Source organism: Staurois parvus, unplaced genomic scaffold (genome assembly GCF_062004578.1).
Source record: "Staurois parvus isolate SC_StPar_1 unplaced genomic scaffold, SC_StPar_1.0 ptg000813l, whole genome shotgun sequence".
NCBI lineage: Eukaryota > Metazoa > Chordata > Amphibia > Anura > Ranidae > Staurois > Staurois parvus.
The window spans coordinates 3,980,635-4,124,813 of NW_028318609.1; the positions used below are offsets into that span (position 1 = coordinate 3,980,635).

At 42.2% G+C, this 144,179-nt stretch overlaps 1 protein-coding gene across 2 annotated transcripts; it reads right to left on the reverse strand.

Moving 5' to 3' along the window:
- Positions 1 to 13,243: 13,243 nt before the first annotated feature.
- Positions 13,244 to 114,254, reverse strand: GRB2 (growth factor receptor bound protein 2). Of its 2 annotated transcripts, none has more exons than XM_089654915.1 (6): positions 114,153 to 114,254; positions 52,429 to 52,680; positions 30,545 to 30,642; positions 15,956 to 16,078; positions 15,619 to 15,787; positions 13,244 to 15,311 (listed from the first exon to the last, which is right to left on the reverse strand). In XM_089654915.1, exons 2-6 carry the CDS (start codon positions 52,504 to 52,506, stop codon positions 15,126 to 15,128), a joined length of 654 nt encoding a protein of 217 aa, XP_089511041.1. In that variant the 5' UTR covers positions 52,507 to 52,680; positions 114,153 to 114,254; the 3' UTR covers positions 13,244 to 15,125. The 2 variants fall into 2 exon arrangements, with proteins under 2 accessions (XP_089511041.1, XP_089511040.1); XM_089654914.1 differs by having other exon boundaries at positions 15,583 to 15,787.
- Between the last annotated feature and the right edge of the window lie 29,925 nt (positions 114,255 to 144,179).

Consider the following 144,179-nt stretch of genomic DNA (forward strand, 5'->3'; position numbering starts at 1 on the left):
GAAACGCAATAAAATAGGATTTTTGATTTACCTGTATAATCCATATCATGGACTACAGAACAGGAAACCGGATCAGAGAATTAGACCATGGCTATTTGCTGCTCACTTAAGGTGACTGGACACTAGAAAACTCCTGTATAAAGACAGCCCCAATACAACCCTTCCCACTACCAGCCAGCCTCAGTTTTGTAGCAAGAAATAAGGAGGGAATCACAAGAACAGAAGGGATGGACCTGTGTCCTGTAATGTACTACAAGAAAAGGATTTTATGGGTAATTAGCCCTTAAAAAAAGCCCTTGCAGTGAACAGTCTTGTTCATGTACAAGTGGTGAAATTAGAAGCAGAATTTCCTTGACAAGACTCCATCAGCAATACAAGAGTCTATTTTTCTAGAACAAACTGTGGCTGTTAGATAGAACCCGTCTTCAGTTTGGTGAACGGCTGAGACCACCTTGAGTAGAAAGGAGGTTCTTGGATGCAAGAGCACTTTATCCTTGTGAAGAATCAGGAAAGGCTCTTTGCATGATAGAGCCGCTAACTCAGAAATAAATCTAACAGAAGTGATAGCCAGAAAAAAAGGCCATTTTGTAGGAAAGATCACCCAAGGGGAGATCCCTAATGGGTTCACAGGATGGTTTGTACAGGGCAGAAAGAACCAAATTAAGATTCCAAGCACAGGGTGCTGTAATGGGGGTATAATCCAAGAGACACCTCAAAGAAATGTTCTAATAAGGGAAATGGTGTGAACATTTACATGGTAAAATTTACAGACGTGAGCAGAAGCCCAGGTGGCATCCTTGCAAATCTGTGAAACAGATGCTTGGTACTGGAAGGCCCATGAAGCATTGACAGATATGGTGTAATGTGCCCTGACAGAGAAAGGAAGCACTAAAGAGGTCTAAAGGTGGCAATGGCAGAACATGTCTTTGCAATGGGAGTTAGTATGGCTACTTATAAGTGGAAACGCACATGGAAGGGGTGACAATGCAGAAATGCAAATGGGAGACAGAGACAAAGTTGTTCCCTATAAAATACATTTATGGCAGAAATACTAGGCATTATTTTAATAAAAGATGCACATCTAAAATGACAGCATGACTTTTGAAATTACATTACCATGTTAAAGACTGTTGAAATGCAATAAAATAGGATTTCTGACTTACCTGTATAATCCTTATCATGGAGTACAGTACATGAAACAGGATCAGAGAATTAGACCATGGCTATACAGGTGAAAGTCGAAAAATTAGAATATCGTGCAAACGTTCATTTATTTCAGTAATGCAATGTAAAAGGTGAAACTAAATATATGAGATAGACTCATTACATAAAAAGCAAGATAGTTCAAGCCGTGATTTGTCATATTTGTGATGATTATGGCTTACAGCTCATGAAAACCCCAAATCCACAATCTCAGAAAATTAAAATTTTACATGCAGTCAATAAAACAAGGATTGGACATAGAACAATATTGGACCTCTGAAAAGTATAAACGTGCATATGTACTCAGTACTTGGTTTGGGCCCCTTTTGCAGCAATTACTGCCTCAATGCGGCGTGGCATGGAAGCTATTAGCCTGTGGCACTGCTGAGGTGTTATGGAAGACCAGGATGCTTCAAAAGCGGCCTTCAGCTCTTCTGCATTGTTTGGTCTCATGTCTCTCATCTTTCTCTTGGCAATGCCCCATAGATTCTCTATGGGGTTCAGGTCAGGTGAGTTTGCTGGACAATCAAGCACAGTAATCCCACGGTCATTGAACCAGGTTTTGGTGCTTTTGGCAGTGTGGGCAGGTGCCAAGCCCTGCTGGAAACTGAAGTCAGCATCCCCATAAAGCTCGTCTGTGGAAGGAAGCATGAAGTGCTCCAAAATCTCCTGGTAGACGGCTGCGTTGACCCTGGACTTAATGAAGCACAGTGGACCAACACCAGCAGATGACATGGCTCCCCAAATCAACAGACTGTGGAAACTTCACACTGGACTTCAAGCATCTTGCAGTGTGTGCCTCTCCATTCTTCCTCCATACTCTGGGTCCTTGGTTTCCAAATGAGATGCAAAAGTTGCTCTCATCAGAAAAGAGGACTTGGGACCACTGAGCAACAGACCAGGTCTGTTTTTCTTTAGCCCAGGTAAGACGCTTCTGACGCGGCTTGACGAGGAATATGAGATTTGAAGCCCATGTCAAGGATCCGTCTGTGTGTGATGGCTCTTGATGCACTGACTCCAGCCTCAGTCCACTCCTTGTGAAAGTCCCCAACACTTTTGAATGGCCTTTTCCTGACAATCCTCTCCAGCCTGCGGTCATCCCTGCTACTTATGCACCTTTTTCTTCCACACTTTTCCCTTCCACATAACTTTCTATTAATGTGCTTTGATACAGCACTTTGGGAACATCCAACTTCTTTTGCAATTACCTTTAGAGGCTTTCCCTCCTTATGGAGGGTGTCAATGATGGTTTTCTGCACAACTGTCAGGTCAGCAGTCTTTCCCATGATTGTGATTCCTACTGAACCAGACAGAGAGACCATTTAAAGGCTCAGGAACCCTTTGCAGGTGTTATGGCTTAATTAGCTGATTAGTGTGGGACACTTTGAGCCTAGAATATTGCACCAATATTCTAATTTTCTGAGATTGTGGATTTGGGGTTTTCATGAGTTGTAAGCCATAATCATCACAATTATGACAAATCACAGCTTGAACTATCTTGCTTTGCATGTAATGAGTCTATCTCATATATTAGTTTCACCTTTTAAGTTGCATTACTGAAATAAATGAACTTTTGCACGATATTCTAATTTTTTGAGTTTCACCTGTATGCTGCTCACTTAAGGTGATTGGACACTAGCAAACTACTGTATGACAGCCCCAATATAACCCTTCCCACTACCAGCCAGCCTGGTTTTTGTAGCAAGAAATAAGGAGGGAATCATAAGAACAGAAGGGATAGACCTGTGTCCTATAATTTACTACAAGAAAACGATTTTACAAGTAATTTGAAAAAAGAATTTTGTCTTACCTGTAAATTCCATATCTTGGAGTACATTGTAGGCAGGATATTCATAGACCCTGGGTTATAGGCTGCTACCTTTAAGTGATTGCATACCTCCTGGGCATACCCTTATAACCCTACCCACCTATTTGAGACCTCAGTTTTTTTAAAAAGCAAAGCAGAGCAATACAGAAACAGAGGGGAGGGTTTGGTCTGTATCCTGTAATGTACTTCAAGATGAAATATACAGGTAAGTAAAGTTGTCCTTTTACAGAACACAGACTGGATATTCATATACATTGGGATGTCCCCAAACAATGAATAAGAAGGGTGAGCAACACAAGATAAACAGAACAGTGCCAGCAGGCCTAACAAAAAAACAAGGGTAAAAAGGCTCAAATCTGAGTGCCGCTGAAAGAACCTTACACCTAAAGGTTGCATCTGCAGAGGCCTGGGCATCCACATTGGAGAGAGTATGAATCAAAGTCCAGGTGGCGACCTTACAATACTAGGCAACAGAAAAAGAAAATACAGAAGGGTGCACTCTCCTCGTGTATTACCGTGCTAAAAATGAATTTATTAAAAAAAAAATGACAAGTGCACTCACAAACCAAGGGTCATAAAAACAGGGACAAGGAACCAAAGGTGGCAGTCCCAGACCGCGGGGGTCCTGTGATAGGATGAGCTAGTGCGTTTCGGGAGTACTCCCTTCCTCAGAGCAGAGAGTTCTACTCCAAAAACACGTTAGCTAATTTTTATCACAGTAATGCATGAGGAGAGTGTGCCCTTCTGTGTTTTCTTTTTGCTAGTATCAAGATTCCCCGATCTTTAGAGGGCTGCACCTCTGCGAGTGACAGATACCGTGTTCCAGTGGGGCATGAAGATCTGAGCGCTGGTTTTGTTTTATCTTGATGACACTGGGCAACAGAAGCTTGATGTCAGGGAGTCAGAGAGGAACTTGATAAAAAAAAATAATGTTCTTTAGCAAGGAACATACATTCCACATTAATAATTATGCTACCAAAATTAGTATGTGTTGTAAATTGCCTCCAGCATTGTTCCTGTTTCTTCTTCCTGGAGGCTGCCATTATGCTAAAGCCCAGAGCCCCTGAGGAGCAGTAAATCTGTAGGCTGTCAGCAGATCAGCCTCTAAATTTTTGGTACAGTGTCAAAAAATAGAGAGCAACTGAGCATTTGCAGAGTAGGGTGAGACAGTGTATTACTAGATTGTAACCATTTCAGTAACGAACATTTTCACCCTCATCCTGCCCAAGCCAATTTTCAGTTTTCAGTGCTGTCACACTTTGAATGACAATTACTCAATCATGCAACCCCTGTACCAAAATTAAATTGTCATAATTTTATTCACACAAATAGAGCTGTCTCTCGGTGGTATTTAACCAATTGCCCCTAAAGGATTTACCCCCCTTCCTGACCAGGCCATTTTTTGCGTTACAGCGCTACGTTACTTTAACTGACAATTGCGTGGTCATGCAACGCTGCATCCAAATTAAATGTATGTCCTTTTTTTCCCCACGAATTGAGCTTTCTTTTGGTGGTATTTGATCGCCTATGCGTTTAATTTTTACGCTATAAAAAAAAAGACTGACAATTTTGAGAAAAAAAATATTTTTGACTTTTTGCTATTAAAACATGCCCAGTAAAAAAATTTTAAAAATCAAATTTCGGCAAATTTAGGCCAAAATGTATTCTGCGACATGTCTTTGCTAAAAAAAAAATTCACAATACGTGTAAATTAATTGGATTTTTTTTTTCACTTTTTACTAGTAATGGCAGTGATCAGCGACTTATAGCGGGACTGCGGTGGGCATTCTGACACTGGGGGGAACTGACTTGGTGTCACTGACATCCCCAGTTACACCAGTACAGTGATCAGTGCTAATAAAAACCACTGACACTGTACTAATAGCACTGGGCAGGAAGGGGTTAACATGGGGCGATCAAAGGGTTAACTGTGTGCTGTTTTACTGTAAGCACACTGCTTTGCATGGCTCTGCTATGCAAAGCCATGCAAAGCAGTGAGCAGGAGCTGACAGGGGAGAGAACTGTATTGTTTACTTACAGTTCTCTCTCTCCGTCGGTAATGCTCCTCGATCACCAGTTGCCGGCGAGTAATCACCAGCCAGGACCCAGCGATTGACAGCTGAGGCCGTGAATAGCGGTGCGGGCCCCCTACCCAGAAATGCAATACTATGGGGCTGTGTCTGTATGCTTCATTGTAAGCACACTGCTTTGCATGGCTGTGGTGTGCACAGCCATGCGAAGCAGTGTGCATGAGCTGACAGGGAGGAGAACGGTTTCGTTTACTAACAGTTCCCCCCCGTCGAAGATCCTCGGCGATCACCGGGTGCTGGAAAGTAATCACCGGCCGGGACCTGGTGACTGATGGCTGCGAATGGTGTGCATGCCCCCTACCCGGAAATACAAAATCACGTATATATAAGTGATTTTGCGCACCCCTGCAGCAGTACATCTGCTATAGGGCGGCGGGAAAGCGGTTAATCATCACTGGATGTTAAACAAAAAACCCCCCCATAAATTTAAAAAAAAAAGGGTTTTTCTTCGTTTCTATTATAAAATTTTGCAAAGAAATAATCTTTCTTCATAAACTTAGGCTAAAATGTATTCTGCTACATTTCTTTGGTAAAAATAGCCCAAATCAATGTGTATTGTTTAGTCTGTAGGAAAGTTAGAGCCCACAAAGAGAGTGTGTGTGTGTGTGTGTGTGTGTGTGTGTGTTATCTCACAGAAGTGAGTACACCCCTCACATTTTTGTCAATATTTTATTCTATCTTTTCATGTGACAACACTGAAGAAATTACACTTTGCTACAATGTAAAGTAGTGAATGTACAGCTTTTATAAAAGTGGAAATTTGCTGTCCCCTCAAAATAACTCAACACACAGCCAATAATGTCTAAACCTCTAGCAACAAAAGTGAGTACACCCCTAAGTGAAAATGTCCAAATTGGGCCCAAAGTGTCAATATTTTGTGTGGCCACCATTATTTTCCAGCACTGCCTTAACCCTCTTGGGTATGGAGTTCACCAGAGCTTCACAGGTTGTCACTGGAGTCATCTTCCACTCCTCCATGACGACATCACAGAGCTGGTGGATGTTAGAGACCTTGCGCTCCTCCACCTTCCGTTTGAGGATGCCCCACAGATGCTCAATAGGGTTTAGGTCTGGAGACATGCTTGGCCAGTCCATCACCTTTACCCTTAGCTTCTTTAGCAAGGCAGTGGTAGTCTTGGAGGTGTGTTTGGGGTTGTTATCATGTTGGAATACTGCCCTGCGGCCCAGTCTCCGAAGGGAGGGGATCATGCTCTGCTTCAGTATGTCACAGTACATGTTGGCATTCATGGTTCCCTCAATGAACTGTAGCTCCCCTGGGCCAGCAGCCCCAGACCATGACACTCCCACCACCATGCTTGACTGTAGGCAAGACATACATGTCCTTAGTCTGCATGTCTTCAGCAAACTGTTTGCAGGCTTTCTTGTGCATCAACTTTAGAAGAGGCTTCCTTCTGAGATGACAGCCATTCAGAACAATTTGATGCAGTGTGCGACATATGGTCTGAGCACTGACAGGCTGACCCCCCACCCTTTCAACCTCTGCAGCAATGCTGGCAGCACTCATACGTCTATTTTCCAAAGACAACCTCTGGATATGACCCTGAGCACGTGCACTCAACTTCTTTGGTTGACCATGGCGAGACCTGTTCTGAGTGGAACCTGTCCTGTTAAACCGCTGTGTGGTCTTGGCCACCGTGCTGCAGCTCAGTTTCAGGGTCTTGGCAATCTTCTTATAGCCTAGGCCATCTTTATGTAGAGCAATTCTTTTTTGCAGATCCTCAGAGTTCTTTGCCATGAGGAGCCATGTTGAACTTCCAGTGACCAGTATGACAGAGTGACTGCAATAACACCAAATTTAACACACCTGCTCCCCATTCACACCTGAGACCTTGTAACACTAACGAGTCACATGATACCAGGGAGGGAAAATGGCTAATTGGGCCCAATTTGGACATTTTCACTTACGGGTGTACTCACTTTTGTTGCCAGCGGTTTAGACATTAATGGCTGTGTGTTGAGTTTAGTTGAGGGAACAGCAAATTTACACTGTTATACAAGCTGTACACTCACTATTTTACATTGTAGCAAAGTGTCATTTCTTCAGTGTTGTCACATGAAAAGATAATAAAATATTTACAAAAATGTGAGGGGTGTACTCACTTCTGTGAGATACTGTATATATATTTGAAAATTGATCAATTCTGATGTATTGACGGCCCTTTCTAATTTCATGAGGTCCGTGAACGCTAGGACAGTACAAATACCCCCACACCAAATGGCCCCTTTTTGGAAAAAAGACAGTCTGAGGTATTTAGTAAGAGGCATGGTGAGCTTTTTTAAGTTGTATTTTTGTCACGATTTTTTGTAAAATGAAGAAATTAAAAACTTTTCTTTTCACAATTTTTATTTTTGTTTACATAATGTCACCGTGTAGTATGGTGTCATCATATGGCTGGTGTGGAAGTGATTAGGGGCACTGACTGGTGTCAGTATCCCCCAAAAAAATACAATTTTATAATTTTTTTTTTTTTTTTACATCTTTTCATTAGTGTAGCTCAGTGTCACCATAGTAATGTACTGCTGTGGAGGAGTGATCAGGATTTTTTTTTTTTTTTACACACTTTGTCATATGACGTCCACCCAGGATAACAGCGCTCCCACCTGGCTGTCATAGTACTACTGGGCAGTTAAACAGTATGGGCACTTATTTTTAATGTTTTATATAGCTATACCTGCAAAAGAGGACCGCGTGAAGTAATCTAGCTTTTGGATTTTGGAGCTCTGGACAAAGAAGGCTGTATTTAAGCCGTTAGCGGTCTGAAAAATTGTGACATAGTTGCAGAAAAATCTGCCTTTGTCAGGTAGGCTGGAGTCTGATGCAGAGACTGGTGTTAAAATCAAGTCCATCTCTGATGCAAGGGAAGCAATCTCACTGTGAGATTAAGTGTTGAGCAGTGCTTTGGCAGAGCAGTTTTTGCTGTGGCTCCCTTTTTCTTGGTTTCTCCATAGCTACAGTAAAAGTGATCCCCTGTGGGATACAGAATATTGGGTAAGCATGCCCAGAAAAAGTATGTAGCAACCCGAGTTTAGACTCTGCTGTAGCTAAGTCCCCATGGTGCAAGGGTGGGAAAGTAAGCAACTGAGTACCTCATAAGGGCTTTTAGGCGGAAATGGAAGTAAAGTTAGCGACCAGTGGTGTGATGTAACACCTGGTCATTCATCTGAGACTAAGCTCTGAGTGGTTTAGCTCAAAAGTTTGAAAAAGTTACACTGTAAAGTGAACACATTCCAAACGTAGCAGCTACAGGATGACCCTGTCTAACCTGTCCACAACACTGAACCCGATATAAGGTCCAGGGCTTCACTGGTCACAGTGGGCACACTCTCAAAGGAGTCTTCAGGATATGGGTTCCATAGGGATGAACCACGGCCCTGGACCTGTATAGCACCCTGTGGTTGACTACACACTTTGCACAAAGTACAATCATGCAGGATCCTTTACACGAACCAACATTACAGGCTTTTACCACTGCATGAGGCTTCATGAGGTTGCAATGATCCAGATGCTCTGCTTTTATTGAGGTATTGGAAGACATTGAAGAGTTGATTGAAGAATCTAAAGATAAAATAAACTAGCCAGCTAAAAGTGACATCCAAAAAGCTGAAAAGACTCAAGAGAGGCACCGAGGGGGTGTCCTCAAAAACTTTGCCAGTGTCTAATCACCGTGAAAGTACAAGCCTATATCCCAGAGTCTATGAATACTCAGTTTGTGTCCTGTACTGAACAATTCAGCAGGCTTGGAACATTCATAATACAGTTTGAAGCATCTTGTGGTCGAAGCTCACATCAACAGAGGCCTGAAGATCCACACGGCATGAACAGAGGACCAGGTGGCAACCCTGCAAACCTGTAAAACAAATGCTTGATGCTGAAAAGCCCAAGAAACACCAACAAATCTGGTGGAATGTGCCTGGACAGAGAGGAGAGGAACCCTTTTCTTGAATGCATAAGCCTTGGAATGAACTGCCTGCCTGAGCCACCTAGCAATAGTGAAAGATGAAGCAGGATGTCCCTTTTGGGAGCTTTATTCATTTTCTGAAGGAAAATGTTGCAGCTAGGTAGACCCTAACTGCTCTGAACACATCTAGGCAGTAGAGTAAAATCTCCTTGGCATTCTTTGAGGCAGGACACAGGGAAAGGAGGATAAAATCTCACTGAGGTGAATGGAAAAGACCACCTTGGGGAGGAAGCAGGGTCTGTATTTCAGGACTACCAAATTCAGATCCCACAGAGACACCGCAGGTCAGAGGGGGGATTGACAAGAGCAACTACCTGTACAAACGTCTTGGCAAAAGGTTTAGAAGATCCTTGCTGTTAAAACCAATGACTGAGAAACAGGTTGTCACCGAGGACCTTGTGACAGAAGGTCTAGTTTTTTTCGGAAGAGGCCAAGGATCAGTGTATGTCTGTGTACCAAGTTCTCCTGGGCAAATTTAGGGTGATGAGGATCCTCAGAATCTGTTCTTTACCGATCTTGCAAAGTAGTTGAGAAAGAATGCTCCTTGGAGCATAAACCATTCTGAACATGGACCAATTAATCATCAGGGGATCCCTAGATGCAGCCACAACGCTGTCTAATTTTTTGTTGAATCTGAAGGCCATGATATCAACATCTGGTGTTCCCCCAGTTTTGACAAAAGATCTCCAGTTGGAGGGATCACGTCCATGTCCTAGGTATTGGAGACTTAGGGGAGTCCACTTGGCAATTTTTCACTCCCGGTATGTAGATGATAGTCAGAATGTGTTTCTCAGCCCAAGAGAGAATCAGACTTGCTTTCTCCAGGGATGCCTGACTTCTGGTATCCTATTGGTAGTTTAAGCAGGCCAGTTATGGCATTGTCTGACTGCGCCCTGATTAGGTGACTGGCCCTGTCCCAGCCTGTCAGGCTTGCGTAGTAACAACCTTCCAGAGAAATCCAGCATACCAGGAAGATCTTTGCCTGTCTGGACAGTAGTAGTGGGTGATCGAGAGAGAGGAGTTGCTCGTCTCACTTTGTGAGAATATTATTCTGCAAGGATCTCAATTGGGACAGAGTAAAGGGGATCACCTCAAAGAAAGCTTCCCTGAAACCCAAGTCCCTCATGTTGAAGCAAGTTGTGAAATGCATGGTTGACAAGAGTCCTACAGTTTGACCTCAGAGAAGCAATCCTTTTCTGGGAAAGGAAAACTTTGCCTGGGTTAGATCCTAGATCAGCCCCAAATACTCCAGACGATGGGAATGTTGGAGGGCAGATATCTTGAAGTTAATCACTCTGAAAGTTTGACTGAGGAGTCACTCAGCAGAAGATTGTCCAGGTACCCGAGAACATGCATGATCTGAGATCTTAACAGAGCCAAGAGGAGAGCCAATACTTTTTTGAAGTCTTGGTGCAGAGGAGAGTCCATATGGCAGGGCAAGTAGTTGAAAAAGTTAGTCCCCTATAGCAAAGTGTTGGTGAACATGAAAGATGGGAATGTGAAGATATGCATCTTGATGTCTACTGATCCAAGAAATTCACTTGTCTCTAATCTGAGAGAAACGATGAATGGGAATTACCATTCATGCTTGAAGTGGTCTCAGCACTGGACCTAGAAGTCCTTTCTTTGTAAAGGCTTCTTGGTAGGCTTGAAGAATTTTGGATTCCAAGGCTCGTGGTAAAAAGATGGACATGCTTTCAACAGAGGAGGATTCCTTAGTGGAACAAAAGGACCCCCTTCAATGGTAAGAAGTAGTAGTCATGGTATTAGTAGGCTTAAGTTTTTTTTTCGTGGGGTATAAGTACCTTTCCCCTAAAAAACTGTAAAGTTTTTTTTTTTCTTTTTAAAGAAATCAAAGTTCTAATGAAATCTGCCTTAGTCTGATGTCATCTGCTGTGGGCACCAGAGAGAGATAGAATTAGAGGAAGGAAGCGCTCAGTATATAACCTTGCTCTGGTGCAGGGGAACAACTACTGCCCTGAGAGTTTTGCTGGTTTTCCTCAGTTCAGTCTGTTGCAAAATGCTATTATGCCCTTTTTTTCTCTGCTGCTCTGAGCCTTATCTCCTCCATTGCTAAGTGAAGGGGTTGCTTGTGGGGTACTCACTAAATGGATACAGACTGAAAGGGGAGCCACTAAAAACCAGGCGCTGACCTGTTGCTGTGTCCCTGGAAGGTAAGCAGTGGGGAGAGCTACCAATGTGTTTCTTGTGTTCTCAACAAAAATGGCAGATGTAAGTGTGTAAACTGGTGTATTGCAACTGTGTATTGTCACCACCCAAGCATCAACTGAGTGGAAAACCTGCCAAGTTTTAAAAGATAAAGGTTACCTACTGGCAACATAATAGATATTTTTACAGAGAGGGATAACAGACTAAGTTAGCCTTTCTCAACCTTCTAACCCCAAATGAACCCTCAAAATAAATCAAAAGTTTTTGGAAACCCCAGGTAAAACAAATTATTTGGGGATCAGTGAGAAACATGCCACTTACAAAAAGGTAGCCAGTAGGAATAATTCCACTCTTACATTGGTGGTCAGAATTCCACCCGTACCATCAACTCGAAAAATCATTATTACCATGCCACTAGTTCTGCCAAATTTCATTGGCTCTGGAACTATGCAGACACCATCACATGCATCAAGCGTACTCATGAGCTTGATCCATGCAATTGAGAGAGAAGCCTTGTGAGTCCAACACCCAACACTTTTAGAGCCCAGTATAGTAGAACAATTGTGCAGTTTAAAGGTAACCTACAGTGCCTGCATAGAAAAGGCATTCAAGGTGGCATGTGTATGGAGGGTTGGACCAATGCAGACATGCCAGAAGACTTCCCTTGAAGCAGAAGATCAGGTCACCAAAACAAAGATGAACATTTCAAATCTGGTGCCTGATCAGCTGCTTGCCTCCTGTGACTGTGGAAGAGCACCAGCCAGCCTTTTCAAAGCATGGGCACCGCTTCCCAAGCCCAGCAGGGCAGGAACACAGCATGCAAGCTCCATACACAGGGGTACTTGCAGTGTGAAGTCTGAGAGATGCAGAGTTGAGGACAGAATCTTGCTCGATTTTTGCTTCATGAACACCTGGCATAACCACACAGGGGCCATTAGGGTCTGGGTTCCAACACAGCGCACCACTGCCCTGGACCTGTAGAGCACTCTACTAGAACACAATGCAAACTGTGTGCCAAGGTGAACAGTATCTGCAAGTTCCAGTGCCAGTCACTAACTTACAGACCACCCCTATTCTTCACCAAGGGGATCTGGGTATAGTCACTCGTGTTACAAAGACCAACAGATGACCAATGTAGATAACGCTGCCAGAAAAAAGCCCTAGAACTCAGCAGCTGGACACCAAATGATAATTGCTAAAGATCTTGACAAATACCAGCAACGGGGAGAAAAAAAAAGGCAAAATATTCTATCAAAAGGAGGAGAAAAACATCATCTCCTAAGGGCATTAGCAAAAAACTAAAGGCATGCTGGGACTGGGAAGGTTATGCAGGTCTGGACTACAGCTTTGTGATTTGCCAGTGTTCACAGACTGGAGGCGGAGCTTAACCGATTGTTATAAGAATTAACCTTTCTGAGATGTATGATAAAGAAATGGGGCATGCTGGGAAGAGGAGGGGGTTCTATGTGGACTACCTTATAATTTTTCTTTGCCAGTGTCCCAACCTCCTGTACGCAAAAGCACAACAGATTTCTGAATTCCTGTGTCTTTCAATGGACCAGAAAATAAATAAATAAAACCATTCTGGACACCCAATTGGGGTCCCTACTCAAATCAAAAGATCCAGTGCTCCAAATTTCCATGTCCCTAACAAGCAGCAGAACAGGTTAGACATACCTCCTTCTCTTTCACAACAATAGAAATCTCTGTGACAACCACTGTAATGAGGGCTGTGGCTGTTACTTTTTTTTTTTTTTTTGGGGGGGGGGGGGGGGGTACAGCTCTACATAGAGATAACAGTGCAGATAAAGTGGGCTTTAATAAAAGCTGTGCGATCAGTCAAAATAACAGTCCTATGGATGAACACCAAGTTTGCCAGCAATGATTAAATGTAATCACATATAATTCTGTTATGTCAAATACAGCTAACCATCTTAAGCTAAAGATAAAATGAGGTCACTAGCAGGCAGATGAAGAATACACATAACTTTTATTATTATTAACAGTTAACAACTATCTACCATATGATGCATTGAGGATTAAATACAAGAGCTGTTCTTAATTATTTAAACACTGCTTTGATTTTTTTTATATATATTTATATATATACACACACACTATTCATCTGCAAGGATGCAGGATATACACAAATCCCCAAATACACAATCAAATGGTCCCAGTGCGTTCCTAACCTGGTTCACATAAGTCTGAAGGAGGGAGACAATAATGGACCAAGACCAAAAAAAAAAAAAAAGGGTAAAAAGAAAGGGACAAAAAGCAGTTGCTGTTGTACTGTAGGGATTACTATACTTGGGTCAATGCTTTAATACTTCAGCAAGAGAAGGCCTTTAACTGTTGCTATTCTGATCAATTATATTATCATTACACAAGGATCAGACATAGCGTTCGTAATCTTCATGTATCATGTCACAAAAATCTATTTTGCCTGTAAGCCCTCTCAGAGGGTTAACATCTATTGCAACATTTTACAGCTGAAGTAATAAAAGTGTAAGGCTCAACATGATAAAGAACACCTTGGCTTGCGCTTTCACTGGAGCTTGCAACACATTTTTAGCACATGTTCAGCTTTAAACATTTAGGTTTCCTGCAGTTGTTGTATGTGAATTGTGTGTATGTGAACTCATTGTCATTTGTGTGACATTTAAATTTAACTGACCAGCAGATCAGAACAGGCCTGTTTTATCCATTAACAAAACAAAAATGATTTAGAACAAATCATGGAAAGAGATATCTGGGCTGTACATCTTTAGTGCTTCTGCTTATAATAGTTACTGGTTTACTACCAGTGCAGCAAACCTTATCAATCATAGGCTTAAAGTGTAGGCAATCACACGCTTTATCTTCTAAGCCATTCCCTGAAAAGGAGCGTTGATTTTATTATTGATTCCACATTACTTAAGGAACATCTCATTGAATAACGTCTGCTCAGATCATATGAACCTTTTATCACGACATGTAAAAGGGGGTTATATGATGCACGTTAGCTCAAAAAGCAAAAGCGTTAATCCCACTACATTTTTCTTTATTAAATAACCCACCTGGGTTAACCTGGGTCATGAGGAAGGACTTCCTTGTAAAGAATCCAAGAGGCCAAGATTTGCATAGAGAGAAATGGCTGGATTTTTGTACACTTTATTTTACAGGTGCGTGTTGTATTAAGTGCGCTGCAAAAACACACATGCACAATAAACAAGAACTGGAGTGAAGAAACATAGAACAAGGGAGGAACAGCAGCAGTAAAGGGAATTTGTTAATTTAAAAAAAAAGTCTCTTGTTTCTGTTTAATTTAAAGGTAACTTTTGGCATTCTAAATCAAATATCTGTAACTTCCCACCCCCACCCCCCTCAATGAACTTGCCTGACTTTGAACATCCCCCACCCTCCCACCCCAAATGTAAGTCTCACACAGAGCCAAGGGGACATTCTTGCTTCAAAAATGCTGAGAGTCAACTGTTTACAGCACAGACAGACAACTGGGTTAGTCAGCGCATGTCAGGGACTGTTTCTTGTCCATTTTTGTAAGTCACGGTTTATGTTTAGTGCCAGTATTTTATCTTCCCTTTCCCTAAATCACATTTCTGTCAGCCCATAAGCAATTCCACCCATTCAAGTCTGCTATACCCCTTCCATGCCATGAAACGGTTTCCCTGAATTATTGGACTAAGGTTACTTTCTCCTAGGTCAGTGTGTTGCCTGTCCGTGCTCTTCTATTCAGTTATATCCATTTGTCCATTCACCCACATTCTATTCTTTTGCCTGCTAGTCCCCCAGCAATCCCACCCAGGTAAGCTTGTCTGTGCTCCTCCTTGGCTTCTGGTCCTGTGCAGGCTCTAGTTACAGGTTGCGGTTTACTCGTGTCACATAGTTGCGTGGAAACATGCCAGTTTGACCGTGACATGTCCCTTTCCACCAGTTGGGGTCTGAGTTGTCCACGACCTGGATGAAATCTCCTCGTCTGAATCCAAGCTCCCCATCTTCCTGTGGGTCAAAGTCAAACAGTGCCTGCACATAGGTAGGTTGCTGTCGGGATGGAAAGTTCAGAGGTTATTATGTACATTCTTTTAAACACATGTTCTAAATCATCTGCATCAAACTAAATTCTGTACACACAAAATAGATCTTACATACAGGGGTTGAAAGCCAAACCCATTACAATATGGCTCAGTTAAAAGCCAAGTGTGAAAGACTGCACTGACTAATATTAACATTTTTAAAATCATTAAAACCTTAAATTCCAAGGATATCTAGAAACAGATGTACACCTTTCTCCTAATGCCCCCCCTCTATATACCTGTGTTAAACTTGTGGCTCTGTCTCCCCCGTGTACCTGTGGCACCTGCTCGATGTCACGTAAGAAGATCTGCTGGTTCCGGGACACAGATGTGGACCGATGGTAGTCCACTAGCTCATTCAGGGAATTAAACTTTACCACCCACAAGAAGTATTTCCCTGCCCCGTCTCGCAGGACCTTGAAATGCTGTACATCATTGCCAAACCTGTAAAAGGAAAATTAATTATAAACAAACGCGCCTGCAAAATATTATACAGTTTGCAAATAAGAAGCCCGTGCCTAAGCTGCTAACACCGTACAATAAATCACCGTCAATATCCTGGTTGATGTTAATCTCTGGCCTTTGTTACAGGAGTTGATAAAATGGACTCACTTGACTGACAGCGAGAAGTCTCCTGGGGCACTTTCACTTTCTCGGATCAAAAAGGCACCGTCATGTCTTTGTTTTCCAAGCATCTCCTCTGCTTTAGCACGTGGAATTTTGCCAAAAAACCAACTAGAAAAAAAAGAGCAGCATATTTATCACATATGAAGTTTAAAATCCAATTATTAATCAAAGTTAATTATTAAAGGCATTCTTTAGGTTCATAAACAATTCTATATCTATGCAGTTAGATATAAAAACAACATAATTTGTCTCCTACCTGGCGACCCAGAAGAATGAAAAATACTACACGTACACTTCACCCAGTGAAAGTATATGATCTCACCTCTTCTACAAAAAATTATCTGTTGGCCCACACAGCATGACAAAAACAGGCAATATTAACATGATGAGCATTTAAATATAACCACACACACATACATATCTGTTGGTACCCTTATAGCTCACTGAAACAATGCTTCAATCTTACTGAAAAGTACCAAATAAAAGCAATACTCCCATACCTTTAGTATGTCATAGAGTAAAACAAAAAAAATGTGAAAATAGAAAAATCACTAGATATTTTAAAGTAAATGGCCTTGGAAAAAAATGTATTGGTGCTCCTAGAAAAGTCTATAAATAATTGTATCCAAGTGAACTTTTAAACGATTTTTTGTAACTGGTATTACACAATCAATTTACTAACAAGTCAGTCTGACAGCCTATTTAAATGGACAAGAGTAGTCACCCTGCTGTACGGTATCATTGTGTACCACAGTGCACAGATAAATCAATTGATTGAGAGTTGTCTGATGAGAACAGAAAAAAAGAAAGATTCTAGACAAGCATGTCAATGGTAAAAGCAAAAAGATCATCTCCAATAATCTTGATGTTCTTGTGACTATAGTTTTAAATATTTTAGTTTACTGTAGGGACTGTAGTAAACTTCCTTGGATGTGGCTACAAGAGGAATATCGACCCCAGATTAAACAGAAGGAAAGTGGGAATGGTAGACAAAAAACAAAGGAACACAACAGTGGATCCAAAGCTATAAGACCCAGGAGGACTCCTCTGTTGAAAGAATAACATAAAAACGCTAGACCAGAATTTGCTGAAATGCATGTTGGCAAGCCACAAAGCTTCTGGGAGACAGGCGAGACAAAAATGAAATTACATAACCTATATGTTTAAAGATGGAAAAATTAACCTTTCAAAGAACACTGTACCTACTGTGAATCATGGAGGAGGCTCAGCAAAGCTATGCTTTATTTAAAACTTTATTAACAAAAAAACAGGTCCAATTATTTATTATATATGAAACAATAATGCATACTTTGGTTAGTTTCACGGTGTTTCAGAGAAAATATTGGGTTCTCCTTTTTTGGAAAAGGATACCAACAAATCACCCCCTCTTTTCTTTTGTTCTGATAGTTGGTTCAAATGACAACATGCAGAAGGTGTGTGTGTGTGTGTGGGGGGGGGAGGGGGGAGGTGTGCTCGTACCTCATATCTCTGAAGCTGGTCAATATTTGCATAATAAGAGTGCCCCAAGTATTAGGGTTCCTAAACAATTTGAAGGGCGTGCAAGTTACCTCTAGCGATCTGCTTTTAGGTTCAGTCATTTTAGAAGGTTTAAAATGAGTACAATTTCTATTTAGGGCTTCGTTCAGATGGATGTTGACACCCTTGCTACAAGCAGGCCGCCTATAGAGGTCGATGCAGACACAGTGGCTGCATGGAAACAGTGTGCAGGAGAGGGGGTATGGACATAAATGCAGGAAGCGTGCATCTAGAATTGTGCACCCGCTCCTGCACGCATGTCAGGTTTTGACATGTGGCTGTGCCCATACTGCTGCTGTGTCTGCATTCACCTCTAAAGGCAGCCAGCAAACATCTCGGGGGGTGGATCTAAAGTACTTTTTAATATATTTATAAACGATAAAGGGTCTGGGATTAAAAATACCATTTCAGTCTTTGCAGATGACACCAAGCTGTGCAGTAGAATAACGTCCTTACAGGATGTTTCCAACTTACAAGCCGACCTTAATTAACTTTTCTGAGATGTATGATAAAGAAATGGGGTATGCTGGGAAGAGGAGGGGGTTATATGTAAAAGTAAAGAGTAAGAGTCCCAACACTGAACCATGGGGTACACCGCTGACAACCCTAGACCATTCAGAGAATGAATAATTAACCACTACTCTCTGAATACGATCTTTTAGCCAGTTTTCTGTCCATTTACATAAGGATTTTTGCAAGCCTGTAGACTTTACCTTACACATTAGCCGTGTGTGGGGAACTGTGTCAAATACTTTTGCAAAATCCAAGTATACCACATCCACCGCCACCCCTCTGTCCAAGGTTTTGCTCACCCCCTCATAAAAAGAAATCAGATTTGACAACTTCTGTCTTTCATGGATCCATGCTGTCTGTTGCTTAAAATATGTTTTTTCCAGCAAAAACTCATCTATGTGGTCTTTTATTAAACTCTCCATTATCTTTCCAACTATAGATTTTAAACTAACAGGTCTATAATTATTTGGAAAAGATTTTGACCTTTTTTTAAACATTGGCACCACATTGGCCTTATGCCAATCCAGTGGTACTGTGACAGTCATTAAATTAGAAACAATGGCTTTGAAATTACAGAGCTCAATTCTTGCAGGACCCATGGGTGTATACTATCCGGTTCAGGTGCTTTAGTCACCTTTATTCTGTCTAAATATTTTTGGATCATATCAGTTGTAAGCCAATGTGGATCATCTGGAGCTGTGTCAATACCATGCCCATTATGGACAAGAGCTCCCCCATGCTCCTTTGTATACACAGAGCTGAAGAAGGTATTTAATAAATTTGCCTTCTCCTTGTTGCCAGTCACCCACTCTATTTTGTAAAGGGCCTAAAATGCTCGGACCGGACCTTTATACTATTAATATATTTGAAGAATTTTTGGGGGTTGGTCCTGCTTACTTTTGCAATCTGTCATTCGTTTTAAATTTTTTCGGCCTTTATTTCCTTTTTGCATATTCTGTTATATACTTTGTAATGTTTAAACGATGCTTCCTTCTTTTTTATATTTAATAAAAGCTCTTTTCTTATTATTTATAGCTTTTTTAACTTTGGCCATAAGCCACATAGGTTTGATTTTTAGCCTTTTCACCTTGTTTCCCATGGGAATATATTTTGCAGTGTGTTCAGATACAGTCTTATTGAAGAACTCCCATTTCTGTGTTGTGTTCATCGATGCCAATATTCCCTCCCAGTCTAAGTCTTGAACAGCAGTTCTCAGTCTTGGAAAATTAGCTCTCTTAAAATTGAGTGTTTTTATTTTTCCCGTATGTACTTGCTGTTTACAGCTAACAATAAATGAGATCATGTTATGGTCACTGCTACCCAGATGTTCTTTTACATGGACATTCGTAATAAGCTCTGCATGGTTTGAGATCATCAGGTCCAGCAGAGCATCATTCCTAGTTAGGGCCTATATAAACTGTACCATAAAATTGTCCTGTAGTACTGCATACTACAACCCCTGGCAAAAAGTATGGAATCACCACTCTTGGAAAATAATTCAATTGTTTAATTGTGTAAAAAAAAAAAAAAATCACAGACATGCCTCAAAACTAGTTTCATTTAACATTCCAATCTTCTGGCTATAAGAAATTAAAAAAAGAAAGAAAACTAATCAATTGCAACTGTTTTTTTTCAGATCAAGCAGAGGAAAAAAAATATGGTATCACTCAATTCTGAGGAAAACATTATGGAATCACTATATACTTTGCAGTTCTAAAACAAACATCTGCATCAGCTTCCATCTGCTAATTAGTCTGCAGTTAAACAGCGCTGAGCTGTTGCACTAAGCGGATTGACATGAATCATGGCTCCAACACAAGAGACGTCAGTTGAAACAAAGAAGGTAAATCATCATGGAATGTTGCAAAAGATGTTGGTTATTCCGAGTCAGCTGTTTCTAAAATCTGGACCGGGTACAAATCAAATGGGAAGATTGTAAAAGGGAAGCGTACCAAGGAAGACATCAAAGCGTCAAGATAGACAACTTAAAAGCAACATGCCCTGAAAACTGGAAATGCACAACAAAACAAATGAGGAACAAATGGGCAGAAACTGGAGTCCATGACTGTGACCAAACTGTAAAATACCTCCTAAAGAAAATGGGATTTACATACAGAAAAGCCTAACAAAAACCCTAATTAACACCTAAACAGAAAAAAAACAAGGTTACAGGGTGCTAAAGAAAAGCAAGTGTGGACTGTGGATGACTAGATGAAAGTGATATTCAGTGATGAATCACAAATCTGCATTGGGCAGGGTGATGATGCTGGAACTTTTGTTTGGTGCCATTCCAATGAAATGTATAAAGAAGACTGACTGAAGAAAACATGCAAATTTCCACAATCATTGATGATATGGGGTTGCATGTCAGGTGAGGGGGAGATGACAGTCATTAAATCTTCAATAATTGCACAAGTTTATATTGAGATCTTGGACACGTTTTCTTAATCCATCAATTCAAAGGATGTTTGGTGATGATGACATTTTTCAGAATGATAATACATCTTGCCACAGGGCAAAAGCCGTGAAAACGTTCCTTCAAGAAGAACACATAATGACAATGGCATGTCCTGCAACTAATCCAGACCTCAATCCAATTGAAAATCTATGATGGAAATGAAAGAAAATGGTCCACAACAAGGCTCCTACCTGCAAAGCTGATCTGGCAACTGTAATAAGTAAAAGTCGGAGCCAAATTGATGAAAAATACTGTTTGTTGATAGTTAAATCCATGCCTCAGAGAATTAAAGCTGCTATAAAAGTCAGAGGTGGTGCAACAAAGTACTAGTGGTGTACTGTAGTGGTTTTTTTCATGATTCCATAATATTTTAATCAGAATTGAGTGACTCCATAATTTTTCCTCTGAGCTGCAAAAACAGTTGCAACCGACTACAGTCTTCTTTCTTTTTTATTTTTTGAAGAGCTCCTTAAAGCCAGAAGATTTGACTGTTAACCACTTCCTGTCCGAACACTTTTACCCCCTTCCTGTCCAGGGCAATTTTCAGCTTTCAGAGCTATCAAACGTTGAATGACAATTGCGCGGTCATGCAACACTGTACCCATATGAATGTTTTACCATTTTTTTGAGACAGATAAAGCTTTATTTTGGTGGTATTTATTCACCGCTGGGATTTCTATTTTTTATTGCTATGTAAATGAAAAAGTCTAAAAATTTTGAAAAAAAAGTGTTTTTCTGATAAAATTTTGCAAATAAATAATCTTTCATCATAAATCTTGACCAAAATGTATTCCATTATCTTTTTAGGAAAAAAAAAAAATAAGCCAAATTAGTTTATAACCAAAAATTATAATTTTTAAACATTTTTTTAAAATTTTTATATTATTATTTATGTTTTGTTTATTTACATACTGTCACCCCAGCAGTACAGTGTCACCATGGTGACACTGTACTACTTGTGGGGGATGATGAAGAATTTTTTTTTTTACACGGATTGCTTTTACACTCATAGGATGTAAAAGCAATCATTTCTCTTTCTCTCTCTCTACATTCTTGCAGCCATTGAGAACTACTGAGTGAGCTGTGATTGGTCACAGCTCGTCACATGGTACAAGGCTGTTGTGAATAGCCTTGTACCATGTGACTTCTGATCATTCACAATGACATCTTGCTTACTACTTTGCATGTGATCACTGATTGGCCAATCAGTGACCACATGACCGGGACCTCGTACAGAGGTCCCGTCCGACGATCGGTGTTTCACTGTGTCCAAAGGACACAGCGGGCACCGGATCGCGGTGCTGCGCGCTCCCAGGGAGCGCGCACAGCTAGAAATGGCGGGTGCCGTTTATAAATGGCGGGTGCCGTTTATGAACGGCAACCCGCCCCTGGAGTGTCACTGTCCTGCCGTTTATAAACAGCAGGCGGACGGCAAGTGGTTAATAGAATGAACATTTTCCAAGAGTGGTGAATCCATACTTTTTGCAAGGGGTTGCAGTACATTTTGCTATTATTTTGCAGGGAACTTTGTTTTTTGCAGTTTACTACCGCTTTAAGTAAAACCTGCACTTTATAATGCATTACCACAATGCACACACTGTAATACAGTGCGTTCATTTTTTATTGCCATCTCAACGTACAAATATAAAGCAGCTGCATCACACCATGGGATATCAAAATGCCATGCGGTGTGGTGCGCTGCGGAAAAAGAAAAGTATGTTTGAGTATGGTGATATTGGCAGCCCATTTAATGAATAAGCTTTCTGTACACAAGCCACGTCAATGCACATTTGTTAAAGCACGCCAACACAGATATCTCTATGTGCTCTTTTATAAGATCAAGCTGGGTTTGCATGGACTGAATCTTCAAAAGCATCAGCATTTTCCAGGTTTTTATTGCAGCTAAATCCCAACCACCCATCACCCCTTGCCCAGTGACATGACCTTGCGAACCTTACAAAAAAAAACGTGGTCTAGTCCCTATGTCAAGGAAATCAAACTGAGACCAGGATTAGTGAGTGCAGAACAGACTTTTCTGTCTAAGAAAAGCAATAGCATGCAGGACTTTTAATTTTAACCTGGCTGACAGGTTTGCTTTTAAGGGAATTGACTTGCTCATGTCTAATTACATAGTTATATATAGACAGGGCTATACAGTAACAGTGTATGTAATAATTGTTCATACATGATTCTGGGGCATCCCAAAACAGTTAGAAAAAATATACTGACAATGACCTCTTTTTGTCCTTTGAAGTACAAACAACAATATAAAAACATATGAACACACCAGTAGGTGTGGCCACTTTTCAATTAGGCCCCTTTCATGCGAATGGTCCGATCAGGTCCGCCTGTCCATTTTTCAGCAGATTCTCCTCTAAGGAACAGTAGATGTAGAGAGATGGACGGCAGTCGGGTGAAAATGGACAGCCTGTCCGTTTACATCTGACTGCCCATAAAGCAGAGCGGACTCTGCCCATGTCTGCTCTGCAGACAAGGACCTCAGATCCAGCCAATGCGAAAAGAGCCTTAAAGTGATTGTAAAGCTTCATAGTTTTTTTTTTTCTTTAAATAAAAATATGTTATCCTTACCTACTCTAGTCCTGTCCGCTCCTCCCCCTTGCTGAGTTGCCCCCACAGAAAGCCGCTTGCTCAAGGGGTACAAGTGCGTGCTCGCTCCCGAACCAGCTATGTCTCCACTGACACACAGAGTGTGGCTTGTGCCCATCCTCTCCCCACTGGCTGTGACTGACAGCAGCAGGAGCCAAAGAGAGAGATGAGAGAGCCGCTGCTCTCGTGTACATCACTGGATCGGGACCTGGCTCAGGTAAGTATAAAGGGGTGGGGGGGGGGAAGCACACAGGTGTATTTTTTTACCTTTATATAGAGAATGCATTAAGGAAAAAAAATCTTCAAGCTTTACAACCACTTTAAACTGTTGTACTATGAAGAATTTTGAAGCAATTGATAACCCTTTAAACCATCCACAATTCCACATTTATAAAACAGAATATCCCTCGAATTTCATATTTGCATAACTCCTGCCAAAAAGCCAACCCACTGACTGCATCAGGGTTGATTACTCAAGAAGAGTACTAAGGTAAATTTCTGATGTTTTCAGGAGATATAGCTCCCCGATGCCCCTCCCAACAGCCGTGATTTGCCTGCATTAAATAGAGAAACACAGAGAACCAGTGGTAACATCACTGGATCTAAAATAAGGTATGTCATAAAAACAAGTTTTGTTTAAATGATGTGATACTAAAGATTGTTTTATTTTATAAAATAACAAACATGTCATAGTTGCCTGCTCTATGCAGTAGTTTTGCACACAGCTGCCCCCGATCCTCTTCGGGTAACCCACCGGCGCTCTGGCTCCTGCCCCCAGGGAAAGCTGCTTGCCCTGGGTACATGGCTACATGCTCACTTTAAGGCCATGATAAAGATGTGGCTCGGTCATGGAATTGTTTGCTATGGCATAAATCGTAACTGTGAAATTTTACAAAAAAGTATTTTGAGAGACCGAAGACTGGTTCTTGATTCATTTTATACAAGTACATATCTTCTACCACTAATATGTTTACTCCCTTATGGAAAAAATATAACAAAATATTCCTAAAAGAGGAAATCTTACTTGTGAACAATATTAATCAATATTTTATATTATATATATATATATATATATTATATTCATAAGAGTTCCTCACAGTATATATATAACAAATGCTAGTTTACCATGGTCATATCTCCTCCTTGCCTTCATAAAACTAAACATTTGATAGGTTGTTGGTGAGCAGTCCTATTATCAGTAATATAGAGATAATATTCTCCAAACATTAGGCCTGCGATGCCAAGGCTCTCTGAACTTGATAGTCGGGGGGGGGGGGGGTTATCATTCTAAGTCAGCAAAGTTCAAGTTTCAGTTAGCAAGAAAATAACTCACATGTTGAATCTCCAGTATCAGCATTTTAGGTAGTAATACCATACTCAGTACAAATGTAGGTGTCCAAAAACACCCTGCACATCAATGATTCACTATATGATATGGAATCACCACATCCTTTAAACATAAATAGTGCAGCGCTAAAAATGATATATATAACTGCACCAATATATATAGAACAAATGGTGCAAAGTTTCTTAGAATTTATCAAATTGTATAGGCCACATGAAATGTGTATAAAATTCCCAACAAAAATGCAGTAATGGCGTATAACACACACCTTCACTTTACTATATAAATGCACAGTATAAATGCACAATAAAATGATAGTCCAGTGAATATCTAGTGGTGAAAAAGCCACGGATGAATTCAGAATAACTTGATAGATATAGATAGTGATAGATATTCAATATTTGACCTAAATACTACACTATGGGTACTCCTTTCTGCTCTATATCGAGCACTTAACTCCCCAGGACCACAAGGTGATTATCCCAGGGTCCTATTCAGCTGATCCCGTTTGGAGCCAGGTCTACTGTAGTGGACCCCCAGATGCGGCACCCCCATCACGGAGTCATCCGTTCCGAGCTTCTTTCCATCCACAGCTGGAGGGACCTTTGGTGTATATGACACAAATGCGCAATTAAATTGTGCCTCTGGTGAGTGTGCAATTTACTCATTTTTATGCACGACGCCGGACTATATCTATCACGGGGATCCTATCAAGTTATTCTCAATTCATCTGTGGCTTTTTCACCACTAGATTCTAAGCAACTTTGCACCATTTGTTCTATATATATTGGTGCAGTTATATATATAGTTTTTAGCGCTGCACTATTTATGTCACTTTTAAGGTTCTATGGTTTTCCTTTTTAGTGTATCAGCTGCTGTATTGGTTAGCACTCACTGAACCCCTTGCTATTATATCACCATATCCTTTGTTCTCAGATTTTCAAATTTCATTGTGAAGTCCATAGCTGCAGAGAACTGAAACCATCAATCAAGTTGTAATAGTACTGGTTTTACAGTCATCTGACATGCATTGTAGGTATGGACAATCGACATCTTTAATCTAGATGGCCTCATTCCTGGTTGTAAAATAAAATACATAGGCCCTTGAGATACTGATTAACCCCTTCACGCCTAAGGGTAAAACAAATCTTAAAGCCTAAGTCAAATTGTACAACTTTGACATGTGTTACAAACCATATATATCATCACAACTACTTTGTACATCCAAGTGAATCATACCTTGTTTTTTTTTCAGGAGAAATTGGGCTTTCATTTGGTGGTAAATGGTAATGGATATCTCCTGATTTTTTTTTTTTAATGATCAAAAAACTGGCCCAAAATAGTAAAAAAAATATATTTTTTAATTTAGCTGTGTGTTTCTTGTTACTACTATAACCTACCACCAAAAAACAACCCAAAATAAATTTTCCAGCTCTTGACGATCGCAGCGATACCAAATAAGTGCATGTTATTTGTTGTCTGTACCTGTACTCTAGCTCAGAAACAATAATGCGCACTTTGCCTTCCGTTTTTCTACCTAAAACACACTGACACTGATCCCAATTGTAAAAAAAATCCTCACCTTTGACCAAGACCTACATAAAATCTTGATCTAGGTATATTTTATTTTATTTTTTAATATTTATTTATCTGTTTTGCAAACAGTTTGCAAGGAGAGTGAGAAAAAAGAGAGAGAGAGCTACAAAGTACCTCTCTCCTTCAGAGAAAAAAAAAAAAAAGGGAGGCGGGCTTCACAGTGACTGCTCACTGTGATAGCCAATCAGAGGCTATCACAGTGATCATGTGACCCGCAATAGAGTGTCCCGGGTCCCAATCGTTAGAACGGGACCCGTGGCTCTCAGTGACACCCTGGTCTTTGTGCTGGGAGCACGCTGTTCGGCGCGCTCCCAGCACAAAGACAGGTATGCACATATGCGGCACAACGGAAAAAAGTCCAGTTCTGTGATGCCGCATATTTGTGTGTTGTCGGCGTCAAGGAGTTAAGCTACAGCTCTCCCTGGGAAATGTAAAAAAGTCTGGTCTTGAATAGCTAAATGATCCTTTAAACACAACTATTACGGGAGCACCCTACAAGGTCCTCTTTAGGTGGTCCTAGCTACTGGCTTGGATTGCAAAAGCTGTCCTGTCATGTTAGGTGCTCTCGGGAATGTAGCCACATAGGTCATATGCTCCAAACATGGTGGTCTTGCCCAAAATTGATTTAGTTTTGGCCTAGTTTTTACCCTTATCCAAACTTTTTCACATCATTACTCGTAAAGACCCTTGAATAGAGCTTTATACATCCCCATCCCAGGCCTTACCAACTCCAAGCAAACGTTTACCACCTTTCTTAGTAGCAGCTAAACAGACTGTCACTAGAAGCTGGAAGAAAACCATGATGGCTGTATGAATGCACTGCTTTATAAGAAACTTTCTAGTATCCTTGCTGACTTGTACCCAAAATTTGTCAAGTCTGGGAATCATGGTTTGTATACACATTCACTACCTTGAATCCACCTCACGTGTATTATGATATTGTAACAGGGTTAAGCGACAGTTAAAGCAGAACATGTAGTATGCTGCTGCAAAACATGGGTACAGGATGGTGTGCTAAATAAAATTAGATGCAAAAGTTTGAAATTGGTGCACCACAATAGCAGCATGCTTTGACAGTGATTGGTCTACATAGGAGGAAATTATAGTCATATGATCCTCTAAAGTGTGCCTTCACAAGCAAGCAAAAAATGGCTATCCTGGCAATACATGGGTACCAAATTGGTACTTATATACAATATACAGGCACCAACCAGCCAACTGTTCCAATATGCAGGCGGCAACTTGGCAATATTTTAAATAAACATTTAGCGCTTTTGCTGTGAGTTGCTGACATTAAATGAAAAAAACAGGCAATTGGGACTATATATGTCTATTTTTTATTTTATTTATACCATTATAATATAGTAGTATTAGACTTAATATACTGAAAGAAAGACGCCCTCTGCTTCCTGACTGAGTTGTTTCCTAGGTATTCCTGACTGCAGCTGAGCATGCCACCGAAGCAGCGCCTTGAGAATTTATGCTCTAGATGTCACAGAATGTTGGGTATACCGGTGATGTCATTTTTGAATAAACATTACTATACATGTGCGTGCACTGCTGAAATTTGGGATATGTGACTTTATATGCCGCTTGTTTATTAGTGTTTTAACCAATTTTAATAAATGTAGTAATCAGATTTACATTATGGGTGTTATTTGCATTCCATTACATGTATGATGCTGATGTATTGCTGCCGAATACTGAGGGAACAATTTGGAGTTGAACAATTGTCCCATGTGCCACAGTGTTGAGGAACAACCTGCTTCATACAAATGCTGTTTATGAGTTTTCGTGTGGAAGTCACATACGTTCTAGTAAGTCTCAAAGTACTCTCTCAGAGGAGGACATGTGGTGAGAGTGGATTCATTGAGTTACCTCTCCATACAGTCTATTATGATTCACTCTTTAGAGGATTACTATTCCATGTGGGGTTACCTATCACTTCTACTAAATGTTTTAATCAGTTATACAAAATGGGAAGCATTACTTGCATTCTATTACATGTATGATACTGCTACTGAGAGAGGAGTGAGAGGTCGGGAGGTGAACAATTACCCTATGTACCATGGTGTGGAGGAGCATCTTGCTTGACACAAAAGTGGTTTGTGACTTCTCATGTGGAGGTCGCATTTGCGCTGGTAAGCCTCAGAAAGTTTTGTGTTTATGGAGGATACATGTTGAGAGTGGAATTATCAAGATATCCTGCTTATACAGTTTTGAACTCCCCCTGCAGAGGACTATTGCTTTGCATGCAGTTCACTTTTCAGAGGACTTTTCATGTTATTAAAGTGGTTCTAAAGGCTCAAGGTTTTTTACCTTTATGCGTTCTATGTATGAAGGTAAAAAACCTTCTCTGTGCAGCATCCCCCCCAAATACTTACCTAAGCCCCCTCTCAATCCAGCAATGTGCACTAGAGTCTCAGCTATCCTGGGACTCCCTCTCATCATTGGCTGAGACAGAAGTGGGAGCTATTGGCTCCCACTGCTGTCAATCACAGTCAGTGAGCCATTGAGGAGAGAGGGGTGGGGCCAAGCTGCAGCTGTGTGTGAGAATGGACACAAGGATCAGTGGGTGCCCCCATAGCAAGCTGCTTGCTGTGGGGGCATCCGACAGGAGGGAGGGGCCAGGAGTGCTGGCGGGGGACCCGAGAAGAGGAGGATCCAGGCTGCTCTGTGCAAAACCACTGAACATAGGTAAGTAAATATAGACATGTTATTTAAAAAAAATCACTTATACTGATTTTATATTTCAAGTGGTAACTGCGCTTGCTCTTCAGAGAGCTGGTTTCAACCTTCAGATGGATATTAGTTCTTTATTCACTACTGAGCTCGCTTTTTAGAGTGGCATATCACCTTTCAAAGGTTTTTTTGTTTTTCATATTTCCATTACATAATGTATTTGTATTCACAATGGTTATTGAGCTAACTCTTTAGAGTGTTGGTTCACTCTTCTGAGGAATAGGAGTCATACTATTTACTATTGAGCTCACTCTTCAGAGTGTCATTTAACTTTTCTTCACTTTAGTTTTGGTACTTAGTGCTGTACTTCATCAAATATTAGTGAATTGTATAGTGTATCCTATACCTTAGTGCTGGCGGCTTTAATTGTTTAGTTTTATTTTTTGCACAGCAGATTACATTTTCTTTTTAATACCTCTCCATTCTCTGTTATCTGCCATTTGTGTTGGCAATAGGTCTTTGGGGTGACATGCTAGCATGTCATTATGTCCTTCATGTCACTGAATCTTCCCTGTAGCATAGCAAAATTTTGGTATATCATGTCTAAGCCCTCCCATATGCCCTCTTCCTGCATTTTCAATTGAACTATTTTATCTGTGTCTGAGTAGATGTATGCACATGTAAGGGGCTTTTAAAGATGTTGCATGTGCTGAATCTGCTATATGCATTGATATGGTGTTAGTTACATGTTGACCCTGCTTGTCCTCCCATTCTGAAAAGCACTTAGACCTGGAGCGGACTCCACTGGGGGCATAGTTAATAATAAAAAGAAAAAATCAAATCTGTACCTTCAACGCCACCAATGCCTTTCTGGCCTTGCATTAGTGTAGGACTCTGTGCCATCCTAAGAAGGTCTTTCAAGAGTCCTGTGTCTTGTCCCTGGTCCACCTTGGATGTGGTGGCATTGTTGGTAGCTTTGCAAGTTGTATTAAAGTGTTACTAAACCCACAACAGTAAAATCAGTCTGTATATGCAGTAAAGCATACTTGTTATATTCACTGTGGAAAGGGGTTTATCCTCTGCACTGTGTAAAAAGGCTGTTTGATCCTGTCTTCTCTGCTCCTCCTATTGTTCAAATGTCCACGTCTTATCTCCTTATAACTCATAGTCATTCTGCACATGCTCAGGTTAAAGTGTATTGCTAGAGAGGTTTTTTTTTTTTCTTGGGAGAGTGCATGTGGTCAGTACAGGGCCAATCAGCACTGTCCAGACAGCGGTCAGGGATTTTGCATCCTCCTACAGCAGAAAGAAAACTCCTCCTACAAGCTTTACCAGTGCTCTGCTGAACACTGACAGAAGTCAAAAGACTGCTCTAGCTGCTGATGAGAAAAGGTATTTAGCAGTTTATATTTACTAAAATAATTGCACTTCCATGTTCTGTGTACTGTAGAGAGACCAGATATAGTGAATGCAGGGTCCGGGGTTTAGTAACACTTTAAGTCCCGACTTTCTTATCTTGCATGGGAGTTAATATAGGTCGAGGTTAGGCTTTACAGGATAGGTAGCAAAGCGATCAAAATGTGTGAAAAATATAGATGGATTCATGTAGGTATCCTGTACCTTGAAATGAGGCACAGGAGGCAATTAGACAGGGCCTAATGTCCTGCTATAAGAATGGTCCAATGAGATGATTTTAGTGTAAAAAAAACAGCAGACAGAATATGCAGCAGCTATAGATGACAACCGATCAGCCTCTAACTCTTATTTTCAAAGCAGTAAATTCCCTCCAAAGTCTTTTCTTTGCCCTTAAAAAAAAAAAAAAAAAAAAAATACTTACGGGTGTGGTTTCATTTCTATATAGTTTTTTGGAATAAAACCATCCTTGCCGTTAAGCTCTGCCTTGTACCAATTTTGATCACACTCTTCATTCAAAACCTGAAAGTAGGTCACACATACAAAATTATTAGTGAAAGCCACTATCTCATCAAACATCATTGTAAAACAGAAGATACAATGTACTGATTTAAAAGCAGAACTACTCAACTAAATAAAAGACCTACATTTGACTAGAATAATGTATATATGTTTAACCACTTGCCCTCTGGAAGATTTACCCCCATTCATGACCAGGTCATTTTTTGCTGTTCGGCACTGCACTATTTCAGCTGGCAATTGAGCAGTCGTGCAATGCTGTACCCAGACAATGTCCTTTTTTTCTACACAAATAAGAGCTTTCTTTTGGTGGTATTTGATCACCTCTGCGGTTTTTACTTTTTCCACTATAAACAAAAAAAGACCGAAAATTTTAAAAAAGAACCCCCGATATTTTTCACTTTTGTTTATAAAAAATATCCAATAAACTCAAAGTTAGTCATAAATTTAGGACAAAATGTATCCTGCTACATTTCTTTGGTAAAAAAATCCAATTACATGTATATTAACCGGACTTGAATATTAATTCAAGTCCGGACACTTTTACCTCCTTCCTGTACAGGCCAATTTTCAGCTTTCAGCGCTGTCACACTTTGAATGACAATTGAGCGGTCATGCAAGACTGTACCCAAATGAATTTTTTAGCATTTTCTTGAGACAGATAAAGCTTTATTTTGGTGGTATTTATTCTCCACTGGGATTTTAATTTTTTTTGCCATATAAATTAAAATATCCACATTTTTTTTTTAAAAAGTGTTTTTTTTATAAAATTTTGCAAACAAATAATATTTCATCATAAATCTTGACCAAAATTTATTTAGTTATTTTTGTCACAGGGTTTTGAAAAAAAAAAACAACTATTTTTGTTTTTTTTCTTCGTTTTCCAAAAACGTGTGGCAACAAAGGAGATTTGCAAAATACTCACCATGCCTCTGAGCAAATACCTTGGAGTGTTTACTTTCCAAAAAGGGGTCATTTGGAGGGGGGGGGGGGGAGGTGCTTCTACTATCCTGGCATTTCAGGGCCAACATTAGAAGCTTATGCCACACATCACACACTCTTGAAGACCAAGCCTTTTCTGACACTTTTTGATCACATAAAAAAACTTTTTTTTTTTGCTAGAGAATTACTTTCAACCCACAAACATTATATATTTTTTTTAAAGCAGAGGCCCTAGAGAATAAAACGGTGCGTGTTGAAATTTTTTATATGTCACCCAGTATTTGCACAGCGATTTTTCAAATGCAAATCTTTTTGGGAAAGATACACTTTTTAGAATTTTAATGCACAATATATTGTCCAATTGTTTGACAAATAATAAAAGATGATGTTACGCCGAGTAAATGGATACCAAACATGACATGCTTTAAAATTGCGCATGCCCGTGAAATGGCAACAAAGTACATACATTTTTAATATCAAAAGGGAACACTTTAAAAGCCTTTACAGGTCACCAATTTATATTTACACAGGAGGTCTAGTTCTATAATTACTGCCCTTGATCTGACGTTCGTGGTGATACCTCACATGCATGGTGCAATCTCTGTTTACATACTGACACAGGACCAAAGCTTGTGTTCGGCTTTGCACACGAGCACTGGAAGGGGGGAGGGGCAGGGGGATTTTTTTTTTTTTTTTTTTTTTACACTGCCCCTTTTTTTTTTAATCACTTTTACTGTTAACACAGGGAATGTAAATATCCCCTATGATAGCAATAGGCAGTGACAGGTATTCTTTTCTGAGAAATCTGGGGTCTTTTAGACTCTAGATATCTCCTCTGCCCTTAAAGCATCTGATCAAACCAAGATCGGTGCGATCAAATGCTTTCCGAATTTAAAAATGGCATAGTTAAAGTCCGGGCGAAACCAAAATGATGAAATGCTCGTAGCTTCCGGTCTCTTAGACCATAGAGATGATTGGAGCCATTCTGGTCTCTGGGACAGAAGAGCCCAAGAAAACTGTGGAAGGAAGCAAGGGGGGGGGGGGGTTCAGCAGCTAATTGGCCACTAGGATTGCTTTAACATAAAAGCTGACCACCAGCTTAAAAAAAAAAAAAAACAACACCAGGATGATGCCTGTAGCTGCAGTCATCATCCCAGTATAACGACTCAAAGTCCGGCAATGTAGAAGTACGTGGATGGTCCATGTTAAGCATACATGAGCAGAGAACATGGGGAGTCCAAATATACTGAATGAGGAAAGAACAAACAGAGGGCGCACGGGCCTAGTGCATTACCATAAAAAATGTTTAAAAAAAAAAAATAGGTGTTGTACTCACAAACGACAATGTAGTCAAGGCACATCATAAAGAACAGCTGGGTCAACACCGCGCTGAGTAACAGTCCGCAATAGGAAGTGTAGACATCCAATAGTCTGACGCGTTTCGAGGACTTGCAAGGAAGAGGCAAGTCCTCGAAACTCGTACTAGCGATCACATGATCACCAGGTCCCGTTCACCAGGATCTTCATTCCGCTGTGCCCGCCGGACACAGCAGTTGCGCAGCGCCCCCCGTGTTAGTACAGCCAGAACGACGTACCCATACGTCGATTTGCCTGTAGCCCCCCCCCCCCCCCCCCCCGTCCACAGTACATTGCGGGTGGACGGGAGGGAATTGGTTAAACTAGTTTCTCACTGTTTCTTTGTAACAAACTCCTGTATAGCCCTACGTAGCAAGTCTCAGACTGGGAGAGGAAGGAACAGCAGTGCTACACAGTGCTGTCAGCGTCAATATAACACAAAGAGCTTATAGATTGAGCAAAGGGATGGCCTCATCATAAGCTATCCAATCACAGGCCAAGGCAGGTCCATATCCTAGATGTATTGCTTTAAAGCACCTACAAGAGGAAAGAACAAACATGTAATATATTGCATCTTGTATAGCTTGTGATTAAACAAGCAATCAGTGCTCACGTACACAGCATCCAAAGAGTTCACAAAACAGGTGGATGGATGGAAATCCGTCATGAGCATACAAAGTAAACAGAGCAGGACGCCAGATTAGTGTATGGTTAAAAACAACACTTTTAATTCCTTTTTCTCCTTTTTATCTGAAATACCTGTAGACTGCTCCAGGTGTCGGAGTTTTGGTGCGATATACAGATCACCGCAATCTGGATGGACTGATAGGGCTGCAATGCACAAGCAGGGACCCACTGCAAGATGATAGATTGGCAGCACCTCTCCTCTCACTCATGTCACTAACAGGCAGGCAGACAGGAGAATATATCAGGCTTGGGGGGGGGGAGGTGTGAGGGGGGCACAACGCATTTCCGAGGCCCTGCCCCCTTTTTCAAGCTGGCTAGCACAGGAAAAGGATGGAATTAAAGAGCTGTCAGAGATTGGAGTGGGCGGAGCCAGCCAGGAAACTGCTAATGGCAAGGGAACAACAAATGAGTGCGGAATATCAATGTTAAGTGTGACTGAGGGGTAAGAGGGTAAGACCCAAGACTAAATAAAAGGTCTTGCAGCTGTTGGATCGAGTCCAACCTTTCAAGGGAGGTAACTTGTAGTAACAAGGCAAAGAAAAAAAAACAAATAGCAAGAATACAATAAAATAGCAACATGTAAACAATTAACATGTTGTAAACAGATCTACCGCACATGTAAAATATTCAATATTGAAAACAAACTAACAAAACAATAAATGAACAATAAAACACTAGTGTATGTACCCTCAGGTAAATATATATCCACGCACAGAAGTTACAAATTCTTAACATAGATTTTTATCAATATTGTGCATATAAAAAATACGTACATCATAAAAGAAAAGGAGAACATTAGATACATAAAATTCCAAAAGCTTAAAACAACCCAGGATATTATATAACCATACTAATCCCAAATTCTTCATTTACACCTTTGGGTGCCAAGGTGTTCAGGGAAAATAAGCAAAGTCTCCCTACTGCAAATCCTCTGGAACCTCTCCTCTGCAGAGTCACAAAGTGGATTAAACTCCACTACCCAGACTCTTGGACCTTCTGTGGATTTATCATGATGAGTGAGGAAGCGTCTGGAAACACTGTGGTCATCCCCGCCCTCCTCAATGAACCTCCTGTGCTCCCCAAAATGGGTCCTTGTACGCACTGTGAGGCCCATGTAGAGGAGGCCACAGGTGCAGGACATGCAATAGACCACGTGTTTAGTGGAACATGTGTACAGACCAGGGGCGGACTGACCATTCGAGCACTCGGGCACTGCCCGAGGGCCCGGGGTCAGTAGGGGGCCCCATGATATGTTCCTGGTACCTTTTTCATAGGCTTTTTTGAGTGTGGGCAAGGACACAGGGGCCCCATGATCCCCCATTGCCCGGGGGCCCCATGAGTTGTCAGTCCGCCCCTGGTAGAGACTGTTTATAGAAGAGATCTTTCCGGAGGAATCATGGAATGTCTTTTGACGATGTTGTACATATTGGCACATTTTGTGAGCTGTCATATCGCGCCACCTCCCTGACACCTGGAACAGTCTACAGCAGTGTTTCTCAACCTTTTTCCATTTGGGGCGCCCTTGAAAAGTATTTTCAGCCACAAGGCACCCCTGTCCAAGGCGTGGTTCATGTTACTGTGTGTTGTGAAACGCACGCAAAATCACGCTTATTCCTGATCTGCAGACAAATGCTCTGCTCTTTAGGTGTACCATGAATTCTAATGGTACCAAATACATTGGCAAACCCAGGTGTTTTTGGTGTGGTGCAATTTAAAAAAAAAAGGATCAGGGACATCTTTCCCTGCATTTCTGCAGGAAGGGCAGCCAATTGAAATGAATGGGCTGCCCTACACGCAGCCACACAGATGTGAACGAAAGGCTTGTTCACCTGTGAAGTTGGAGGGTGGTAAAACCATGCAGTTTAGCTGCTTTTACCACCCCCAACTACTTCCCCTTAGCTACAGAATCAGTAGCTGGGGGTGTACGCATGCTGTGGCCGCAACTGGAAGTATACCTCCAGGTGAATGGGGTTGCACTACAACCACATGTGTTGTGGTGCTGTGATGCGGCATTTACAGAGTTAAAACAGGTGGTGAGGAAGCATCATATTGCCTATTTACCACCTGTCAAATGCCTCTGAAAAGCGATCTGAGCATGGATTGCTTTTTAGAGGAGCAGCAGTCGTTGCTGATATTAAAAATAAGCCCTAAAACAAGCAGTTCAGATAGTACAATAGGGGTCAGGATTAAAAGTAACATGCCGCTGTTGCGGGCCCTCTATTCTACTCCGTCAGCTCAAGTTTCCATTCGTGGACATAAATCAGTCCCTTTTTCGATAGAACGAGGAACTAGACAGGGATGTCCTCTTTCTCCGTTGCTCTTTGCGTTGGCGATGGAACCTCTTGCGATTGCTATTCGCGCTGATTCCACTATATCGGGTGTTACCTGTGGTCAAAGGGTTCATAAATGCGCCCTATTTGCCGACGATGTTCTTATGCACATATCTAATCCTCGAACGTCTCTGCCTGGTTTCTTCCATCTGTTTCATCGTTTTTCTGAGGCCTCCGGTCTTACGCTCAACTCATCTAAAACTGTTGCTTTAAATATCTCGTTACCAGATTCAGAGGTTCGCTACTGCCGGGAAAACTTTGATTTTCAGTGGGCCCCTGGTTCTCTCCCCTATCTGGGGATTCTCCTTACGAAATCTTTATCGACGCTATACCAGGCCAACTATCTCCCGCTTTTCAAACGACTTAAAAATGACTTATTTGCCTGGCAGGATCTTTCACTTTCCTGGTTCGGTAGAATTAATTCTATTAAAATGACCTTCCTACCTAGATTATTATACTATTTCAGGGCGTTACCAATTCTGATTCCCAAACGAGAACTAGTCTTACTACAGGCTGCAGTCTCCAGATTTGTATGGAGGGGAAAGCGCCCTAGGCTGAACAAATCTACCTTATTTTCTTTGAAGAGGCATGGCGGTTTGGGACTCCCTAATCTTTTCGCATACTTTCAGGCGGCCCAAATAGCACAACTATCTTGTACTATGGCCAGGGGATATGTCCCCCAATGGGTTGGGATTGAGGCTCTTTCGTGTAGTCCATACGCTATTGGTACTCTTATGTGGCTTCCCAGTAGATTGCGCCCTCCTATTTTGTGTCCTACTCTATCCTATTCATTGTCAGTGTGATAGATGGCGAGCTCGTAAACCTTTCTTCTCTCCGCATACCCCGTTGGCTCCGGTGTTTGGTAATCCTGAGTTTGCCCTGGGTTTGTCTTTCGCGAGGTTCCAATGGTGGATTAATAAGGGGTTGCTACGTATTGGGGATTATTTGGATGGGGTTCGCCCTCGGTCTCTTCATTATTTTGTGAATATTTGTGGGATGCCTTGTGGAGAGATATTTCGTTACTATCAACTTCGCTCTTTTATTGATAGCAAACTTAGACTACTCACGGAACCTTGTGTACTTACTTCCCTCGAGGTCTCCTGTGGGGCAAGTGGGATGATGCGAGGTTGCTTGTCCATTGTTTATGCTTTGTTGGTTGATCCTCTAACTAAATTATCTTACATGATTCTATGGGAACGGGATTTAAATAGTTCATTAGGATACCTGGCGGACTGCGGCCCATGCCCTATCGAAGATTTCGATTAACACTGATCTTGTTGAATCGAACTACAAAATGCTACTTCGATGGTATTTGGTTCCTGCTCGCCTAGCCATAATGTATCCTTCCGTTTCATCTGGCTGTTTCCGATGTTGTGGTCAAGAGGGTACCATGTTCCACGTCTGGAGGAAATGTCCAGTCGTGAGTAGGTTCTGGATCTGCATATTTAATTTTCTTTACTCAGTGACAGGGATTAATATCCGTAGATCTCCGGAAGTGGCCTTGTTTAATATACTACCCTCTGATGTTCCCAAAAAATCGATTAAATTAATTTTATATATCATATTGGCGGCTCGCATTACCATAGCTAGGAGTTGGAAACAATCCTTGATCCCGCTGGATAGAGTGAAACAAAAACTCAACTGGATAATGGTTAATGATAAACTGACGAGTATCGTCACTGATGATGTGTCCAGATTTGAGAGGACTTGGGATCCTTGGATTAATTATATTACTGTATCGTAAGTATCTGGCAGCTGGCCCCCCCCCCCCCCCCCTTTCTTTCACTTAAGAGTACTTTCCTTTTCGTCTCTCTCTTCCTCTCCTTTTCTACTATTCGTTGAAACATTTTTTTTTTCTCTCTGTTATTTTTGGTTCATTTTGGTTTAATTTTTGTGTATTGATCTATGAAACCTGTATGTTTTGATGGCTATGACATTTTTTGTGTGAACTGTAATGCTATTGTCTGCTAATCTTTTTATGTACCTACCAGTGTTATGATTATGATTCTACATCTTGTTCCACCATGCGGGTGGGCCCTTTTTTTTCTCTTTTTTTGTTTGCCATCTTGTTTTACGCTTTAATATGCTTGTTTCTCAATAAAAATCTTGAAATATAAAAGTAACATGCATACACATAAAAACACACATACATACATACATACACCCTGTTCCAAATTATTATGCAAATTCTATTTAAGTGTCACAAAGATTAAATATTTAGTTTTTCAGTTTAACTCATGGATGGCATTGTGTCTTAGGGCTCTTTTGATCACTGAAAACAATCTCGGACACCTGTGATAATTAGATTGGCCGGTGAGCCCAATATAAGGAAAAGCTATTAAAGGACGGTGTTCCACTTTATTAGGCAGAGCACCATTTTCAAGCAATATGGGGAAGAAAAAGGATCTCTCTGCTGACGAAAAGAGTGAAATAGTTCAATGCCTTGGACGAGGTATGAAAACATTAGATATTTCACGAAAACTTAAGAATGATCATGGCACTATTAAGAGATTTGTGGCTGATTCAGAGCACAGATGGGTTCGTGCAGATAAAGGCACATTGAGGAAGATTTCTGCCAGATCCATGCATCGGATCAAGAGAGCAGCTGCTAAAATACCATTACATAGCAGCAAACAGATATTTGAAGCTGCTGGTGCCTCTGGAGTTCCACGGACATCAAGTTGTAGAGACCTCCAGAGTCTTGCAACTGTGCATAAACCTTCTATTTGGCCACCACTAACCAATGCTCACAAGCAGAAATGGCTGCATTGGGCATAAAAATACATGAAGACTAATTTTCAAACAGTCCTGTTCACTGATGAGTGCTGTGCAACCCTGGATGGTCCAGATGGATGGAGTAGTGGATGGTTGGTGGACGGCCACCCTGTTCCAACAAGGCTGCGACATCAGCAAGGCGGTGGTGGAGTCATGTTTTGGGCCGGAATCATGGGAACAGAGCTGGTCGGCCCCTTTAGGGTCCCCGAAGGTGTAAAGATGACCTCTGCAAAGTATGTGGAGTTTATGACTGACCACTTTCTTCCCTGGTACAGAAGGAAGAACTATGCTTTCCGTAATAAAATCATCTTCATGCATGACAATGCACCATCTCATGCTGGAAAGAATACCTCTGCATCAATGGCTGCTATGGGGATAAAAGGAGAGAAAGTCATGGTGTGGCCTCCATCCTCCCCTAAGATCAATCCTATTGAGAACCTTTGGATCATCCTCAAGTAAAAGATCTATGAGGGTGGGAGGAAGTTTACATTCAAACAGCAGCTCTGGGAGGCTATTCTGACATCTGGCAAACAAATTCAAGCAGAAAATGTCCAAAAACTCACAAGTTCAATGGATGCAAGACTTGTGAAGCTGCTATCAAATAAAGGGTCCTATGTTAAAATGTAACGTGACCTGTTAAAATGTATAAAAAGTTAAAATGTTGTTAAAAGTTTGATTGAAATAGCTTTTTATTTCAGTAATTATGCTGCAAACACAACAAATGACAATTTTTAGTTCTTTACAACCTATAAAGTGTTTTGAAACTTACTGTGCGTAATAAATTGGAACAGTGCAATGTAAGTATTTTATGTTTAACTCGGGTTCAACTGGCAACCAGGACGCCACGGCACCTCTGAAGACCTCTGGCGGCACCCCGGTTGAGAAAGGCTGGTCTACAGGTCTTTCAAATATATTGATTCTTACCAGTCTTAAGATGTAGAGGCAGAATTAGTTTTTTGCTTTCAATTCCTTTAGGAGATCCTTCCAGTAACACATTTCATAGGATGACACTACTTAATTTCTGTACTCTGTCTATGGAAGAGCAGCAATGTCACTTTACAACAGGACTACACAACACCTCCCCCTTTCCTTTTCACCATAACATGGGGGAAAGGGGGGGTTCTCTAGGTTACAAAGAATACTGGGTAGAATGATAACCCGCAATTGAATTATTAATGTTTGAAAACACTAATAAATATATTAAGGCCTCTTTCACACGGGCGGGCATTCTGTATGTCCGTTTTTCATCTGTCCGTTTGAAAAACGGACCCCCATGTATTTCTATGGACTTGCGGATGTAAATGGATGAACATCTTTTTACATCCGCTATTGTCCACATCTGTTAACATTCGTTTTTCTGAACGGAAGAAACCCCTATTTTTCTTCCGTAAAAAAACAGGAACGGACGAAAAACGGATGTCAACGGATTGTATGCAGCCCGGTAGGTCAGGAAAGGGGGGACAAGGTGCTTTGAGGGCATGTGGCCTGGTATGGTTCAGGAGGGGGGGGGGTGCTTGCTCATCCCCCCTCCCCCTTTCCTGACCTGCCGGGCAGCATGCTCATATAAGGGTCTGGTATGGATCTTGGGGGGGGACCCCATGCCATTTTTTTTTTTTATAACTTGGCGTCTAAGTTTTCCTCAAAATCCAAACCAGATCTGAAAATTTGTTATGGATGGAGGGGGAGACCCCACGCCATTTTTTAAATTATTTTTTAATTGGCGGCAATTTTTTTTTGACATTCAGCTGTTAGTGGAGAACTCCGCTGGCAGCTGTCGTCTAAAAACGGATGAAAAAATTGATGTAAACTCATCCGTTTTTTTTCTTTGAAAAAACATCACTGAAAGGAAGAAAGAAACGGAACGCCCGTGATAAAAGACCCTAACTGACAATGAGCACAGAACAGACAAAATCTTCAACTGAGCCTGGGTTCACACTAACACGGTGCAGCTCATCGCATGTGACTTGCACAGGAACCACACTGCATTCCTGTGCAAATCACATGCGATTTTTGTGCAATGCAATCTGAGCCATACATTTTGTATGGCTCAAATCACACCACATTTGCACCAAAAAAGCGCAGGACCCTTTTTTTGTCTGCACCAGAATCGGATCGCATGTGTGTGAACACCCATATGATCCAATTCTGCATATCGCACCGCATTTTGCGAACCGATTTCAGGGTGTTGTTAACTCAAAATACACACCTGCAGCGGTTCGCCTGAACAGGGTGCAATTAAGATGCAGTGCGGAAATCGCACAGAAACCGGTGCAAATTCCGCACCGCATCAGTGTGAACCCGGGCTGAAACACATAATTGCAGCACAGTTCATTTTGTAACTTAACCCTTTGCTCACTGCAACTGGTAGATCAACGTTCCCCTTGAGCAATAACCCACACAGAGGGTATGTTTAATGAGGAATGTTGACACTTGTCTGAAAAGGCTGTCTTGGACAGCTCAGGGACCCACTAATAATCTGGAAACAATCATAGTGGTTCCCAACCATGTGATCACTATATCCGCTATATTATAGTGACAGCACCAGGGGTAGAGGACACACTCACTTCGCTAAGCTTTCAGCCCCTGCAACTGGCACTGCAGAATGAAGGTGGCATTATGCCTTTGTTTATTGATGTAACTGTCCGATATAATTGCAGTGATTGACAACTTGCCTTCCACAGACTTCAAGTCATTAAAACAAGGTTGATATAATTTTTTTTAATAAAAGTGACCTGTGTGGCTCTACAGCTTACATGTATGGTACATAGAAGATGCCACCAATCGTGGTTAAAGTGATTGTAAAACCTCATCTTGTAAACCAACCCATTCCATTTAAAACAGAAATGAAATGCAATACATTTGTGTATACATATAAACAAAAACATTTTTTTCCCGACTTTTTAGGCTCCATGCACACTGGACGTTTTAAGAACGCTGGTAACGTTAGTTGTAAAGTCACGTTAAAAATGTGAATTTTTCAGCGGTATTTAGCGGGTTTATATTAGCGTACAGTGACGTTTTGCCGTGTTTGCTTTTTTTTTTAGAGGTCCAAAAACGCTGGTTTGCCACTATTTACCGTATTTTTCAGCATTAGAGCGTTTTTACAGCTAAAAACTCCTCTAGAAACCCTCTAATTTTGTTTTTTTTTTCCCAGCCAAAAAACGCTGATTACAGTCTATGTGTGCATGGACACATAGGATAACATTATGGGGAGTTTGCTGGCTGTAGAAAAAATTTTCAAAAGCCAAAAACAGCTGCTGTAAAAATGTCCAGTGTGCATGAGGACTTATAAGTAATCACATTCCCTCTGTCCTCAGCTGCATAAGAGCTGGGGGAGGTGAAACAGCAGCACACTGATAATTGTTTTGGGGGCTTGCAAATTTTTTTATGTGAAAAATTTTTGAAAATGCCCTGGATGTGAGGTGATTAAAAAATATAATACATACATTTAAAAAATCAAATTACTGGTATTGGGCCCACCCAAACAGAAGGCACGAACCCATCACACAGCGATAGATGTTTTAGGGGCTGCAGCCAATATGGAGACGTCCTCCATATTTGGTGGTCCTGTCCACACCTAGTGGGGTTTTGGGCTTCTACATATACTCTGTTTTATGTATACATTCGCAAAGAGGCCAAATGCGCCCTTTCACACTGATCAAACCAGGGCTTATTTTCATACCATCAGAAGTTAGCAAACTGAGCCTGGAAGAAACCCTCTGCTTTGTTTTCAGCAGTGAAGAACAACTTGATCACCCTGATGATTAATGAGAAAATGACAGTATTTTACATGGCTCCCACTCCAAGTTTCTTAAAGTGTGGGAACCAGGGCTTTTTTTTTTACCACAGAACAAGTGGAGGAACTCCCGCCTTCTCAGTAACCCCCTAGTCTCTGCCCCCTACCCACCTCTGAGCACCATCCCTTGGTTCCACCCCCTACCCACCTCCCAGTACCATCCCTTTTAGAGCATTCAGAACCAAATAACATTTTAACAGTTATGGAATTTGATAATGATAGTAAGAATCAAGAGATTCCTCCCAGAAACAAATGATCCCCCAGCACTATAAGTCCGCCCTATCAACAATAGATCCCCCACCAGCAACAATAGACTCCAATGCAAAAATAGATCCCCTCCAGCAACTAAAGATCCCCCAGCAGCCAGCATCAACAGACCCTCCGGCACATCCTTGTCTTTACATACATTCAGTGCTGGAACTGCGTTCCCCCACGTTCCCGCTGAAAAAAAGCCCTGGTGGGAACCTTGGTGGTCCTATGCTCTTCTCCCCACCCTGCATCTGGCCAAGCCTTGGTTATTTATAAGTAACGCTACCTGAGCCTGCGGGAACCCTGCCTGCTCCCCCTCCCTTTCCTCTCCTTTCTTCACCCCTCCCCCACCCTTTTTTTTCTCAATTCCTTTCTTCTTCTCTCAGGCAATAGATTTTGCCTGTCCAAACCCCTATCCTACCATATGCACCTAAGTCACCAGACCCAGTCAATTCACACAGATCCATGGCTCTCCCTGCGAGGTCTTCCAGATGATATCCTTATGTTACAAATCATTATGTTGTAAAAGATCTTACTCTTATCTCTACAATATGCTTATCTGATGTGAACCCCCTGTGTGGGTGACCAGCTGTTTTGTCATCTTTACAACTCTTAATAAAAATTACTGTACCAGAAAATTTCAAATGACTTTTTTTAATGATGTTTTACAATGCTTTTCCATAACACATGAGTATGTTAACACCAGTTGCAGTGTACTGTCATTCATTTTAAATGGCACTCCAATGTACATACATGCGCATCACAGTGCAAACGTGTTACATTCCCTGTGCATTTTTGAGAGCTGAAAAACCAGTGTAGGTTCAGCTTTATATGCACGGAGATGCACTTAAAGCCCATTTAAAATAAATGTACGTTAATGCAAAGCAATAAGCTGAAAGGGATGGAGCCACTGCCGTTTTACATTAGTTTCTCATTACACTATTCAGATTATTATAATAAAGGCAAGCACTCTACAAGTCAGTGTAAGGAAGAACACAATATCGCAAACCATTTCTTCAGAACAGGGAATTAAACTGGAAGGCTGCATTCACACCTGAGTGTTTTGTAGCATGAAGCTTGAAGCTTCAAAACGCTCAGGGGAAAAAAAAGAAAATCAATACTTCTCTATGGAGATGGTTCACATCTCCACTCCAAATCGCCTGAAGCAGAAAGCGTGAAGCTCAAAAAAGTTTTGGAGCTAATTTAGTAACTCAAATTGGGCAGATTTGCACATTTTTTGGCAAGTTTACCTAGCATCAAATGATGCAATAGATGATATTGGGCATAATTCACTAAGCAGTATCTTAGGACATTAAGTTTGAATTCATTAAAAAAAGGCTACTAAAATACTGTATGAGTTATTTTACCAAGTCATACGGTATCTTAGTAGTGAAAACCATGCATTAATGTTTCAGCTGTCAGCAGGGTTCCCCACTGACAGCTGAATGTAAAAGAAAGAATTGGCGGCAAATAAAAAATAATTTTAAAAAAATGGCGTGGGCCCCCCCCCCCCCAAAATCCATGTTGATGGGGACAAGGGCCTCTTCCCCACAACCCTGGGCTGTGGGGGTCTGCGGGCGGGGGGCTTATCGGAATCTGGAAGCCCCCATTGGCAAGGGGGCCCCCAGATCCTGCACCTCCACCCATGTGAATGAGTATGGGGTACAGGGTACCACTACCAATTCACGAAAAAAAAAAAAACTGTAATGTGAAAAAAGACAGGAGACAGTCTTTGATAAGTCCTTTATTAAAAGAAGGAAAATAAAAAAAAAAAAAGTCCCCCGAATTAGATCCAAAGTCAATCACGATGCCCGCTGCCGCCAAAGAAAAAAAAAAAAAGGCTCAGCTTCCGTCGTCTGACTCTTCCATTGGCTTGACAGTTCTTAAATATGTAAGGGGCGAGGCAAACTGGTGACATCAGCCGCATCACCTGTGTGACATCATCGATTAGGGCATGCTGGGTAGGGGATTGGGGGGGGGGGTGGTGCAGGGTCACATATGTGATGGCCCTGTCCTTTACATACTTAAGAACTGTCAAGCCAGCGGAAGGACTTGTCAAAGACTGTCTCCTGTCTTTTTTCACACTACAATTTTTTTTTGTGAATGGGTAGCGGTACCATGTACCCCATACTCATTTACATTGGAGGGAGGGGGCGGGATCTGGGGGCAGATTCCAATAAGCCCCCCGCCCGCAGACCCCCACAACCACAGCCCAGGGTTGTGGGGAAGAGGCTCTTGTCCCCCAAGCACCCTCCCCCCATGTTGAGGACATGTGACCTGGCATGATTTCAGGAGGGGGGGGGGGGCAACCCTTTCCTGACCTGCCAGGCTGCATGCTCGGAGAAGAGTCTGGTACGGATTATGGGGGGACATCAGAATAAAAAAAAAATGGCGTGGGGGTTCCCCTCAAAATCCTAACCAGACCCAAAGGGCTTGGTAGATGTGGAGGGGGGACCCCACGCCATTTATTGTATTATTTTGTGATTGCAGGTTTTTTTTTTCTACATTCAGCTGTCAGTGAGGAACCCCTCATAGGTTGTCGTTAGGGACTTGGCGGCACCAAACTAAAAAAAACTGCTAAAACCGCAGAAACAAATTGCGGTAAAATATGCGCTGAAAAACACTACGTTAAAATGTAAATGGTGCCGAAGGAAGTATCATTGCACTGTCAAAATTACAATGGATTGTTTTTCCCCACATATTTTCGGATATACTTGTGTATATTTATCTGTGTACCTATCAAACAAACCTCTGATGGCTAGCTATAGGAGAGCAGTCCAAGCATGAACATACAAAGCATGACAACCTTGCTAAATAGCCAAACCTCAAGGTCTTGATATTTAATAGTGAAAGAGGTACAGTATGTTGTTGTTTTACTGTGAAGAAAGGGCATAAATAAAAGCTAAAGAGGTTAAACTGTTGAGAGCTTGACCCTGAACCACCACCGATCAGACCAGCTATAAGTTAGTCTTTATATGATTTGTAAGTCATATCGGTTTCGCTTTCCTGCAATCCAGACGTATAGCATTATTTTAGTATAAATTATGCTAATACTCCAGTGGAGAGAGAATAACTCTGGGCACTTCAAATGCAACAAATAGCCTGATTCATCAGGAAGGCCTCAGAAGGGACGTCAAATGTTTTGTCATTTAATCCAGCCTTTTTCAACTTGGGTGCCTTTTGGGTTCTTTAGGGGGCGCCTTGGCAAAATGCCTAAAAATTGGCCAAAACAAGCCAGTGGATGGACTAAAATTATATAAAAGGTTCTTTTTTTATTTTTAACTAACAAATGTTATACTTACCTGCTCTGTGCAATGGTTTTGCACAGAGCAGTCCCTATCCTCCTCTTCTTAGGACCCCTACCAGCGCTCCTGGCTCCTTCCTTTGACCAGTTCCCCCAATAGCAAGCAGCTTCCTATGAGGGCATTAGTGCGTGCTCGCTCCCGAGCCCTGCCCTATGTGTTCAAGACACAGAGACACGGGTCAGCCCTGCCCCTGCTCTCTAGCTTGCTGGTTGTGACTGACAGTAGTAGGAGTGCATGGCTCTGGCTGCTGGGTCTCTGCCAATGAGGAGAGAGACCTATGACAGCCGAGGTTCCCGTGCACATCGCAGGATCGCAAGGGGGTTCGGGTGAGTATTGGGTTGCTGTGGGGGGAGCAGCACAAAGAAGGATTTTTACCTTCATGCATAGAATGTATGAAAGTAAAAAAAAAACCTTCAGCCTTTACAACCACTTTAGGCCTGCCTGTTTTATTACACAATAACGTAGGTCTTTATTATGCAGCATTACAACCTTGGGCACCATGCAGGACAGCCACCAGCATCCAAACGACTGATGACATCAAAAATTGAAATGACAGGCATCTGAAGATCTTCTTGTATGCCCCTGCCCCTATCACATTAGGTGCATGAGGGAGAAGAGAAAAAACTGGAATACCAGTGTATAAAGGTATATTTGCTTTGTAAGACTAAAAAAAAAAAAATTTATACAGTTGTGTTCAAAATAATAGCAGTGTGTTGAAAAAAGTGAGTAAAGCTCAAAATCCTTCTAATAGCTTTTATTTCCATACACACAAATGCATTGAGAACACTACTCTTTCGCATCCCTTCATTGTGAGGAGAGCTTCTGGGCAGGCTTGGTAGACTCAGGAATCCTGGGCCTGTGGTGAAAAAGTGTTAAAGCGGAGTTCTTTCCCCCTTCCACTGCCATATTTGGCACCTTTTGGAGGGGAGTTGGTACCTGGTTTTGACAGGTACCCGCTCCCACCAGGTGGGCGGGTACCAGCAGTCAGTGTGGAGGAGAGATAAGTATCTCGTGAAACACCAGCGCTCCGCTGTCTGAGCCGGACAGACCGCTTCTCCCTGCTGGGTCCCCTGACAGCCGGACACCGCGACCCCCACCCTGAGCTCCCAGAGCGGAACGTTCCCAGAGCCGGGGCACAGGACACCCGCATCTCGGAGCGGCGGCCGCAGAATCCCGCTGAAGCTGGAATCACATCACCGGTGTAGGATGGAGACGGTGATCGTCACTTGACATATTGACATACTTGACGAATTGCCAATTCATTTATGAGGAGAATGGAGGAGGAATTCCAGGATTGATCTGGACCCGGGAGCCTGATGCCATCTCTTATATGTTTGACAAGTCTGTTTGAAACATCATTGCGGAGAGTGGAGGAGGAATACCAGGACTGATCTGGACCCGGGAGTTTGATGCCATCTCTTATGTGCTTTACAAAGTTTGTTTGAAATATTATTGGGGTAATTATCCACTACTACACGAGTTGGAGTGCTGTTTGTTCTGTTCAGTGGGTTAAATAACAACACTAAATTGTCACAGAGTATGATAGCACTGGTCACTTGAGTGGATCACTATTGCTGGTTGCAGTGCTCACAGATAAGTGTTTTTCACACTTGGATTTGTTTATATATTTTATATATATATATGGGTGTATATGTTTAAGCACATATATATAGATATATACTTATATTTTATTTTTTTCACATGCACAATTTTAGTGTTTGATGTGACTCACTATATATGGCACGTTTTTCCTTTTGATATAAGGATATTACACTATTTTGAGTTTTTTTTGTTTTTGAGGTATATGAATATTTGGACATGACTTGAAGATTGAAAATAAGAGAGATATTTTCTTGGAAGAAAAAAGAGGAATATAGTTTTTTGGAATTGCACTTGTGGACATTTAGATAAGGAGGATATTTATTTATATTTTATTTTATTTATTTATTATTCTTTATTTTATTTATGATTACTTTTTTAATGTATTAATATAATTTGGGAAAGGAAAAAGACTTTATAATTTATAACAAAAATAACTAGATCAAGGTTTTTCAAGGTTAATGTTAGGGTAAAAGGTCATAGGTCATGGTCAGTATGAGTAGATTTAAAAATAAAAAACATTTTTTAAATTGGTAGTGTCAGTGTGTTTTAGGGAGGATAAAAAATTAATAACAAAAATTGCTGAATTTCAAACCAAGCATCAGAATGGGGAAGCATCAGAAGGGGATTTAAGGGATAAGTTCACCTTTTGTAACATGTTACACCCAGATTCAGGGTGTAACATGTAATGATCAGAATGGCCCCCGCTGCCCACATCCCATACAGGCAAGCAGATATACTGACAGATCTGCAGGAGACCTGCATGACACCAGCGATCTACTGATCACTGGTGCAATGCTTTACAGGCTCCTACAGACAAAAATAACAGACGCACATTTCTTTACCTACAAAAAAATGTGCATTTACTATTGTTTTACTAAAAGGTGAACTTATCCTTTAAGTGACTTTGAACATAGCATGGTGGTTGGTGCCAGACGGGCTGGTCTGAGTATTTAAAAAACTGCTGATCTACTAGGTTTTTCACACATAACCAACTCTAGGGTTTACAGAGAATGGTCCAAAAAAAGAGAAAATATCCAGTGAGCGGCAGTTGTGTGGACTAAAATGCCTTGGTGATGTCAGAGATCAGAGGAGAATGGGCAGACTTGATGCTGGGACATTCAGATAATAGGGTCAAGATTTGGTATAAACAACATGAAAGAATGAATACATCCTGCCTTGCATCAATGGTTCAGGCTGGTGGTGTAATGGTGTGGAGGATATTTTCTTGACACCACCTAATAAAGTAGCCGGTGAGTGTATGTGGTATCACTACAATCGTCAGCAGCCGGATAATTTATTTTGGGTTGTTCTTTGGTGGTAAATTATGGTAATAGCAAGAAATATACTGCTAAATTTAAAAAAATTATTTTATTTTTTACTTTTTTGGACCAGTTTTTCTTTAATGATAAAAAAAAAAAATAAAAAATCAGGAGATATCCGTTACCATTTACCACCAAAAGAAGACCTGAAAAAAACAAGGTATTATCCACCGGGATAAACAAAGTAGCTGTGATATGTACAGTTTTACTAACACATGTCAAAGTTTCAAAATTGTGCTAAGGCATTCATTTTTGCTTTACTCTCAGTGACTAAGTGGTCACCGGAGTGGACATCAAAGACTGAATTGGCTGCTCAGCAGGCGCTTGTACTGAGCACCCAAGTGCTTCCGTGTGCGAGGGTAACCTGAAGGAATAATTTTTTTTTTCTCATTGGGGCCTCATTTACGCACACAGCAGATGCGCTTCTGCTGAGCGTCAATACAGCCCAACACTCCCTTTTCTTGAGGAGCACCCAATCGGTGCTCGTCACACTGCAAGGTCTCTCCCCTCCTTGCCATGCCCTGGGTGCAGTGCTGGAGACTGGCAGGGAGGTGAGTAGGAGATAAACAGTGCAATGTTAAAACCTTAATTAAATACGGTTTTCTATAAAATTATTTTAATTTTTCTCCAAAACAAGTAGATTGTCATGAGGGACAAATAGATTGGGCCCCAGATTTAGTCTTTTGGACAAGTAGTTTTTTTTTTTAAAATGTCCACACCCCTGATAGAGATAAGGGACATTCTTAAAACTGGGCAAATTACATTCTCTAGAGTGTCACAACACAAAACAATAGGTCCGAGGGCATCAGCTGTGTTGATCATCTTAAAGAAAGATTCCTGGTCTCTATTTGATCCCGTCCAGTTCATTTGTCTGGCAGACATGCTGCTGGCTGCAAGGATGGGTCTGCAAGAGCAAATAAGGTCTTTAGGAGCACTTCAAAACATCTATCAACAATATCCCGAAAAGCCTCCCTTCCCCCATCAAAATTACCCCAGAGTATTTCCTCCATTACAATTACATATCCCCCATCATAATGTGGGGGGGGGGGAGAGTGACAGGAAAGGGGTGGCAGTGTGAGGGGCGGTGCGCAGAGTGACAGATTGTGGGGGGCAACGTGACAGGAGGGGGCAGAGTGACAGGTGGGGAGCAGTTTGACAGGTGGGGGGCAGAGTGAGAGGAGGCAGCCAGAGAGACGGGGGGGGGGGGTTGTGTGACCGGAGGGGAAGCACTGAGACAAGAAGGGGGACAGGAGTATTGCTGCACTTTTTTTTTTTTTTTTTAAAGCGCTGGAAATGAATTTAGCCTTATACCAGAAAATTCATTTGAGTCATTCAAAAGTATTATTAATAAATGAGGACACTGTAGGGTTGACGTACTAAAGCACCTTGTTGGCAAATGGTCGCAGTTCCTTGCATGACCGACTACTTTTAGACAGAGAAGTGATTCACTAAAGCACTCAGTCAACAAATGCACACAATTCGGAATTCACTAATGGTCACATAACTTAGCGACCATCTGAATGAGTTCACTTGTTAGAACCAGGTAACAGCAGAGAAAAATCTTTTTAACCACTTGCTCTCCAGACCAGGTCATTTTTTAGGTCATTTTTTAGGTCATCGGTTAATCGTTAGGGAGGTGGTCTGGTGCTAAAATTATTGCTCTCATGCTGGCGAGCGCCGAATGTAACGCAATTGAGGTTTTCATGCATAAGCGCCCCCGATGTATTTTTTATTTTTTGCGCTATAAACAAAAAAGACTGACAATTCCTAAAACTAAACAAAAAAAAAAACCAAACACAAAACAAAATATTTTTTACTTTTTGCTATAAAACAAAATTTCTTCATAATTTTAGGCCAAAAAGTATTCTGCTACCTGTCTTTGCTAAAAGCAATCCTAATATGTGTAAATTAATTTACATGAAAGTTATATGGTGGTATATATACTGGCATTTTTATTATTTTTTTATACTAGTAATGGCAGCAATCAGTGACTTATAGCGGGACTGCGGCAGGCATTCTGCCACTGTGCGGGAACTAACTGCCACTGGCATCCCTAGTGACACCAATACAGTGATCAGTGCCAATAAAAAGCACAGAGATATACACAGCAGCATGTTATTGCTGGCAGGAGACCTGTGTTGTTTACACACAGGTCTCTTCTCTGTCATTGTTTCTTGGTGATCGCCGGCAAAGAATCTCCAGCCGGGACCCAGTGATCGATATCTGTAGCCACCAATGGCGGCGCAGGTAGGGTGGTGCGCCATACCCGGAAATACATAATCGTATATATATGTATGTGTGTGTGATTTTGCGCAGCCCTGTAGCAGGGAAGCGGTTAATCAGATATCCATAGTCTAAAAGACCCTGGATGTCTCCTCTGTACTCCCCTTAATGTAATTCATACAGATCACACTACAGTACAATCTTTACCGGCCATGCTGGCCAGGAGAACTGTCAGCGGGGACCGGAAGTAATGTCATACGTCACTTTCAAGTCAGGAACAATAGGGGGGGGAGGTGAACAGACGTGTGTCCGCTCTCCTCCCTCCCCTCTACCCAGCAGCACCCCCCTATGCTGGTCCCAGGCCCACACATGGGAAAGTAGAGCCCGGAATACATAGGATCAACAGTCAGCAGCTACAGTATTTGTAACTGTTCGCATTTATATTTTGAAAAAATTAGACTAGAGCACTTTGTTTTTTTTGCTTATTGCTGCCTTTTTTAAACCAGGGTGCACGGGCACCCTGGCAAAATGCCTAAACATTGCCCAGAAATTGTATACAAGCCAGGTGTGGAGAAAAAACACTACATCTAACAATGGGTGTCTTATGTGTGTGGATGCTGCATTATGTAAAACTATTAGTTTAGTTTTTTACATTTTATAATGGGGTGCCTTAGGATTGTGCATAATTGTAAAGGGTGCCGTGACTGAAAAAAGGTTAAGAAACACTGGTCTACTGTGATGTAGATCATATTTTATGGCAAATTACTGCAGAGAACCAGTATATACACCAATCTGAACAAGTAGTTTTCTACTTTAATGGACTGTAATCACTGATTTATAAACCAATCATGTACAGATGGTTAACATGGAACAGAATTAAGAGAAATGCTGAACAGGTTTTACTATGGATACAAATGAAGCAGCAGATGCATAGAATGACCTTATCCAGGAAGTTGCAGTGGATGTGGTTAGTGAAATTCTGCAAAAGGCTTTTAGCTGTGAACCATAAGAGTAGATAAAGGAAACAGGAATAGAGAGGTGTAACCAGCAACACATTCTTCAGGTGACCAATTGTTGCATGTAGAAACATCACACTGTAATGCAAGCATTACTATACACAAAATGAAAACAGAATGGTTTAGATGATAAAGCAGACACGGCAGTCACTTTTCACAATCAATTATTTGATTGCTGCTCCTTCTCACCTTTAGTATGTCCCCTCGTTTGAAGCTTAGCTCATCATCAGCTGTGGCTTTAAAGTCATATTTAGCTATGGCTTCCATGGTTACCGCAGCGTCGCTGACCTGCGGGGGGGCCTTCAAAACAGAAAGGCTGGACCCCTCCGCTGCCCAACCTCCTCAATGTCACGAAGCACAGTTAACCAATGTCTTGACTGCCGCAACACACTTGGCTGGTTGATGCTCCAAAGGTAGGAAGACGGCGGAATCACTTGCGGCCTTTAGGAAAGAAAGAAAGAATGCCTTAATTACAAACACAACAGCTTAGAAGAGAACTGAAACTAAAGCATGTTCAGTAGATGTCAACAGCTCGTCTACACAATCTCAGGCTGCAGCAGAGACACAGACAAGGAGGGAGGGACAGTAAATAGGAGGATCAATCAGGATTTTCGCAGTCTATAGAAAACAAAAAGCTGCTTTTTCAGGCATTTGAGCTTTTATTTCTCTGCCTCTAAAAGAGTTAGATCACTATAAAACGGGACAACAGGCTGTTCTAGGTATGTTAGGGCACCTTTAGGCTAGGTTCATACCTATGCAGGTTGCAGTTGGTGTGTTATTCCGGTGGATTTCGTGGTGCGGTTTGCTTTTTTCCACACAAATGTTTGAAGTGTTTTTAATTCGCTTTTCATGCACTTTTGGGATGTGGTAATGTTGCTAGGGGGAGGTATTTGTTTTCATGAAGGAAACGCATGTACATGTGTTTTTTATGTTGTTTTTTTTTTTTGCAGTTCCATTGAAGTCTATGGAACCAAAAACGCAATCTTCTGCAAGTAAAACAATCCCTGACAGTTTAAAAAAAAACTGCACCAGTAGCAAACACAGATGTGAACATGACCCATAGGAAATCATGTTTAATGGACTTCATGTACATGTATTTTTTATGTTTTTTTTTTTTTTTGCAGTTCCATTGAAGTATATGGAACCAAAAACGCAATCTTCTGCAAGTAAAACAATCCCTGACAGTTTAAAAAAAACTGCACCAGTAGCAAACACAGATGTGAACATGACCCATAGGAAATCATGTTTAATGGACTTCATGTACATGTATTTTTTATGTTTTTTTTTTTTTTGCAGTTCCATTGAAGTCTATGGAACCAAAAACGCAATCTTCTGCAAGTAAAACAATCCCTGACAGTTTAAAAAAAAACTGCACCAGTAGCAAACACAGATGTGAACGTGACCCATAGGAAATCATGTTTAATGGACTTCAGTGTGTTTCTGCAAATCTGAAAAAGCATAAGTGTGAACCTAGCCTTAGGTCAGGTATCTGCACTTTTTACCAAAGGAATGCCTTTATTGTCATAGTCTCAACCTGATCTGGCAATTAGTGTACTATCAGGGTGTCTCCTAGCTAAGGATGAAAACATAACTAAAAAAATAGGTCTCTGGAAGAGCAGCTTAAGTACTTCCTCATCCTTTCTTGGAAAACTAAGAAAGGCTGAAGTTCTTCTTACTCTCTTTATTCACTGGGCAAGGTTCCTGCAACATAATGGTTAATACAATATATATATATATATATATATATAAGATACTAAAGCAAATGTTTAATGTGCTGATATTTTTACCTCCCTCTCCCTCAGCCAGTGGGTGGATCAAGCCACAAAGCCATGGGTTTTCATTGTGTACCATTATAACCTTCCAGCCGCCATTGGCATCCTCACAACCAATAATGTAATGCATTGGCTGATGAGATTGACATCCAGTGCCTGCACAGCATCCTTGTTTGCCTATCACCATCAGCACTGGGATCTGGAATAAGGGACAGAACCCAAGGGAGAAGAGAACCACTGGAATATTAGTCGGTACCTAGGTACAAAGGTGTGATTGCTTTGGAGGAATAAAATCACCTCTAATGTTGAGTGTCCTACATATGTAGATGCTCTGATTTGGGGAACAGATGCAGTATTGGACCGATGCTGCATCCATCTAGGCAAGTATGATTGTTTACTTTTTCCAATTTCCAAACTTTTTTAACCACTTCAAGTCCAGACACTTTTACCCCCTTCCAATCCAGGCCAATTTTCAGCTTTCAGTGCTATCATACTTTGAATGACAATTGCACGGTCATGCAACACTGTACCCATATTAATTGTTTAGCATTTTTTTTAGACAGATAAAACTTTATTTTGGTGATATGTATTCACCACTGAGACTTTTATTTTTTTGCTATACAAATTAAAAAGTCCAAAAATTGTGAAAAAAAGTGTTTTTCTTATAAAATTTAGCAAATAATCTTTCTTCATAAATCTTGGCCAAAATGTATTCATCTATCTTTTTAGTAAAAAAAATAAAATAACCCAAATTAGTTTATAACCAAAAATTATAATTTTTAAAAACTTTTTTTTACATTTTTATTTTTTTTTATATTATTTGTTTATTTTTACATACTGTCACCCTAACAGTACAGTGTCACCAAAGTGACACTGTACTACTTGCGGGGGGTGATGAAGATTTTTTCTTTTTTTACACTGGTTGCTTTTACACACATAAAACCTGTAAAAGCAATCCTAGATTGTAAGCTCGAAAGAGCAGGGCCCTCGAACCCCTCGTGTATTGTTTTGTTACTGTATTGTCTCATGTTCTGTCCCCCACTATAATGTACAGCGCTGAGCAAACCTTTTGGCGCTATATAAATACTGTATATTTATAATAATAATTTCTCCTGCTCTCTGGCTGCATTCTTGCAGCCATTGAGAAATACTGTGAGAGCTGTGATTGGTCACAGCTTGTCACATGGTACAAGGCTGTTGTGAATAGCCTTGTACCATGTGACCTCTGTGATCATTCACAGATTTCACAAGTAGTAAGCAATGATGTCAGGAAGTGACATCTTGTTTACTACTATTCATGTGATCACTAACTGGCCAATCAGTGATCACATGATCAGGACCTCACACAGAGGTCCCATACACTGATCGGTCACCGATCGCAGTGCCGCTCGCTCCCAGGGAGCGCACACAGACAATGGATGTGGGGGGACGTTTAGAAACATCCACCCAGTCCGGCAGCGCTCCCATCCGGCCGTTTATGTACATGGGCCAGAAGGGAAGTGGTTAACCACTTGTCTACGTACTGGTTTTGCTCACAGAAAAAAGATTAATTAAAACCCCCAAACGTGATATTTTTTAAAAGCAAATACCCTTTAGTATAAAATGGTGGTAGTTGCATTTTTTTTATATCACAAGAATAAATCACTCAGATTTAGTTAAGATATAAAAAAAATGAGGTTGAGATGAGTAAACAGAAATCCAAGGTGTCAAGTACCAAAACTGCACAAATGCCTGTGAGACAAACTATGGCACCCAAAATAGTCCATAAGCAATTCTTTTAAGGCTCCATGCACATAATAACACTGGTAACCATAGCTGTGTAAAGTCACGTTAAAAACGTGAGCTTTTCAGCGGTTTGCCGTGTTTTTGCATTAGTGTTTAGCCGCTTGTTTTGAGTTTGCGATTTTTAGCGGGGTTTTTTTTTGGTCAAAAAAGTCCAAAAACACCAGTTTGCCGCGATTTAACGTGTTTTTCAGCATTACAGCTAAAAAAAAACTCCTCTAGAAACCCACTTGTCCTGGGGGTTTTTTCCAGCCAATAAACGCCCCGGTCAAAAAAAGTTGATTACAGTCTGTGTGCATGGACACATAGGATAACATGCTGGTGGGTTTACTGGCTGTAGAAAAAAATGTCAAAAGCCAAAAACAGGCGCTGTAAAAACATCCAGTGTGCATGAGGACTAAAAGTCTTATCAGGTTTTCCATTTAAAGTTAACTGTGAATAGCTGATACAGAATTATTGCTCTCACTCCAATGTTCATAGTGATGTGCAATTACCATTTTTATACATAGGTGTACCTGCTACATGCATTTATGTTCTTATGTGCATATATTTGGGGTACTCTTTTTTCAATTGCTATATTTTTTTTTCTTCAAGCTATTGTCATCACACAGGGGGGCAACAGTTGGCCTTTAATGGGCAAACAGAAAATGCTAAAAAAAAAAAATAAAATGCAATGGTTTCTGCACAGCATAATTGGATCAGTGAGCGTTTGTTTGACTTCCATTACAACAGAACTGGGTTTGCAGCGAATTAGCTGCATGTATATATCACACTACATGATGGAAAGAAAGACTTGCAGTTCAAGATAACACTACTGCTGAAAAGGAGAGAAGTTATCAGGCTTGCTCAGACTCCGTGGTAAAAAAAAAAAAAAAAAAAAGTAATGCACAGAACAGGGCCAATTGTACACAGAAATTACGAAATAACATGAAGGTTTTAAGCATTTAGGATGAAAAAATATATATAAAGCACTATAAAAAACTCTTCTAAAATACTGCAAATGGAACAGCATACCTTGGCCCTATAAGACCTATCAGAAAAGTACTCTCAAATCTGAACACCGTGTTATGTCTAAAATGAACTCATGTCTGAAAACTAACAGGCGAATCACAAAACTGCGGTTTATAATCTGCTCCGGCCTACGAGGTCAGTGGATAGCTCAGCACTGGCTGTTAGTGGAAGGAGGAATGCGCCAGCATTGGCTTTCAGTGGATAGGGGAATGAGCCAACATTGGCTGCCAGTGGACGGAGGAATGCTCCAGCACTGGCTGCCAGTGGACGGAGGAATGCACCAGCACTGGCTATCAGTGGACGGAGGAATGCGCCAGCACTGGCTTTCAGTGGATAGGGAAATGAGCCAACATTGGCTGTCAGTGGACGGAGGAATGAGCCAACATTGGCTGTCAGTGGACGGAAGAATGCGCCAGCACTGGCTGTCAGTGGACGGGGGAATGAGCCAACATTGGCTGTCAGTGGACGGAGGAATGCACCAGCACTGGCTGTCAGTGGACGGAGGAATGCACCAGCACTGGCTGTCAGTGGACGGAGGAATGCACCAGCACTGGCTGTCAGTGGACGGAGGAATGCACCAGCACTGGCTGTCAGTGGACGGAGGAATGCACCAGCACTGGCTGTCAGTGGACGGAGGAATGCACCAGCACTGGCTGTCAGTGGACGGAGGAATGCACCAGCACTGGCTGTTAGTGGACGGAGGAATGCACCAGCACTGGCTGTCAGTGGACGGAAAATGCACCAGCACTGGCTGTCAGTGGACGGAGGAATGCATCAGCACTGGCTGTCAGTGGACGGAGGAATGCACCAGCACTGGCTGTCAGTGGATGGAGGAATGCACCAGCACTGGCTGTCAGTGGATGGAGGAATGCACCAGCACTGGCTGTCAGTGGATGGAGGAATGCACCAGCACTGGCTGTCAGTGGATGGAGGAATGCACCAGCACTGGCTGTCAGTGAATAGATAAATGCACCAGCATTAGCTTTCAGCGAATAGACGAATGTGTCAGCATTGGAAGTCAGTAGTTAGAGTAATACCCCAGCATTTGCAGTAAGTGAATAAAGTAATGTTCCAGCATTTTCAGTCAGTAGATAGAGGAATGCCCCAAGGATTGGCAGTCAGTGGACAGAAGAATCTCTCAAGCACTGGCAGTCAGTGGACAGAAGAATGCCTCAAGCATTGGCTGTCAGTGGATTGAGGAATGCACCAGCATTGGCTGTCAGTGGATGGAGAAATGTGCCAGCATTGGCTGTCAGTGGATAGGGGAATGTGCAAGCACTGGCATTCAGTGACATAGGGGGAATGTGCCAGCATTGGCAGTCCGTGGATAAAGGAATGTGCCAGCATTGCCAGTCAGTGGATAAAGGAATGCGCTAGAAATGGCAGTCAGTGGATAGAGTAATACCCCAGGATTGGCTGTCAGTGGATAGAGGAATACCTCAGTGTTGGTGATCAGTGGATAGAGGAATACCCCAGCATTGGCAGTCAGTGGATAGAGAAATACCTCAGTGTTGGTGATCAGTGGATAGAGGAATGCCTCAGCATTAGTGAACAGTGGAGAGAGGAATGCCCTAACATTGGTAATCAATGGATGTCCCTGCATGGGTGGTCAGTGGAAGAAGGAATGCACCAGCATTGGTAGTATGTGGATAGAGGAGTGTCCCAGCATTGGTGGTCTGTGAAAGAAGGAATTCCACATCATTGGTAGTATGTGGCTGAAGGAATGCCCCAGCATTGGTGGTCAGTGAAAAATGGAATACTCCAGTGTTAAAACAGAATAAGTGACACTCGTGTGCTGCTATATAATAATAAACAATATTACTACTACGTGAACCGATCAAAAATGGAGATTGCTGCAACCACTCACCAAGTGTACGATCACTCAAAAGAAAAAATAATAGATGTGGTGCGCTAACTCCTCAAAGAGCATACAAGCCCATAAAAAACAATAAACATAAGTCCACAACCATGATCTGTGAAAGATAGTGATCCAGTCCCAAATGAAATGTCCAAATACAGTGCTTTATAGATACCTGGCATCTGCTTCAAACAAAAATGATTCCCCTGTGGATACTCTCCCTGCTCACCTTACAATTAGGCCTACATAATAGCACAGGTCAAATGCACTTGTAGTTAAATGTTATCCTTCATGCTGCAACTAGTCCATGCTAGTCACGTGACTTCGAAACGCACTGGGCTGAGCCTAGTGATCTCACTTCCGGTTTCGCAGAAACGGGAAGTGTGGATAAGATAAAAATTGTGCAGCTCTGACTAAAATAGGATAATGCTCTTGCTAAAGGTGCAAACCATTGACATACCTCATGTGACCTGACTGGAATACTCCCAGGATGGTGCTAAGAGAGGCCCAGATGTTACTGTTCACCCACAACATCACAGGAGTGAGCTCTGAGCTCCGCATTTGAGATCGCTCCTGTGATGATGAAGGTGAGCAATGATTAGGCCTCACTTAGCAACATCCTGGGAGTATTCCAGTCAGGCTTCAGGGGGTATGTAAAAGGCCTACACCTATAGCAAGAGCAATATTCAACTTCAGTCAAAGCTGCACGGATTGTTTTTATCTACAGACGACCCTTATCTGCATAGGCAGTTTTTGGGGAAAAAGAGAAGTGACCTTTTAGATAGGGCCCACTTGAAATATTACATTTATACACAATCAGGTAAGGCTTCACCCTGCGTAGTTACTGGAAAATATCTTCCTAACTGATCAAATCTTTAGTAATATGAAACAGGTATGTGGCCAAACGAAGAAAAGCTCTCCCCCTTCCCCATTATATTCCCATGGTTACAGCACTTGCTAACATGACAACTTGATTCGCACATTACCTTATTAGCATGCTTTTGCAGCAGGCAAACTACAGCATAGAATATATATATATTATTATTTTACAGTATTTATATAGCGCCAAAGGGTATGCTCAGCGCTGTACAGTAGCAAGGGGGACAGAACATGAGACAAGACAGTAACAATACAATACAGGGGGTTCGAGATATATATATATATATACATATATATATATATATACATATACACACACACATATATATATATATATATATATATACATACACACATACACACATATATATATATATATACATACACACACACACACACACACACACACACATATATATATATATATATACATACACACACACACACACACACACATATATATATATATATATACATACACACACACACACACACACACACACACACACACACACACACACACACACATATATATATATATATATACATACACACACACACACAATAAAACCACAACAAGCACACAAACCTGTGACACACACATAAACTTGCAACACACAGGAAATCAGACAGTCACACTAACCCTCCTCAGACTTGTGAAATGCAGGCGAAAGCCTTATCTCAGCACAAAAATCTGTAGCAGAAATTATGCCAATTCTAGAGATGTGCTGTTTTGTATCTCAAAAATTGACACTAAACAATATCATTATTTTCCAAAAAAAATCCACAAACATCCATAACTTCCTCAACTCAATGGCCCTGTAATTTATTTTTTCATTAAAATTTTTTTTGCTGTTTTTCTACCTGTCCTCTGTGAGCTCCCAAACCTCTCCTTTTCCCATTTGCTTCAGTTTGTCTGGAATGAGCTTGTTAGTTGCAGTTACAGTGGATATAAAAAGTCTACACACCCGTTAAAATGTCAGGTTTCTGTGATGTAAAAAAATGAGACAAAGATAAATACCTTTAATGTGACCTATAAACTGTACAACTCAATTGAAAAACAAACTGAAACCATTAAGGGGGGGGGGGGGGGGGGGAGTAATCAGAAAAAACTACAATAATGTGGTTGCATAAGTGTGCACATCCTCTTATAAAACTGGGGATGTAGCTGTGTTCAAAATTAAGCAATCACATTCAAAATCATGTTAAATAGGAGTCAGTACACACCTGACATTTAAAGTGCCGCTGATTAACCCCAAAATTCAGCTGTTCTAGTGGGTCTTTCCTGACATTTTCTTAGTCACATTCTACAGCAAAAGCCATGCTCCGCAGAGAGCTTCCAAAGCATCAGAGCGATCTCATTATTAAAAGCTATCAGCCAGGAGACAGGTACAAAAGAATTTTCAAGGCATTAGATATACCATGGAACACAGTGAAGACAGTCATCAAGTGGAGAAAATATGGTGCAACAGTGACATTACCAAGATCTGGACATCCCTCCAAAATTGATGAAAAGACGAAAAGAAAACTGGTCTGGGAGGCTGCCAAGAGGCCTACAGCAACATTAAAGGAGCTGCAGGAATATCTGGCAAATACTGGCTGTGTGGTACATGTGACAACAATCTCCCGTGTTCTTCGTATGTCTGGGCTATAGAGGTAGAGTGGAAAGATGGAAGCCTTTTCTTACGAAGAAAAACATCCAAGCCCGGCTAAATTTTGCAAGAACACATCTGAAGTCTCCCAAAAGCATGTGGGAAAATGTGTTATGGTCTGATGAAACCAAGGTTGAACTTTTTGGCCATAATTTGAAAAGATACGTTTGGCAAAAAAACAACACTTCACATCACCAAAAGAACACCATACCCACAGTGAAGGATGGTGGTGGCAGGATCATGCTTTGGGGCTGTTTTTCTTCAGCTGGAACTGGGATCTTAGTCAAGGTAGAAGGAATTATGAACAGTTCCAAATACCAGTCAATATTGGCACAAAACCTTCAGGCTTCTGCTGAAAAAGCTGAACATGAAGAGGAACTTCATCTTTCAGCATGACAACGTCCCAAAGCATACATCCGATTCAGCAAAGGAATGGCTTCACCAGAAGAAAAAGTTTTGGAATGGCCCAGGCATTGCCCAGACCTAAATCCGATCGAAAATCTGTGGGGTGATCTGAACAGGGCTGTACACAGGAGATGCCCTCACAATCTGACAGATTTGGAGTGTTTTTACAAGGAAGAGTGGGCAAATATTGCCAAATCAAGATGTTCCATGCTGATAGAATCATATCCAAAAAGACTGAGTGCTGTAATAAAATCAAAAGGTGCTTCAACACAGTATTAGTTTAAGGGTGTAAACACTTATGCAACCATATTATTTTAGTTTTTTATTTTTACTTCCCTCCACCTAAAAGATTTCAGTTTGTTGTTCAACTGAGTTGTACAGTTTATACGTTACATTAAAGGTGGAAAAAGTTCTGAAATGATTTATCTTTGTCTCATTTGTAGACATTTTAACAGGGGTGTGTATACTTTTTAAATCCACTGTATGTACACTGCTCTAGGCACACTACAAATCCCACAGTTCATAGTCCATCTCAGAAGCAAAACAAGAAGGGGTGGCTATGTTCTCACAGTAGTGGGATCATTGAGAATGAATGTAGCCAACTTCTAAGAGGAAGTCAGAAAACAGAAGAAAAAAAAAAGGGATTTGGAGGAGACTGAGAGCAATATAAGTGACTTTTTGAGTCAAGAATGAATACTTGAATCATTTTTTTAAAACTGGAGTTTAGTGTCACTTTATAGCTGGTCATAGTCGGATCAAAATTTAAAACTATCTATGGCCGTTCCCGCTCAACAGAAGTCTATCTAGCGATCAACTTCTGTTGACCAGGAATGTTGAAAATTTTTCATCCAATCAGTGGTTGAAGCTGGAGAGGGGTCCCACTGTCACAATACAATAGCACACTGGGGAGGGCTCTTCCACCCACTTTGCTTGTGTGGATGGGGAAATCAATTTGATAAGCTGGCTGATCGAAAAATAACCATTCTATGGGAAGGCAAAAAAACAATTAGAAAGCAGACTCCTGTTGCCTACAGTCACAAATATTGTAACTACAATTTTAAAGGGTCGGTCCTCACAGTTTTCATAAATACATGACTGTTAAACAGTTTCTTTTATTTCCCAGGTCTCTCCTGGCAAAATCTCTGTGTTGGAGGTTCCAGGTCTGTATGTCTGCCATGGACATTGGAGGAAGTTACACTCAGATGTTCAATTTATTTTATATTTTGGAGAAAGCAAGTCAAGGAAACACTCCAAGGAAGCTGCAAACACCTAGCACTAGATCAGGGTTTCTCAACCAGGGTTCCTCCAGAGGCTGCCAGGGATTCCTTGAGCAATTTCTGCCTCTCAGATAAGTTCCCACTGACAAACTTAATCTTTTTAGCGATCTATAAGAGGGTAATTCTTCCTAATGACTACAAGTGTAAGGAGCATTCTTCCCACTGACCTTCACAATTATGTATCATGAGTTGTAGATATAGTAATTTTTAGCAGGGGTTCCCAGAGACCAGAAAGTTTTTTTCAAGGGTTCCTTTGTGTTGAAAAGGGTGAGAAAGGCTGCACTAGATGTTACTATGTCACACACTATTAGTACAAGTGTTTATCAACAATCAAATTAGTTTGAATGTATAACTAAAGGCAAAATGTATTTTACGTTATGGATAGAGTGGAAAAGGATTAAAACCTCTTTTAGGTTTTTATTGTTGTCTATGCCCCCATTAAGGAGATTCATCCCCTCTATTTGTCATGTTTAGCATTATCATTGAAAGTAAAATAAACCCCGAATTTCAGGTGGTCCCCAGAAAAGTAACAGGAAACATTTTCCAACGGGGACACTAGTCTTGGAGACCTAGGGGTTCCCAAGTAATTCCCTTAATCTGCATGGATTTTCTTTGACTTCCTGTTTTGGGACCGGAAGTGAAGGTAAATTTCCCCAATGGGACACAGATGGCAAAAAATAAAGTAGTTATAGGGTTATAACCCACCCTTAAGCTATCCAAAATTAAAGAAAAAAGTTCTGCCTATACTTCTACTTTAAGTGCACACAAACACAATCTAATAACCATAAAGTATAAAAGATGAGGTTACATAAAGTAAGGCTAGGTTCATTCACACTGATGAAATACAATTTTGAATGAACTTTCTGTGCAATTATGTAGTTCAACTTGGATGCTACTCGAAAGTGGTTTGCATATTCCATGGTGCCAAAATCATGCTGGAATTGCACCAAAGTAGTACAGAAACCTTTTCCAAAACCACGCAGTGCTAAATTGTATTGATGTGAACAGGCACCATAGAAAACAAGGTGACTTCCAATGTCATGTGATTCTGCGGGACTCAAGTTGCATCTGAAATCGCACTAGTTGGAATAGATATATCAAACATCAAAATTGGATGCACTTGTGAAACGATGAAAAGCTACAGTAGCCAAAATTGTCCAGAGATTATGCTTTAAAAGAATTTACAGCTCATCCATTTACAGTTACGATGAAAGCAAGACAAAAGAAGACCGTAGAATTAACGCTCTCACTCGGGCATGCATGGCGCTACCAAATATTTATGAGACAATCTTCATTACCGTATGTGAGAGTACCCAACACAAGAGCTTGCATACACACAGGCTTCCACGTTGGGACAGGGATCATTTAACAATTTGTTTGGAGTTTTATTTTATTAATCTCTATTGAAAAGAAATTCCCCAACTTTATTATCATAAGGGGTGACCCCTAATGTCACCCCTGCACTCCACTGAAGCTAATAGAGCACAGATCTGTTATCTATAAGTCTCCATGCACACTGGGTGTTTGGAGAACGCTGGTAACGTTAGCTGTGTAAAGTAAAAAATTTGAGTTTTTCAGCTTTTTTTAGTATTTATGCATTAGTGCTTAGCAACATTTTCCCGCATTTGCAGTTTTTAGCATTTTTTTTTTACCCCCCCATTTTTTTTTGGTCAAAAACAGTCCAAAAACGCCGGTTTACCACGTTTTGCCGCGGTTCTCAGCGTTAGAGCGTTTTTACAGCTAAAATACTCCTCTAGAAACCCACTAGTCCTGGGGGGGTTTTTTTGCAGCCAAAAAATGTTGATTACAGTCTATGTGTGCATGGACACATAGGATTACATGCTGGGGGGTTTACTGGCTGTAGAAAAAAAACGTCAAAAGCCAAAAACAGCAGCTGTAAAAACGTCCAGTGTGCATGAGGACTTGGCTTCTTCCTTGGCCAGGGAATGAAAGCACTGCAAAGAACAGATTTTGGGAAGGGGGGTTAAGCTGCCAGCCATCTAAACAAATGTATCAATCTATCAGACAGTAATGGGAGTGGTCAGCATTACCCTTTAATGGGCTGGTATTACAATTCCTTTCAGAATGTGCCCAAAGTACATAGTTGGATTTAAAGTCTTGGAAACTACATTTATCAAGTCTTTTGATTAACTTTTTACTACAATGATTTCCAATGGTAAAATTACTGAAAGTCAGCATGTATGAAAATTAATACATTTTTGTTAAAGCCACTCTGTCACTTACAATAGTTTTTAAAAAGGCTCTGTACCCGCGAAAAAGCACGTACACCCTAGTCACACCGAGTGCGACTTGCCATGCAAGTTTCAAATCGCATGGCAAGTTGCACCCCGTTGTCCACAATTAAAGCGGTCATATTGGTGAGAGTCCGACTTGGTCGGAGCCACACCAATTTCTAAAGTAGTGCATGCACTACTTCAGATGTGACTTGCATAGACATCTGTGTCTTGCAAGCCACACGGCAAGACGGAATGACATCCGACTTTGAAATCGTGCGACTTCACTGGAATTGGTGTGCCCGGGGAAAAACTCAAGGAATGTGTGCACATTTAACAATGTGCTGGCTTAAAAGTAGTGAAAGTGGTTCTAAAGGCTGAAGGTTTTGTTTACCTTCATGCATTCAATGAGCCTGATCTCAAACCAGTAATGTGCACGAGAGCAACAGCTCTCCTGGGGACTCTCTCTCCTCATTGGTTGAGACACAGCAGATTGAGACTGGTGTTGTCAATCACAGCCAGTAAGGAGGGAAAGGGGGCAGAGTCAAGCCGCAATCTGTGTGTCTTATAAAAACACAGAGGCAGCTCGGGAGTGAGCACGTATAAAGTGAAGGAAATAAATATTTGATCCCCTGCTGATTTTGAAAGAAATTATCAGTCTAAAAATCGAATGGCAGGTATATTGTAACACAGAGACAGAATAGCAACAAAAAATTCTAAAGAAATGCATATCTAACAAATGATGCACTGATTTACATGTTCATGAGGGAAATAAGTATTTGATTCCCTATCATTCAGCAGGATTTCTGGCTACCAGGTGTCTTTCATACAGGTAACAAGCTGAGATTAGAAGCAGTCTTTTAAAGGGAGTGCTGCTAATCTTTTTGTTACCTGTATAAAAGACACCTGTCCACAGGAGCAAACAAACAATCAGATTCCAAACTCTCCACCATGGCAAAGACCAAAGAGCTGTCCAATGATGTCAGGGACAAGATGGTAGACCTACACAAGGCTGGACTGGGCTGCAGCATTTAACTGACATAAGACTCAAAATAAAATAAGTGTTGAACACGTCACCATTTTTCTCGGTAAATATATTTCTAAAGGTGCAATTGACATGAAATTTTAACCACACAGAACAACCCATGCAATCCATACAAAGAAACCAAAACAAATACATTTAGAAATTAAGTTACTATATATATATATATACTATATATGTAATAAAATGGAATGACACAGGGGGAAATTATTGAACACGCTAACTGAAATGTATTTAATACTTCGTACAAAATCCTTTGTTGGTAATGACAGCTTCAAGACGCCTCCCGCATGGAGAAACTAGTCACGTGCATTGCTCAGGTGTGATTTTGGCCTATTCTTCCACACAAAGTTTTCAAATCTTGAAGGTTTTGTGAGCCTCTTCTATGAACTCTGATCTTTAGTTCTTTCCATAGATTTTTTATTGTATTCAAGTCAGGTGATTGGCTGAGCCATTCTAGCAGCTTTATTTTCCTTCTTTGAAACCAATTGACGGTTTTCGTGGCTGTGTGTTTGGGATCATTGTCTTGCTGAAATGTCCACCCTCGTTTCATGTTCATCATTCTGGTAGATGGCAGTAGATTTTTATCAAGAATGTCTTGGTACATTTTTCCATTCATTCTTCCTTCATTGATATGACTTTTGCCAGTACCATATGCTGGAAAAACAGCCTCACACCATGATGTTCCCACCTCCAAACTTCACTGTTGGTATGGTGGTTTTGGGGTGATGTGCAGTGCCATTTGACCTCCAAACATGGTGTGTATTATGGCATCCAAAGAGTTCAATTTTGGTACCATGTGATCAGACTATATTCTCCCAGTATTTCACAGGCTTGTCTAAATGTTATGCAGCAAACTTTAATCGAGCTTCAACGTGCTTTATCGCCAGCAATGAAGTGTTGCATGGTGAGCTTGCATACAGGCCATGGAGCTCAAGTGCTTTACTTATTGTTATCTTTGAAACAATTGTACCTAATTATAGGTATTTCTGAAGCTCTTCACAGGTGTCCTTTGGTTCTTGGACAACTCTTCTGATAATTCTTTTCACTCCTCTGTCAGAAATCTTGTGGGGAGCACCTAGTCATTGCCGGTTTATGGTGAAATTATGTTCTTTCCACTTCCAGATTTTGGCCCCAACAGTGCTCACTGGAACATTCAGAAGTTTAGAAATCCTTCTGTAATCAATACCATCAGTATGTTTTGCAACAATAAGGTTGCAACGGTCTTGAGAGAGCTCTTTGTTTTTACCCATCATGAGATGTTTTATATGTGACACCTTGGTAATGAGACACCTTTTTATGGGCCATCAGTTGAGACTGAACCAGCTGATATTAATTTGTACTGACAAGGGGCAGGATTGCTTTCTAACTACGGATAGATTTCAGCTAGCGTCTTGGCTTTCCATGCCTTTTTGCACCTCCCTTTCTCCATGTGTTCAATACTTTTCCCTGTAATTTTTTATTCCCTGTATAATTCCATTTTTTACACATAACTTAATTTCTGAACGTATTTGTTTTGGTTTCTTTGTATGTATAAATTGCATGGGTTGTTACCAAAATGTGATGAGCATTTCATGTCAATAGCACTTTTAGAAATATATTTACTGAAAAAAATGGTGACTTGTACAATACTTATTTTACCTGCTGTATACACATATACCTGGATGGTGGGCTAAAATAACAATATCTCTTTAAAGATGTTAAAGCAGCTGTCCTTTTAATCTTTGCTTTTCCAAGATAGAATTATTCCCAATCAAGAAATCAACAAGGTTATAAATACTAAAGATTCCACTGTTGATTAATTCTTAAAGTGGAACTTCACTCTCTCAATGAATAATGACTTCTTAATCCTTATGCTGTTAGCCTTAGTAAATAGATAGGAAAGGACTGTATAGCATATTCACTTGTTTTAAACTTTATTTCCATTTCTTCAGTTACTTCCTGGTTTCCATGCCTAGGCAACTGAGGCCATACATCCCAGGAGTCTTCCAGAGGGGAAGAACGGTTTTCGCAGCTAAGCACACCCTCCTGCCTGCATGTCTGAGATAAGGGCAGATGGAATCCAGGAAGTAAATGATACATCACTTATCTGCCCCTACACAAGATGGCCACGACCAGAAATGTTAGGGGGGTGTTTTTCAAAGTGACTTCTCGGCATGAAAAAGCATGGATGGATGGGCGAGTTTGCGTCGAATAATAAAAATGAATTAAATAGCATTCTTGGCTTGTGGTGCCTAGATGCAGTGTAGTTCCGCTTTAAAAGAAACAGTTTCTGGGTGATCCTAATTTTGTCCTCACTAGTTAGTGAATCACTGAGCTGCAATCAGCATGCAACCAGGCTGAAAATTGGGAAGTCCTCTCTTGCATAAGTATGCAAATTTCTAAAAAAAAAAAAAAAATCAGTCAAGAATGATAACTCCAGTAATCCTATCCCCACAGATTTCTTTATTAGGGGCACCCAGCAGCTTCAAACCACGGATACTAGTATGCAACTTTGACTCCAGCTCCTAAAGCTGAGGCCTGTCCTGTCCTGTCTTGTGGTTCCCAACAGGTCAGGCCCATCGCAGCTACGGACCAAAACTGAAGTTGGCAGCAGGCCTTAACTCAGCTTAAAGTGATTGTAAATCCTTAAGGATTTTTACCTTCATGCATTCTGTGCACAAAAATAAAAAACCTTCAGTGTGCAGCTCCCCCCATACTTACCTGAGCCAGTAAGGAGGGAGTGGGTGTGGGGCAAAGCCCTGTTATGTGTGTCATATGGACACAAAGAGCAGGGCTTGGGAGCAAGCACGCAAGAGTGCACCCATAGCAAGCAGCTTGCTATAGGGGCACTCGGCAGGGGAGAAGGAGCCCAGAGTGCTGGCGGGGGACCCAATAAGAAGAGGATTAAGGCTACTCTGGGCAAAACTGGTGCACAGAGCAGGTAAGTATAGCATGTTTGTTATTTTAAAAAAAATTAATCCTCTAGTATAATTTTAAGAACTGCATAACTCCAGATATCACAGTTCCTAAGGTGCTCTGCAAGGTAACAATGTACCAGCAGACCTGCCTTTTGGTTTGTGGCTACTTCATGCTGAACAACATGAACAATATGTTGCCCAAAGCATAAGCAAATAAAATAGATTATATCTGCAAAAAGGGGCTAACAGGCTGTGGAGTTAGAAAACACGTTCTTGTACTAAAGAGCAACACAAACAGGCTCCATAGAGAACAATCGATTTTTTGAGTTTGAGCGTTTTTGGAGCTTTGAGCTTCAAGCAACAAAAGCTCAAGTGTGAATGAAGCCTCAAAGAGAAAGTTTTGACAGCAAACAAGGAAGCACAATGGGGGGTGATTTATTAAAACTGGAGAGTGCAAAATCTGGCACAGTTGTGTATGGCAGCCAATCAGCTTCTAACTTCTGCCTGTTTAATTAAGCTTTGGCAATAAAAACTGGAAGCTGATTTGTTTCAATGCAGAGCTGCACTACATTTTGCACTATGCAGTTTTAGTAAATAACACCCAGTGTCTAATTTATATTGTTTTAATGCATCTCCTGCAAATTCATCACTGTTCACTCTGCAGAAGAGGTAAAGTCAGATGCCCTTTGTGCCCATAACACAAGATACCAGTGACAGATTCAATGTACTTGTTAAATAATCCATGAACTTCCGTGTTCCATCTGTTATGGCAGTATTTCCCAGCCTCATTCCTCAAGTACCTATTGGGCATTTCACGGTCACTGTCACAAATACCAAGCCATGGATATTGCACCTGTCATACAAACATAACCTGTTAGTAGGACTTGAGATCTGAGGTTGGGAAATATTGTATTATGGATTAAACATTATGTGGGATTCCTAATTTAACATAGTTCTAAAGGCATAAAGTTTTTTACCTTCAGGCATTCTATATATGAAGGTAAAAAACCTTCTGGCTTCGACCCCCTCAGTACCCTCTTATACTTACCTGAGCCACATCTCTATCCAGTGCTATGCATGAGAGCCACAGCTCTCCCGTATCTCTCTCTCCTCATTGGTTCACACAGCAGCGGGATCAATTGGTTTCTGCTTTTGTCAATCACAGCCAGTGAGCCAAAGAGGAGAGAGCGAGGGGCGGGGCTGAACTCTGGCTCTGTGTGAGAAAGGACCATGTCCATTTACAGGAGCGCAGCTCGGGAGTGAGCCTGCTCAAGTGCCGCCATATCAAGAGGCTTGCTATTTGGAGCACTCAGAGGGGAGAGGAGCCAGGACCGCCAACAGGACCGAAAAATAAGACGCAAAACTATTTTACAGAGCAGGTAAGTATGTTTGTTTGTTTTTTTTTAATCCAACCTTTAGAATCACATTAACAATGTTGTATAATTTGAAAAAACATCCTTATGGATATTTTGGACTTATTATGTTAGGGAAATACTAAGAAGCACTCTTCATGCTTAGACTCCACTTGCTTAGATTTTGCCAGCAATTGCAAGTGCAGATAATATCTAGTAATCAACTGAAATTAGACCTTACATTAGAATAATCTCAAGTCTATGGAGAACCATGTACTGGGGAAGTAACAGATGCCTCCTAGGAAGTTCCTGTCACATATACCAGGAGGCAGACCCAGAATTCTAGGAAGTAAAGGGAGATTGATTCATCTGCCCTTGGTGAAAATAGCCACTGTGAGAAAAAATGGGTAGAAAATAAAGAGTAAAAACCTTCAATTATCTATATGTATCTGTTTGTAGGTTACCATCACTAAACATTTCTAAAGGTGTCTTGTTATGTGTATGTAGCTACAAAAACTAGCCAACAGGGCACTTATACCCCCCTTCCTACCCAGGCCAATTTCCAGCTTTCAGCGCTGTCACACTTTGAAAGACAATTGCGCGGTCATGCAACACTGTACCCATATGGAATTTTTATAATTTTTTTGAGACAGATAGAGCTTTCTTTTGGTGGTATTTAATCACCTCTGGGATTTTTATTTTTTCTTAAACAAACCAAAAACCACTGAAAATTTTGAAAGAAAAAAAAACCTGTTTTTTCTTAGTTTTTGCTATACAATTTTGTAAACAAGTGATTTTTCACTGATGTGCACTAATGAGGCTGCAGTGATGGGCACTGATAGGTGGCACTGATGAGGAGGCACTGATGGGCATTGACAGGCATTACTGATGGGCACTGAAAGGCAGCACTGATACAGGACACTGATATATGGCACTGATAGGCGGCACTGACTGGCACTGATGGGTGACATTGAAAGGCAGCTCAGATGGGCACTGATATGTGGCATTGATGTGCACTGGTATGCACTGATATGTGGCATTGATGTGGCACTGATGGGCACGTGGCACTTCTGGGGCCACACTGATCATCAGGGCACACTGATCATATAACATTTTTAAGAATAGCATTAGCTATTACTAACACTTTGTTGACAGATGTAACTTGTGCAGGGCATATAACACAGCTTAAGATATTGGTGCACACAAAGTTATGAACTCACTGGATTTCTGGCAGGGTCAACGGGTATTTTGTGCACCTATTGAAAAGTTATAACAAAACACTTTGAATGGAATATTTGCCAGACCAAAAAGGCAGTGAATAAGAATTTGTTGTTAGGGTTTACATAAAGAGAGTGGTGAGAGACTGGACTGACCTGTCCAAGCTGTCAACTAGTTGACAAGTGCCAAGTAATTATTGTTTGCAGCAGTGTGGAGCACACAACACAACAAACCTTGGGGACATTAGGCTACAGCAGCAGAGGTTCAAACACAGTCTAAATCCTGATCCCAGAGATCTCTCTATACTTTGCATCATGCAGATGGCCTGTCAGGATCTGGAGCACATAGCCTGTATCCTGCCAAACAAGGTGAACCGAGAGCTATGCGGCACGGTACTTTAGGTTTTAACATCAACCCCTTGATGCCGATGTCACACAAATATGTGGCCTCACAGAACTGGTCTTTTTTCCGTGGGGCCGCATATTTGCATACCTGTCTTTCTGCTGCGAGCATGCCGCACAGCGTGCTCCCAGCACAAAGACCGCGGTCTCACTAAGAGCCCAGGGTCCCGTTTAAAAGATTGGGACCTCCGATTCCGGGTCAAATGATCGCTGTGATAGCTTCTGATTGGCTATCACAGTGATCAGTCACTGTACAGCCCAGCCCCCTTGGTTTTTTTTTTTTTTCTCTCTATGAATGGAGGAGAGAGATACATTGTATCTCTCTAACTCCTGGCATAGAGAGGGAAAAAAGATAAATAAATATTTAAAAAGAAAATTAAAAAAGAAAAAATACCTAGATCAAGGTTTGATCTAGTTCAGTGCCAGGGTGTTTAGGTCAAGGTCAGGGTCAAAGGTCAGGATTTAAAAAAAAATTGGTGTCGTTGTTTTAGGTAAAAAAAAAAACCCAAAATGTGCAATATTGTTTCTGGGCTGTACTAAGGGTACAAACAAAACATACACATATATGGTATCGCTGTGACCGTCAAAAGCTGGAAAATGTATTTTGGGTTGTTCTTTGATGGTAGATTATGGTAACAAAAAACACAGCTACATTTAAAAAAATGATTTTTTTTGTTATTTTGGGCCAGTTTTGCTTTGATAATAATAAAAAAACAGAAGATAACTAATACCATTTACCACCAAATGAAAGCCCAATTTGTCCTGAAAAAAAAAAAACAAGGTATAATTCATCTGGATGTACAAAGTAGTTGTGATGATATGTACGGTTTTACTAACACTAACTCAACGTTGCACATTTGTGCTTAGGCATTAAGATTTGTTTTACCCTTAGGCGTGAAGGGGTTAAGCAATGTATTTTTTGGAGCTAATGAAATACAGATATAATAAATGTATGAAATACTGTGCTGGAGGTAAAGTAAAAGACAGCATGTGCATCTCTTTTTTATTACCATAAAACCCATGAGTCTTCCACATAAAAATGATCAACATGGAAATCATTGCCTCCATAAGAACTCCTATTTTTTCATTGTCTGGTATCCTCTCCGTGCTTCAGCCAGATAGTGATGTTGAAAGTATTCTTCCTCTCATTTTGCTAGCATCTATAGCTTCCCCAGAGAACTACTCTTCCCATCATTCCATGCAACATAGGTGAGAAACAAGCTAGTCGGAGAAAGGAGTGGGCGGGACATAAGCTTATCAAACACATAAGGAGCAGATGAGCCTTAGGCATATCCTAAAAGTTGATAAACATGCTATGGCTAAACCTCCATTACAGCCACGCCCTCTGCAATGTTACAGCACAGTCCTGTATGCCAATCTGGAACAGTGCAATGCAGAGTCTAACAATGCAGCAATTTGGATAGAAGGGGAACTGTGTTGTCACCTGAACAGTGGACCTGTATGCCCTCAGCTACCAGGATGCCTTGGAAATTTTTCACAATACTTGCTGTGTAATAAAACACGATATGTTTTAGATATAACAGCTTTACTGAATATTGGATTTCAGTTTTTGACCATAGTTCCATTTTAAAACATTTAAATCAAATTTAACAAAAACCCTTAAAGTGGAGTTCCAGTCAGCAGCTACAAAAACTGTAGCTGCTGACTTTTAAAAAAAAAAAAAGCAACTCACCTGCCCCACGTTACCGCAGATCCATTTTACAGGCCGTCCCGTATTCCAGGCGCTGGCATCTTTAGTGTGGGCACCCGGCTGTGACAGCTTGCGGCTTCACAGCTGGGTGCCCACTGCGCATGCGCAAGTAGTGCTGCGCTTCCTGAAAGGCCCCGTCGTCTTTTGGGACCTGTCATGTGTCCCACAAGACTACGGTAATGGAGGGTAGGAGGGCAACTTCCGCTTCCGATGGCATAGTCAATCGCAGCGGAAGTGGGAGCGAGTACCTGTCCATTTCGGGTACCCGCTCCGCAAAGGTGCCAATCTTTAAAGCGGAACTTCCCCTTTTGGATGGAACTCCGCTTTAATTCCATTCCAAAACAGAGTCTTAAACTAATCAAACCCCTGAACCAGTGCTGCTTAACCAGTTCCTGCCTGGCAGGACATTCACCGTTCTGGGCAGATGTCATATGGCATCCTCCTGAATTGCTCCTCGGTCCGGTGGACACAGCAGATGACTGATCGGTGTACCAGCCGCTGCCAATACCATGTGATTGCTGTGACCAATTACAGCAGATCACATGACAAATGTACACAATGGATAGTTTTCATTCATACCATCCATTGTTTAGTATTGTGTTGATCTTTGTGATTGGAAATTCTGAAGGGCCCTCTGCACACTGGTACATATCCTTTCAAGCAGACTTTGCAATAAATAGGGATATTTAGTTCACTGCTTGAAAGGGTATGTACCAGTGTGCAGAGGGCCCTTCAGAATTTCTAGTGTTAATATGTGGTTGCACCCCTTTAGCACAAACAAGATATACCTGATGGATAAATGCATGCACTAGCTGTTGGGATTTGAGCACAGGTATATCTTGTTTGTTTGATCTTTGTGATTGGTCACAGTGATCATAAGATATACAGTCCTTCTGTACCATTCACAGCTAACACACAACAGTAAATACTGAATTAACCAATTTTATTCGGTAAAAATGGTTGCTTATAACAGTGAAATTTACTGGTATAAGCAATCATGTGTTGAAAAAAATACAGATCACCTCCCCAGAGTAGTACAATGTTACTATGGTAACACTGTATTGCTCTGGTCACAATCTGTTAAAAAAAAATCGTAAAAAAGAAGACTGTCACCAGTCAATGTCCCTGATCAACACCACACTAGTTACATAATGCACTGGTGACAGTATGTAACACAATTACATTTTCCAAAAAATTGTGACAAAAAATTACAACTTCAAAAAAACTCCCCATGCCTCTTACTAAATACATCAGATTGTCTACTTTCCAAAAGGGGTCATTTGTACTGTCCTGGAGTTTTTATGCCTCATGAAATGAGATTTCCAGAAATATATACCATAGTTTGAGGATGCCATAACTAGTCTACAGACTAAATAATAAACACGGATTTAGGTTATATTTACCAAAAAATGTAGCAGAATACAGTTTGGCCTTAATTTTTTGAGGAAAGATTATTTTTTCTTTGCAATAATTTTGTTTATTCAGCAAAAAAAATTAAAAACCCAGTGGTTATTAAATACCACCAAAAGAAAGATCTGTGTGAAAAAAAATTATAAAAATTTCATAAGGGTACAGTGTTGCATGCAATTGTCAAAGTACGGCAGTGCTGAAAGCTGGAAATTGGCATGGGCAGGAAGGGGGTGAAAGTGCTCAGTATTAATGCAATTAAACTATGGGCCAGGACCAAAAATGGATCATGGATGAGCTTGTGATAGGTCACCACTTGACCGTGTAGCCTAGTTAGTCTAAGCCCCGGATCACACCGGTGTGGCTTGTTATGCAATTCTGAAGTTCCAAATCACATCCCATTGTCGGCAATGGAACCGGTCAACTTGGTGGGACTCCGACTTTGAAAATAGTTCCAGCACTATTTTCGCCGATTTCAGGTGTGACTTGCATAGACATTATTATACAATATTTATATAGCGCCAACGGTTTGCTCAGCGCTGTACATTACAATGGGAGACAGTACACGAGACAGTACAGTAACAATACAATTCGATACATGAGGGGTTCGAGGGCCCTGCTCCTTGGAGCTTACAATCTAGGAGGGAGGGGATAGTGGTACAGGAGGAAATAGCTGTGGGGGATGGAGTGGTAGGAAGAGTGGAGGAGACCGGCAATTAGCTGAGGGCGGGGTAGGCTTCCCTGAAGAGATGGGTCTTCAGGGTGCGTCTAAAGGAGAGGAGGGTAGGTGATAGTCTGATGGATTGGGGTAGGGAGTTCCAGAGGATGGAGGAAGCCCTGGAGAAGTCCTGGAGACGGGCATGCAAGGAGGAGACCAGGGAACTAGATAGTAGGAGGTCTTGTGAGGAGCGGAGAGTACATTTAGGGTGGTATTTGGATATCAGGTCGGTGATGTAGTTTGGGGCAGTGTTATGGACAGATTTGTACGTCAATGTTAGCATTTTGAATTTTATCCGTTGGGCAATCGGAAGCCAGTGGAGGGACTGACAGGGGGGGGTGGCGGATACGGAGCAGTTAGTAAGGTGGATGAGCCTGGCTGCAGTATTCAGGATAGACTGAAGCGGGGATAGCCTGTGGTGAGGTAAGCTGGTGAGGAGGGAGTTACAGTAGTCGAGTCGTGATATAAGGGAGTGAATGAGTTGCTTAGTAGTTTCTGGGGTTAGGAATGGACGTATTTTGGAGATGTTGCGGAGGTGGAGTCTACATGAGTTTGTCAGTGATTGGACCTGGGGTTGGAAAGACAGGTTGGAGTCTAGGATGACACATAGTACTCTGGCTTGCAGGGTGGGACTGATGGTGGCGTTGTTGGACGTGATGGAGAAGTCAGGGGGGGGCGCGGGCTGAGGGGAAAACTAGGAGCTCGGTTTTTGGAAAGGTTTAATTTGAGGAAGTGGAGTGACATCCAATCCGATATGTCGTTCAGTAGGCTAGTGATTCGGGCGGAGACTGAGGGGGTGAGGTGAGGGGTAGAGAGATAGATTTGCGTGTCATTGGCATAGAGATGGTAGTTGAAGCCGTGAGAGTGTATCAGTTGGCCAAAGGAGGAGGTGTAGATGGAGAAGAGAAGGGGCCCTAGGACAGAACCTTGAGGGACCCCAACATATAGACATATGTGAATGAAGTTGTACAGATGTCAGGCAAGTCGCTACTTCAAGTGATTCAATTGCAAAGTCACATTCAGTATGAACCAGGGCTAAGTGTGAGATCAATAGATTGGTGGCGATTGATTTAAAACACAGACTATGACTGACATTCTGTTAATAATTCTGCTCTTGGGATTTAGGACAGTAACAATTTTCATATTTGAGTCCTTGGATGTAATAGTTTAAAAACCCTTGTCGTAGATGTAGAAGGCCTAGTACACACAATGAGAATATCAGAAGAATGATGTTTTTTTTTTTTTGCATGCTAGTCTCATATAGAAAATTAATAGGTTACTAGAGTTACAAAAAGTTTCAAAAGAGCGAATACAGAGTCGAATGTACAATGCATTGTATTCTTTCTTCTTCCGAGCATGCACGGTCTTAGTCATTTTTTCATACAAATACTATACTAATTACACGAAAATCATTTGTCCTGTTATCGCACTAAAAAAATTGCATGCTTGTCCCATCAGATATTTTTCGCATGAACTGTCACGATAGGCTCTTAAAATCTGTGTACTAACGATCGCTGAGAAGGAATTTTTTCCATCCAATATTCTCATCGCATATACTAGGCACAAGTACAAGTAAACCATGACCCAAACACATTAAACCACTCTTAAATGTATCCTCTATATGTAACGCTCATAATTGATCGAACATTAACACCTCAGGACCTTTTCACACATGTGCGTCATCCACTTCTGCAATGCACTTGCTCTATGTGCAGTTGAGGTGCCATTTATTGTGAACAGCACCCCCAAGCACTGCAACATACCAGAACACACAAGGTGATATCAAAGTACATTTTTTCATTTCACTCATAATTATTAGGTTCCTTGGAGCAAAACAGGTTGCCAGACTGCATTGGATGGCTAAAGTGTCATTCAGTTTTTAAAGTTCAGCTTATTTTTTTATTTAGTTATAGATTAAGCGCAGAAGTGACAATAGACAATAGACAGTCTTTACTGCTGTCTGTGTTTCTGCCTGGGAAATTCATTTCTCTCTATTTGCTTTTGATTACTGTAACCATGACAGAAACTGGAATAAAATCTAAATTTTACAGTTTTAACCACAAAGGAGAAAATCATCTTCAAATGGGAAAACATGTTACAGCTAAGATTGGTTTTGCCCTCAGTTTGGAACAATTTCCTCTCATTTTCTGTCTCTGGGACAGTAAGCAAAAGGGAAATTCCTCAAAAAGCCAGGAAAAAACGCAGGGGTTTTAATCATCCCCTACACAAGAAAAATTGCTAGGAGTTAAAGTTTTTGGCTTTAGCTCTAAGGCTTCATTTGCATGGGCAAAAAAGTGCACATTTTTTTTTCTGCCACTTAATGCAGTTCTATCTTAGTCAATGTGTCTACATTGTGATGTTTAGATTCGCATTTGAGAGCGGTGTTGAGTGAAATTTGAAAAAATGCTCCAAATTGATGTTTGGAGGAGCATAAAGCCCCGTACACATGGGGCGAATATTGCCTAAAATCAGCTAGTACAGTGGATTCCGGCCGACATTCAGCCCGCGTGTGCAAGTCCTTGTTTGACAGAAGCTGATCTCATGACTGCCTTCCGTTGAATGAGCATGCTGGAAAACCAGTAGCTGATCGGCATCATTCAGCGCTCTCTGCCAATGGCTGAGAGCACTAAGAAGTGTATTTCTACACTAATAATTTAATTCTAGTGACCAATACAAATTAACATTCTAGCTAATAGAATGCGTTAACGCACACACATCTATGAGGCCCATATACAAATGTAAATATGCCCCAGAGCAAGCATTGTGTATACTGGCAAAAAGATCTAGCTTAGATGGGATTATTTGAATACACCTGTGTGCATGCAGCCTAACCCTAGGTTCACACCTAAGCGTTTTCCGCAGCGTTTGCAGAAATGCAGTACAGTCCATTTAACATGATTTCTATGGAACGCGTTCACATCTTCACGTTTTCTCCCAGTGAGTTTTTTTGGAAAGGGGCAGGGACTTTTTTGATCACAAAAAATTGCGTTTTTGGTTCTATAGACTTCAATTGAAAAGCTGCAGAAAAGCATGTAGTGTGTTTTTGCTGCGTTTTAAAGCAGAGTTCCAGCTGTTTTTGTGTTTATTAAAAGTCATAGCTACAAAAACTGTATATAAACACACACTTACCTGTATGAGGAAAGAACAAACGGAGGGCGCACAGGCCTAGTGCATTATCATAAAAAATATTTAATAATAAATAAAGTAGGTGTTGTACTCACAAATGACAGTAAAGTCAAGGAACGTCAAAAGAACAGCAGGGTCAACACCGCGCTGAGTAACAGTCCGCAATAGGCTGACACGTTTCGAGGACTTATCTCTTCCTCAGAGCCACTCGAAACACATAAGCCTACTGGATGTCTACACTCCCTATTGCGGACTGTTAGCGCGGTGTTGACCCAGCTGTTCTTTTATGACGTGCCTTGACTTTATTGTCATTTGTGAGTACAACACCTATTTTATTTCTTATTAAACATTTTTTATGGTAATGCATTAGGCCTGTGCGCCCTGTTTGTTCTTTCCTCATTCAGTATATTTGAATTTCTCCGGTCTATGGAGGGCAGCAAGGTGTGCATGTTCCAGGACATTCTTAATGTGGTTGTAGCCTGCATTGAGTCCATCCCCAGTCCAGCAGGAACATTTGTGTTTGCTGGTTCTTTGTAAACACTTACCTGTCCCAGAGTCCAGCAATGTTCTCTCCCGCGCCATCCCTTTTCCCCTTCTTTTCTCCACAGTGCTGGCATCCTAACTCTGGGAATCAGGCTGTGACAGCTTCCGGATTTACAGCCTGGTGCCCACTGCGCATGTGCGAGTCACACTGCGCCTCCTAATTGTTCCAGCAGTCTCCTGGGACCTGTGAAAGTTCTCAGGGGACTGGGAGAGGAAGGAGGGGGTCAAACTTCCGGCTCACTTTGCCATAGCAAACTAAGCTGGAAGTGGGAGTGGGTACCTGTCAAAAACAGGCACCTGCTCCCCCCAAAGGTGCCAAATATGGCAGTGGAGAGGGGAGGAGGCAAATAAGCAGAGCTTCTGCTTTTGAGTGGAACTCCACTTTAAATATGCCTAGCAAAAAGAAAAAGAAAAAAACTGAAAAAACCCTTGCAAAACACATCAAAAATGCAAAATATGCAGGTGCAAACACACAAAACGCAATGCAGAAACAGCTCAAATGTAAACTGAACAGGTGTGAAGTCCTTATTCACACAGGGCATATGTAAGTGTGAAATTAAAGAGCAAAATATCCGCTCCAGGTGAGTGCCGAATCTGCATAACCCCTCCACAGACATGCAGGTGCTGGCCCGATCCATGAACACAGATGCAATGGAAAAAACAGAATGGTTGGCCGCACAAACAGCAATGTGGTGGATGAAATCCTTTATTGGAATCCTTTACATGCAATATGATAAGAACATGACAGCTCCAAAACAGGACAGAGGAGAAGTAGACGCGTTTCACACGAACACCTGCTTAGTCATTACATTATGTAAGTGTGAAGGCCATATTAAATGCATGAACACAGCCACTGCTCCCAATATCTCCTGGATTGTAAGCTCTAACGAGCAGGGCCCTCTGTTTCCTCTTGTACCAAATTGTATTGTAACTGTAATGTCTACCTTCATTTTGTAAAGTGCTGCACAAACTGTTGGCGCTATGTAAATCCTATTATAAATAATGATAATAATATGAAATCCGTGCAGATGCATGGCCACAAATGCACCTTCACATATGAATGAGGCCTAACTCCTAGCATTTTTTTTATCTGTGGACTTAGGTTCCTTCTTAAAGTATATCTGAAGCCCAAACCTTTTATTTTGGACAGAGCCTCCTCTGCTAAACAACCTCTTTCCCTGGCTCCTAGCAATTTTTATTATGAGAACACATGCAGAGCATGCACTCCAAAATCACTACCAGTATCTGTAAAATGGAGAGAATGCAGCCAGGTGCTGGGAAATCATCAATAGCTTAAAAGAAGAAATACTGGACCCAGAAGCAACAGTGGAGAAGAATCAGTGGCCAAAGCAAGCTGTTCTCTTCCTGTGTTAAAAAAAAAGGACACGCTTTTATATGTGTGCAGCAATGTTTATGCAAGCTATTCATTTTTGTGCTTTGTACCCCTTAAAGTGTTACTAAACCCACAACAGTAAAATCAGTCTGTATATGTAGTAAAGCATGCTTGTTATACTCATTGTGGAACCTAAGGGGTTAAACCTCTGCATTGTGTAAAAGGGCCCTTTGATCCTGTCTTCCCTGCCCCTCCTCTTGTTCAAATGTCCAGGTCTTATCTCCTGATAAGACAGACTGAGCCATAGCCACATGCACATGTTCAGTTTAGTGTGTATCGCTAGAGAGGTTTTTATTTTCTTGGGAGAGTGCATGTGATCAGCATAGGGCCAATCAGCACTGTCCAGACAGAGTTCAAGGGTTTTGTATCCTCCTGGAGCAGAAAGAAAACTCCTCCTACAAGCTTTAAGCAGTGTTCAGCTGGACACTGATAGAAGTCACAAGACTGCTCTAACTGCTGATGAGAAAAGTTATTTAGCAACTTATATCTACTAAAATAATTAAATTTCCATGTTCCGCGTACTGTGGGAGACCAGATATAGTGACTGCAGGGTCCTGCGTTTAGTAACACTTTAAAACCTAACTTTAGCTTTCAATAAACTTTAAAAAGTTCAGTTGTACCAAACAAACTATTTCCTTCACGAACAGATGAGCCTACTGGGAACACTGTATAAACTGTATGTAGCTACATACAACACACAATGCTGTGTTCCAGTAGCTGGAAGGAGGTCTTCCTGAAACAAGACGGAGGTGTTCTTTTATCATGCAGCGGCAAATGACCGCTGCTCAGTTCTCTGGCATTCTCAGAGGAGATAGTTCTCCTCTGAATGCCTTTTTCTGAAACGGTGTAGATTGCTTCTCCGAGCAAGGAAAAAAACGATCTACAAACACTTTGATCGCTGGAAAACGGCTGCTGTTACTATAATCTCACGAGATTACAGTAAGAAATCAGTCAAACACTGTTTACTAAGCAGCAGTAAATTATCGCTGCTTCGTTTGTGGTTCCCCCGATTCTCCACCTCTGGGCTGAAGAATCTGGAGGGAGAACACAGATCACCAGTGAAGGGCTGACATCGCTCCTTCATACACTGGCCATCTGTGTGCTGAGATGATCAGCGGAGAGATCATCTATGTTTCCTAAACCACTAATGATCTGAGATCAGCAACGATCCTCAGGATCGCCCCTGTTCACAGTTTCATAAAAAAACACCTGAGCTAGAATTATCACTTCGCAGCCAGTCACAAGAAGTTTTGTATTTTTATGAATGAAAGTAAAGTTTCCTCTGATTGGCTGAGGTGGAGACTGATCATCCGACTACATCTCCAGTAGGCTAAAGTCTGCTAAATGAGAGGCTGGCCTAAATTTTATATCTTAAATACAGTCTGCTTTAAAGTTGGACTTCAGGCACACAAAAAAAAATCCCAAATACATTCCCACAGTTCCAAAGAATATGAAACCATTTTGTGTGCACCAAATTAATTTGCAAACCCAGTTGTTACATTGTAAAAATAGCAGTGATGCCATCACTGTGCTGCAAGTAGCCTGAGTGATGTGTAAAACTGTGGAAAGCACCAAGCGGATATCTACAAGGAGGGGGAAAGATACAAAACCAGTCACCCTGCACAAGGAGAGAAAACAGAAGGACTAGTCTGTATTACAGGAAGTTCCTGAAGAAAGACAGTTCAGGAGAGTTGTTTCATGCTAGATTGCTGCACAGACCTGGATGAAATACACACAGGAAGCCAAATAAGACACAGGGTTCTTCTATTTGGATATTTGTTTAGCTTGGTTTTCAGCTTCAAAATGATATATTTGGCAGACTTTCTACACAAATGGGGATTGCACAAAACAGCCTATTAATATCCACAATCAATGGATTTAGTGAAACTCCTTCATTTGTACCTAATCTAGAAGCAGCCTTGTTATAAAGTTCATTTTATCTGTAAATGGGAAAAATGGGCTCACACACAGTTAACCAGACCTAATCTATAATGGAAAGATCATTTATGAGTGGACTTACCCTTTTAGGAGTTCCTGAGGGAGTGCAATGGCAAAATTCCACTGAGTGAGATCAGAGTTGGCAAAAGCTACACTGCACCTCTATGTTATGTAATCTATGTAACAGTTCTTAATTGCAGGTAGGTAAAAAATGTGGACTGGACTGAATCACATAATAAACAATATTTTATATATACATATACTACACTGACAAAAGTATTGGGACGCCTGCCTTTACACACACATTAACTTTAATGACATCCCAGTCTTAGTCCATAGGGTTCAATATTGAGTTTGCCCACCCTTTGCAGCTATAACAGCTTCAACTCTTCTGGGAAGGCTGTCCACAAGGTTTAGGAGGGTGTCTATGGGAATGTTTGACCATTCTTCCAGAAGCGCATTTGTGAGGTCAGACACTGATGTCGGATGAGAAGGCCTGGCTCACAGTCTCTGCTCTAATTCATCCCAAAGGTGTTCTAATGGGTTGTGGTCAGGACTTTGTGCAGGCCAGTCAAGTTCCTCCACCCCAAACTCGCTCATCCATGTGCTTTGTGCACTGGTGCGCAGTCATGTTGGAAGGGACCATCCCCGAACTGTTCCCACAAAGTTGGGAGCATGAAATTGTCCAAAATGTCTTGGTATGCTGACACCTTAAGAGTTCCCTTCACTGGAACTAAAGAGCCAAGCCCAACCACTGAAAAACAACCCCACACCATAATCCACCCTCCACCAAACTTTACACTTGGCACAATGCAGTCAGGCAAGTACCATTCTCCTGGCAACAGCCAATCACAGACATGTCTATTGGATTGCCAGACAGAGAAGCATGATTTGTCACTCCAGAGAACACATCTCCACTACTCTAGAGTCCAGTGGAGGTCTGCATCCGATGCTTTTCATTGCACTTGATGATGTAAGGCTTGGATACAGCTGCTCGGCCATGAAACCAATTCCATGAAGATCTCTACACACTGTTGTACTAATCTGAAGGCAACATGAAGTTTGGAGGTCTTTAGCTATTGACTCTACAGACAGTCGGCGACTTCTGCGCACCGTGCGCTTCAGCATGCACTGACCCCGCTCTGTCATTTTATGTGGCCTATCACTTGGTGGCTGAGTTGCTGTTGTTCCCAGTTGCTTCCACTTTGCTATAATACCACTAACAGTTGACCGTGGAATATTTAGTAGCAAGGAAATTTCATGGATGGACTTGTTGCACATGTGGCAACCTATCACGGTACCATGCTTGAATTCACTGAACTCCTGAGAGCGACCCATTCGTTCACAAATGTTTGTAGAAGCAGTCTGCATGCCTAGGTGCTTAATTTTATACACCTGTGGCCATAGAGGTGATTGGAACAACTGAATCCAATGATTTGGAGGGCTGGCCCAATACTTTTGGCAAGTGTGTGTGTGCGCGCATACGGTTAGGTCCAGATATATTTGGACACAGGCAAAATTTTCATGCCTTTCCCTCTGTATGCCACCAGAATAAATTGAAGTGAAACAATCCAAATGAATTTGAAGTACAGACTTTCAGCTTTAGTTCAAATCAAGCACAAATTTTAGGAACTGCAACCATTTTTATACACAGCCCCTCCATTTTCAGGGGCTCAAATGTAATTGGACAAATGAATATAATCATAAATAAAATGTTAATTTTTAATATTTTGTTGGGAATCCTTTACTGGCAATGACTGCCTGAAGTCTGGAACCCATGGACATTACCAAAGACTGAGTTTCCTCCTTTCTGATGCTTTGCCAGGCTCTAACTGCAGCTGTCTTCAGTTGTTCTTTGTTTGTGGGTCTTTCTGCCTTTAGTTTTGCAGTCAGCAGGTGAAATGCATGCTCAATTGGGTTGAGATCAGGTGATTGACTCGACCATCGCAGAATATTCCACTTCTTTTTCTTCAAAAGTTCTTGGGTTGCTTTTGCAGTGTGTTTTGGATCATTGTCCATCTGTACTGTGAAGCGCCGTCCAATCAACTTTACTGCATTTGGCTGAATCTGGGCTGACAGTACATCTCTAAACACTGCAGAATTCATCCGGCTGCTTCTGTCTTCTGTCACATCATCAATAAACACCAATGACCCAGTGCCACTGGAAGCCGTAAATGCCCATGCCATCACACTGCCTCCACCATGTTTTACAGATGACATTGTGTGCTTTAGATCATAAGCTGTTCCAAGCCTTCTCCACACTTTTTTCTTCCCCTCATAAGATTAATCTTAGTTTCATCCGTTCAAAGAATGCTTTTCCAGAACTGGTCTGGCTTTTTTTAGATGTTTTTTGGAAAAGTCTAATCTGACTTTTCTATTCTTCAGGCTTATGAATGGTTTGCACCTTGTGGGGAACCCTCTGTATTTGCTCTAGTGAAGTCTTCTCTTGATTGTAGACTTTGACAATGATACGCCCACCTCCTGGAGTGTCCTTCACTTGTCTGGATGTTCTGAATGGGTTTTTCTTTACCATAGAGAGGATCCTGCGATCACCCACCACTGTTGTCTTCCATGGACGTCCATGCCTTTTTATGTTGCTGAGCTCACCAGTGAGTTCTTCTTTCCACAGAAAGTTCCAAACTGTTAATTTGGCCACTCCTAATGTTGCTGCTATCTCTCTGATGGATTTGTTTCATTTTTGACACCTTATATTGGCCTGTTTCACTGGCATGGACAGCTCCTTTGAACACATGATGTAGGTTCAGAGCTTGATGAAGAAATAACGAAGGAGTAGCCCACACCTGGCCATGAAACCTTGACACCTTGCTTCAATTGTCCAATTACTTTTGGTCCCTTGAAAAAGGGGGGATGGCTACTCTTAAGAGCTGTAATTCCTAAACCCTTCCTCCAATTTGGATGTATATACCCTCAAATTAAACCTGAGAGTGTGCCTTTCAGCCCATATCCATTATATAACTATAGCTTGAATATGTTTTGGTAAATACCTGAAAACTAAAATTGTGCCTGTGTCCAAACATATATGGACCTAACTGTATACACACACACATAGTACATATCTATCATTCTATTTGTACTGGTGTTAATTTTCACTAGCCAAGGTAAAATCTTCCAATGGGACCACCCACTCTAGTGACAACTGTCTACAAAGGGATTTCTGCTTCCATTGTAGAGATTTTCTCCACTAATTAACAAAAAAAAAAATCACAGAGGTTCTTGGGGCTCTTTCACACAGGCAGCGTTGGTTCACTTACTGAATCGGAGCAGAATGGAAAAGATGTCACTTTTGCAGCACCCTGTCTTTACAGATTTTTCTTCCAGCCTAAAACTGAAGCTTAAAAAAACCATGTTAGGTCTATGGGCAGATGGATGTACAGTGTTTTCTGGCATATAAGACTACTTTTTATACTTAAAAATATACCCCTCAAATTGGGTGTCGTCTTATACGCGGGGTATAAAATGTGAACCTTGAGTTTGTTTGGGTCAAGCTGGCTGGATGTGTGGTAATACTGTACATACAGTATACCGTGCTGAGCCAAGCTGGCTCAAAACAAATGTCCCTATGACAGATTAATCTGTCAGCCCGCTGGATGTGTGGTATATACAGTATACTGCGCTGAACCAAGCGGTTTCAAAATGTACCGGTACGTCCCTACTGTAATCAGCCCGCTGGATGCATGCATGTGCAGTAGCTGCGGCTACATACAGTATACACTGGGCCAATCACGGTAAGTGATGTATTCTACTAATGAATACAAAGCCTGCTCGGACTGGCTGAGTCAGAGAGGTGGGCTGATGATGTCACAACCTCAGCCAATCCGAGCAGGCTTTGTAATCATTAGTAGAATACATTGCTCGCCGTGATTGACCCAGCGTATACTGTATGTAGCCTCAGCTACTGTACATACACACATCCAGCAGTCTGATTACCGTAGGGACGTACCGGTACGTTTTGAAACAGCTTGGCTCAGTATACTGTATATACCACACATCCAGCGGGCTGACAGATTAATCTGTCATATCGGACATTTGTTTTGAGCCAGCTTGGCTCAGCGCGGTATACTGTATGTACATTACTGCACATCCAGCGGTCTGTATATATACTGTATACTGTATGTAGCCGAAGCTACCGTATTACCGCACATCCAGAGGTAACCATCTGATTTGGAATTTGATCCATATGATGACTGTCTTACAAATGTGTCACAAGATGTCATTCATGAACTTATGTCAGAGGATGAAGATGAGGATTTTGAAGGATTTTAAGTACCGGTAAGTCATAACCATTTCAATTAAAAAATCTGATGTTTTTAAATGGTGTTGCCTCGGAAGGGGGGTAGTCTTATAAGGCGAGTATAGCCCAAAACGTATGTTTTAAATGGAAAATTAGGGGGTCGTCTTATACACCCAGTCGCCTTATTCGCCGGAAAATACGGATAAATGCTTGTGTGTCCATTTAAATCCCTTTACCATCCATCAATTCTTTTACCAATCCATCAAGTTTGGGTCCAAAATAATGGCTTTTATTTTTTTAATGAAATCAGAGGCAATCAGATGTAAATGAACACATTTCCTTTTACATCCACCTACCCATGGATTGGCACTGAGCTTCAGTTTAGATACGCCTGAAAAACTGACAGGCAGATCTGAACAGAACAGCCGTCTTAGTGGCCTATACAATTCCACTTATCAAAAAAAAATAGCTGGCAAAATTTCATTTAAGGCTAAATTCACACCAGTGATTTAGGGCTGTGCAAATTGTAGTAGCAGGAATTTTCTGATTCCTGAATTGGATGTGAGCGCCCGCTGGGCCCATTCACTATAATTAAAGGTCACCGGTGGCCACAACTATTCCCAGCTCTCTGTACAGGCAGAGATTACAAACGGTGATCACTGCTAGATGCACTTTGTGTGCGTCCAGCAGCGGTCACCTCAAGTAATCAATGGCTGTGCGGACATCCACAAATACCTGCGGCCAATGGCGACCTGTCATTACATGCTTCAACCTGCTCCCAGCCACAGCAGGATTCAGAATCAGAAGATTGCTGCAGCTACAATTTGCACCAGCCTAAATCACTGGTGTGAACATAGCCTAACATTTGAAATAATAAATGTAGGATGCCATTGCTGTACTCTTTTTAGAAATGCTAGTTGACCATTTCAGGTTTCACTAGTTTAAGTCACAGACCTTGAACAAATGCACAAGAAAATTCCTCAGAGTGAGCAGCCAGTCTATGCCTTTGTCTAACATAAATCCTGTTCTTCATTGCAGCCCAGCTTCCAATAGGTGACAGCAGGTCCACTTTAACACAAAAACATGTTGCTGAGTGTTCATAGATGGCAACTGCAGTAAAAGGATATTGTGGTAATGACAAAAACACTATTTACGCAAAATAAGCCTTTTTGATGCATCAAATGAACAGGTACTGTAAAATCTACTTAGGCATGCACTGCTCTGATAGAGCAACACCTCTCCAACCAACTGCAGACAATGTATTCATAAAAAGTACCTGCCAAGTACCCGTGCCAATTTTAGCAGCATTGGTATCTGTTAGCTTGACAATACCTGTGTCTAATAGAATGACATTGGGTCTGAGAACAAGGAAAAATAACAGCTACACATTCCTAGGTCCATTTTGGTGATTTCCTTTCACTTCCTGTCCTACAAAAATAACAGAATGTGGGGAACAAAATCATGTAAATGCTCCTGGTGTCCAAGTCTTCTAGAATGCACTTACTTCCTTGTCACTGGGTTGGGAGCCTGACCCTGCCCTTTTCAATTTTCTCAGCCTTCCTATTGGTCCAAAACCGTGACAAGCATCTTCACGAGCCAACGGACAGGGTTATGCGATGGAAAAGACAGAGCGAGGCTCCACACATATTGACCAAGTAAGCACAGTATATTGTAGAATTTGTTCTGAAGAACAGCCTCATGTGCAGGCTCCTTCTATGTGATGGCAGCAGTGAATTGTAGTGGTGCACCAAAATTAAAATTCTGGTGCCGAAACTTCAAAATGCACTAGGCAGAAAACTGAAACCGAAATGCGCAGCATTTAAAAAATGAATATATATTTTTTGGAAAAAAATACACTTTGAGTAAAAAAAAAAACCCAATATATACCCCAATTTTTTTGTAAAATATAAAAGAGGATGTTACGGCGAGTAAATAGATACCCAACATGTCACACTTTAAAGCTGCGCACACTTGTGGAATGGCGTGAAACTGCGGTACTTAAAAAATCTCCATGGGTGATGATTTAAAAATTTCTACAGGTTAGCAGTGTAAAGTTGCAGAGGAGGTCTAGTGCAAGAATTATTGCTCTTGCTCTGACGTTCAAGACAATACCTCACGTGTGTGGTTTGAACACCATTTACATATCTGGGCATGGCCTACGTATGCGTTCACCACTAATTGCAAGCACGGAGGGGTCAGGGGGACTTTAAACTTTTTTTATTATTATTTATTTAATGGGTTTTCTTTGGGGGACCGTTTTCCACTGTCCCTTTAAAAAAATGTTTAATCACTTTTATTCTTATCACAAGAAATGCATGCATCCCTTGTGATAGAAATAATTAGTGACTGGTCCTCTTTATGGAGAGATATGGGGTCAATAGGGCCCCACATCTTTCCTCTGCAAAAAAAAGCATTGATCTAGTGCTTAAAAAAAAAAAATTGGCGGAACCGGAAGCGACATCGCTCCTGTCCTCCAAGGGCATAGAGATGGTGGAGGCCATCTTTCCTCACTCATCTCTATGCCGAGCACCGGGATCGTTCGATGGTTTCTCAGGTAAGGCTGAGAACTACTGAGCGGCGGGGGTGAGCGGCAGCAAGGGGCGGGGTTTTTTCGGCACCTGTATTGGTGGGTTTTTTTTTTCCATTTCGACCGACGGCCAAAAGGGGTGTTTTCGGCCGAAACCTTTCAGCTACCGAAATTTCGGTGCATCCCTAGTGAATCGGACAATTATCTTTTTAATATGGAGCTGGCTTCAATGTAGTCACCAATGGACTTGTTTTAGGACCTGTTCACACTGCCCGCATACTAAACCAGAGCAGTTTAGTGTGTGGACAGCTCTCTGTTCTGGCCGCACCTAGTCAGCTGTAGGGGGTGGTGTGATGCGCGTTTTACCACATCACACAGCTATTCCCTTTTTTACATAAGCTTTATGTGAAGTGCACAAAGTGACACTTTATTTATGTCACCGCAAAGCAGCGTGGGTGCATTGCGCTGCTGTACAGTGACATGCAGCACCTTCCTGTGTGCTACAATAAAATGCAGCACACGGCAGAGCAGCAGTGCAAACATGGCACATAGAAAACAATTGTTTTCTACATGTCCTAGTAGTGACTGGCATTCTTCCAATGTGGAAAAATGCCGTTTGCCACACTGTGTGTGAACAGGCATTTAAAAACTAAAAAGGTATAGTAACTAATATCAACTGATATTAAAACAAATGGAGGATGAACTCTGAGTAATTGCTATCCTTTTCATTGCCTTATTAATGTCCTCTGTGAGCTCCCGAACCTCTCCTTTTCCCCTCTCACTTCCGCCTGTTTGGAACAAGCAGAGCATGTTAGTTGAGGTCATGTGGACTGCTTTACACACATTACACAGTCCATAGTGGGAGCAAACAAGAAAGGGAGGCTACATTCTTACATACAGTGGGACCTTGCAGAATGACCAGAGCCACCCTCTAAATGGAAATCAAAGCACATCACAGCAGAAAAAAAAATAATGGAGATTTAGAGGCGGTTGAGAGCAATAGAAGGGACATTTCAGAGTCAGGAATGCATACTTGAATAAAACTTTGTTTTAAAACCAGCGTTTAGTGCTACTTTAAAGCCATCATGAACAACTAGGTACTTTCTACTTCGCTCCAAAAAAATGAAACCCCCATTTAGGGCTGTGCAATCCAGTTCAATTTGGACAGAACAAATGCATTTCCTCATTCGTAGATATTTATCACTATTTTCTTGCAATTACTTCCTGGACTGTAAAAACGCCAGACTCTTTATTTCCCGTATGTTTTCTCTATTATTTGGCTGCGCGAGGCTTTGCTGTTTCACCGTCAATAGGGCAGACATATGGCACTTAAAAGGAGAACCACAAGGTAAGAATAACTACCTGGTCTTTGCTTTAGGCATGGCAAGGCTTACATTTGGCAGGGTGTCAGACTACGCCAACAGCTCCCCACACACAGGAAAAGGGTGTGTGTATAAAGTGGTTTTACTCTTTAGGGTGCAAAGGAAGTATTTCTACAGCTCTAAATAAGTTAAAATTACAATGAGCCAGCAATTATCTATATAGAAAATTGTTAATTTAAAATTATTCATCTCAGTACTTGCCTAGGAAAACAAACCGTGCAAAAAAAAAAAAAAAAAAAGAAAGGAGAGAGAGAACCCAGCTTTCCAAATATTCACAATTTATGCGGATTGGATGTGGTTTGAACCGCATCCAATCCTCATATGTGAAGAAACATTGCTTCTTATGGTTTCTGTTCACATATGTCCGGTGCACTGGCGGTGTGGATTCAGTGCGGTTAGAAAAAGAATCCTGTACAATTTCTGATCAGTGCCTTCAGGTTCAGGCGGATTACAGGCTACTGACTTCTATGGAAACCATTTCTAAATCGCATATGTGTGAACAGGATAAAATCCTGAGCTAATCCTGTCCTGAACCTGATGTAAACCTGACATGAACTGCTGAACTACTATATCAATTAGCTGTGAAACATGAGCTTCAATCCGCACCGCACATGTGTGAATCAGCTCTTACCTGGAGCTTTAGGTCTCATGCACACTGTTTAGCCTCAGTGCGAGAGGCTCCAGCGTTTACCTACAGTTGGAGACCATCCAGACCTGCTACCAGCAGTGTGTCAAAATCTATGAGTTTGAGGCCACATTCACACCTGCAAATGTGTCCGACAGCATTTACATGTGAGAACCCCAGAGGGGCGACTAGAGATTAGCTGCAGGAGGCAGCCATATTAAAAGCAATAGAAGGCAGCTGGCTCCCATGGTTAATTACGGGCACTCACATGGAATTACCATACAGCAATCAACCATCAGTTATCAACCCTGGATTCTTTCAGGGATACATTCAGTGACCGGCAAGGGCCGATCACTCACAGGTGATCATTGCATTGTGACTGTAAAGGAGCATATGCGATTAGCTGTCGGAGCTGGCAGCCTTCCATTGCTTTCAATAGGGCTGCCTCCTGCAGCTAATCATCAGGAACCCCACTGTAGTTCTCATATGCAAATGCTGTCAGGCCCATTGGCAGGTGCAAATGTGGCCTATTACTAAGGACTCATTCAAATGAGCACCCAGTCTGCTTCCTGGTCCCTGTGAACCTGTCAAAATCAAAGCTGTGGGTGAATCTAAACACTTGCACTGTCTTCACTAACAAAAACAAGCTGACTGCACACAGCTCCATGATGCTCAGAACAGATGAACAAATGATTCTTTGCACTGCATGGGCCAATTTGCCCATGTGAATGAGAACTAATGCAGGCCATAGATGGGTCGAAAATCGGCCGATTTTTCCGCCGAAAATAAAATCGGCCGATTTTCGGATCGTTAGTGGGCTATTTGTTCGGTATTTTGGCCGGTTTTTTTTATCGGTAAAGTTGGAAAAAAAATCGGCCGATTTTGCCGATCGGCCGATTTTCGCGGCAATAATGGGCAAATCGGCCGATTTTTTACCGATAAAAAATCTGCGCATGAGCAGTGACCTGCAAGAGGAAGACAAAAAGAAGAAAAAGAACAAGAGGAAGAAGAAGAGGATGAAGATGATGAAGAAGAAGAGGATGAGGATGATGAAGAAGAAGAGGATGAGGATGATGAAGAAGAAGAGGATGATGATGAAGAAGAAGAGGATGATGATGAAGAAGAAGAAGAAGGAGGATGATGAAGAAGAAGAAGAAGAGGATGATGATGATGAAGAAGAGGATGATGATGATGAAGAAGAGGATGATGATGATGAAGAAGAAGAAGAGGATGATGATGAAGAAGAGGATGATGATGAAGAAGGAGAAGAAGAAGAAGGATGAAAAATAAGAGGAATTCCAGTGCGGCAAAAAGTGTCCCTGCAGAGAGCTCCGCTATTTCTTTGACAGTTCTTTGACATTTACAGAGGTTGCAACATTGTATCTATTTGTTTCTGAATAAAAACATCTGTATCCTAAATGGATACAAATAGATACATTGTTGCAACCTCTGTAAATGTCAAGGAACTGTCAAAGAAACAGCAGAGCTCTCTGCAGGGACACTTTTTGCCGGCTGTAGACGGGATGAAAATCGGCCGATTTTTTTTGCCATTGGTGGTAACGTCGGCCGCTTGAACGACCGATTTTTCGTTTTTTAAAAGAAAAATCAGCCGTTTTTCTCCCTGTCTATGGCCTGCATAAGTTACAAGTGTAAAAACGGGGCAGCACAGGGGCTTGCTGGTTAGCACTTCTGCCAGGCAGCACTAGGGCCACTGGTTTGAAACCCAACCACAACACAACAAGCACAGAGTTTGCATGTCCTCTCTTTGGTTGTCTGGGTGTCCTCCAGGTACCCTGGTTTCCTCCTACACTCCAAAGACAAGCTCATAGGTTAAATGGCACCTATCTAATTTGGCCCTAGTACGTATGCATGAATGTGAATTAGGGATCTTAGATTGTAAGCTTCTTGAGGGCAGAAGCTGATGTAAATGTACATAATGTACAGCACTGTGTAAATTGTCTAGCACTATATAAATACCTGTAAAAATGTATAATGCACTTCAAGGTATCCTGTAACTTCACTGTTATGACAGAAGCATCTTTTTTACAATGCTACCCGCATAGCTTTGTCTGATTTCTATTTTTAAGTCACAGACCTGAAAAGATCATGCTGTAAAAGAATGTAAAAAAAAATGTGTCAAACTTCATTATCTCTACACATGTTCTAGGTCAGCAGCTCAAAGCACAGTGAAGTCAATGCATTATCATGACAGCCAGGAAGCTAGCAATCTCACAATGACAGTTCAGCAATGGCAGCTTCCATAAACTCTCGCTCTTTAGCCACTTCCAGTCCAGGCCAAATCTGACATTTCTCTCTGTGTAAAAATCATCAGCTTTTGCTAGAAAATTACTCAGAACCCTGAACAGTATATATACTTTTTAAGCAGAGGCCCTAGAGAATAAAACGGTGCATGTTGCAATTGTCCACAGTATTTGCGCAGAGATTTTTCAAACGCAAGTTTTTGGGGAAAAAATACGCTTTACTGAATTTTAATAAATAGATACCCAACACGTCAAGCTTTAAAATTGCACACGCTCAAGGAATAGCGACACATTCTTATACTTAAAAATCTCCATAGGCGACGCTTTAAATTATTGAATTAAATTTGAATTATTGCTCTCACTATAAAGTTTGCGGCTATACCTTACATGTGTGGTGTGAACACCGTTTACACATTATGTATGTGTGCATGACCTACATATGTGTTTGCTCCTGCGCACAAGCACTTAAAAAAAAAAATATTATATATATATTTTTTTTTTTTTCATTTTTTTACACGGTCCTTTTAATTTTTTTATCACTTTTATTCCTATCACAGAAAATGTAAATATTCTGTGTGATATAAATAAGGTATTGCAGGTCCACTTTATGGAGACATCTGGGGTTGAAAAGACCCCAAATATCTTGTCTACCCTGGAAACCAGGGTAAAGATGGCAGTGCTTACATATGCCAGAACCAGAAGTGATGCCATGATGTCGCTTCTGGCCTCCCAGGACCATAGAGATGGCTGGGGACTGTCTGGTCCATGGCCAGCTTAGGATAACCTGGCGGTACCACCGGATTGGATCCCGGGCTCCCCAATCACATGGGAAAGACGTCTAAATAGCCGCTAGGATGACTTTTACACACAAAAAAAAAAAATGGCGATCACCTCCTGGAAAAAAAAAACAATACCGGGGTGATGCTTGCAGCTGCAGGCATCATCCCGGTATAAACTGCCAAGTACATACATACAAAATCTAGAGCAAAATCCTTCAGGCCTTGTTCACGCATACACGCAGAAAAACCGATGGAAAAAGCACGCGTATTTCACTTGCAGAGAGACAAGTGTACATCAGTTTTCATGCACGGTTCTTCCAGGATTCCTGAACAGAACAAAGTCTGCATGATACCAGTGTTGTGGTGTGAACAGGGCACAAAGAGAACAAAAAAAAAAAAATGACCCGATTTCAACATCCACACGTTCAAAGTGGATGGGGGAATCACTGCTACAGTGCCTGTGTATTCTGACAGCGGGGAGACTTCCCCACTGTCGGAATACACTGATCATCGCTGCTGGCTATAACCAGTGGTGCCTATTGTGCAGAAATTTTCCAACAGGCTGGTTGTATAGAAGTCAATTGGCAGCCTGCTCTTTCATGGATCGAAATTCAGCCAGTTCTTGCTGAACTAGCCACATTTTGATCTATGTATCGCAGGCTTTATACAAGATCCTGGGCAAAAATTTCTAGACATTTGAACATACACATTGCTTTACCTTTTTGCAGTAAACAGTTTCAGAGCTAGCTCGCTATCTAGTTCTCAATGGATTGTAAATGTTTACATACAACTAGGCCATGGCTGCTGCTGCTATCACATGTGCTCCCCCCAGTCACGTAAAGTCACAATCCAGCTTTACCCTATTCAATTATCTATTGCACGAATAGTGGGTAATTGCTGCTACCTGCACACAAAGTTCATTTATTTGCATAGTGAGGAACTTTGACACTAATCAATTAATGTTAGGATAAGCTATAAACAGTAGGGAAATAAAAAAATGAAAAAAGGCAAAAACTAAAAAGGAAATACAGTAATGTGTGAGGGATCAGTATAACCAACAAAAACAGGCTAGTGGGAGAAGGTTCAGGTCTGTAAGAAGAATGGAAACAAATTCGGCCTTTTGCATGCAGCAGCAATGGAGGCCATACAGCGTTCTTTCAGACATATTTCTCTGCCTGAGAGTGACCGGTGGATAGTACAGCCAACCTTTACAAACGAATGACAGGCAGGCTGGAGAGGCAGCTGTACAGGTATATAAAAATACCATTGTTTACATGCAAACTGGGACATTCGCACTGCCCTGAACACAGATTATCTGCTTTTGCTTATCTGCTACAGGGCGGCACGGGTGCGCAAAATCACGTATATATACGTGATTTCGCAGTTCTGGTTAGGGGGCGTGCGCGAGCCACGTGCGTGCCCTACCCGCACTGCTATTCACAGCCTCGGCCTTTGATTACTTGCCAGAACCCGGTGATCGTTTATTATTACCGACGTGGAGAGAACTGTATGTAAACAATACAGTTCTCTCCCCTGTCAGCTCTGCACACTGCTTTGTATGGCTCTGCATAGCAGAGCCATACAAAGCAGTGTGTTTACAATTGAAAGCACACACAGCACATAATGTGAAACAGCACACAGTTAGCTCTTTGATCGCGTCTGTAAAAGAGAAGGCATGCAGCTAGCACATGTTCCCCGGCCTGCACATAGTATTATTATTATACAGGATTTATATAGCCCCAACAGTTTGCTCAGCGCTTTACAACATAAAGGGAGACAATACAGCAACGATACAGTTTAATACAAGAGGGTTAGGAGGCCCCTAAAGTCTAGACTAAAGGAGGATTTTTAGAGGGAAGTTGCTAAAGCAGAACTAAGGTTTTTATGCAATGATAACATTCTAAAAGTTTAAAATAATTCATGCTTACTTGCAAAACTAAGCGTCTTGTGTCTTTCTCAAGCTGAGCTCTCAGCAGCAAGATCTAGGATTCTAAATTACCTCCTGGATTGATCTTAACCAACTGCACAGCTCAGAAAACACAGGGGGGATTTATCGAAACTGGAACAGCCAGATTCTGGAGCAGCTGTGTATGACAACCAATCAGCTTCTGTCTTTAACTTGTTCAGTTAAGCTCTGAAAGTGAAAGACAGCAGCTCATTGGTTGCCATGCACTGCAACTCCAGAGTCTGACTGTTCTGGTTTTCAGAAATGCCCCTCATACTGTTTCCACACCCCAACACCTTTCAGCAGCTGATTTAATCACTTAACGAGTATGTGACTTCTTTATCTTCTAATCCTTTTCTATGTTACAGGTTAAGCCTGTTCCATGGCCACTGCACCTGATTTCCAGTTGCAGGGCGACTCCTTTCTCTTTCCGCATCCTATGGAGTCATCCTACACTGTGTGCATCAATAGAAACACACATCCCCAGGATGGAAAGGAATGTCCCTACTCCTCTCTCCTTCTCTAATCTCCAAACAGACTGGCTGGAGTCTGTGCTTTCCACTGCTAACTATGTACATTTTTATGCACGTTGACATCAGTTAGCATGCACATCATTTATATGCCCTGTTCATAACACAGTGTTATTGTCACGTCAGTTTTTTTTTTCAACACAGAAAACTGCATACATGTTGCAGATTCCCACACAGATCCACATGTGCTACTAGTGTTGTGTGAACAGGGCACATAGAGAACAAATGATTATTCTGTGCCCTTGCAGAACACGTGCAGAAAAATGACATCTCTGCACAATGGTGTGAAGTCATGCTTTGTCTCTTCTACATTAAAGTTACTTACCTGCCTGTCTGCCCTTGCACAGTGAGCCACATATGCACTGCTTACTGTACAAATTCGGCAATGCCGACTCTGACTGTACTCCCGCGCATGCGAGGGAGTGAGGTTATCTGAGCCTGGCCAATTACAGCAGGCGGTGATCGAGACCCGGAATCCAGCAGGGCAAGGAGCGAAGGACGGCGCATCACTGGAGCCGAGTTGAGTATCAGTGCATTAAAGCATTACTAAACCCACCAGTTTAAAGTGATTGTAAACTGTTTTTTTTTTAGTTTTACCTACAGGTAAACTTATAATAAAGCTTACCTGTAGACAAAATGCATATCTTCTAAACTAGCGCCGTGTAGGATATTCTCTCTTCATTTAATCTGGCACATGTGCTCTGGAGGTACATTTTACATACTGTGCAAGAATGCAATGCATACTAGCACATTATGACATTACCATGCAGGGGACTTTTTTTGTTGTTGTCTGCGGTTTACTACCGCTTTAACGCTTTTCAAATCAGTTACACTCAAGGCATGTCTTGAATGACAATGGTCTCAGTTGCAAGCGTGTGTATTTTAGCCCTCAACAGAACTGTCAAGCCATCAAATAGCTGGTGTCATAGCTGACCACATGGTCAGCACCATGGCAACTGCAAATCAAACAGAGGCTAAGATGGCAGCTTCTTTGGCTGTAAAGCAAATGAAGATTTAGTCTAGCTTTAACAAAAAAATCACTACACGATAAGAGTTTTTCAGCAAAAGACACATGCAAACACTTGTCTCCGGCTCCCGGTGATTATTTGATTTGTTTTGCTATGTACACTGCATGGCACACCAATAGAGTTGGGTGCCAGACACAGTATTTGCAGGAGTTGTATCATCAATGAATGGCCAAGAAGGAGTCCTGCCAGAAGAAAATTAAGCAGTAGTGGGATCCTGAACTCATCACCACAGCAGGACAGAATGGTAGAAGAGGCCTCTTTCACATAGGTGTTCCGTATGCCCATTTTTCATCTGTCCATTTACGGATGAAAACCGGATACCCATGAATTTCTATGGACTGGCGGATGTAAAAGGATGATCATCTGTATACATCCATTAATGTCCGTATCCATTAACATCCGTTTTTTTGAACGGAAGAAAACCCTATAAAAAAAAACAAAAAACAAAATAGAACAGAACGGACGAAAAACGGATGTAAACTGATGAAAAAAAAACGGATGTACACTGATGAAAAAAAACGGATGTACACTGATGAAAAAAAACGGATGTACACTGATGAAAAAAAACGGATGTACACTGATGAAAAAAAACGGATGTACACTGATGAAAAAAAACGGATGTAAACTGATGAAAAAAAACGGATGTAAACTGATGAAAAAAACGGATGTAAACTGATGAAAAAACGGATGTAAACTGATGAAAAAACGGATGTAAACTGATCCATTTTTTCTTTGAAAAAACTTGACTGAACTGATGAAAAAAAAACGGAACGCCCATGTGAAAGAACCCTAAATGCCATTATCTCAAGTATCCCCAGATTATAATGATAGTTCACCCCCAATGACAAGTTTACTTCGGCTTCAAGGTCCATCTAAAACTACCCTTTTCAAAGGTAATAGTGTTGCTGTGATGCCACTGCAGGAAAACGACTATTGCAACCCTGCTGAAGGATGTTAAAAATCATCAGGTCAACTGGCGGGATCATAAAAAAAAAAAAAAACAATGTCACTTGGGGCTCTGATATCAATAAATGGTCTGTTATTACTACTAACCGCCTGCATCATAAATTAAATCTTTTTCCTTTGACCCTAATTCTACATTACCCTTTGAACATTAGACCCCATCCTTAATATATCAGTTCCCTGTATCTTTAGGACTCTAATGTTAGTGATGATAGCAAAATTGATTTATATTTCCATATGCAGCACCACTTAGGGCAATTTAATATATAAGACTAAACTGCACTTGTAATAAATTATGCCAGCACTAGAAAGCAAAAAGAAAAAAAAAAAAAACATGTCCACTTACATCTACTAGTAATTTGAGTACTTAAGATCTAACACAAAAATCCGTTCAGCAATTTTCAATTGGCATTTGCTGCCTAATCATGTTTTGATTTGAATTTGAAAGCCAATACAGTGTTCAAGCGGAATGCACAGACTGAAAATGGATGCAAAGCAACCTGCATACTAGAAGCTTCAAAAAAATCAGCATCGATTGAAGCTCTGGTGCTTATGTTCCAGTACCAAAAGAGCTTGTCCTGAGCTGCACACTGATATCCAATAGGTATTTCTTCAGCCCAGATGGCTCCTTAGGACAGCCTCCACATGTAGGCCATGCCCCACCGACACATTTCACCCCCAATGTGCTTTTCAGAGGTTCTCGATGGTTAAGCCCTTTTGGGTGAAGCTTGGTTGGGACAGACTGTTGGAGCATGCAAGGTTTTAGAAAAATGTACCAGGTCTCAGTCTGATGTCAAGTTTGAGAACCGCTGGTCTAGGGGAATAAACAAATTGTTCCTCTGTCCCAGGCAGCCTCCAAATCTCTTTGCTCCTGCTTTGGAATGTGGGCAGGCAATCAACCAATCGTGTACAATGCTGTACTAAAGGTGACTGCTGGTCCTGCATTGAAAGCGAGGATGTCAGTGAAATGGACGACCCAATGGGTGGCTTCCATTGATCAGTCATTACTGGAATTGGGGGAAAATGTCTACAGGTCTTTGAATTAACTGTTTCTATTTCATCTCCCCGAGACTAAACCTGCAATAGATACTGAATATACACAGGGGAAGGCACAAAAATGCAATTTTTGCCAACTTTAACTTGAATTTTTATGTTAAACATTTTGAAAGTACATGGTTTATATTGGTGGCAACACCAGGCTTTAAACAGGCGCCTGACTGCTACAGCAGCCAAGAGTCTGTTTACATTTCTTGAGCCGACTATCAGCTATCTAATGGAAGCGATTCAGCCATCCAAACACTTCCCCATGCACTGGAAGCTGTGACAGCAATAAAGTTACAGTAAAAGTTGCTGGAGGCCAATACTAGTGTGCCCATTCTTTATGTTATTTGAAAATTCAATAAAAATTTATAGAAGAAAAAAAAAAAAAAAAAAGAAATGGAAATGTTGGTGGCTGGAGGTAATACACAGAAACTTCCTTTTAATATACAAGTTCAATAAAATGTAGCAAGCCACATGTACAAAAGTCATCTTCATCAATTATTACTCAAGCAATGCAATCAGTTTTAGATTACACACTATGAGATCAGGCACCCAGCCAGCTAAATGAGCAGGGACAGACGTTGGACAATTTATATCTGCAACCATCATGAATAGAAAAAAAAAAAATGTACGACATATGTCACCGTAAAATGAATTCATATATTAGACAACTAGGTAATGCCTGTAAGTAGGAATAGCCTTCAAATTCCTCTATAATATATGGTTACTCGTACATCTACTATTATGTGATGTTATTGATTGCTACTATTTAGTTACCGGTTACTCTCACATCATTACTGCAACTCAGGATATGTGTCTCCACATCAAAAAATACAAACCATCCTAACCACTTGGCTGCAGTGCATGGAAGTTATTAAGAGCATTATGATGTTTCTGTTAGAGCTGTAGAAGACCTGCTTCAGAATCTCCAGTATCTGTGAAATACCACCATGGTAGACCATATCTAACTGACAGCTGAGAATTATTCTGTACCAGTATCTGTGAAATACCACCATGGTAGACCACATCTAATTGACAGCTGAGAATTATTCTGTACCATCTACATGGATTGACAGTTACCCGTGTTTCCCCGAAAATAAGAAACGGTCTTATATTTTTTTAGGCTGGGGTTCAGGGGTGACTTGACAGGTGAGTTTCAGACAGGGTGCAGGGGTGAGTTGCAGACAGGGAATGCAGAGGTGAGCTGCGGCCAGGGGGTGCAGAGCTGAGCTGCGGCCAGGGGGTGCAGAGCTGAGCTGCGGCCAGGGGGTGCAGAGCTGAGCTGCGGCCAGGGGGTGCAGAGCTGAGCTGCGGCCAGGGGGTGCAGAGCTGAGCTGCGGCCAGGGGGTGCAGAGCTGAGCTGCGGCCAGGGGGTGCAGAGCTGAGCTGCGGCCAGGGGGTGCAGAGCTGAGCTGCGGCCAGGGGGTGCAGAGCTGAGCTGCGGCCAGGGGGTGCAGAGCTGAGCTGCGGCCAGGGGGTGCAGAGCTGAGCTGCGGCCAGGGGGTGCAGAGCTGAGCTGCGGCCAGGGGGTGCGCAGGGCCAGCGCCGGAGGTGGTGGAATGGCGTTCCGTCGTGTTCCGGCTGAAAAAAACCCTGATCACAACTAGGTCTTATTTTCGGGGTAGGTCTTATTTTAGGGGAAACAGGGTATATGTCTTCCAACAATTTGGCTCCCGAAATATATTTCACTAGATACATACACCTTTAAAAACTATACAGCAGCATAGACTACATATCTTAGCACTCACAATGGAGAACATTTGAGAAGATAATAAACCCTTCAAAATCAAAGGACCTATTTTTCCTTTTAAAGCATATCTAAACTCCAAAAGTGTAATACATTGCAGCTTACCAGTCTCTATATGTGCTGCTAGAATAGGTTTTCCTTTCTGGTTTTGTTCCTTTTTTTTTTTCACATGGTAACCTTGTGAAACACACATTTCCTTGTCCCTGGATGGCTATGTTTAGATCTGCACTTTCTATTGAGAGAGCCATGACTGCTACCCAGGTTTGAAAACGAATATGTCTGCCTATGTTCATTTTTACAACATTGTAGCTAAAGGGATTAGTAGCTTACATAAAATACACCGTGTTCCAAATTATTATGCAAATTCTATTTAAGTGTCACAAAGATTAAATATTTTGTTTTTCAGTTTAACTCATGGATGGCATTGTGTGCCAGGGCTCTTTTGATAACTGAAAACAATCTCGGACATCTGTGATAATTAGATTGACAGGGGAGCCCAATTTAAGGAAAACTACTAAAGGAGGGTGTTCCACATTATTAAGCAGAGCACCATTTTCAAGCAATATGCGGAAGAAAAAGGATCTCTCTGCTGCCGAAAAGAGTGAAATAGTTCAATTCCTTGGACGAGGTATGAAAACATTAGATATTTCACGAAAACTTAAGCGTGATCATCGCACTATTAAGAGATTTGTGGCTGATGCAGAGCACAGACGGGTTCGTGCAGATAAGGCACATTGAGGAAGATTTCTGCCAGATCCATGCATCGGATCAAGAAAGCAGCTGCTATAATACCATTACATAGCAGCAAACAGATATTTGTAGCTGCTGGTGCCTCTGGAGTCCCACGGACATCAAGGTGTAGAGTCCTCCAGAGTCTTGCAACTGTGCATAAACCTTCTATTTGGCCACCACTAACCAATGCTCACAAGCAGAAATGGCTGCATTGGGCAGAAAAATACATGAAGACTAATTTTCAAACAGTCCTGTTCACTGATGAGTGCCGTGCAACCCTGGATGGTCCAGATGGATAGAGTAGTGGATGGTTGGTGGACGGCCACCCTGTTCTAACAAGGCTGCGACATCAGCAAGGCGGTGGTGGAGTCATACTTTGGGCCGGAATCATGGGAACAGAGCTGGTCAGTGCCTTTAGGGTCCCCGAAGATGTAAAGATGACCTCTGCAAAGTATGTGGAGTTTATGACTGACCACTTTCTTCCCTGGTACAGAAGAAAGAACTATGCTTTCCGTAATAAAATCATCTTCATGCATGACAATGCTCCATCTCATGCTGCAAAGAATACCTCTGCATCAATGGCTGCTATGGGGATAAAAGGAGAGAAAGTCATGGAGTGGCCTCCATCCTCCCCTGACCTCAATCCTATTGAGAACCTTTGGATCATCATCAAGCAAAAGATCTATGAGGGTGGGAGGCAGTTTACATTCAAACAGCAGCTCTGGGAGGCTATTCTGACATCTGGCAAACAAATTCAAGCAGAAACTGTCCAAAAACTCACAAGTTCAATGGATGCAAGACTTGTGAAGCTGCTATCAAATAAGGGGTCCTATGTTAAAATGTAACGTGACCTGTTAAAATGTTTAAAAAGTTAAAATGTTGTTAAAAGTTTGACTGAAATAGCTTTTGATTTCAGTAAATATGCTGCAAACACAACAAATGACAATTTTTAGTTCTTTACAACCTATAAAGTGTTTTGAAACTTACTGTGCGGAATAATTTGGAACAGTGCATTGGAAGTGTTTTATGTAAAAAAAAAATACTGTTATTAGGAGGTTTGTTCAATAAAATGTGAATTGTACTCTTAATAGTTGATAACATGAGAATTATGCTGACTGTTATTTACATCAATTATTTAGGTAAATGAGAAAAATATCATTTGCATAATAATTTGGAACAGGGTGTAGATAACGTTTCTGGTCAAGTGGTATTTTCTATACTTGCTAAAGATAGTACCTAGACTAAAAAACTACCGTAATTTTCGCTCCATAAGACGCACCTGACCATAAAACGCAGCTAGGTTTTAGAAGAGGAAAACAAGAAAAAAAATATTCTGAACCAGAGACTGCAGGTACTCCGCAGAGTTGTCCTCCCTCTCCGTCTTCTGGGCCACGTGACAAGTACCAGAAGACTGCCGGACCATTCACAAAGTGCAGCACTTCTCGCGCATGCTGTGACAGCTTGTGGCTTCACAGCCGGATGTCCACACTAAAGACGCCGGCACCGGGGAGAGAAGACGGTGAGCACAGTGCTGGACCAAGGAACACAGAAGAGCCGAGCGGCCGGCCCGGTATTCTAACACGGTGGCAGCGGGAATTCTGGGCCGGTCGCTCCATAAGACGCACAGACATTTCCCCCCCCCAAATACAGTAATGCAGCCGTCACATCTAAGGACTAAGCTGTAAAGTATTGCGTTTTAAATCTGCCTAGCAACAAGAAAAAATATGAAAAAAAAAAAAACAACGCAAAACACAATGCACAAATGGCTCAGTCACAACCTGCATAGGTGTGAACCTAGCCTAAAGTCAGAACTCCTAATATGAACGTATATCAGGGCAAGGAAACAAAGTACAGAAGCCGCTGGATCAGTATTCACAGACAAGCAACTAGTATTTTCAAAGGGTGGTCATTAATGATAGTCTATTGCTGAAGGATCAGGTCCTATATTATATCACTCAAACCTTTCACTCATTCACATTCTTAAAGCAGTTCTAAAGGCTTAAGGGTTTTTACCTTAATGCATTCTGTTATTAGGATCCCACCCAGCCCAGGAGCTTTGCCTTTCTCTCCTCTCAGGACAGGCCACTGGCTCCTGCTGCTTTCAATCAAATCCTGTGACGAGGGAGCGGGGTTTGGGGGGGGGGGGGGGCAAGGGCTGAGCCACACTGTCAGCGTCTATGGACGCAGGCAGCGCACCTGAGGACAAAGCCCGCACGGGAGGAGGCAGGAGCACCGGCAGGACTGGGACTGCTCTGTGCAAAACCCTGTACAGAGCAAGTTAAGCACAATATGTTTGGGATTTACAAAAAAAATGAAGCTTTAGAATCTCTTTAATGTGGCTGAGACAATTTGTATGTCCATGTTTTGCTGTCACCAACCAGATTAAATATTTTAAACAAACTTATCAGATGTGATATTTAACAGCTTTCATGCTGCCCTATAGCAGATATACTGCTACAGGGTGGCATGGGTGCACAAGGTATATGTGATTTTGCAGTTCTGGGTAGTGGGCACGCGCTCCCTACTCGCGCCGCCATTTGTGGCCTTGGCTGATATTCACCGGGTCCCAGCCGATGATTTCTCGCCAGCACCCGATAATCACCGAGTATCTCTTGACAGGGGAGAGACCTGTTTATAAACACCACAGATCTCTCCCGTCAGCTCCTGCACACTGCTTTGCAAGGCTCTGCATAGCAGAGCCATACAAAGCAGTGTGCTTACAGTGTAAAGCACATACACAACACAGTGATAACAGCACACAGTTAACCCACGCCCCACGTGTCCTGCCCAGTGCCATTAGTACAGTGTCAGTGCATTTTATTAGCACTGATCACTGTATTGATGTCAATGAGGATGTCAGGGACACCAAGTCAGTTCCCCCCATATCAGAATGCCCACCGCAGTCCCGCAATAAGTCGCTGATCACTGCCATTACTAGTAAAAAAAAAAATTCCAATATATATATATATATACATACACATATACATATATATATATATATATATATATACACATATATACATACACACACACCAATGAATTTACACGTATTGGGATTTTTTTAAGCAAAGACATGTAGCAGAATACATTTTGGCCTAAATTTATGACAAAATTAGATTTTTTTAATTTTTTACTGGACATGTAATTGTTTTTTTCCTCAAAATTGTTGGTCTTTTTTTGTTTATAGCGCAAAAAATAAAAAAAGCGCAGGCTATCAAATACCACCAAAAAAAAGCTCTATTTGTGGGAAAAAGGACGTAAATTTCATTTGAGTGCAGCATTACATGACCACGCAATTGTCAATTAAAGTAACGCAGAGCCATAACACAAAAAATGACCTGGTCAGGAAGGGGGGGGGTAAATCCTCAGGAGGACAAGTGGTTAATATGTGCATATCAGGCTAAGCAATGTATGCATTTAGGGCCCCTTGTAGAATACCTATGTTCTGGAAGTAAGTCCTGAACAAACAGGACCCCAAACAAGTACCACTTGGTACAGCTTTCAGCGTGCCACAGACTTTGACAGGCTGCAGGCAACAGGGTTGGATGCTGCATCTGTTATCACCTTTTACAGAGATAGCTGCTTTTCCTGCAAAAATATTCATCTTCATCCCCCCCTCCAGAAGGCCTCTGCCATTATTATTCAGATATCAATTCACTGTCAGCATTTACTTCTACAATCCTGTTAAACTTGGTGTATGGATATCGGCATACGTCTCTCACACCCTTTTCAGCTTGTGCCTTGCTACTCCCCATGCTGCAGCATGAGTGGTCACCATGGCAGAGAGCACTGAAGAAATGTTTCCCCCTGCCTGCAGAAGAGATTAGTGACATCATTTTCTAGATTGGCCTACTTAGCCTGGGCACAATCACTTGCCTGCAGCTCCCTGATGACTTTTTAATAAGAAAAAGTAGTAAGTTTATAAAGTTTCTGTATATTGTGCCTTGCCAGCAATAAATCATGCAGAAATTTTAGGCTATGGATATCCCATTTACAGACAAGTACTAGAAAGAGTAGAGAAGTGTTTACAATGTACCTGTGCCCAGACAATGGTTATTAAACTATTTGAAAACTCCTACCAAGCAATAAAAACCAAGCTAGCACCGACCTCTCTAGTTCATCTTATTGTGAAGTTATTCATTCTCAAAGATCACAACAAAGACTGTCGAGGTGCGTTTGATGCGTTTCATTAACTGCATCAAGTAAAAGATGGATCAATGTGAATCCAGCCTCAAATTTCATTGCATGCATAGTAAAAATGAATTTTCCTTATAGATACAGGAGGTGAATGATAGCTTATGTTAAATTGTTTTTACTGCTTGTTCAGAAATGGTAAATAATCTAGTGTCCGTAATCTGAGTATAGGTTCACTTTAAAACAGGAAGTTAGGAAAAAACTCCAATTGGGGCACAAACGGCAAAATATGCAATTAGCATTTTTTTTTGTAAAGTGGGGAATGCTAAGAATGTCTGGTTTATTCTGCTGTCTGGGTCCTCACTGAGGATATCAGCATTACTTCCAGGACAAGAGATTGGCATCAAATAGAAGAGGAAGTGAAGAGAAGTCACTAGTATAACTTTGCTTGGTTAAATTCCTTGCTAGAAACGTGCTGGACTGCTGGTAAAGGAAACCTTTCCTCCAAGAAACAGAAGCTACCAATGCTGACACTGCATGCTGCAAATGTTAAAAGAGAAGTATGGCCAAAGCACTTTTGTCAACACTTCTCTTGTGGGTAACAGGAGTGCACTTAGGTTCATTCTCCTGTGATCCAGATCTATTTTGAAGCAAGCTCCGAGCATGCTAAAGTGTATCTGGAAATAAGGTTGTAGATCAGGCAAACACTGCTTTATTTGAATTGTGATGTCTGAAGTTTTTTGTTAGATCATCAGGACAAATACATCCTTGCATCAGTGGTGGATGATCATTATAAAGTAAGGGTCCTTTCACATGGGCAGACCCGTTTAGTGGATCTGCTTGCTCAGCAGGGGATCTCACCGCTGATCCCCACTGAGCAAGCAGATGAAAGTTCTGTGTCCCCTCCGCTGCTGCAGAGCAAACACAGAGCTGCTTGCTCTCCTCAATAAGCGGTCGGGTGATAACAGACCACCTGTCCGTTTTCATCCAACCTGATCGGACAGACAGAGGGGGAATTGGACATCCCATCCATCCCTTTGTGGCGGCTCAGATGTTGGCAGTTGTAATCAGACATGTCCGTTTACACCCACCGCTCCATAGAGGAGAATGGAGGTTCCGATCGGATCCACCTGAAAAACAGGCAGACGGACCCAACTGGAACGTCCGTGTGAAAAAAGGCCTAAATGAGAAAGTGTCTAGTGCCAAGATAAAGCCAAAATTTCCCCTTGGATACAATGGGGGGAATAAAATAGAACTAAAGGCAAAACTTTTATTTTCATTTTAAATAGAGTAAAGAAGGGTTACAACCACTGTAAGGTTTTTTTTTTTGCCATCTGTTTCCCTTAAATTCCTGTCCCATAGCCAAAACAGGAAGTGAGAGGAAATCCCTGCAAATTAAGGGAATAATGGTGCGTTATCAGGGTCACCAGAACTAGTGTCCCCACTGGAAGATATCCCCACTGGTTCTGTTCAGGGAACAACCCAAAATTTAGCATTTTCTTTTACTTTCATTTAGGGATGCACCGAAATTTCGGTGGCCAAAACATTTCGGCTGAAAACACCCCTTCTGACCGCCATGAAAAAAAGCACTGATACAAGTGGCGAAAAAACACAGCCCCTCACCGCCCGCCGCTCGGTAGTTCTCAGCCTTACCTGAGAAACCATCGAACGATCCCGGCGCTGGGCATAGAGATTAGTGAAGGAAAGATGGCCCCCACTCATCTCTATGCCCTTGGAGGACCCAAGCAATGTCACTTCCGCTTCCGGGCATTTTTTTTTTTTTTAAAGCACTACATCAATGTTTTTTTTTTTATCCAATGCTTTACATTGCAGAGGAGAGATGTGGGGTCTTACTGTCACTACAATAATTAACCAGTTCCAGCCCAAGCCAATTCAGGACACTTCTCTCCTACATTTAAAAATCATCCTTGTTAGAAAATGACTCAGAATCTCCAAACATTATATATATATTTTTAGCAAAGAAGATAAAATGGTAGTCGTTGCAATTTTTTATATCACACAGTATTTGCACAGCAATTTTTCAAACGCAATTTATTTGGAAAAAGTACACTTTAATTTTAATGCAAAAAAAAACCAATATACTGTATAATCCAATTTTTTTTGTAAAGTACAGAACATGTTGTTACGTCAAATAACTAAATATTAACCATGTCACGCTTTAAAATTTTCGCACACTCATGGAATGGGGTCAAGCTACGATACTTCTCCATACATGACGCTTTAAAGGATAAGTTCACCTTTTGTAACATGGTACATCCATATTCAGGGTGTAAAGCAACATGTTATGATCAGACCGGCCCCCGCTAGCTGGGGATCTTCTCCCTCCTCGCTGTCAAATTTTTTTTTTAAACCATGGCCATGCGGGGCTCCGCCCACACTGCCGTGGCACTCATTTACAGTCATCTGTGAATGAGAGACTACAAGTCCTGACAGCCTTAGCGGCTGTCAGCTTGTTGTCCTCAATGAACTACCATGGTGCTGTGAAGTGCTGCAGTACTTCATTCATTCTACCTGTCGGTATATCTGTTGCTCGTACATCCCGTTTAAGCAAGTAGATATACTGACAGATCTGCATGGCACCAGCGATCCGCTGATCGATGGTGCAATAGTTTACAGACAAAAATAATAGCAGACAAAAATAATAAATGCACATTTTTTTAACCTGCAAAAAAAATGTGCATTTATTATTTTTTCTAAAAGGTGAACTTTAAACATTTTTACAGGTTACCATTTTAGAGTTACAGAGGAGGTCTAGCACTAGAATTATTGCTCTCGCTATAACGATCGCCACGATACCTCACGTGTGGTTCGAACTCCGTTTACATATGTAGGCGCAACCTACATGTGCGTTTGCTTCTGCGTGCAAGCATGAGGGGACAGAGGTGCTTTAAAAACAAATTTTTAATTATTTTATTTTTACACCGTTCCCTTCTTTTGATCACTTTTAGTCCTATTACAAAGAATGTAAACATCCCTTGTAATAAGAATTGGGCATGACAGGTCCTCTTTATAGAGAGATCTGGGGTCTATAAGACCCCACATCAATAATCTAAACTGGAAAGCATGAGACAAAAAAAAAAAAAAAAAACTGTTCTCAGACTTTCTAGCAAAAAAAAACCCAGCAGTATATCTGCCAGAGCCCGGGAGTGACATCCTGACATTGCTTCCGGCCTCCCAAGACCATAAAGTCGACCAGACACCATCTGGCCCACGGCCAGCTCTATGGTAAACTGGTGCCGCCAGCAAATCAGCCGCTTTTACATTGCAGAAAATCACCGGCTGAAAAAAAAAAAAGATATCTGGATGATGACTGTAACTGCAGGCATTATCCAGATCTCTCCACTCAAGTCTGAGGACATCCGAGGATGAAGGGAAGTGGTTAAAATGAACACATACTCAAAAAGTGAACATCTCATATCTTTTAGGGAATATATACAGAAACATTTATTTTTGTTTATACATTACGCTGAAAAAAATCTGCCTTCTACCTTGCATTCCTACTGAAAAATAGCAATGCACTTCCCGATATCTGTCTAGGCACTCCTGTTCTGTGGCCAAATTGTATATCTGCAGTGTGAAGTCATTCAAAGTCCATCTCGGAAAGCTAATCTCACCAGATTTGGAGTGAAATTTTGAGATGTTACTACTGTGCTGCTCATGGTTTTCCTGGTTTGCTGAATAGGAAGCAATACTTGAGGACCTGCACTATATGCATCTCCGCCCTTCATCCATTCCATTGATCTGGACCTCTTCTGCTGTTTCATGCTAACTGCCCCTCCAGGGAGAGAGTTATTTATTAGCGCTCATTGCCCAAGCACTGCTGTAAATACTATTGGCCTGGCCTGCTGACCCACAAACTTAAAGAGACCCTGTTGTCAGACCACATCAACCCGAAATGATAGAAGATTATATGTGCATTGAATGTACTGTACTATATACATGTCATTTACCTGAGTAGACATCCTAAAGCTCTAAGAATGTTGCTGGGTGTCATCATCTTGGATGTGATGTCATCAGCACCACAGGCTCAGAGCCCACTCTAGTGACACACTATAGTATTTCCTCTCTCTCCTTCCCCATCTACTACAATAAAGCTCATGTGGGATGGCGAGGGGAGGGGTGGAGGAGCTAGGCCAACACAGACCATTATTAGACATTCCCAGAAAAGGAGATGGCTATGACATGGCAGGAGGGAGGGGCTGTGCTATGGAATTGACTCATCCTAGAACAATCAAATTTTCTAGCAAGTTCCAAGGCACAATACAAGTAAATGAAAAAATAATGCAAAATACTATATTTTTCTGTGCTTTCACCTGCATTATTGTTGGTAACAGGGTGTCTTTAAATACTTTCTAAGCTAAGGATCTAAACCAAGTAGGCAGAGCTGGAAAGTCAGCTTCTCAAACTATTGATGTCGTCAGATTGACATGCCTGAGAGACAAATACCATTTAAAGGAGGTTTAGCAATCGCTGCTTTGGTGTTTCTAATGACAGCTTTCCATTGGAAATCTTATCTTTCTAATACTTTCAATTATTAAACTTTAGACTGGCCATACAGTATACAATTTTCTTGCTCAATTTTCAATGAGGCAGCAGGGATAATTTTTGTCACATCATAGTGCAAAGCATAGCTCCTGCAGCAAATGTACACCCACCCCCTCCGCTGAAAAGGCATCCTAAGAAGAGTAAATGGGGGTGGTAAAAACATAGCTCTGCAGCACAGTGAAGTCTAAGATACAAGTCAGATTTTAAGAACCCCCCCCTGCAATAGGAACCTTAGTTTTGGTGAGATACTCCTCAAGGGTTAACTACTTCTACAGCGGGGGTCTACACACTACAGCCTGTGGACCACATCTGGCCCACAGCTAGGACTGGTTGCAACTTCTCAATGTGACTGATTGAGGGTCAAATTAAAATTCCAGGCTTTTATGAACTAGTCTTAAAATGCCCACTCACCCCGTCTAACACATATACTAAATCTGTATTAAAAAAAAATGTCTATTCTTACCCATTTTCTGGTCTGCTCACCTGTGTCTGCCAGTGGCTACTGCAGGGGAGAGGAGGAAGCACCAGTGACTGATGGGCCATAGCAAGCCTACAGGCAATGTCACCACTCCAGCATTACCAGCCATTGTTGGAGCACTCTCTGCTCTCTCCTGTAGCTGGTGCTGGCTGACACAGGGGAGATCATGTGACTGGACTGGTCTGAGAATAGATAGTTATATACATCTTTCTACTACTGGTTAGTCAGTATAGGTTTTAGGAGGAAGGAGGGAGCATTGGTAAGAATAATTAGTAAAAGTCTGTAAATCTACTTTAAGGTCAGCAGAGGCTGCCTATGGTCTCAGCTGTTGATGTATGGGGGGACGCTGATGGGCAACCTGATAAATAGGGGGCCGCTAATGGGTAACCTGATGTATGGGGGGGGGGGGAAATGCTGATGGGCAACCGGATGTATGAGGGGATGCTGATGGGAAACCTGATGTATGGTGGGGACGTGATGGGCAACTTGATGCATGGGGGGATGCCGATGGGCAACTTGATGCACGGGGGGATGCCGATGGGTAACCTGATGCATGGGGGGACGCCGATGGGCAACCTGATGCACGGGGGGACGCCGATGGGCAACCTGATGCACGGGGGGACGCCGACGGGCAACCTCATGTAGGGGGGGGGACGCCGACGGGCAACCTCATGTAGGGGGGGGGACGCTGACGGGCAACCTCATGTAGGGGGGGGGGACGCTGACGGGCAACCTCATGTAGGGGGGGACGCTGACGGGCAACCTCATGTAGGGGGGGACGCTGACGGGCAACCTCATCTATGGGGGGACGCTGACGGGCAACCTCATCTATGGGGGGACGCTGACGGGCAACCTCATCTACGGGGGGACGCTGACGGGCAACCTGATGTATGAAGGACAGGGACACTGACGGGCATCATGATGTATAGAGAAGGGAGTTTTGGACAATGATGGGAAACCTGCTGTATGGGGGGATGGTGATGGGCAACATGATGTATTGGGGCATCGTCAATATTCCCATTGCACATGTTCCTGGAAATAGACTCAGCGGTAACAGAGGCTGTAGCAACTACCAGCTGGAATCATCACAGATCAACACATTTATTTGCCAGCGCACCATTAATCGTCAAATGTCATCCAAAGCGTTATACTGCAGAAAGATCACATCACAAAGGACCAAGTGCAATATAATGGAGCCACACAGGACCCCTTCATCAGACATCAAATGGATTATGCGCAGCTCCAAAACACTGCACTTGGTCCTTAGTGATGTGATCTTTCTGCAATGAAATCTCCGGGCGATCCTTCCTAATCCGCGTTGTGACGGTGAATATACGCACTGACGCAAGTGGGGACTCTAAATCAAGGTGGGATTCTGATGGGGACCTTGACGTACAGGTGGATTGTGATGTTTAGAAGAACTAAATTATACTCTGATTATAGCTGAAAGACCCCAATTCTAAAGGGATACAAACACTGCAACTTCTTCATCAGAGCACAGGGAGTGCAGCAGGTGATTACAGTGATCCTGACCCTCCTATTCAGGAATCAGTCTGCACAGGACATGGGGAGACAAACTGCTGTTTTTTTCATACAAACAAAAAGGAAGGACTCATCCCTCATCCATTTAAATCTGAACACACATTACAACACACAGGTTCTGAGACTAATAGAATGCAGATACGGCACTAAGTGAGTTTAATGACCGCCGTAGTCTGCCACAGAACCCGTGTCATTAATATGTGTGTGGATTAAAAGGGATGAGGTGGCAGCCATAGATCACCCGGAGTGGACTGCTTGTTTTCTCAATAAGAGTGGAGTTCCCCTTTATTGTTGCTCTAACAAAGCCCCAGTTCACCCCCCCCCCCCCTGTCAGCCCTGTGTATTGTCTCTGATTGATGACCCCTCCATTACACAGGCAGCTGGGAGCCGATCAATGCATGTCCTCCTCCACAGATGAGAGGGTGTCAGTGGTCAGGGAGAACATCGTGCTGTGTGTGGTTCAATCATCTCTCCATTATTATCACCACAATGACACCACTCACCGATTCTGCCTGTAATCTGAACATCTGTCCCCATCAGACACCCTCCATGCGTCCCTCCCTCGTACTCCACCCAACAGATGTTCTCCAGACCCAGGCTGACACTCCACCGCCGTGCCTGGCCGTTCCTAGTCAGCACTTCCTCCTGCGCCACGGCAACCTCCCACCACCAACCCAATTCCCCTTCCTCTTGCTCTCCCCTTCACCAGCCTTCAAGCCAATACCACCAACCCTTTGGCTATCATCCCGCTACCGGCCTCACCGTTCTCCGCGGAGCCGCCTCTCCCTTCTCTTCTTTCTGGCCGCTTCCGCTCCGCCCCGGGGCAGATCCTCCCGCGAGACTTCCTGGACGACGTCAGATCCCGCAGGCGTAGCAGTGCATTGCGTCAGCGCGTTGGAGGCGAGGGAATGAAGCTGGTGTGTTGCCATGTTATGTGTGGGCAGGACTGACACTTCATGTATTGGGGCCTATGTGTGAAAGATGTCCCTTTGTCTCCAGCCCTTCAATACACAAGTATCCCTATTGTGGGTGTGAGGAAGACATGTAAACAACTGTATCAAAGCAGAGTTTGCACTTCTGCTCTGATTCTTCAGCTCTGATCCTTATTCAAACTACACTATATTGCCTAAAGTATTGGGACACCCCTCCAAATTAGGGGATCCAGGTTTTCCAGTAACCTCCATGGCCACAGTAGGGTTGCCATCTCATCACTTTAAAACCGAACACATTAATTCAACAGATTCTGTGGCTGATTAAGGTGATAATTAAACTCACTTAGAGTCTTATCTGCATTAAATTATTTATTTTATTTCAGGTACTTATATAGCACCATAAATTTACGCAGCGCTTTTTATATATATTGTACATTTATTATTATTATTATTATACAGTATTTATATAGCACTAAAAGGTTTGCTCAGCGCTGTACAATAGCAAGGGGGACAGAACATGAGACAATACAGCAGGGGTGTCCAAACTTTTTTCAAAGAGGGCCAGATTGGATGAAGTGAACATGGTGGAGGGCCGAACATTTTTCCGAACATTCTTTGAACCATTACAATTAAATGCAAATAAATTATTTTATGCAAAGTTAATTGCAAACGACATACTTTTCATTTCATAACATTAAGATCAACTGACAGCTGAGTTTTCACAATGTATTGAAAATAAATTTTAAAAAAAATTACCTGCACTAATGTGAAGGGTGAAAAAGGTAGCTGGAGCTGAAGTCTCTGCTCGGCAGCCGGGAGGGGAAGAGAAACACACTTCACGCTGGAAGCCCGGCCCTGACGTCACCGCCCTCTGTCGCTCCCAGCGCGGCGCAGTCACGCATGCACACTGCTCTCAAGCAGAAGACTGTCTGCCACAGAAGGGAGGGCTGTGCGACAGCCGCATTTACACAGACCAGGGAGAACGCGCCGCAGTCAGGCATGCGCACTGCCCTCTGCTCTCAAGCAGAAGACTGTCTGCCATAGAAGGGAGGGCCATGGGAGGGCCACATTACACAGAGCAGGGAGGGCTGTTGGAGGGCCATATTAAACCGACCCCCGGGCCGTAAATGGCCCGCGGGCCGGACTTTGGATATGCCTGCAATACAGTAACAAAAGAAATTACGAGGTATTCAAGGGCATCCCTAACTCTCAAGGGGCGCACAATCTAAGGTCCCTAACTTATTTCATACATGGGACAATTTAGACAGGATCCAGTTAACCTACCAGCATGTCTTTTGGAGTGTGGGAGGAAACCAGAGTACCCAGAGGAAACCCACACAGGCACAGGGAGAACATGCAAACTCCAGGCTGGTGGTGTCATGGCCAGGATTTGAACCAAGAACCCTAGTACTGCCAAGTGGAAGTGCTAACCACTGAGCCACTGCGCTACCCAAATTAGCCTCAGAACCTGTGTAATTAATATTTGTTTGGTTTTAAAGGGATGAGGTGGCAACCCTAGGCCACAGGTGTATAAAATCAAGCATCTAGGCATGCAGACTGCTCCTACAAACATTCGTGGAAGAATGGGTCGCTCTCAGGAGCTCAGTGAATTCAAGCGTGATACCGTGATAGGTTGCCACCTGTGCAATAAGTCCATCCGTGAAATTTCCTTACTACTAAATATTTCACAGTCAACTGTTAGTGGTATTATAACAAAGTGGAAGCAACTGGGAACAACAAAAACTCAGCCATGAAGTGGTAGGTCATGTAAAATGACAGAGCGAGGTCAGCGCATGCTGAAGAGCATGGTGGGTAGAAGACATCAACTGTCTGCAGAGTCAATAGTTAAAGACCTCCAAACTTCATTTGGTCTTCAGATTAGCACAACAGGGTGTAGAGAGCTTCATGGAATGGGTTTCCATGGCTGAGAAGCTCCATCCAAGCCTTACATCACCAAGTGCAATGCAAAGTGTCGGATGCAGCGGTCCAAAGCACGCCACCACTGGGCTCTAAAGCAGTGGACTCTAGAGTGACGAATCACGCTTCTCTGTCTGGCAATCAGATGGATGTGTCTGGGTTTGGCGGTTGCCAGGAGAACGGTACTTGCTTGACTGCATTGTGGCAAGTGTAAAGTTTGGTGGAGGGGGGATTATGGTGTGGGGTTGTTTTTCAGGGGTGGGCCTTGGCCCTTTATTTCCAGTGAAGGGAACTCTTAAATCATCAGCTTACCAAGACATTTTGGACAATTTCATGCTCCCAACTTTGTGGGAACAGTTTGGGGATGGCCCCTTCCTATTCCAACATGGCTGCGCACCAGTGCACAAAGCAAGGCCTATGAACACATGGATGAGCAAGTTTGGGTGGAGGAACTTGACTGACCTGCACAAAGTCCTGACCTCAGCCTGAAAGAACACCTTTAGGATGAATTAGAGCAGAGACTGCAAGCCAGGCCTTCTCATCTGACATCAGTGCCTGACCTCACAAATGCGCTTCTGGAAGAATGGTCAAACCTTCCCATAGACACACTCCTAAACCTTGTGGACAGCCTTCCCAGAAGAATTGAAGCTGCTATAGCTGCAAATGGTGGGCCAACTCAATACTGAACCCTATGGACTGGGATGCCATTAAACTTCATGTGCGTGTAAAGGCAGGCATCCCCATACTTTTAGCAATATTGTGTATATCGCAGCTGTGCATTGGCCCTCATTGGAGGGTCTGTCCTATTTAGAACAAAATCCTTCTTTTCTTCAACTCCTCAATGTAATATTTACACTGATCAGTTGTAATTTTATGACCATTGATAGGTTAAGACCTTGTTTAGACTTGCGGTTGAGGGGCAGCAAAAATGTGCTCTTCCCTTTAAAGCAGAACTCCAGTCAAACCTACAAAAAATAAAAGCAGCTACAAAAACTTTAGCTAATTACTTTTAAATAACAACCACTCACCTGCCTTTTGGTCCAGTGGTGTATTCACCGCAGCCGCTTTCACCAGCCGTCCTCGCTCCCCAGTGCCAGCATCTTAAGTGTGGGCACCCGACTGTGACAGCTTGCGACTTTACAGCCGGGTGCCCACTGCACATGTGTGAGTAGTGCTGTGCTTTGTGAATGGTCCCCTAGTTACATATCCCAGAAGACTATAGGGAGGGGGGAAGGAAGGACAACTTCCACTTCTGATCGCCTAGGCGATCGCAGCAGAAGTGGGAACGAGTACCTGTCAACATCAGGTACCCACTCCCCAAAGGTGCCAATTCCTCACAGGGTGCGGGGGACCAGTACTTAAAGCAGCACTTCCCCTGTTGGGTGGAGGTCCACTTTAAGCTACAATAGGCAGCTGACTGAGATGTTTACATTCCACAGCCACAATGCTCTACTTTGCACCCTTGATAAAGTTCACCTGACATGTAGCAAGTGGTGGGTGGTAAGCCCCCTGAATACTGCACATTTAAATAAATGGGGAAGCGATGCAAATGCCCCACAACCACATGCCATACAAGCAGTTGCAGCGCAATTGTGGGCAAAAATTGGGTCAAAACAGGCAGTGAGGAGGAAATTCAGGTGCATATCTAAAATCTACCCTAAGTGAACAATGGCAATTATCTAATTTCAATGGCATCTGTAAGTCAATGGGATATATTAGGCAGTACGTGGACATGTTGTCCCTGAAGTTGATGAGCTCAAAGCAGAGAAATATGAGGATCACAGTTGTTTGTGTATGGGGCTGCATAGCTGCAGACCAGTCAGGGTGCCCATGCTGACTACATGCCAAGTAGACCAATCCAATAAAAGAGCTGCTTTAGCTCAAATTGCTGAAAAAGATAACACTGGTTCCGATAAAAAAAAGGTGTCAGAACACACAGCGCATCACAGTTTGTTGTGTATGGGGGTGCGTAGCTGCAGACCAGTCAGGGTGCCCATGCTTACCCATGTCCACAGCCAAAAATGTGTACAATGAGTACATGAGCATCAGAACTGGACCATGGAGCAATGGAAAAAGGTGGCCAGGTCGGATGAGTCACATTTTCTTTAACATCTTGTGGATGGGCGGGTGGGTGTGTGTCACTTACCTGGGGAAGAGATGGCACCAGGATACAGTATAGGAAGGAGGCAAGTTGACAAAAGCAGGGTGATGGGCAATGGTCTGCTGGGAAAGCTTGGGTTCTGCCATTCATGTGGATGTTTCTTTGGAGTCCATGCATCGACAGGTCAGGGCTGTTTTCGAAAAAGGGGGACCTACTCAATATTATGTGGGTGATCATAATGTTATGGCTGATCGGTGTATATATAGCTCCATCTATGTGCACAGCACTTTACATACTGTATATTCATATCACTCACTGCCCTCAGGGAACTTACAGTATACACACACTATATCAAAATTTAACTTTCTGCTGCCCATGTATTGCATATATGCGATGATAAAGAGGGCAGGCTTTGACCTCTTGTCATCTGGCCAATGTATATAAACAGCCAGAGAGGAGCAGCACCAATGCAGGTGGACATACCGGTACTTCCCCCCACATCACCTTCTCATGTGCACAAGTACTGCGGTGTGATCTGTGACCGCTCTGTACACCAGACACAGCAGATCACAAATTGGGGTAATGGGCCTGTCATCGGCCTTGCTACCATGTGATCACTGTGGCCAATCACAGCAATCTCATGTCCAGTAGTAAACAAAAGCTGTCATTCATGATGCCATTGTTTACTAGTGTGAGCTCTGTGACTGGTTATGGTGATCACATAATACAGGGCCAAGCACACCATACCACTCACAGTGTCACCACACCAGTATAAGCCAGTAACATTGTCCTTGATTGTCACCACACCAGTCCCAGTGTCACCAGATACTGTAAGTGTAAGTCAGCAGCACTGTTCATGATTGTTGCCACACTAGTCTCAAGTGTCACCAGACTAGTGTAAGCCACCAATGGTGTTCCTGATCGCTGCTTCACAAGTCCCACTGTCACCAGATCGGAGCAGCCAGAAACAGTGTTTTTGATCACTGCCATACCAGTGCAGTGTTGCCTCTGCCTGCTGCCTGTGATAAACCTGGCCTGTTTATTAACCATGTTTCTGCCTGCTGTTTGGACTGATCCTTTGCATGTTTGCTGACCATGTCTCTGCCTGCGACCTGTATTGCCCCATCTCCACATGCAGCTGACTATGTTCCTATGAGACATCAGTACCAGCCATCCCCTGCATACAACTACGCTCCTGGAACCACAGGAACTCTTTTGTTCTTCCTTTCTTCAGCCTTCTGTACTTCCTGGCCAGTGAATATGGCATTCCTGGGAGCAGGCATGTTCCTGTATGCTAGGCTTGCTTGGTTTGTAGGAACTGGAACTGGTAGAGGTGACGCTTTATTACGACATATTAAATCGTACAAAGGTGACCATTATAGTACGTTTTGACACAATTGACACAAGTGCTTGATTTATGTGTTACAAAAGATACAATGCTCCATACATAATCAGTCCAAACATGAAAATGTCTAACAAATTGGGTTTTGGGTTGTAATGTGAAGTATGCCCGCGCTGTGTGTGAGAAATATCTTAATACATTTCCATATTTTCCAAAAACGTTTGGCAAAAACTGAAGTTTTCAAAAGACTCACTATCTCCTAGATTGTAAGCTCGAAAGAGCAGGGCCCTTGACCCCCTCATGTTTTGTTTTGTTACTGTATTGTCTCATGTTCTGTCCCCCACTATAATGTACAGCGCTGAGCAAACCTTTTAGCGCTATATAAATACTGTATAATAATAATATTTCTCTTAAAAATACCTTGGGGTGTTTACTCTCCAAAATGTTTCAATTTTGTGGATGCTTCCACTGTCCTGATGCTCCAAGAATGTGATAGTTTATGCCTCTAGAAAGCCTGAAGGTTCTCCTTGGATTTTGGGTCTCTCTATGTGGTTAGGCTCTACAAAAGTCTCACACATGTGGTATTGCCATACTTAGGAGGAGCAGCAAAATGTGTTTTGGGATGTAATTCTAAGTATGCCTATGCTGTATGTTAGAAATATCTAATTAATTCACAACTTTGTGTAAAAAAAATGCATTTTCATTTTCTTTCCTGCATTTTCCAAAAATTTAGGGCAGAAAATCATGCTTTAAAAAAACTGACTATGCTTTTCAGAAAATATCTTGGAGTATTTGCTTTCCAAAATGGGGTTATTTTGTTGGTTTTGCCATTGTCCAGGGTCTGCAGGGCCTCCAAAAATCTGATAGGTAATCAGGAAATTAGATGCAAAATTTATGCCCCTGAAATGACTAAAGGCGCTCCTTGGATTTTGGGCCCTTCTATGCATCTAGGCTGTAAAAAAGTTTCACACATGTGGTATCCCCATACTCGGGAGGCATAGAAGAATGTGTTTTATAAGTATGCCTATAGAGTAAATAATATACACTTATTTGGGTTATTTTTACTAAAGAAATGTAGAAGAATACAGTTTGGTCTAAACTTATAAAAAGAGATTGATTAGATGCAAAATTTTATAATAGAAACTAAGAAAATTGTATTTTTTTCTGTCTTTTTTTGTTTATATAGCAAAAAATAAAAAAATAAACGAAACAATGGCGATTAAATGCCAGTAAAAGAAATCTCTGTCTCAAAAAATCCAAAAAATTTCATTTGGGTACAGTGTTGCACGATTGAGTAACTGTCATTCAAAGTGTGACAGCCCTGACGTTTTTAAAATTGGACTGGACTGGAAAGGGGTGAAACAGTCTGGACTTGCACATATGCATCCATGGGTGACAGAGCTTTCTGTGCTGAGAGTGCACTCCCAGCACAGTGATCAAGCTGTCGAACACAGCTCTTAGTCTCTAGTAATGATCAAGAGGCGGCAGGACTGGCTCCCAATAACTTAACCACTCTGACAACTGTCATGTGATCAACCCCAATCTTCCCGCCCCGTGTTTTAAGACTTTTTAAAAGGGACAGTGGCTGGGCTGGGAAGGGATAGAAATGAAACAGTTAACCTCCCAGCATGTCATTGGGTGTGAGGGGAAACCAAAATACCTGGTGGTAACCCACACAAGCACAAAATGCTTAAAATAAAGGAAAAAGGTAAGGTTGTAAAACAGCCACATCATTCTTGTAAATTAAAGTGGTCTTTCCATCAAAATACAAAGGCTACTTATTCATTAAAGTGAGTGTAAAAAAATTTGAAGAATATATTTAAATAAAATATATTTTTAAAAATATATATTTTTTAAATATATTCTGCAGATTTTTTTTAACACATAAAAAAGTCATTTTAACATATATTTTTACGTATATTTGTAAATGCATTCCAAAAATGTAGATTTGTATTTTTAAAGACATACAGTATATTTGAAATGTATTTTTAAAAATATTTTTCATATATTTTGTAATAAAAACGCATTTCAACATGCAGTATATATATATATATACATATGACATATAAAGACATGCAGTACAATATATATATTGAAATATATTGAATATGGCCAAAATTGTAGTATTTCAAATATATGGCAATATATTTGGGAAGAATATTTTTAAAATATATTTCAAATATATTTTTCTTCAATGTGGGTTAGTACAGTGTCAATGCTTTTTATTAGCATTGATCACTGTATTAGTGTCACTGGGGATGTCAGTGGCAGTTAGTCAGTTCCCCCCCAGTGTCAGAATGCCCTCTGCAGTTCCGCTATAACTCACTGATTGCCGCCATTACTTGTATAAAAAAAAAAAAATTCCAGTATATGTACCGACATTTGTAGATGCTAGAACTTTCATGGAAACAAATTAATTTACACTTTTTTTTTTAAGCAAAGACATGTATCAGAATACATTTTGGCCAAAATTTATGACGAAATTAGATTTAAAACATTTTTTTATTGGACATGTTATGCAAAAAGTAAAAAAAATTGTTTTATTTTTTCAAAATTGTCGGGTCCTGTTTGTTTATAGTGTAAAAATAAAAAACACAGAGGTGATCAAATACCACCAAAAAAAAGCTCTATTTGTGGGAAAGGATATAAATTTTATTTGGGTGCAGCGTTGCATGATCGCGCAATTGTCAGTTAAAATAACGCAGCGCCGTATTACAAAAAATGGCCTGGTCAGGAAGGGGGAAATCCTCAGGAGGGCAAGTGGTTAATGCAAATCCTGTGTGCATTTTTCCTATACCTGCACCATGCACAGTTACAAACCTGAAAGGTGTTCAAATCAATCTCCACTCTATCCAAACCTAGAAAAAGTTTTGCCTTTAGTTATACATTATGTTCATCTGGAATATTACACAATGTAATCATCTTGTTTTCTGTGCAAACAAATATGCCTTGTTCACAAGGGTGTTAGCTTCTATAAGAAGAGTGTATACAGTAAACATTTACAAAATATTTGAAAACTTTCAACAAAATTCTGGCAGCTTTACTGAAGCTCTTAACTCCTTCCTGCCCAGTGCCATTAGTAATGTGTCAGTGCTTTTTTTTTAGCACTGATCGCTGTATTGGTGTCACTGGGGATGTCAGTGACAATTAGTTCCCCCCAGTGTCATAATTCCCGCCGCAGTCCCGCCATAAGTCGCTGATCACCGCCACTACTAGTAAAAATAAATAATAATAAAAAAAAATCCCAGCATATATACCACCATTTGCAGACGCTAAAACTTTCATGTAAACCAATTAATTTACACATATTGGGATTTTTTTTTAGCAAAGACATATAGCAGAATACATTTTGGTCTACATATATGACAAAATTAGATTTTTTGCATTTTTTTTTACTGAACATGTTTAATAGCAAAAAGTTAAAAATAGTTTTTTCCTCAAACTTGTTAGTCTTTTTTTTTATAGCGTAAAAAGTAAAATTCGCACAGGCGATCAAATACACTCAATCGTGGGGAAAAAAGGACACAGATTTCATTTGGGTGCAACGTTGCATGACTGCACATTTGTCAGTTAAAGTAACGCAGCGCCGTAACGCAAAACATGGCCTGGTCAGGAATGGGGGATAAATCCTCAGGAGGGAAAGTGGTTGAATAGGCATCCAGCAGGTTTCAGCAGGCTTTATCCAAGTTTCAATTGGTGCTGAAGTTTACTGAAGCCTGCTAGCACACTGTTTAACCAGCATGCTAAAACCTAACTCCAGGAAATCTGAAAATGCCTTCTTGTAGTGGGTCTGTGCCTGCACTGCAAGGGTTAACTGCTCATTTGGGTTTAGGGGACGGTAAAATAATTTTTCTTACCAAATCCTCTGCTCTCCTGGCATTCAGCACCTACCCCATACTCCAGCGATGGACTGTCATTCGACATCACACCTAGTACAGGGCTTTGAACCCTGTATTGCTCTTGACATCAGAGAACCTTACACCGCTGGAACATGGGGGAGAAGATGCTGCAGGAACTGGTCTAGTAGCACAGAAGAATGAAAGATCCGTCAAGTAAATCTACTTTTCCTTGCCCCCAAGACCTAAACGAGCCATTAACCCCTGCAGTGTGGGCTCAGCCTTCCCATATGGAAGAAAAATATATTTGAAATATGTTTTAAAAATATTCTTCCCAAATATATTGACATATACAGGTGAAACTCAAAAAAATAGAATATCGTGCAAAAGTTAATTTATTTCAGTAATGCAACTTAAAAGGTGAAACTAATATATGAGAGACTGATTACATGCAAAGCAAGATAGTTCAAGCCGTGATTTGTCATAATTGTGATGATTATGGCTTATAGCTCATGAAAACCACAAATCCACAATCTCAGAAAATTAGAATATTGTGAAAAGGTGCAATATTCTAGGCTCAGTGTCCCACTCTAATCAGCTAATTAAGCCATAACACCTGCAAAGGGTTCCTGAGCCTTTAAATGGTCTCTCAGTCTGGTTCAGTAGGAACCACAATCATGGGAAAGACTGCTGACCTGACAGTTGTGCAGAAAACCATCATTGACACCCTCCATAAGGAGGGAAAGCCTCAAAAGGTAATTGCAAAAGAAGTTGGATGTTCCCAAACTGCTGTATCAAAGCACATTAATAGAAAGTTATGTGGAAGGGAAAAGTGTGGAAGAAAAAGGTGCACAAGCAGCAGGGATGACCGCAGCCTGGAGAGGATTGTCAGGAAAAGGCCATTCAAAAGTGTTGGGGACTTTCACAAGGAGTGGACTGAGGCTAGAGTCAGTGCATCAAGAGCCACCATACACAGGCGGATCCCGGACATGGGCTTCAAATGTTGTATTCCTCTTGTCAAGCCGCTCCTGGACAACAAACAACGTCAGAAGCGTCTTACCTGGGCTAAAGAAAAAAAGACCTGGTCTGTTGCTCAGTGGTCCAAAGTCCTCTTTTCTGATGAGAGCAACGTTTGCATCTCATTTGGAAACCAAGGACCCAGAGTATGGAGGAAGAATGGAGAGGCACACACTGCAAGATGCTTGAAGTCCAGTGTGAAGTTTCCACAGTCTGTGTTGATTTGGGGAGCCATGTCATCTGCTGGTGTTGGTCCACTGTGCTTCATTAAGTCCAGGGCCAATGCAGCCGTCTACCAGGAGAATTTGGAGCACTTCATGTTTCCTTCCACAGACGAGCTTTATGGGGATGCTGACTTAATTTTCCAGCAGGACTTGGCACCTGCCCACATTGCCAAAAGCACCAAAACCTGGTTCACTGACCATGGGATTACTGTGCTTGATTGGCCAGCAAACTCGCCTGACCTGAACCCCATAGAGAATCTATAGGGCATTGCCAAGAGAAAGATGAGAGACATGAGACCGAACAATGCAGAAGAGCTGAAGCATCCTGGTCTTCCATAACACCTCAACAGTGCCACAGGCTGATAGCTCCCATGCTATGCCGCATTGAGGCAGTCATTTCTGCAAAAGGGGCCCAAACCAAGTACTGAGTACATATGCTTATACTTTTCAGAGGTCCGATATTATTCTATGTACAATCCTTGTTTTATTGATTGCATGTAATATTCTAATTTTCTGAGATTGTGGATTTGGGGTTTTCATGAGCTATAAGCCATAATCATCACAATTATGACAAATCATGGCTTGAACTATCTTGTTTTGCATGTAATGAGTCTATCTCATATATTAGTTTCACCTGTTAAGTTGCATTACTGAAATAAATAAACTTTTGCACGATATTCTAATTTTTCGAGTTTCACCTGTATTTGAAATGCTACAATTTTGACCATATTCAATATATTTCAAAATATATTTCAATAAATATATTTTTATTACAAAATATATGAAAAATATTTTTAAAAATACATTTCAAATATACTGTATGTCTTTAAAAATACAAATCTACATTTTTGGAATGCATTTACAAATATATGTAAAAATATATGTTAAAATAACTTTTTTATATGGTAAAAAAAATCTGAAGAATATATTTAAAATATAAAGTCATTTTAACATATATTTGTAAATGCATTCCAAAAATGTAGATAGTTTGTATTTTTAAAAACATACAGTATATTTGAAATGTATTTTTAAAAATATTTTTCATATATTTTGTAATAAAAACACATTTCAACATGCAGTATATATATATATATATATATACATTGAAATATATTTTTAAATATATTGAATATGGCCAAAATTGTAGCATTTCTGTAAGGGACCGCCCGGCGGTACCTCTAGCAATCCACTGGTCAGGTGCTTCCAGAGCGCAGAGTCTAAGTCCCGGAGCACTTGTTCACCAGGGCCCCTGATGGTGTGGATGAACTTGGAGCGCTCCGAGACCAGGTCGCGACTACTGGGCACACCCACCAATGGTAGAGGTATCCGCCGAGGGCTCCCGCAGAGTAAGAGCCTGATGTGAGGAGGTCGGGCGATCCCGACGGGGTGGATGGATGGCTGGGCAGGTGCAGGGTCAAACAAGCCGGGTCGGGAGCCGTGGGGTCTGCGAGGTACAAAACAGCGGGCAGAGAATAGTCGGGTCACACGCCAGGTCAGCAACAGTAGATCATAACAAACAGGGGGCATCCAGGAGAGAGGTCAGGCAAGCCAAGGGTCAGGGCAGGAGAGTACAGCAATGTCAGAAGCAATCCAGGTCAGCAACTTATCCAAAACACAGGTACACAGATCAGGGAACAGAAAAGGACCAAACGGCAACCAGTGACAGCTCAGGGCGATTTAAATACCGCGCCCTGCGCTGTCATTGGTGCCTGGCGCGCATCCGTGTCTCCCAGTGCGCATGCGTGAGTTCGCCGCTGCGGCTGGCCCGGACCTAGTGCACGCATCCCCGTGCGAGGCGGCATACTGCGCCTGCGCCGGGACCAGCGCCGCGACGATCCCTGACATTGCCCCCCCCCATGGGCAACCTCCGGATGCCCACCCGATCCCTCCACCACGGGTGGTCATGAAGGAACTCCCGAACAAGTCTAGGGGCATGAACATTTTGGGCCGGTTCCCAGGAATTTTCTTCTGGACCATAGCCCGTCCATTTAATCAAGAACTGGTTCTGGCCCCCCCTCCTTCGGCACTTTAGAATTGCTTCTACCTCAAATTCTTCCTGCTCTTCGATGGTTACGGCTTCCGGGGGTCTGGACTCTCGATCCGGGAAAGGATCCGGGATAACTGGTTTCAGCAGTGATACATGGAACACCGGGTGGATTCTGAAGGTCTCCAGAAGGATGAGCTTGTATGCCACTTCACACGGAAAGGACCCACAAACTTCGGTCCTAATTTCTTTGATGGACACAACATCTTTAAGTTAGTCGTTGCCAACCAGACTTTATCCCTGGGTTGTAACACCAGTTCCCCTCTTCGCTTCTTATCAAAGGCCCTCTTGTTATCTTCCTGGGCTCTAGAGATAGCTTCCTGAAGTAGCTTATTATTGGTAGAGAAGAAGGAAAGCGTGTCTTGAGTAGCCGGAACTGAACTCTCGGTGACCAGATCAGGAAGAAAAATAGGATGAAACCCGTAATTTGCAAAAAACGGGGCTTGCTCGGTGGCTGAGTGATTTGCGTTATTATAGGCGAATTCTGCCAAGGGTAAGAGGGCCAGCCAATCATCTTGTAGGAAGGACATGTAGCATCTCAGATACTGCTTCAGGGTCTGGTTAGTCCTCTTCGTCTGCCCATTGGTCTGTATGTGAAAGGCGGAGGAGAGGGATAGTTTGATACCCAACGCCTTGCATAACGCTTTCCAAAATTTGGAGGTAAATTGAACTCCACGATCCGAGACGATATCTTCCGGAACTCCATGTAATATTACCACTTCTTGTATGAAGATTTGTGCTGTTTCGAATGCCGACGGGGTATTCTTCAGGGGTAGGAAGTGGGCCATCTTTGACAGACGGTCAATGACTACGAGAATTGCGGTGTGGCCCTGGGACGGAGGGAGTTCAACTATAAAATCCATGGCGATCATTTGCCAGGGCCGATCGGGTATCAGTAGCAGGCGTAGTAGCCCCCAGGCCTTATTTCTAGGAGACTTGTTTCTTTGGCAGATGGCACAAGATTTGACATAACGCTCGCAGTCCTTGGTCATCCTTGGCCACCAAAACGAGCGTTTGAGAAGATCCAGAGTCTTCGCCAAGCCGAAGTGCCCCGCCATCGGATGGTCGTGACAATGTCCCAGGACCAGTGTTCGGACTCCTTCCGGTACCGCAATCAACCCCTCCTTCCATAAGAGTCCCCCCTTGTTCTGGAGGGACACCCCGGATGGGGCTGACATCGCCATGGATGCGTCCTGCAGTTTTGAGCGAAGCTCTGTTTGGAGGGCCAGAAAGTTTCCTGAAGATAAAATGGTATCCGGCCTAGGCTCTTCCACTGGATCCTCAAACATGCGTGAGAGCGCGTCAGGCTTCGTATTCTTAGATCCAGGTCTGTACATTATATGGAACGAAAATCGGGAGAAGAAGAGTGCCCATCTCGCCTGGCGTGGTTGTAAGCGCTTTGCTGTCCTCAGATATTCTAAATTCTTGTGATCGGTGAAGATCAAAATCGGATGCGTGGCACCTTCCAACAGATATCTCCACTCCTCTAGTGCTGTCTTGATGGCCAACAATTCTCCGGGTGCTACCAGGTGTAGAAGTTCCTTGGTGCCTTTCCTCTGGGACAGGATGGACCCCACTGCATTCTCCGCTGCGTCCACCTCCAGCACATACGGGAGTGAAGCGTCCGGATGACCGAGAATGGGGGCCATGGTGAATAATTTTTTCAGAGACTCAAAGGCCTCCTGGGCCTCAGGTGTCCATCTAAAACGGGTTCCTTGTTTGGTCAATTGTGTTATGGGGGAGACCAGACCCGAGAAGTTCTTAATAAATTTCCTGTAAAAATTAGCAAATCCAATAAAGCATTGGACCCCCTTCTTATCTGTAGGAATTGGCCATTCCAGGATTGTTGAGACCTTCTGAGGGTCCATCGCGACCCCCGTGGTGGAAATTATTAGTCCCAAAAAGGCAATACTGTGCTGCTCAAAACAGCACTTGTCAGCCTCGGCATATAGCCCGTGTAGGCGCAACCGCTCCAATACCTTTGCCACGTGATTTCTATGAGTCTCAAGTGAGGGGGAAAATATCAGTATGTCATCTAGATAGACGACTACAAAAACATCCAGGTAGGCCCTAAATATATCGTCCACAAAGTGCTGGAACGTGGCCGGGGCATTGCAGAGTCCAAAAGGCATAACCAGGTATTCAAAATGCCCAAAACAAGTGCGGAAGGCTGTTTTCCATTCGTCCCCCTCCCTTATGCGCACCAGATTGTAAGCACCTCTTAAATCCAACTTTGTGAAGATAGCTGCGGACTTCAGGCTCTGAAAGAGTTCTGCGACCAGGGGCAACGGATAACGATTCTTAATTGTGACCTTGTTTAACTCGCGGTAGTCAATGCAGGGTCTCAGGGATTTATCTTTTTTCTCTACGAAGAAAATCCCAGCCCCTGCTGGTGAAGTTGAGGGCCGGATGAACCCTTTTTGGAGACTCTCGTCAATATATTCCTTGAGAGCCCCCAATTCTAATTCAGATAACAGGAAAATCCGTCCGAAAGGAATTTCGGAACCAGGTAACAAGTCAATGGGACAGTCATATGGGCGGTGAGGGGGCAGAGTATCTGCCCCTCGCTTACTGAAAACGTCCAGATAGCCATGATAGGCCGCTGGAATGACCTGTTTTAAATTGGGATCCCCTACCGAGCATAGAAGAACTTGGGGGATCGCGGGGCCAGAAGCGCGACAGTGTTCCTGACAGTATGGTGAGTGGAACAGAACAGACCCGGTCTCCAAATCAATTTGGGGGTTGTGGGCTCGCAACCAAGGGAGCCCCAAAATGACTGGGAAAAGAGGTGACGCAATGGCGTCTAAACAAAGGAGTGCTTGGTGCTGGACAGCTATAGTGGTAGGGATAAGGGGGGTCTCCTGATCAACTATACCCGACTTAATCTGTCCATCAGCCAGAAATATATTAAGTCTCCTTTTTCTGGTCTGTAGGGGAATCTCCTGCTGGCGAGCGAAGTCAATATCCACAAAGCAACTGCATGCCCCCGAGTCAACTATGGCTGTCACCTCCACGATTCTTCCTGGAAGCTGGAAGGAGAGGGGTACAGCTAAGTAATTGGACTGTCTAACATCCCCCACAGATAAGGAAGAAAATGAAGAGGAAGACTTACTCGCTTTCAGGGGACAGGATCGTACCATGTGACCGGCTTCACCACAGTGGAGGCAGAGATTCTTGGAGCGTCTCGCTGGCGTTCCTTGGGGGATAGCGTAGGCCGAGCCAAACCCAGCTGCATGGGTTCCTGGGTGTCCACAGGAGCTGGGGTCCGGGTATTCATTGTGGAAGGTTGGCCTGCACTCTGGACCGGGGCCCATGTACTTCTATGACCCTGGCAGGGCCTCTCAGACCTGCGCTCCCGTAATCTACGGTCGATTTGGATGGCTAGGGCCATGAGATCTTCTATGGACTCAGGTAGGCCCACTCGGGCCAGCTCATCCTTGAGGGCTTCAGAGAGCCCAATGTGGAATTGGTGACGCAAAGCAGCATCATTCCACCGTGTGTCTCCCATCCATCGCCTAAACTCGGAAGTATATTCTTCCGCTGCCCGGCGGCCTTGTCTAAGGGCGTATAGTGTAGATTCAGTGGAAGCTGCCTGCTGTGGGTCGTCGTAGAAGATAGCCATAGCCTCAAAAAAATCTTTTACTGTCCCAAGGTGTGAGTCTTGGTTCTCCATTAGCCGATGGGCCCAGTCCTGGGGTTTGTCCTGGAGTAATGAGATTATGAACCCCACCTTAACCGACTCTGTCGTAAATGTGCGGGGTTGTAAGTTAAAAAACAGGAGACAGGAGTTTCGGAATGCCCTGAAACGTGTACGGTCACCGCGAAAACGTTCCGGCAGGGGGACACGGGGTTCGGCCACAGGTGGCACCGCAGCAGCTCCCGTGGCCGGCCCCAGGGTCTCCCCGGCCGGGGAGGCAGAAACCGGGGCCTGTGCGGTAGTGTCAGATACGATGAGGGTCTGGAACCGATTTTCCAGGTTTGTATACTTGTCCTGTAAGGATGACACGGCCTGAGTCAGGGCCGCTAAGTGCCTGCATATGTCTTCCAGTGGGGAGGGCCCTCCTCCAGGCTCAGTCATGGCCATTTGGTACTGTAAGGGACCGCCCGGCGGTACCTCTAGCAATCCACTGGTCAGGTGCTTCCAGAGCGCAGAGTCTAAGTCCCGGAGCACTTGTTCACCAGGGCCCCTGATGGTGGGGATGGACTTGGAGCGCTCCGAGACCAGGTCGCGACTACTGGGCACACCCACCAATGGTAGAGGTATCCGCCGAGGGCTCCCGCAGAGTAAGAGCCTGATGTGAGGAGGTCGGGCGATCCCGACGGGGTGGATGGATGGCTGGGCAGGTGCAGGGTCAAACAAGCCGGGTCGGGAGCCGTGGGGTCTGCAAGGTACAAAACAGCGGGCAGAGAATAGTCGGGTCACACGCCAGGTCAGCAACAGTAGATCAGAACAAACAGGGGGCATCCAGGAGAGAGGTCAGGCAAGCCAAGGGTCAGGGCAGGAGAGTACAGCAATGTCAGAAGCAATCCGGGTCAGCAACTTATCCAAAACACAGGTACACAGATCAGGGAACAGAAAAGGACCAAACGGCAACCAGTGACAGCTCAGGGCGATTTAAATACCGCGCCCTGCGCTGTCATTGGTGCCCGGCACGCACGCGTGTCTCCCAGTGCGCATGCGCGAGTTCGTCGCCATGGCCGGCCTGGACCTAGGGCCCGCATCCCTGTGCGAGGTGGCGTACTGCGCCTGCGCCGGGATCAGCGCCGCGGCGATCCCTGACATATTCATATACAGTATATGTCAATATATTTGTGAAGAATATTTTTAAAATATATTTCAAATATATTTTTCTTCCATGTGTGTTACTACAAGGGAGAATTTTTACTTTTCATGAAGTTAGGCGTTAAACCCACTTCCTGTCCAGGCTGTTTTTAGTTTTAAGCACTGTGATGACTCACATTTACTTGGTCATGCAACAACGTACCCAAATTAATTTTATATTGTATGAGACAGATAGAGCTTTCTTTTTGTTGTATTTATACTAACATCTATGCTGCAGCATCAGTGTAATGCTGCAGTTGTCTCACATCAACTCGTATACACGCCATACATGGGTCGAATTCTGAACAAATTTTCTTTAGAAAGCTGGAAATTTTGTGCATTTTGTAATCTGATGGTGCCACCGGTGCTTTCAAAATTCGACCAACCAAGCCTTTAATTTCACGTCATGTTGTTGCAGACAAAAATTTTCGTGGCCAATAATTTTCTTTTCTTTCCAGACCAGCTCATGCTCATTTCTTTTTGATTACATTTCTCACATGATTCTTCTATCAATTATTAGAAATTTGTTAGTTTTTTAAAAAAATTTCCAACATGCCCAATCACTAAAATTCGATGGTCGATCAAAAATTGGCTGTTGCTGTGGCCCACTAATGGTGCAAAATTCGAACGAAAATTCTTGGAAAAGATTTCAGAAAAAAATTATTTTGGAATTCGACCTATGCATGGCCGGCTTTAGACCAAGAAATAATTGTCAGTCAGTTTGAAGTGGAGAGCAGTGACTGTAATGCAGACCATATATGGGTCGAATTCCAAACAAATTTGTGCGTTTTGTAATCCGATGGTGCTACCATTGATTTAAAAATTCGACCAACCAAGCCTTCAATTTCATCTCCCGTTGCTACAGATTTCGTGGCCAAGAATTATTTTCTTTTCTTTCCAGGTCACAGCTCATGCTCATTTCTTTTTCAATTACATTTCTCACACGATTCTCCTATCATTGATTAGAAATTAATTTGTTTTTCAAAAAATTTCCAACATGCCTGATCACTCAAATTAGATATTCAATCGAAATTAGCCGTTGTTGTGGCCCACTTGAGGTACAAAATTTGAATGAAAATTCTCAGAAAAGATTTTCGAAAGAAAATTATTTCGGAATTTGACCCACGTATGGCTGGCTTCAGTCACTGTTCTCTGCTCTGCTAATCCATCGGAGAGGAAGCATGAGCAGCTGGGCTCCGGTCAGTATGGTAGGGATTCTTTCAGAGCCTAGAGCAGCTCTGTCACATGAGCTTATAGCGGGCTATAGCCTGCTGTCAGCTGATTCTGGGATACCGGAGAGCAAAAGTAAGCGCACTCCTGTGACCTACAACAGAAGTATGGCTGCAAATGATTTGGCCATACTCGTCTTTTATTCACTGGGGTTTTTTTATATAAAGCAAATAACATGAAAAATTATTTTTAAAAAAATTTCACTTAGATTCTGCTAAAAAACATTGCAAATTAATAATAATCTTTCTTCATAAATTTATGTATATGTATTCTGTTTATGTATTCTGCTACATTTCTTTGGTAAAAAAAAAAACACTACCTAATCAGTGTATATTATTTAGTTTGTCTGAAAGTTGTAGAGTCTTCAAAATGTGGTACATACAGTATATTTGAAAATTGATCAGTCCTGATGTACTGACTGCCTATCTCATTTCTTGGGGCCCTAAAATGGCAGGATAGTAAAAATACCACGCAAATGACCCCTTTTTGGAAAGTAGACAGAGGCATAGGGATTTTGTGAAGTTGTAATTGTTTCCACATTTTTTTGGAAAATGAATAAAGTAAATAAAAATACATATTTTTACCGAGTTGTCATTTTAATTAATTATTTCATACATACAACATAGGCAAACATAGGAAGATCACATTTTTTGACATAAATGTTTGGGAAATTAAGAAAGAAAATACATTTTTACACAAAGTTGTCAATTATTAAGATATTTTTAATGGAGAAAGCACATATATAAGACTTTTTTTATAGTTACATAGTTGGTAAGGTTGAATAAAGACACCAGTCCATTTAGTTCAATCTTTGTGTGTTGGTGTGTGTTCACGTTAAAAATCATATCCTGGGGTGTGGCCGGGATGTGAGCCAAGACGGATGCACAGATCGCTCCCTACTGACATTTATCCTACACTCATCCTAACAGCGCCTCTCAGCAATTACCTGCAGGGTTCCTCCGGTCTACATCTGACTCCTCCTATGTCGCCCATCAAGATTCGTGCCACTCGCACGCCGGTCACTGCTCCTTGGACTACTGCTGCGGCGGCCATCTTTCCCATGAGGTCTCCGAAACTTACCATGTCAGCAAGCACACAAACCAGCAGTCCAGCTGCTGACTTAAGGGAACCCTCCTCAGCAGATATCCTGGCGGCCTGTAAAGAGATTCTTACCACAAAGATTGATTATGGTTCCACAGACATCAGCCTAATCAGAAATGATTTGGAAAAATTTCACTCCTGTCTTTCGGAGGCCGAAGCTAGACTTTCACAGGTGGAGGTTGAAGTGCGATCCATCTCCACAGAACTTCACACTCTACAAAGGCAAATTAAAGCCCTGCAAGAGAAGACCATTGATACTGAAAACCACTGAAACAACCTAGGAATTCTCAGTCTTCTAGAGAGGGTGGAGGGAAGGCCCTGCTCATCACCACCTCCAGCCTACAGAACCTCCCACCTACATTTGTGGTGGAGCGGGTGCACCGAGTGCCTCCTACCCCTTCTATTCCTGGAGCACCTCCGCGTCCATTTCTTCTTTGGCTCCTAAACTACAGGGACCATGGCATGATCCTGGCACCAGCCAGAACCAAGCCTGCCATCCGGCATGATAATGAGATGTGCAAGCAACTGCGGGATATGGGAGTTAAATATAGTCTCCTCTTCCCGAGCAAATTGCAGGTGATTGATGGGACAGAAACTTGCTTCTTTGATTACGCTGAAGCTGCCACGGCCTGGCTAGATGCACTCATTTCCTATTCTGCTAAATGGTGGAAACCTTGGATGAGGATCCCTTCCACTGCTCTACTTGGGAAAGAATATGTCCCCCCTTGTCATCTTACTGATTTTAACATTTCTTCAGCAGGTGCTGCACCTAGCGGAGCTTGTCCGTTTGGCGACAACACCTCCTGCAAGTTTTTCATTAGTCTTTGACCACCTATTGTGCCTCTGTTTTAACGTTTGGAGTAAGTTCTTCACTGGGCTAGGAACATCACTGTGTCTGTCTGGCCTTGGCTCGACATGGAGTTTCACCTGGACTCCCCCTGAAGAACTGGTTTGCAAACTAGATATTAGTACAGTTAAGGGATTAAAACCACTGCTTCTCTGGCTCAGTGTTTGGGTCTGAAGGAGTTTTGGTAGGGTTGGCCTTACGACCAGTGGACTTTATTTTTATTTTCTGTCTGTTTTTGTTGGTTCTTGTACAGATGATCTATACTCAGGTGTGTTGGCTCTGGTCCATTTTGCTGCCCATCAGGTCTCCACTCTCCCCAACCCCGGGACCCACATCCTGGCTCTTCTGTTCCCCGGACTCCCATGGATAGTCAGATTACATAGACGTTTACAGTCCTCTCGTGGAATGTCTGGGGACTCAACTCTAAATTCAAGTGTGCTTTGATGTTTAAGTATGTTAAGTCACATAACCCACAGATTTTATTACTGCAAGAGATGCACCTCATGGCCAGCAAAATACTCACACTTAAGAAACCAGTCTCCAGATCATAGTTAGAATATCTAGATGCCCGGACCAGCCAGTCCAGACAGACTCTCAGTAAACATGACATGTAGACTCTGACGTTGGGCAGACCCGATCCCCCCTCAGTCCTCGGGGACAACGTCCCTGCCTTAGGAAATTAGATATCACCCTGTTCAGTTTCAAGATGTCTCCATGACGTAACAGTAAGGGTATCATTTAGAGGGGATAGAGAAGCTTGGGAAAACTTACCATCTTAAACAAATGAGATCTCCCAAAGAGTGATAGAGGCAAGGCCCTCCACATGTCTAACTCTCTCATGACTTTGCCTACTACTGGTGTAAAGTTTAGGTGATATAGTGAGGAAGGAAGTTTCCCAGGTATGTTATGTGGTCCTTGGCTAAGGCAAAAATTGAGTTCAGCATCCAGGTGGGAGGCCGAGCATGATAAAGAGGGAGGATTTCACTTTTTGAAAAATGTATACGTAATCCTGAACAGTGTTTAAAGGTGGAGAATATTTTATAAATGTGAGGAATGTCTACGCTTGGGTTGGAAGTGAATATCAATATATCGTCTGCAAATAAGGCAATATGGAGGTCCTGTTGCCCAATTTCAACCCCATGTAACTGGGATTGGAATAGAAGAAAGCGTGCAAGAGCTAGGTTGAAAAGAAGGGGGGACAAGGGGCATCCTTGTCTCTTCCCTTTATGTTGATGAATAGGGTTAGATACACGACCAGCTGCTATAACATTAGAAGTGGGTGCAGAATACATAGTCTCAATCAAGTGTGGAAAAGGGCTGGAGAAACCCAATTTTTGGAGAACCATTTGTAGCCAGGTAAAGTTAACGTTGTCAAAAGCCTTTTCGGCATCTAGGGAGATTATGGCTATATCTTTACTGGGATTGTGTTTGGCATATTCTAAAATAGCCAGGACCTTACGAATGTTGGACACCACAGACCGTCCCTGGGTAAAACCTGCTTGAGATGAATGTATAAGAGAGGGCATTATGGAGGCCAATCTATTTGCTATTATCTTAGACAGAATTTTAGTGTCTAGGTTTAGCAAGGATATTAAACGACAGGTCAGAGGGGTCTTTGCCCTTTTTCGCTATCAGTTTTATATGTGCTTGGAAGCCGGTGGGCAGGTAATCTCCTCCTGTTTGTGTGTTATGAAATACAGATAATTGCCTAATCTGCTCACTTTTAGGCGATCTCTGAAAACCTATCTCTTCAGGGAAGCCTATCCTGCCCTCAGATAATAATGGAATCTTCTACTCCTTCTACCAGTCCATCCCCCACAGTTACTACCTTTTGTAACACCAGCCCCTCCCTCCTAGATTGTAAGCTCCAAGGAGCAGGGCCCTCCTAACCCTCTTGTATTGAACTGTATTGTTGCTGTATTGTCTCCCCTTATATTGTAAAGCGCTCAGCAAACTGTTGGCACCATAAATCCTGTATAATAATAGATTCAAAAGGCGTTTTACGCCACATACTCTAATTTTTACAGGAGTGTCTCAATGTTGATCAGCAAATCACTGCCCTGCTTAGTGGATGCTGTCCCATGCTGATCCTATGGGCAAATTTGTTCTACTGGTACGTCGGATATGGGGTCATAAATATGTGATCGTGTCAGTGTATGTGCCACCCTCCTTCTCCGATGTACTGCTATATACTATTTTGGATAAGGTTTCCTCATTTTGTCCTGTGAAACTTCTAATCATCTTATACCCAGTACTAGACAGGCCCTCTACCTCATGATCTTCCTTGGGAGAGCTAGGAGTTTGGGTGCAGGCTGCAGACCTCACTGAAATATGGAGGTGGAAACACCCCCTTAATAGAATCTATAAGACAGCTTCCCGTATAGACCTTGCATTTGCGAGTCCCTATTTGCTAACCGATGTCTTAATGCCTGAGTACCTTCCTAGTGGCTTATCCAATCACTCTCCCTTAGCTGTGACTATTAGATCTTGGGAGACACGTAATGCCTCATTGTGGAGATTGAGCCCACAATGGATAACACACTCTAAGATCAAAGATGAGGTTCTTACTGCCATTCAAACCTACTGGCAGACTAATAAGGGATCGCCCCCCCCCCCCCCGGTTTGGGATGCATTTAAGGCATATGTTAGAGGACAATATGTCTCTCTCATAGCTGCCTTGCGCAAAGAGCAAGCCTCTGAGGTCTCAGCTCTGCAGCAGGATGTAGAGGACAGGACTCAATCCTTTGCAGTCTGAAACACACCAGGAGACTTTGATCTCCTTATGGTGGCAAAGTGGGACCTGCAACTTCACATAGCGGAGGCCACCATGCCAGTCTTGAAAGATAATAAACAGGTCTTCTTCAAACAGGGGGATAGGAATGGTAGGCTTCTAGTTATGCTCACACAAAATGACAGGCCTCTTACTCCCATCTCCGAAACATGCACGTCAGAGGTTACCATGTTCACCTCTACTGATAAGATCTTAGAGTAGTTTAGTAACTACTACCAACAGTTATATGCTTCTTCACTTCCCTCTGATTTTGACATTTCACACCTTCTGGATTTATTAGATCCCTTAGCTCTGGGTAGGTTGTCGGATCGGGAAAGAAAGAACCTGGTGCGCCCCTTTACCATTAATAAGGTGCTCGCTGTTATTATGTCCTTCCCTTCTGGAAAGGCTCCGGGTCCTTACGGTATCCCCATGGATTTTTATAAGGCTCATAGTGACCTCATAGCCCTTTGGCTGGCATGTTTGTATTCTCAATGCCTAGAATCCAAGTCTTTTCCTCCCTCTATTCACTCTGCGTATATCACACTGATTCATAAACGTCCGAAGGACCCCAAATTGTGCGCCTCTTATAGACCTTTGCTCTCTTAAATTGTGATCTTAAAATACTTACTAAACTGCAAAATACCAGACTAACCAGAGTTACTAGCTCCCTAATAGACTCAGATCAGACAGGCTTTATGCCCCACAGATCCACGGACATTAATATTAGCAGACTCTTCACAAACATACATGCACAGCATCTCCATACTGGGACCAGGGTGGTAGCCTCAATTGATATTGAAAAGGCATTTAATACGGTGGAGTGGCCTTACTTATGGGAAGTGTTACATAAAATGGGATTGCCTACTCGTTTCATCCTATTGCTTTCATTAGGTTGGGGGGTAGTCTCTCAGCTCCTTTCCAGCTGTCCCGTGGTACTAGGCAGGGCTGCCCTCTTTCCCCTACCCTCTTCACTTTGGCAGTTGAGCCTATTGCGGATGCCCTTCGGGTGTCTCCTAAAGTTCGGGGGCTGCGGGTGGGGTGGGTTGAGGAATGGGTGGCCCTATATGCTGATGACATGTTACTATTTTTGCATGATACGGCTCCCTCCCTAGAGGGAGCCCTTCAAATTCTCAATACCTTCTCTGTTGTTACTGGCCTTCAGGTCATCTGGCATAAATCAATACTGTTCCCTATTGATGATGGTGTCCTGACACAGGCCCCAAGGGATCTCCCACTACAATGGGTCACTACCTTTCGTTATCTAGTGGTTGTTGTTTCTCATTCTGCTACTGCTTATGTTTCCTTAAATCTAATGCCCATTATGCAAGAAATTAAGGCTAAGCTGAAGGCATGGGGCACTTGTCATTGTCTTTATTGGGCCACATAAATTTGGTCAAAATTAAATGATTAAATCCCCAAATTTACGTATCTTTTTTGCCACTCCCCTCAATGAATCCCCAAATCTTTTTTTGTTCAACTAAATGGTTATTCTTCTCCTTCCTTTGGGGCCCACAAACTCCATGTTATAAGCTGACTACCATTTCTACATGGGGGGTTGGCTCTACCAGACTGTCATAAGTATTATTTATCCACGCAACTGGTTACAGCGCATTGGTGGCTCCAACCTGACATCACTAATGCTAGTACTATGCTGGAGTCTATAGCTCTAGGTTGCCTAGAGGCCCTGCAATGCATACTTTTTTGTGGCCTTAATGCTCTGTACCCTCTCACCCCCTCTATGGTAACAACAATTAGGGCCTGGAATTTAGGGCTTCAATTAGAAACGTGTGACACTTTAACATTATAGCCTCACACACCCCTCTGGAATAACCCCTCTTTACATCGCTCCCTGCGCTCGGCCTATAATGTCCCTCTACAATACATATTTAGACATATACAACTTGAACACACCTTCAGCAGCCAATATTCCCATAGACCTATTCAGCTGAAATGTTCAGACCTGGAAGACCTTTTTTGCTCTGATCCCCTCTTAGACAAAAGTATCCCAGATATGGATGATGAGAACTAGGCGGACATGTGAGATGTTGCTTTCAAACAATTAGTCTCACTTAGGGACTGATAGAGTAAGAAGTATCCAACACAGTGACAACTTTGGGGATGTAAAAAAGACTCCCAAGTGCCATGTTCTACAACTAATGTAGTTCAACCAAAGAAAAAGAGGCCAGAATTGGGACTTTAGAGGCACTACAACAATATTCATTAAAATTATTTCTTTATTTGAATATACACCATTACACAGCATAGAAATTATCTGCTAAGAATGTAAGACCCCCATTTGGGGTGATGCATTCTATGCAGTTACAAAACTCATAGATACATAAAATTATTTTGAACCATACAAATGTATCGTGTCCCTGTAAGGGTATCAAGGAACATAAGTCAGATGTCAATGACCATAGTCACTCAACATGTTTCGCAAGAATATCGCTTCTTCAGTAGTTACTACATGAAAGAAAATTAGATATAAATATAACATAATATAACATATTATATGGTCAATCTTTCCTCATTATACATACAGTATCCTGTATATACCTTAAAACATAGGCGATGGTGCAGAAATTGTGTGTGTGTGTGTGTGTGGGGGGGTGTATGTGAGGCATCCACGTCTCAGGCAAGTTAGCAGGGGGATCCTAAAAGGATATATCACATTCTAGGTAGTCCTAAGAAGGACCTCATGGTGTATAAAAGGTATACAGTCATTAGAAGCTGACAAAAGCCTTTCCAGATGTAAATAGGGAATGTAGTGATGGTATAAAATACTGTACTAACCTTCCATTCAGGGGAACTATAATAGTATCATCAACTTCAGAGCCACAAGGCTACTTAAAGAATATTCAATGATGTGGACTGTATGGAGAGGGTATAGTCAAGTCTCCAATTGGATCCACAAAGGAAAGTGCATCAATAATTACTAAGCAGTATTTGTAGTGTCTGGAAAGGTCCAAAAAGGGATAATTAGATAAGATATCAGGTATTCCAACATTATGTTGTCGCCAACTAGTATAAAAGCCAATTCAGTCTCTAGGGGACAGAGCTGCATGACGGAATAAGTACTAACCTTATTATGTGTAGATGGAAGGGGAGGAGGGTAAGCCAGTAAGGGAAATTCCATTAATATCGCAATATTAGTGTGATGTTTGGAATATTAGGGTGATCCATCAAGTTCTTGTCTAAAAACAAAACGACTACAAAGGTCCAAGATTGTATAAAGTATAGCCCAAACATATGTTCGCCTTGGCTAAATATAAAGAGATTATCTTAATATATTCAGCTATACCTGTGTCATATAGCGAGACGAACCGACTGAGGGACTTACTTAGTCAGTCAGGGACTGGCTCATACAATTCAATATCCTCCATAGGGCCTACTTCATGCCACACAGGATACACTGTTCGCAGGGCTTGAAATTTCCACTCACCTGCTCGCCAATGGCGAGTGGAAATTATGGTGGGGGCGAGTGTGTCCCCCAGGGCCATCTTGCTGAGCAGGCTCGGAGCTCAGGCCGGATCTGTCATTGGCACTGGGAGCCGTCAGACTGCTCAATAGTTGAGGGCAGTGAAAGCAAACAAGGAGTGTGTGCTGTGCTCTCTGCCTCCCCCTAAAGTGCAGTACCCAGATCTGTGAGTGAACAACAAAGTACTGCAACTTTTTCTGGGGGGGGGGTGTGTGTGTGTGTACGTGTACATGTGTCTGTTTGTGTGTGTCTGTGTATGCATGTACATGTGTGTATCTGTACATGTGTCTGCGTGTAAATACATGTATGTGTGTGTGTGTACATGTGTCTGTGTGTGCATGTACATATGTGTGTGTTTGTGTGTATGTATGTACATGTGTCTGTGTGTACGCGTCTGTGTATGTATGTACATGTGTCTGTGTATGTATGTACATGTGTCTGTGCGTGTGTATTTCTGTGTATGTATATGTATCTGTGTGCATGCGTGTCTGTACGTGCCTGTGTGTGTATATACATGTGTCTGTATGTGTGTGTGTACATGTGTCTCTGTGTGTGTGTACATGTTTCTGTGTGTGTATGTGTGTTTGTGTGTGTAAGTACGTCTGTGTGTGTGTACAGGTGTCTCTGTTTGTGTGTGTTTGTTGGTGGCGAGTAACTCTAAGGCCTGGCTAGTAGCTCAGGACTTGAAATTTTAAGCCCTGCTGTTCGGATCCTAATGTTCCTGCAAAGTGCTGGCTCTGTGATTGGGCTGACGGTGATTTTTCCCACATTTTCTGGACATACCCAGCGATTCCAGTTGTTTTGGGAATCTGTAGCCGGCACCATTAACACACAAGACTCCCTCAAGAGTTGGTTCTGGCCAGCTCAGTGGATTGCTTTAAAAAAGGCCTGGATTCTTTCTTGGATACACAGAATATAACTGGTTACTAACATTTATAGGTAAAGTTGATCCAGGGAATATCCGATTGCCTCTCGAGGGATCGAGAAGGAATGTTTTCCCCTGCTGGAGCAAATTGGATCAAGCTTTGCTGTTTTTTTTGCCTTCCGATCGCGGCGTCAGACCCCAACCCTTCTCACCAAGCTCGTGACCAAAGGACTAGCCAATCTAAAACCGCGCAGTCACGTGCGTAACAATGACATGCCCAGCTGCACCCTGCAGAAAGCTTTTCCAGCTAATGGACCACAATCTGTGTATCTGCAACCTGGGAGCGATTGTTACTGGGTCAGGTTAATCACGCAATTAACCCTTCACACTGTCACCACCTCCTTTTTGTACAGAGAAAGCGGAAACTCGGCAATATCAGCAATAACACTATGATGTTGAATAATCGTCTGTATACCACTGTCATCGCAGGCAGGGATATATAGAGGTTTAAAACACATAGTAGCGCTCTTCAGAGGCAGGGATTCTTAGTTTGCATTAAAGAGCTTTAGAAACAGTTCAACACTTTCAGAAAGTAAAATTTATTATAATAGATCAAAAGGGTGCAATAAAAATATTTACAGAAAAAGATGTAGCCAATATATATATATATATATATATATATATATACAGAGAGCAATAACACAGCATAGAGATAACAGAAAGGAATTTAGAGAGATAAAGTACTTGCCAAGAGTCCTGGTTTAAGCAGCGTTCAAGTTTCAGAACAAAAGGTTTCCGATGTTAAAAGGGAGAATCTTCAACTTAGCTCAACTCAGCTTAGCTTAACTCTCTGCTCCAAGCATAACAGCTTTTCTAGGAACTCAGCAGGGTGTCTCCTTGAAGCAGAGAACCAATTGCCTCATTTGGGGAGGAGGTGTAGGTGGAGACCCCAGCTAGAACAAAAATCCCTCACAGCTTATATCATGACCCATAACTTTACCCTCGGTGCGTTTAGCAGCCTTGCCACTAGTAGATTAATATGCAGACGCATCTGCTGAACGTCTAGAAATATGACATACCTGCTGTGACGGTTAAGGAGATATCATTTTTTGCTCTCCTGTAGATGTCAGCTAGGGGGTGTAATATATCAGGCGACTTGTATTAAAGTGACCGATCTGAATTTATGTCTGGTTTTTATGTAAGTCTTTCATAATCCAAGATATGAAATCATAGGAGAAAATAAATGTTGAATGTGATGTCTGGTTTACGGTTTATCTGGAATGTCTTTGAGCTCAGTGAACGACTTGGTTTGTGGCTTTATGATATCCCAGATTAAGAAACTAATAGACATATGGGCACCAGCTAGGATGGGATTTTATAGCTCTGGAGCTCTCCCGCTGAGCCTGATTGCCTGTGACCTCTGCATTATACAGACCACATGTCACTCAACAGAGAGGGAGGGGGGATGAGGGGAGCTGATTTGGGAGTAGAAAATGATACAAGATGGAGGCCTTTGCCAAAATGGAGGTCGCATCCATCTCTGTGTGCACGATTGCTACACTCTGGATCAACTGTTGGTGTAGGATTATAATTTTTCTTTTTCTTTTTTTTTTTATGGTTGAACTGGATGGACTTTTGTCTTTTTTCAGCCAGACTAATTATGTAGCTAACTATGTAACTATTTAACTTATGCAGGTCCCCATCACTCCATCTCCGAGGATCTGTCTTCTTGGCCTCAATGAAGGCCTGGTGCCCACGAACACGGATAAGACACTATTGGGACTACTGCTTATTTATACCAGGAAGGCGATTAAACTTCATTGGAAGAAACCTATGACACCTACATATGGATACTGGAAACAGCTGGTGAACTCCCAATTGCCACTCTACAAAACAACCTATGAAAATAGAGGTTGCCCTCGAAAGTTTGAAAGAATATGGGCCAAATGGTTGGGGGACATCTCTATCGCTTAATTTCCCTATTTTGATGTGACCAGGGTGGGGACTGGGGTTGAGCGTCTTTGCTTATTCTAAATAGTATTGTGTTTATAGAGGGGCCTGATACTATCTATTTTGACTATTTACCACTGCCTGGACTAGAGACTTCACGTGATTGGTGACCCCCCTCTGAAGACGTGCTTGAGCACGATACGCATCAGGAGGAGCCACATCACGCCGTGACTTCACGCCGTCGGAGCAACATGGAGCTCCGGTGGCCATCTTTTGAAATCGGACGGTTAGTCCTGTGTGATCACTGATA

Coding starts and splice junctions, on each gene's coding strand:
- GRB2 (XM_089654914.1), bottom strand. CDS start 52,506: ATGGAAGCCATAGCTAAATATGACTTTAAAGCCACAGCTGATGATGAG. Junction 30,643..52,428: donor AACGAGGGGACATACTAAAG/GTGAGAAGGAGC, acceptor ACCTACTTTCAG/GTTTTGAATGAAGAGTGTGA. Junction 15,788..15,955: donor GACTTCTCGCTGTCAGTCAA/GTGAGTCCATTT, acceptor TTCCTTTTACAG/GTTTGGCAATGATGTACAGC.